Source organism: Solanum verrucosum, unplaced genomic scaffold (assembly GCF_900185275.1).
Source record: "Solanum verrucosum unplaced genomic scaffold, falcon-dt-bn FXZP01000060.1, whole genome shotgun sequence".
Lineage (NCBI taxonomy): Eukaryota > Viridiplantae > Streptophyta > Magnoliopsida > Solanales > Solanaceae > Solanum > Solanum verrucosum.
Window position 1 is genome coordinate 8,836,075 of NW_026020129.1, and position 128,179 is coordinate 8,964,253.

Genomic DNA, 128,179 nt, shown 5'->3' on the forward strand with positions numbered 1-128,179 from the left:
CAGAGTTGATAGATATTCTATATTGATTGTCTCGCTCCTCTAGGCTCATCCAACTCTCCCACACTATCTATGTTCTTTACCCTCATAATATTTACCTAGATTATACGTAAAATTCATATCCTCCAACACATACACTCTTAATTTAATAATCTTATTGGAGAAACTTTTGACCGTGATCTGTTTTTGGGAAATGAGAAAAATAATAAAATGAGTTTCTGAAAAGAGGTTTTAAGTGAAGTGATTAGTGTTAAAAAAAATTAAAAAGTGTTGAAGACGTGCACGTGAGTATCGCACGTGTAAAAGTGGATTAGGACTTTGAGAAGAGTGGGGACCCGTTTGGGCTTTTGATGGATCAGTTTTGGGTTTGCGTAGAGTGGTATACTTCCATTGGTGGTGGTGGTGTGGCCCACGGCCCACCTTGTATAGTGGGTCAAAATAGAAGCTTCCCCATCCAAAAATAAATTGGTTTTTCATCTGGTATTCGATATCCGACTAATCTAGATTTGTGTTCGAGAGGTCTCGCTGTGAGAGGTAAAACGGTTCTTATTAAAATTGATTCCATTATCAGGATTTGAGTTTAAGACGTCTGATTTTATTCATTGCACTATAATTTTTGATGATTCCAGATCAATTCCATGATAGAATAAAAACTTTTAGAGAAGAATATTCAGCTAAAAAGTATAATGTGGATGGGAAACAGCCAACAGGCTGTACTTTTTCTTAACTAAGTGGGACATTTCTTACCTAATCACCCCAAGTTGATATAATATAGTGTAATTATCAAATGCTTATATATACTAATGAAAAAAAAGTAAACACCAGTGATCCAACTCACGTTGGGCCTAGTGCCCAGGTGGTTTGGCCAATAGTAGGCCAAGAAATATTAAATGGTGACGTAGGCAGGGGTTTCCGAGGAATATAAATAACCTTTGGTTTTTTTTCAGCTTTGGCGAGCATCTAGAATAACTAGTGAATTACAACTCTATTGTACAGTAATTGGGGCATTGGTCTTTGCAACGTTAATGCTTTTTGTTGGTTAGTTTCGTTTGTTTTCTATTACTTGAAAATAAACATTTGCTATGTTAATGGAGTTGTATTAAAGACTTCCAAAATTTAAAATCATTGAGTTCGATTTTCAAAACTCTATTATTTATAACAACTTATTATGCTTCAAAAATTACAAATTCAGATTTGAAACAAATAATTTTTTTTTCTTGTCATCAAATAAAGAAAACCATTTAGATTCATAAGTTAAATATATGTAATATATAGAAGTATATTTTTAGTATATAGTGGTTTATAGTATTTTATCTCTATTTCTATTATTATATATAGGTAACAAAATAAGATTATTAAACTGTATTTTATTTAAAAAAATAATCTTAAGTCTAAACATAAAAATTGAAATGAAAAAGAAAGGAAGTCTTGTTAACTTAAAGAGAGGTGGTGGGGCCTGGGGTCCAGAGATAAAGTGGGACCAGGGGCGTGCTTCAAGGACTGTAGGCCCATTTCACCTATCAGACCGCTCAAATTATATGGCCCATCACCTTAAGGTGGGTAAAAAAACTTTGAAGATATTTAATTGAGAAATTTTCGCAAATAGTCATTATAATATATTTTATATATTTATGAGGTGTAACTTTAGTTTAAATTATCTCATTTGTATAGTTTGTGGGTTTGTATAATTTATAAGTAAGTTTGTATAATTTGCGAGTATATTTATATCATTGAGTTATTTTTATATAAACTCAAAATAATGAATTTATACAAATACAAATATCTAAACTTTAAATAGTTATATAAATTATATTATACAACATTTCTACAAATTCTGAATTATACAAACGTGCGAATTATACAAGCTCGAAACCCCAACCGATAATATCAATGAATAAATATTGATCGCGAGTGGTAATTAACTAAAACTATAGTTATGATGACTAATTAACTTATATATATTTGCTTAACCATATAATTTTCCCAATTTAATTTTTAAAGAAATTTTGTAAATTTATTTATTTTTAAAAATAACTTTAGATACGTAACGTTTGAAGTAAATGCATTTTTGCATAGCTTTCAAATAAAGATTGAATTTTAAATATAAATACATGTACTTCAAGCAAAAATAGTTGAAATAAGACAATATAACTAGATTTTAGATAAAAATAATTGAAATTCAAGTAGAAATATCCGAACTTTAGTGACTTTAGACATTTTTCTAGAAATCAGACTTTATCAATATTAAAACTTTAAACAAATTTATTTCAAAATAGATAAATGTGCAAAAAATTATACACTTGAGGGTTATGTGGTAGCTGATTTAGAGACGAGTTATACGGGTATTAAATTCTGCTCAAGTAATACCATATTTTGATAGTTAGTTAGAAGATAAGTTATTTATATGTAAAATTAATATAGTGTGAATTCCACATACAAACTTACGATACGTAAATAATACTCCATCTGAATAACTAAACTCAGATACATAAATTTTCTTATTACTAATACATGTATAACTTTAACCAGCTATTCAACGTGTATATTTACGCTTCGGCCATAAAGTGGTGGGTGGTAGCTATTGTGGTGGGCTCCTCAAGGTGTGAAGTGGTCCACTTGTAAAAGGTAGATGGGCTCTACTTTGTGCCTTAAGACACGGCTATTGGGCCACTCGACGGCTCAAATTGGATGGTAGGCCCATTTTGTCATTGTTGGACCACTACAAATAGGCCCATGCCAAGATAATATACGTACAATGCTGTGGGCCATGTGGGTATGGGCAATTCTGTTGGGCCCATGAAAGTGGTCCCAGCATGTGTATGGCTCATGTCCTTGGTCCAACATGTACTTGACTTTATGATATTGTGGGGATGTCAAATTTTAAACGACGGTAAAACTAGTTCATAAAAATATGATTGATTTAGTTTTTATTAAAAGATTTTTAATGTTTTTTTTTTTTTGATATGTTGCAACTTTTTATTAGGTTCACAATTGGTTCATATATCAATTTGTATCTACCTCATAATTCACGAGGGTGGAGATAGGTAGGAGCGAGGTATATATTCAAACTCTCTTTGGCATATATGATTAAATTATTTTTATGTATATTTATATAGTAGATATTGAACCCTCTTTAACTTCTGTATGTTTTACTTCTTCATATTTTAAAATTCTTCGTGAAAATCTGGCTCTGTCATTAATGAAATTAATTATTTAAAGAATGTAGCAAAACAGATGCAACCCAACAACCAATTTTATCATGATAATGTAAATACAAACAAGAAACTCAAACTGAAAAAAAGTGAATAACAAATGCATACAGCAGCAAAATCCTGCAGGCACAATTCTTAGGGGTCGTTTTGTAGGGTGCATAAGAATACTGTTGAATATAGTATATTAGTAATGCTTGCATTAGTTATTCTAGGATTATTTCTTCTATCTCCTGTTCAATCTCGGGAGTTTTTTTACCATAAGCTCTTCTGTACTCAGAATCAACCCCTCTGAAGTAGTAGGCTCCTGGTGGAAGAATGCTGCCAGGCATTTCACACCAGTAGTCGTTTTTGATGCCAAACTCTCTTCTGGCCTCGTAAAGTCCAACGAAAATGTCAAATTCGGGAGGAGTGTACTGCAAAAAATGTTGTAATTTGAGTCGATGACAAGGTCCAGTAAGATGGATTCTAAAAACACATTTGAATGCTACTGCAAACAAATCCACCAACATGAAAATTTCCACATACCTCATATCTCTTTTGCAGCCTCTCTGCAACATTCATCGCAGTTGCAATGTTTGACAAACTAAAAGGATGTTGACCTTCATTAAGTTTTAGTGAAAACATTGTTGCAGTTGATCCACCCCCATAGGAGAACATGATTACACGCTGACCGGCCTGAGAGGCAAGAACTGATTCAGAAACATACACGAAAGAAAAAAAAAACAAAAGACGAAAAGTTTTAAGCTGTGTTTACCAATGTGTCGTGCTTATTGTGAAGGAGGGATGCAAATGCAGCATAGAGAGACGCGGTGTACATGTTGCCAACTTGTTTTGGTATCAATGTAGTAGGTTCCACCTTCTCATCGTATAATGGTTTAGCAACTTGTTGGGATGCCTGTATTAATCAGGCAAAGGCTTAACAACTTGTTTTGATATCAAATGTGGTGAGGTTGAATGATTAAAATAAAGTATTGGAAGACGATTAGAGAAAGTCAGTCGTAAAATAAAGAACATTTTCAGGAAGAAAAAGTAGGCAATTGTTAGTGAACCTCATCAAGATCACGGCTTTGGTAGCTTTGAGAAAGTCAGTCATAAAAATAAAGAATATTTTCAGGAAGAAAAAGTAGGCAATTGTTAGTGAACCTCATCAAGATCACGGCTTTGGTAGCTTTCATCACCAGTTAAGGATTCAAATGGGGCCAGGATTTGTCTAGCAGACTCGTCAATAGAGCTGAAAATGCAGAAATGAAGATGATCAGTCCACAACATTCGTTTAAATAATGAAAAGATTCATGTCTAACAGAAGATTTTTAGCACACCTAGCATTCCTTAAAAAGTCGTTGTAAAGCAAGCGACCAAAACTCTTCTGGACAAGCTGCAAGATTAATTAAAAAGGATTCAGATAAGTGTTTAAATGAACTAATTTAGAGAAACAGAGGGAAACAAATTAGATTTATAACCTACCTTGTTGTATGGTGAATGGAATGCAAAGTAGGCTGCATTATCAATTGAAAATTGCTCGCCTTCCACTTTCTCATATCTGAAAAAACATTACACAAAAGGTCACTAAACAATGACAGTTAACAATTTTACTCGAAATATAAGGATGCATCATCTGGCAGCTTACTTGTTGCATAAACCCTTGTAGCAAGAATCAAGTGCCCTAAGATAACAGGTTTGCGAAATCTCACTGTCCACTACCTGCAACAACAAATAACATCACACAGAGAACACACAAGGAAAATTCTGAAGTTTCAACAGTGGATGTAGTCGCTAGCAAAATATCAATAATACTGAAATTTTAAAAATTGTCATGCAACATGTTGTTTTCTAGATATAAATTAAATATTGTGTTTAACCAATTTCTGTGAGAACGAAAACATGAAGGATAAGGAATCAGCAAGGGGTAGCTTGCAATAAAATTCTATCAAGTTCCGTAAAATACCACTCTCAATACACATTACCTTAAAAACTCATACAATTTTTTTTTTGAGCAAAATAGCATTATTGATAAACAAGACAAGAAGGGATTAAAGGGAATTACTGGATCTTCACTGTCAAGGATGGGCTTGTAAATATCATAGACGTGCGACATATGGCTAGCTCTGATCTTGCTTTCAAGTACTATAGGAGCATCAGGCCCTACAAGCATAGCTATTGCTGCAGCTCCTCCAGTAGCCCGAGCAGGTCCCTTTGCATAGACCTGTGAACAAAAGTTGTTGAGTAAATGAACAAAAACAATGCTAAGGCTCAGGCATTTCATAATATGTACTATCTAATAAGTAAAGCAATAGACAAAACTCAAGTCGTAGATTGCATGAAAGATTAATGATTATACCGCACTATCCGTGCATACTACAAGCCCATAACGTCCATCCCATGAAGAGCTCTCCACCCAATTAACGCAGTTGAACAATGCAGCAGTTCCCCCATAGCTAGAATTATGGGAGTCAACTCCTTCAATGTCGGTATTTCCATGTTCCTGCTTGTTTCACAAGATGAATCAGAGGTATGTCACACAAAGGCTTAGCAATTAAGTCTTAATCAGTTGGCAACATGTTGGAAAAAACCATAATGGACATTGCCTTGATGGAACGGGTGTTACCTCAAATATTCTCATTAAGAATGTCTTGATAGATTTACTCTTATCGATAATAGTTTCAGTTCCAACGTCTAACCGGCCAATTTGGTTTGGATCAATAGTATACTTCTCCAGAAGATAAGTAACAGCCGTCATGCTGAAGATGAAAAATTCTGATGAGAAGAGATGAAAACATAGTAGTATTTGCAAGTATTAGCTAATAAAGTTAGTCCGCAGTTTCTTTATGACAATTTATGAAACAAAATGGATCCAAATGAAGCAGAACGATTATAGAGATTCATATATCTGATCCCTAGCTAGTAGTTTTTGTTGCAGCTACTAAAGTTAACTGCATACCTCATTGATACAACATCTTCATCCTCAATAACAAAGCCCATGCAATCTTGTCCAGGATCAGTTGTATACGCGCCTTTGCTTACTTCATCATGAGCCTCCAATTCTTCCTGTACATTGCAATTTTACTTAAATTAACTCATAAAAGTCTTATTCCCATGAAACTATAAAAGCAATGAGTCCTTTTAAAAGCACAAAACTATGTAGCTCGCGAACAAATACAAACAATACATGTGCATAACATAAGATCACCATGAGAGCTTAAATAAAATGGTTATCCTAAGTTATAGGCATTTACTCTCCTTCATATTCGACTCAAAACTGCGATTAATTACCTAACACGCACAAACACTTCCCCAACAGTTTATCATGATTTCAGGTGCTCAATTGGAACGAACAAACAAACAAGCTTAAGCAGCTAAATAAGAATTAATAAGAAGTATAAATTTAAAATGTTACTAGTATAGTAACTTTACCAGCACAAGGCGAGTAGGAGGAAAGTGAATCTCCATTGCGAGTATTCCAACATTGTTCGGTTGAGAAGCCATTTTCCGATTGTAGCAACTATAACTTTTGAGCAAAAACACACTGAACAGATTTAAATAATAAAACTTCAACCACCGGACCGCCGACGTTTATTTCCTTCTCCGGCACTGCTTTTCCGACGACGAGGAATATGAAAAGGAGAGGAAATTTGTGATGGAGAAAGAAGATGAATGCATATTTGCGTTCGATTAAATATAACAATTCAAATCAGGAGACCAAAGTTGAGTTTCAATAATTTAAATCAGAACCAGGGGGAAAGAGAAGGGAAATGGGAGAATCGCTCTACAACAAGTGGGCTACCAAATACACATGAGAAAAGGATTAACAAAAAGAAACTTCTGGTGTTATGGTTGGTTTCCCGCCTGTGTTTAATATTGGTACATATTTTGGGATTTCATTATTCGAATTAGTTTAAAATTTTGGGCATCAAAGAAGGAATATATTTGTAAACTAATTTAAATATGTATATAATATTTAAGTATGAGGTTATAGAGGAGTAATTTTTCAAAAATAATAAATTGCTATAAAGTAAAATGTAATATAAAAAATCATTCTGAAGAAAATCATGTTGGTATTATGAAATGTTACTGTTACACCTTTTAGGTACTTCATATTCAACGTCAAAATTGGATGTATTAGAAGGGAATATATAAGTCCTTAGCTTCTTAAATTGATTATTGAAGTACACAATTTGGAGTATTTTAAAGGTCCAACTTGTGTTAATTGAAGTTATTTTATTTAAAGAAAATGAAAAGAAGTTCTTTCATTTGCTTTTATTTCTTTTTTTTTCACCAGCTTTTAGTCAACTTCAAAACGTTACTATCAAAATAAGAAGGAAAATATGCAAGTCAAAATTGATCCGAGGGTCGTTATCTGAAAATCACATACTAGTATCCAATGGGAAAAAAAAATACGTAACACTTGAACCTAGTTGGTTGATGGTAGTACGAACAAATAATTCAATATAAAATGCATAACAAATGTAACATTTGGTTAATACATGCATAAGTTATGTGAAAATCTGTTTACCGTAAACAGATTTTCACAAGTTTTATAAATTTCACAAATTTCAACAATCACCCATTGAAATGATCTTTCTCATAAATACATTAGTTTATTACAGATGAGAAATGAATTCCAACCAAAGACTAGGTTGATGACTTTTACAATCATTTCACAAACAGGTGAAGACAGGAGATACACAACATTAGAACTCGTCAGGAACTGAAAAAAGAAAGAAAAAAGGCATAGGATCTACTACTCTGGAAAAGAAACTACATGTAATAACAATCGAATCTGCCAGAGCACTAGTTATTCTTCTATGCGCTAACAATAACTTAAACAACACGAGCCTACTATATGGCCTTACACCGTGCAAGGACCATGTTTGGTGTCCTAGTGTCCGTTGACCTGCCCATTCTCGTGAGCCTTCTTTGCATAAAATCTTCTGTACTTGGAATCAACCTCTGTTAGGTAGTAGGTTCCTGGTTCGAGAAGGCTGCAATCCTTGCTGGTCACGAAGTCCTTGGCACCATATCTGTGCTCCATTAGTTTCAATATTTCGATGAATTTTTCAGGAGTGAACTGCACAAAATGTTATTGACATCAGTCAGGGTTATGATGAAAAAAGAGGGATAGTTCAATAAAATCACTGACAGCTATTTGGATATCTTATAGCTTAAATGAAGTCAGTGATGGAGTCTAAATCTACAAGTGATCGTGAGATCAGAATTTAGCATACCTCATGTCTCGATTCCAACTTCTCTGCGACATTCATCACGCTTGCAATGTTTGACAAACTAAAAGGATGTTGACCTTCGTTAAACTTTAGCGAAAACATAGTCGCAGTCAATCCACTCCCATAGGAAAACATGATTACCCGCTGACCAGCCTGAGGTGACAAAATGATTCAGAAGCCGGGAGAATTATTTAGGCAATGGTGGTGAAACAAGCAGTAAGGAACAGAAGAACAAAATTTACCAATGTGCTGAGCAGGAAGGAACAATTTTTTTTAAAAAAAAGTAACTTGTATTTACCAATGTGTTGTGCTTATTGTGAAGGAGGGATGCAAAAGCAGCATAAAGAGATGCGGTGTACATGTTGCCAACTTGTTTTGGTATCAATGTGGTAGGTTGCACCTTCTCATCATAAAGTGGTTTAGCAAGTTGTTGGGATGCCTGTAAGTGCATGAAAAAAAAAATCCATTTTCAGTTCAGTCTTAGGAGACATTAAGATTTCATTTTCATCGCTTCCAGCAATGTATTGAAAAAGAATTGCAGGAAGTTGCTAGTGAAAAAGAAAAACATTTCAGGAAGAAGGTGAACCTTCTCAAGATCACGGCTCTGGTAGCTTTCATCACCGGTTAAGGATTCGAAGGGGGCCAGGATTTTTTTGGCAGACTCATCAATAGAGCTGCAAATGCAGAAATGAGGATGATCAGTCCAAAGAATTACTTTAAACAAGAAAAGACTTCTTTCGAAGAGAAAATTAGTAACACACCTAGCATTCCTTAGAAAATCATTGAACAGCAATCGACTAAAGCTCTTCTGCACGAGCTGCATGATTAAAAAAAAGATTCAGATAACTGTTTATATCCCTTTATTAGGAGAAATAGAAAAAGGAAATTATAATATGTATGGGATTCTCATAAGCTACCTTGTTGTATGGTGAATGGAACACAAAGTAGGCGGCATCCGCCATTGAAAATTGCTTGCCTTCCAATTTCTCATATCTAAAAGATGGAAGTAAAAGGTCACTAAATGAAGACAGTTAAGAAACTTATTTCCAAATATAAGGTTGCATCAACCGGAAACTTACTTGTTGCATAAACTCTTGTAGCAGGCATCAAGTGCCATGAGATAACAGGTTTGTGAAAGCTTACCATCAACCACCTGCAAAAACAATTAACATCATAAAACAGAGCACAGATGGAAAATTAGCTTCAACAGTGATGATGCAGCAGGCGTCAAGAATATTGGTAATAAGGAACTAATAAGAGATACTGAAATTCTACAGATTTCCGTGCAATACACTGCTATCAGCAGCAAGTGGCAGCTTGCAAAAGATTCTATCAGTTCTGTAAAATACCACTCTCAACACCCACTACTCTCAAAAAATCAAAATATTTAACCCAAAGCTTTGACAAAATAGCATTTTGAAACATTCATGTGAAATATGAAGATCAACAAGACAAGCAGGGACTAAAGGAAATTACTGGATATTCACTGTCAAGGATGGGCTTGTAAAAATCATAGACATGGGACATATGGCTAGCCCTGATCTTGCTTTCAAATACTATAGGAGCATCAGGCCCAACAAGCATAGCAACAGCTGCAGCTCCTCCAGTAGGCCGAGCAGGCCCCTCTGCATAGACCTGTGAACAGAAGTTCTCAAATAAATGGACAAAATCATGCAAGGCTCAGGCATTGCAGTCTATGTATCTAATAAGAAAGCAATAGAATAAAAATAAAGTTGTAGAATGCATGAAAATAATGACCATACCGCACTATCCGTGCATACTACAAGACCATAGCGTCCATCCCATGAAGCACTCTCCACCCAATTTACACAGTTGAACAATGCAGCAGTTCCCCCATAGCAGGCATTAGTTGAGTCAACTCCTTCAATGTCAGTATTTCCATGTTTCTGCTTGTTTCACATGGTAAAGCACAAGAATAAATTTTGATGATAAACACAAGTGATAACCACAAAGTAAAGCTTTAGCAGTGAAGAGGAAAATCAAGAAAGACAAACGGGAAAATTGATGCAACAAACATTTTATTTTCCGAGGTTAAATGTCAAAGCAAATATTAAGCTCATTTTGGAGGAGTTACTTTGTAATATAACAAGTAACTAACTGAATAATACATTATCATTATACTTGTTTTCACCTATATGACAATATAGATGGGTAACAAACAGCATCAGCAAAAAAGCCATGTCTTTAATAATTTATAATACTTGACTGCAACTAATATTCTATTTTTGAGCTAATCAGCAGTACATAATGCAAAAGTTAGTAGTTAAGTCTCACTTGTCCACATGTTTGAAAGCACCATAATTGACTGTTTACTAATCAGCATTCTTAGAAGCAACAGCCAATACCTCAAATATTTGCATTAAGAATGTCTTGATGGATTTGCTCTTATCAATAACAGTTTCACTTCCAACCTCTAGCCGACCAATTTGCTTCGGATCAACAGAATACTTCTCCAGTAGGGAATTAACAGCTGTCAAACTGATGATGAAAAATTCAATGAGAAGAGACACAACAGTTTCTAACGAAATTAATCCCCAGTATTATGAAGTACTGAAACGAAATCGAGCCATATGAACCGGAGCAATGAGGATTCACATTCTTAGCCTCACTAGTTTGAAATTGATACGGAGTTGCTGCAGCTACTGAAGTTAGTTGCATACCTCATTGATATGACATCTTCAACCTCAGTGCAAAATCCCATGCAATCTTGTCCTAGACCAATTGTATACTTGCCTTTGCTTGCTCCATCATGAGCCTCCAATACTTCCTAAACATTGCATTTTTTCATAGAAATTATCAGATCTATTCCCTCGAATCTATTAACTTGTTTGGATATTACATTATATCAGAAAAATAGCTTCAAAGCACCAAAACCATGTAAAGTGTATAGCTAGCTATACACAATACATTTAACAATCAACATGCAAGTGCAATAAATTAAAATCTATGATCTCATATCATAAATCATGAGATCTTAAATAGAAATCTAACTTTCCAAGCAATTATGACTCTCTCTGTATAAGTAAACTTAATAATTTTGAAGTAAAAAAACAATTTCTAACGGAAAGGAAACTTTACAGAAATACAAATCGCATTTACAAAAGGCATTTGGTAATTATTAACATCGAGAAAATCATTATTCCGAAGAAGCCGATTTCATTTTTCCTCAGCGAAAACTGTAGCACCTAACCTACAACCCAATCGTAATACACATCTGCAAGTATAAATATACGCATGTGGATGTATATACGTATTTAGCAAAATTTATTCGGGAAATTTTACCTGCTGAAGACAAGTAGGAGGAAAGTAAATCTCCATGGCGAGAATTCCAACATTCTTCGGTTGAGAAGCCATTTCCGATTTGTTCCAACTACAACTTCGAGCCAAAAGAATTGAACGGATCAAAAGTAGAACCTTCAATTACCTGAACACCGACGACGTTTGTTTCGTTCTCCGGCGAGGAGTATGTTCGAGAGGAAATCCTACAAGTTCGGGAGGAGAGAGAAAGAGAGTGATTCGAGAAATGAGTGAAGTTGTGTGTTGAGAGAGAGAGCTTCGTATAAGATTTATATACTACTCTTTCCAGCCCTCAAATACAGACCAACATTTTTTTAATTTTCCAAATAAATTCTACTCCCTGCCCCTCTTCTCGTCCTATTTTCTTTTTCAATCCGTTTCAAAAAAATATATTTTCTATATTGTTTAACAATTTTAATTTTGAAGCAAAGCCTCAAAGAAATAATAAAGGTATCATTTTTAAATGGAAAATCTACATAAATAACCAATAAAACTCAAAATAATTACATGTTCGTATCCAATTCAAGATAATTCAAAAAATATCTATTCTCTCAAAAAATATTACAGTCCATACCCTCATTCATTAAGACTGATAATTTTCGCTTAACTGATACCAAATTAGTATCATATATTGTATTGGTATCATTAAAGCTGATAATTTCACTTAATTAATACTAAATCATTATATATATATATGTATATACACTTAATCAGTGACACTATAAGAGTATATGTATATTATTGTGGTATCATTAGGGCTTCTTGTTCATAAATTATTTATTAGTCAATGATACTATAAGAGTATATATATTTATATAGTATCATTGAGTTTCTTATTCAGAAATTGCTCATTAGTCAATGATAGTATAAGAGTATATATTATACTCTTATAGTATCATTGACTAATGAGTAATTTCTGAACAAGAAACCTTAATGATACCAATACATTATATATATATATTGATTTAGTATCAATTAAGCAAAAGTACCAATACAATATATGATACTCATTTAGTATCAGCTAAGCAAAATTAGTTGAGAGTATATAGTATAATTATTTAGTGAAATATGATTGAAAATGTTTGTAATTATTTTACCTTTATGGGATCTTTACTTAATTTCCCCTTTATAAATTGCGAATTTGAGCCCATTAGTACATGTTTTCTCATGTATTTGATGGTAGGTATTAGTTAGAACCAAAATATAATTCGAAAACCGGAGAATGTAATGTGTACTTAGACCTTAAATTAATCAAGTATTTGATGGTATGCACTATTTAGAAGTACTAACTTAGAACTAAAATATTATATGAAAATATTGATACTGTATACTCTCTTTATTTCAATTTATGCGATACATTTCAGATTTTGAGATTCAACCAAATTTATTTGATCATAAATTTTTTATATATCTTTTAAATATGTTGAATTATCAATTATTGTGACTTATAATACTTTTTACGTAGTTTAGAAATATATAAATTTCATTTCAAAAACATTGAAGATTTCATACGTAAATTTTTTGTCAAACTTAAATTATTTGACTCTAATAAAACGAAAAATATTGTGGGAGTATTTCATATAAATGATTTTCTTATATTTACGGACTTTGCCATTCCAGATCATATCAAAGAACGGTATCATTTTTGTCAAAGATAAAGTCATTTGTCTTTTAATTGTCATGTGACTCGAGAATCTACTGATATTACATCATTTTTGACAATTACTTACCAATCCATTAAAATTTATTTTTCTATGATAATAAATTTATTTTACTAACTCTATATATAATATGATAAGAGAAATTAAATTCAACTAAACATTAATATGTTATATTACTTATTATTAAGTCCTCTAAAATTTAAGTAAGAGTGATAATAATAATAATAATAAAAAAAACAATAGAATAAATATTTAATTGAAAAATTAGTATAGACAATTTTAAACTTTATAGGAAACATAAAATAATTAAATTAATCTCAAAATGTCTACTATAAGTTTTTGCTTAAGTCTTCGCAATTAGACAAAACTGCCTTATTTGCATAGTTAAGGGATAAACCTGATCAACTTTTTTTTATGGAGCAACCATTAGCTTATATACGAGCGCTTTGATTATTTTTTTTCTATTTACATATCAAATATAAAAAAAAATAATAAAATAATTTATTTATCTTCTGATAAATATTTTTATTCATACCGAACATAACCTAAATATTATTTGAAACAATATAAAGTGGGCACGAGTAATCTTTCTGCCATTTTGGGGACATATTGGCTTTTTCTATAAAAGAAAGATGAGACCCCTATACATAGTGAATATTATTGACATTATATATATAGGTAGGGGCGAAGTTATGGTGGTGTCAGAGTTTTCAGTTGAACACTTTTCATCAAAAAATTACTTTATATATATAGATCAAATTTTATTTTATATTGGTATATATATTATTTTGGACATCCTCAAAACAACAAAACTTCCACGGTGCCCAAATTTGAATCTGTGTCTGCATTTTTTATTTTTTTTTATGCTTAAAACCTATAAGATAATGCAAGCAGCTCGGTGGCAATTAGGTGCAGAGTATGCAAGATTGAATCCCTATAGGATTTTTTCTTTTATTTGTTTGAATATCTTTCGTGAAATTTTTTGCTACGTCATTGCTTTTAAGTTTTATTTCCTTTTTTTTTTACCAGAACTGATTTCACCTTTAATATCTTTAATTAAGTTATCCTTTGATTATAAAATTTGATTAAATCTTAAAATCTAATACCATTTTAGAGATATTTTTAAAGTTCCATAGCCTATATATATATATATATTTGTTAGAAACAGTAAAAAAATATACGATATATAACAAGAGTTCTTCTTTAACAATAAACCAACACAAATTAACGGTCATAAATGCAAGCTACCAACCAAGATCATCGAGTCAGTGAATAAAAGATACTCTATCTGTTCCTAATTACTTATCCACTTTTCCTTTTATAGTTATCTTTAATTACTTGTCCATTCTGACAAATCAAGAAAGGACAATTTTTTTTTTACCTATTATATCCTCAATTAAATGACTAATTACTTTGAAAAATGTAAAAATTTTCATCCACTTCATAATTAATAGGGGTAAATTGGTAAACTCACTATATCATTAATTGTTTTCTTAATATGTGTGTCAATTCAAAAGTGAACAAGTAATTAGGGACGGAGGGAGTACAAGTAATATATATAATATATTATAAAAGTGAAAATTAATTAATAATTAAGGAAAGTCTAACAGTACAATTAAGTTATATGTTCTGTTGCAACATTCTTCTATGGTATTCTCATTTAGTTTTTTGTACTCATAAGCTCCACATCGTTTGAAATTTAAAAATAAATCCTAGAAATGTTGATTTTTTTTTTAAAGGAAATAATCCAATGAATAATAATATTAATAAATTTTCAGATAAGATAATTACACTGTTCAAACTTAATTTAGAAAATCGACAAAGATTCTAAATTTAATTTTTATTATTAAAAAAATAATATATTCAGTGTAATTTTACAATTTCTTCACGTGTCTTGCTATCCTTAGCCAAAATAATTTTCACGTGTAGGGTGGCTGACGGAAAAGAAACGAGGGAGGTGCTAATAATACTGCTGACAGCCAACACTGACCCCATTTTATTAAGTGCATACAGGAAGATACTTCAAACAAAGACCTGATGGAGTACTATAATATAAAAAAATAAAATACAAATTTGGTGTCAAAATCAATACAGAATTGCAGATCAATGGAGTACAGTGGGACCTAAGGAGCGGAGCTAGATAGAGGCAATATATTCATCTATTCGATAAGAAAGTCATATTATATATATAAAAATTAAGATATATTTACTTCTTCGTATTTTAAACGTTCTAATAAAAGTTACGACTCTGTTATTGATTAGGACAAGAAAAGTCAAGTTCATTCAAAGCGTAAGAGGCAACTATTTTCTGAATTCCCATTTAATGAGTTTTACTTCTACTTCGAATCGATGTGTCAAATATACATGTGTTGCATTAAATTTAGGTGAAATAAAATAAGTTGAATTAATAAATATACGGAATGATAAGTTGTTAAAATGTTCAATTAGGCTAAGATGAGATTTCCTTAATTAATTAGTGATACGTCAGAAATTTTATGGTCCTTAAAGGATTCTATACTTTTCTTGCTCCAAGCATTTGATAGAGTTTTAAGATAACTTCTTTTTCCAAATATACTTTATTTTTCGAGTGTCAATTAATTTTGTTATTTTGGATGAATTCGACCATGATACATCAATTAAGTAGTCCTATAAATTATAGCCCTCATATATAGTCAGAAATTTTGACTTTAAATTTTGAAATATAAGATTATTTTTATCAAAAAACCTTTTATTTTCTATTATAAAATTATTTAACATAAATTTAAATTAATCGAACATGTCACAGGCTATAGTCTAACTAAGGGGTGATTTTAGTTGAGATTCAATGACTTTTTTATCACAAGCTCAAAGAGGGAAATCGCACGTGGAATAGCACATAACTTTGTCATGACCTTTTAGGCTTATAGATATTGGATGTAATAATAAAGAGAATATTTAATTCCTTCTTGATTTGACAAAATATAATATTTTAAATATCCAACTTGCATTGTGATAAACAATGAAGTCCTTTTTATTTGGAAAAAAGAGAGTATAAAAGTTTTTATTTGGAAAAAAGAGAGTATAAAAGTTTTTATTTGGAAAAAAGAGAGTATAAAAGTCCATTAATTTGTTATGTTTTACTTCAATCGTATTTCAATTATTGACAGTCTTAAAAACACTCATTTACTTTACTAACTAAATTTAGATACACCATCGATCACCCTTGATATGCCAAATAACATAGTAAGTGGTCTCAATGACACTAATAAACAACCAAGAGAAGTGTTGGAATCACCCCTAAACTTGGCGAGAATTTAGGAATGTATTTCATTCATGTTACAAGATCGATAGTATATTTAGGTCCAGTTTGTCAAATAAATTGATGTTATTAATACTATCAATAGTTCAGAAATGAAACTAATAATTCGCGCTTAGTTTAGAAGTGTTCTCGATATTATTTTCTTTTTTTTCCTTTCACCAACTTAGTGAACATTCAAGATTAAAATAAGAAGGAAATTTTGCAAGCCAAAAAATAAAGCCACCATGGAGGCAACTTAAAGTAAATTTTCCAACTGAAATTCACGTTTCTCAGACTTTTTAAGTAAGCCATGGCGGCTCACTCTTAGTAATGCCGTGAAAAAACAGAAGCATACCTTAAAATTTTTAATAATCAAAAATATTTTTTTCCGTATACTAAAGTCAAAATCATTTATTTAAGTATATATATATAGAGAGAATAGATATTAAATCTTTTTAATTTACCTTCTTAACGTGTATTTGTTTATATTTTAAATTTTTTTTAGCAAAAATTCTGATTTTATCACAATGACAGGAGAATTGAAAATTTTATATTGCTAGTGGCAATATTGTCACGATTCATAATCTTTTAAATTCAATTCTTTATCGCGTTGATTTGGAAAAATAATAACTACTATAAAAAAGTCGTCATTTTGAAGTGATGACCTTTCTCTAGATCTGCTTGGTAGTAGGTAAGATTCGAATAATTCGAGCTTAGAATATTTTAATATTTTTATTGAAATGTGTGCTAACTTTGAGGTGTAAAAATTACTCCCTCCGTCCCATTTTATGTGGAACCATTTCCTTTTTGGTCAGTCCCAAAAAGAATGTCACATTTCCTTATATGGTAAGTATTTAAAGGTATAATTCCTCTTTTACCCTTGTTGGTCCCACTTAATCTTAAAATAATACTCCAATACATTTATGAGGAGAGAGAAAAGTGAGTCTACTTTTTAAAGGACAATTTGGTAAATATTCCAAAGTCTTCATTTATTTCTTAAATTCCATGCCCGGTCAAATGTTGCCACATAAAATGGGACGGAGGGGTACTAGCATTTAAAGCGTCCCTTAATTATTTTACTTAAAAATATCCCTCCATTTATTTTACTTTCCCAAATTTAACTTGGTAAACTCATTAAAAAACAAATGTGAATAACAAAAAATTACTTTGCTATTTTATTTTTAATTTAATAGGCGGATTCATTACTTGTAAATCTATAACAATCCAATAAATTGGATTGTAATATGTTACTATTCCATCTAAAAATTTAAGTTATCAAAAAGACGTACATATTTATCAATTCATTATTTAAAATACATCTCCACATGTACAATATTTTTTTTTTTGAGTCAAATATATACATACCATATACATCTATACTATAATCTTTTACAAATGTTATGGGTACAAAACCACTGGGCTTAGATCATATAACGGCCCAAATGGTAGTTTAACATATTTTGTTACAAATGGACCCAACTATTGGACTGCCCAAGCTGGATTTTTCCACTCGATGAGTCACAAAAATAATTATGGACAAATTATTTAATTACACTCCTTTACTTACCTTAATATCCATTTATCCCTACTTATTTCAAAAATTTCAAAAATCCCTTATTTACCTATGTATCCCGCATGTATCCCGTGCACAACGCTATGTATCCCGCTATGTGGAATGTATCAAACGATATGTATCTCGTGCACAACGCTATGTATCCCGCTATGTAGAATGTATCAAACCTAATGTATCCCATGCACAACGCTATGTATCCCGCTATGTGGAATGTATCAAACCTAATGTATCCTGTGCACAACGCTATGTATCCCGCAAACATCATTTTTAAGGGATTTTTGGTAAATAGAAAACTAGAAGGGATAGGATGTTATTTAGTACTTATAATATGTGGTTCCTATAATTTATACAATAATTATTTAACTACCGGACTTGTCCTTTAAATAGAGTAGCCTTTAATTTCTGCCCATCATATAAAATGATATTTAATTTCTATCCATAGAAATAGAACTTATATCTTATGAAATGATATTATGATGGGAAAATATGAACTTATAACTCACGAAAAAGTGAAAAGACCAAAGTGCAAAATGACCCTTAAAAAATCGAATCTCTCCATATGTTACTTGAAAGATATCATATATAATTTCACTAAAGTTGGAAGAATAATATCTAAAAGTCTTCCCCATCTTTTGCTCGACTCTTCAAAAATACTAAACATATATTGCCCAACTCTTCATAAATACCATAAGGTGCATCTCGATTCCTTCATATTATGCACCTTTTGAAGGATCAAACACGAATAAGATATCATATTTTGGAGAGTCGAGCAACATGCAAAACAAATGATAGGAAAAAAGAAGATAAAAGAATCAATGTGGTAATTCCAGCAAAAATAAAAATAAAAATAAAAATTCAATCTACACCTCAATAGTTGTTTGATTAAGTGCCTTATATCTCCATTTCTCTTTCTCTACAAAATCAGCATCCAAAAATCTAGCTATAAAACTCCATAACTTATACAAATCTTCAAAATTTGTCAACATCCCAATTGAAACACTAATAACTGATACACCAAAACTCATTTTCTCCTTCTTCTTATTATTATTATAATTATCACCATCACAACTCTCCAAGATTGTGTTTTTTTCATCATCATACATTTTTGAAAACCATATATGTTTCAAAAATGCACAAGAAAGTGATATGTTGTGTCGATCCGCGAGCTTTTGAACTAGTGTTGGATCAATCTTTTGGCCTTTCCAATCAAACACATTGAATGACACAGCTGGTCCTCTATTGAAATGTATCTTTGATCCATAGATTTTCACTAAAGGATGATGAATATCTTCAGTATGAGGATGTTGAAGACGCGTTAACGCGTTTATTAGCCAGTTTATAAGGTACCTTGCTCTGCTACTTGTTAGTATTAGGCCGAGTTTATCAGCATGATCTAATCCTCTGCATTCCAAGCTTGTAGTTGTCGTTGAAAGAGTCTTCTCGTTGGATTTGTTACCCCAATTCAGTATTTCGAATAATGTCTTAGGTTCTTGATCAGACACTTGTTTGATTTCTTGGAATTCTGAAACAGAGTTTTCTGATGAAATTGAAGAAGAGGAGTCGTTTTTGTGTTCAAATGATTTCGCGTCTACTGGAACAAGACGAATAATTCCCAAACTAGTGGATGATTTGTTCAACTGTGATATGGTTGAGTTTTTCACGAACAAACAACAAAAACCAGAAGGATTTTCACCAAACACTTTGTAGAAATTGCAAATGAGAAAATCAGGTTGAAAAATCGACAAGCCTAATGTTTCCATGTCTTTGGGACCTAAAGCAGATGCTTCAAACACGACATGCCATCCGTTTTCTTGTGCAATATTCATCCATTGATACGAATATCTTGTTCCTGTTACTTTAGACTGAAGAGGGAAAACAAATAACCCCTGTTTCTTCTTGACACTAAGCGTTTTTCGCAGTTTTCTTGAATTGATTCTCAAATTAGGCCATGAGAACTCTGCTGATACCACTTTAGCCCCTTTTTTCTTAGCGTTATCGATCATCCCTTCCACTGCTTCATTTTCGTGATCGTAAACAGTAAGGAGGTTAGGATTAGACTCAAAGGGATAAGAGTCAGCCAAGAGCTTAAATGCAGAAGATTGGTTAGCTGTAAAGACCATTGAGTAGTCATGGTTAGAGAGATTCATGTATTTCATAATCCTTTTCCTCATTTTACGTTCTATATCTGATTCTTGCCCTCCGTAGAGCAATTGAGTAGTTAAACTCACTGACTTATACGAAATGTTAAAGAAAGGCTCGTTGTGAGTAGGAGGAGGAGGAGGGGGTGGAGCAGATGATGAAGAGGCGATTGAATCGTGAATTGGATGAGATTTGATCATGTTCTGTTGTTGGTAGTAAGAAAAAAGGCCATTTCCAATGTAATCAAAACAAACATGTTTCGAAAGAGTGAGGTGATAGTATTCGTTAGCTCGAATTTCATCAGCAAGATTAGTCTGACTGTAATGTGGATGCGCTTCTTGTAAGTTGGCAAATAGTTCTGCACAAGAAGGCAAACACTCATGGTTAGTAAATTGGGAATTTGGCTGGATGGATGAAGCAACTGCATCGATGAATTCGCGATGACAAGTGATGATTATGCCGATTTTAGAGGAGGGATTTTTTTCTCCATGGGAATTCTGGCAGCAAATACAGTTGAAACAAGGTGATTGCATTCTTGATTTAGGATTCTTTTGGTCTTTTTCTTGGCCTTTTTGGTTTGTTGCAGCCTGTAGGAAGTTATGTGCAAACTAAATTGAGTTGCTATTTAGACAAGTCTAGAGGGAAAAAAAATTGATCTGTCCTTCCCAACTTAGGCGTCTTAAGTTGTTAAATATGGTATCAGGGCTAGGCTCATCCCAATTTGTCATTCACCGATGTTGGATCCCCATTATGAGTGTTCACACTCCAGTTGAGGTCTGGTCGTGCGGGGAGTGTTAAGAAGTTCCACAATGTAAGGGATGAGAAGTCAGTCTCCTTATATGGACTTGGACAAACTTTTTTTACATGAACGAACTTTTGGGTTGAGTTAGGTCGTGGTGCCATATCTTAACATTAATTGGATAGGACACGAAATTTAAGAAATAAAGATATACTTTTGAATCTCGTGATCTTAAATCAAAGATGTGTGTAGTCCTTTTTGGAATGACCAAAAAGAAAGAAACACTTTTTTTGGAACATTTAAAAAAATTGTAAGACGGTTAAATTGGAACGAAAGGAGTAATTTCTATCTCAACTTACAATGACCTAACATGTGTTTCTCATAGGTCATTTAGTTCTATATTGAAATTTAATTATTAGACTTGGTCAATCTGTGAATAGTCACTACATAAAATCATTACTTTTCTGATTAAATACTTGAAAGGGTCTTTAGTCTTGCCGATTAATACTAATCTTGACAGCTTAAATGCCTCAAAATTTCCATCAAAATAATCTTATAAGATTATATTAGCATCCAACAAAATGTGTGACCAACATAGGTAGAGCCAGAATTTTTAGTTTGTGACATATGAACATAAGATTCTACCAAAATTCATTTGATTTATGGATTTGACGCAATTATTTATACTTATTTAGTGAATTTCTCGATACATATACATATATGTATTGAATGAATCCGTAACGTGTACTCTAGGTCCTCCCGTGTGGAAGTAGCTTGGGAAAAATTTGCTGGAAATGTCGATTAGCATATGCAAAAAGAGCAAAAAAACAAGGATTTATGCTTTTTATAGTGGCCAGCACTATCAATCTATTTTCCATAGAAATTTCAGTAGAATGTTTTTTTCTAAAATAAAATAAAATTCTTGGACTTGTTGTTTAACGTGGTCACTTTTCATTCCAAAATTCTATGTTGTCTAGTTGCTTTCAATCACCATAGTACATTTATATCCCCACCAATAATGTTAGTTATTACATTTTCTAAGAAAATATCATTATTTTTTTGGTCAAGTTAGTTTTATAGAAGTTTCTTGAGATAGTGGTTCAAAATAAATGTGATCTAGTTATGTATATACGTTTATTTATTTAATTTTAATCGTATACATTGTTTAAACGAAGATTAAGTTTAATCTACAGAATTTGTTTTAAATCGTTTATGGTACTGAATTAACATGCTATACAAAATATGTAAGTGGCAATCGACTATGCCTCAATTCAAATTAATTAGGGTTGAAAAAACTATCCAATAATATTATTAAAATTAAAAAGTGATAAAGTTTAGATTGATATATAGCTGTATTTTCATTCTTGCCGTCTGGGCGGTTGATACTATATAATATAATGCCAAGTTTCCTATGTGCAAGAGTTACACTCTATAGACTTGATCAATACAAGAAATATTTTGTACACACAGCTAAGTGTGAGTTGTATGATCCAACTAGTATTTAAAAAAATATAACACTAATCAAGAAATTTATAATAGAGTTTTTTGACCAACAATAAAGTTATATAATCGAATCGCAGAATCAACTAGTGATGCTTGTGTTGCCTATATCACACTTCACCCCTGATGTGTGATCCTTCTTCAAACTATATGTATACGCGAGATGTTTTCTACACCGAAACCTTTACACAATTTTAGTTTTATCTTTGGGTACCTTGTGAAGAAGGAAATTGCTAGTTTTAGTAGACTAAGTCAACTAGCAGGTTGTACAAGGCAAATATTGCATAACGGATCAATAGGGTCATGTAAAGCTATCAATCTCTTTCAAGTCTAGCATGCATATGGTCAAAAAGTAGTTAAATCCTATTTGGTGTAGACTGTGCTAATGAAAAATCTAGTAATTAAATTGATTGGTAAATTATTCAAACATGTAAATGAGAATAATTTGAAAGGTAAAATATATGGTAAATGTTAAAATTTAAAAAAAAATTATAAGCGAAAAAATCAAAAAATAAAAATGTTGAGAGTGGGATTTGAACCCACGCCCTTTCGGACCAGAACCTTAATCTGGCGCCTTAGACCAACTCGGCCATCTCAACATTTATTAGTACATATACCACGTATGTATATATTGTCAACATACATAAATCTCATTAGATAAAAAACCTATTACTTAAATACACTATGTAATTAGGTTAGTCACACAAACATGTCCAAGAATTATCAAATATTTGTAGGTTGTTAAACAATTTCAAGCTAGCAATTAAAACCCTTCAAAGCTCCAAAAACTAACAAATACTTTTAATGTTCGTTTCTAATTAATTATTTTGACCTCGTAGTTCAGATTAAGCTATATAATTTGAAATGAATAAAGTAATAGAGTAAAACGTATTTACATGATTCTCATGTATATAAATTACCAAATGATATATATGAATCGAAGTAAACTCATGAAAAGATCCTATTTAGGCTAATTAATTAATCAAACGATAAACCATACCAACAATAAATAAATAAATCACCCAACATAAAGATCGTCGATTGAGCCACCCTTTATTATGCCAATTGGAATGCATTTTCATAATTCTTCTTCTTCTCATCATATAAACATAATTAAGCAGAAGCAATCATAGGGCAACTCTCCTTTGGCAAATTATATTTATAATCATATATCTGCCAAACGGAGAACTGCCCTACAACTGCTTCACTTAATAAGTATACCAATAATAACATATTCAGTACAATCTTATAAATGAGAAATGTACACTTATTATACTTCTACCTCATAGAGATAGTCAGACAGAGATTATTTCCGATCGAATTTGAATGTTTTATTTGAACCACCTCATGGAAATGATGAGACAAATTTATAGGGATATACAACACTTAGTGGCTGCACTAATGAAATTGGATATGCCATTGAATTATGCCACAATAATGAAGGATATTTTCTTATGATGCCTCCTACTTTTGAGTCCATGCCATGCAAATTATCTAGAGATGATCATGATCTTTCTCTTTATAAATCTCCAATGTTAATTTAGATTCCACGTACCATGATCTTATACTATTAATGTTGACAATATAATATAATTAAATAGTAATAGAAAATGTATATTCACGCTTTAAAGTTTTAAATGAGATGATCATATACTTCAATACTTGAAATATTTCTCTCTGAACGAATATAATTATACAAAACACTATTTTTATATCATCTGGCCACCTTATTAATTTATTGGTTGTAAGAGGTATTAATTTATTTTATTTTTCAAGATCACATTTAGTAATATATATATATATATATATATAATAACTTTAATTATTTGCGGAATATATAAAGAAGGATAGCATTCCCTTTAACAGAGCAGAGATGCTTTAATTAGGAGTAGGTGGCAAACAATCTTTTGCTCTTTTGAGGTATATCCTTTGTAATATACTTTCTCCACACTCAAATATATCTATATTTCCTATTCTTGATTGTACACTAAAATACTCGTAGCTAATATAATTTTTTATAATCTATCGTTAAATAACATTACTGATGAATTTTTATGATTTAATTAGAGAGTTGTCCATTGATAATTAATTCTTGTTTATTTAGTAGTAAAAATGTGATCTTTCAATAGAGTCCATCAGAAATTGGTTAGTCAGAAATGTCTTTTCAAATGGTATTCCAACAGAAATGTTCATTGAAAATTCATGTAGAGGCGAATATAAGATTTTGAATAAATTATTATGTCGATATGAAAGATTTGGATTGAAAGAATAAAAATAATAGCTCATAATTCATTCTATATTCTCAAGATCAATAATTAAACACAAAACATATTATTACTGAAATTATTGGGATTATTATTACAGAGAATGAAGTCAATTAACATTATATATAGTGGTATTATATATTCTTAATTAATCCACTCTCATTCATAAACAAAAGGTAACAAAAGAAGAAGAAACGAATTTATGATCAATTAATTAATGATTTGACTCCTCTTTAGCAAGTCTCTCATTCACTATCCTTACTCCCATATACCTGCACATTTTCCAAATAAATAAATAAATAATTTAGTAATCATCACATCTTAATTTCAACAACTTATAGGACTTTGGTATATAGTTTAATTATTTTTTTCTTCCTCCGTCTCTATTAATCTGGTGGTATTAGATTGAACTCAAGAATTTTAAAAGAAAGATTTTTTTTTCCGACCAACAAATTATGATATAAAATTTATATAGTCATAAATCGTCTCAATAAGTATAAAATGAGATGTTAAAAATTAACTTGTTAATAAATATAAAAAATATATCATTCTTTTTCTGAAAAAAGAAGAAGAAGACAGTCTGGTGCACGAAACATTCCGTGTTCAATTCAGGGAAGAGCCACACCTCAATTAAGTCGTATAATATATAGAATCAACCTTGATGCAAGCATCAATGACTGATTCCACGACTCGAACCAGTGACCTACAGATCACGTGAAAACAACTTTATTGTTGCTCCAAGTTTCCTTTTCAAATGTGTCATACTCTTTCTAACTTACTAAAAAAAGTGGCTCGAACCGGTGACCTATAGATCACAACGGAGATAACTTTACTATTAACTCCACGGTTCCTTTTCAAAGATGTCACACTCTTTTAAACAAACTAAAACGAAAAAAAGAGTCATATAAATTAGAACAGAAGGAGTATAAATTAGTAATTACTAACCTTCCAAGCATCATGACAGTGGCTTGAGGATTAGTACCAGGAGAATAATTAAAAGTTGAACCATCAATAACCCTCAAATTATCAACACCAATAACCTTATAATCTTGATCAACCACATTACCAACTTGACACCCTCCATGATAATGCCAAATTGTCATAACAGTATCTTTACAAAATTGTTCCAATGAGACTGAAATATTGTCATGTTTAGGCAATAAATTGACAGGGGCACTTGCAGTCAAATTAAGTAATGCTGGCAATGAAATTGAGTCATATCTGAATTGTGAAAAGGATTTGGACTCAATTATATTTTCTATAACTTTGAGTCCATTTACACATCTTTGTAAATCTTCTGGCTCTTTGAAGTAATTAAATGTTATTGATGGGTTGTCATTCGGGTTCCGGGTTCGGAGCTCCAAATGTCCAGTGGATATTGGGCCCATTATTTTTTCTAATATGAATCCTCCTCTAAATGCTGCTGCATCTAGTGCATTCATTGAATTTATAGCCTTTTCTAAGGCTTCTGGTGTTCTTTGCTTTGGTGGCACTGTTGATAGCTGTCCAATCTGAAAGAAAATGGCTATTTTTTAAATATTGTACTAAAATAAACATAAAGGACTATAATGGGCTTCACTTAGGCCCATTTAACATTAAGTTAGAGAAAGTTTGGGCCTCACAAGAATATACATACATTTTGTAGTATGTAGTATAACTTATGTATACCAATAATATACCATGTATTTTAACATAACTTAATCTTTCATTATTAATAATCTTATTATAGTCTGTTTGACCAAAATTTTACTTATTTTGAAAAACATTTTAATTAGAAGTTCTTTTTGACAAAGTATTTTCAAAGATTAACAGTTGTATTTCACTAATCAATTTGCAAAGCAATTTTGCTAATATTAGAACAATAATTTGTGCTTGACCAAGGTTCCAAAAGTGTTTCTAAGAAAAAGTTAAATCATTTTATTGTCATTATATAGAAAGATTTCTATTGATACTATATTATAGACTACAACTTCAAATTAGAAAAGGATTTAACTTATATGTACCGATAATGTCTTAACTTTTATGATAAGTTACCAATCTTATTTTCCAGGTCACTACACCTATATATTACGAATGATAAACCGTATATATTAGATAGCTTGATGCTCTAAAATATATGTATATCATTAGTGTATATAAGTTAAAATCACGAGAAAAAATTTACCTTCGGGGAGAACATTCCATAATCACTCTGACTACTACGATAACCGGAGAAATTCTCGCCGGAGGCAGCTTCAATATAACTTCCAAATCTTGTAATACCCACAACTTGTATAAGAGAAACTTCAACAGGTACAGGTGATGGCACAAATATTGCATTCATTGGGTTATCCATCATCCTTTGTCCAACATTGGGCTGGTCCAATACAACTGTAATGTTATGGGCCTTTAAATGTTCTGATGGGCCTACACCACTTAACATTAACATTTGTGGGCTTCCAAGTGCCCCAGATGATACTATTACTTCATTCATTTCTCCTCTTCTTAAATATGCTTTGTGTTTTTTTCCTAATGCATCTCTAAATATTACACCATGAGCTTTTGGTCTTGATAATCCTGCACAAAGTACTACTTTATTAATCATAAATTAGAAAAAATAAAATGAACTTCATTAGTTAATCTCACGTAAACAATGTAACCATCTATCCTGACTTGACACGGAGTTTAAGAAAGATAAAATACTAACTTTTGAAACATATAGTCTAAAATAAGTCATAATTGTTTGAGTGACTACAAATCATCTCATTAAGCGTAAAATATACATTTTAAAGTTAAATTATTGCTAATCTGACTAAATGATAAGTATGTCATATAAATTGCGATGGAGAGAGTATATTACACTTGATAAAATGTTCTTATAGTCATAGAATTGTCATGACATATTTAAGTATGCTTTTGATACGTGTCAAAAGTCTAGTTTCCATAATGTCACGGACAATGTATACAGGGTTTTTAGGGATCACAACCCTTTATCCATTTTTCTATCGTAATTTTATATCAAGTCAAATAGTATCACATAAATAAAACGGAATTCTAATTTCTTTTTCTTTATTTGCATGAGAATATACGTACCTCTAGTTTTGAACATGATTTTGTGAACGGTAGCATGCAAAAGTAGAGTAATTCCACTAGGGTTAGCATACTCAAGTAGATCGGCAGCCGTGTGCCGACGTCCGGCGGCATCGAAAATCGTGCCCCCAATTTTAGTTCCATTAATATGATCATACGTAAATCCATTGTACGGCACCACCCCTGACTCCACAAGACCGTCGCGCACGGCGGATTGCCACTGCCTCACCGGCGGCTGAAACGCCACTTTATTTTCCACCCAAACATACGATTCGTTCACCAGCTTTCCGTCCCATCCAACACTGCTCACATACTTCGGGCCGGCGCGTGAGTAAAATCCGGCGTTTAAACAACTTCCGCCGCCCAAAACGCGTGCACGTGCGTTGATTACACCGTCCTCGGAAATGAATCGCTGAGATGGCGATTTCGGTGAGAGATCGGAAAGTGCAGATCCGAATGTCGATAAATATGTGATATTAGGATTTCCGTAAGGCGAACCGCCGCGCTCTAGTAGAAGTACGTGGTACTTCTGAGAGAGCGTGGCGGCTAATGGGCAGCCGGCGGTGCCGCCGCCGATGATTATGTAGTCGTAATGTGATATCTCCGGTGCTGTAGTTGCTTGGCGCATAAATGAGTAATTTGGAGCTGCAAATTTATACAAAAAGAGTTTAATTTTTTGTAAATAAACAAAAATGAATTTAATTTTTATGCCATAAAAAAACTTTAATTTTAAAATATTAAGTTGATTACGTTTATTTAACTTCAAAAATTATTTAACGGACAGAGTAAATTAAGGAATGATATAAAAAAGATTTATACAATCAAATTACTTTTACAATAATTACAAGTAATTAATTAGCTTGCTACAATACTACAAGTTAAACTACATTTTAACAATGTAAAAGAAAAGTTTTAAGTTTTAACCGATAATGTATATATATAAACTTAAATTATAGGTTAAATTACATTAATAATATAAAAATTCTTTACATTACTAGTATACATAAAGTTAACTTATACAAAAGCATAAATTCTTACTTTTCGATTTAACTTGAATTAATATGTTAATACGCTAGAAATTCCTACTAACCAAACAAAAAATAAGTATTCACTTACTATTAAAGCGTTGTCACACCTCTGCTATTTTTAACATAACGAAATTTATCAATCATTATATTTTTATGGAATTGCGAAATTACTATAAGGGGTAAGAATTTGTTTACCTTTTTCAGAAGAACAAAATCCATGAAAGAGGAAAATTCCAAGAAGAGCAGCAATAATCAAATCAAACTTCATTGTGTTTAATTAATTTAATATCTTTAATGATGATAAGATTGATGGAAAAGTAGAAAGAAAAAAAGATGTTATATAGTAAAATTCAAACAATTTGGACGGCAATAAATTTGGAAAACACAAAATGTTCCTTAGTAGAATTTTCAGTATATATTTTTAAGGAACAAGAAAATGCAGGAATTGTGAATTCTTGAATATTTGGAGAAAGAAGTAGAACTATATAATAGTGATTTGGAGAATTTATTTAAAGGAACAAAGAAAGTGACTAGTTAGGTCCAAAAATATATGTGTATAATTGGAAAAAAGAAAAAAAACTACATATTATAACTACTATTTTATTTATTATGGTAGTAGATAAGGCAAGGGAGAGGGGGAGAAGGTAGTTGAAGATTTTAATTAAATAGGAAACATCTTTTTCTCTTTTATTTTCTTTCACATAATACACATTTGTGTGAGGGACATTATAGTTATAATAATTATTGGGAAAGTTTAGATATTATAAAATTTATATTTAATATAATGTGAGGGGGATTAAACTAACTCATAAAATTTTGACTCGTCAAATCTATTTAGGTTTGGATAGGTTAATGACTTGTTGATATACAATTTAGATGGATCTATATAAGAAACTTTGTTTAAATATTTTTAAAATAATATCTTTTATTTATTATATTATATATAGTCATAATATAAGAAAAAATGGTTTTATTAAGTACTCAATTAAACAAATGATTTAAAACATAGAATCTATTTAAATTGACTTATTTTAGGTGTTTTTAACCCAAAGTAACTTGTAAACACCTTTGTAATGTTTCAGTAGGATTCAAAAGGTGCTTATAAGCACTTATTTTTAAGTCAAAAGTTATAAGTTAAAGATATCTAACTTACGACTTTTGGCTTATAAAACAGAAGCTATAAACCCATCCGAACGGGCACGTATATACTAGGTGGGTTGAATTATGACCAAATATTTACCAATTTTAGATCAAGTAACTTTCGAGCGTGTCAATGACACGTTCATTTATTAACTCAGTTCATTTTAACATGCCTAATTTCAATTCAATCCGTCTATTTAATACCATTAATATTAATGTTGTGTCTAATTTATGAATCTTTAACTTGAACTATAGTCTCAATGATTATTTTTTATAAATAAATATACATGCACATATTTTTGCTTGACCATAGTAATTAGATTTCTACAACACATGTACATTGATTTTACTAATCTACTATATGAAGGTAGTATATAAGTTTTAGTTGTTAGCGGGGATTATAAATTTCTCTTATCAACCACGAAATAAGTAAACAAACAACTTTTACTATAAAAAAAATCATCGTGAATCTTATTTAATGACAAATTAGTGAGGATTATAAGAAAATCTCGTTCATTACAAGTCGTTATCATCGATGAATTTCATAACTAATTTTAAGTGTGATCTATGTAGGGTATATAGGTAAGGGGTAGGTTTTATTGTTTTAATGAGATATTGTAACAACTGTTTTGAGTAGCTGAAGATTATAATGAGAGAAATTAAACTCACCAATATTTCCATGTAGACTAATTCATCTTCAACCACATAACTCAATCTCTCTCTATTTTGAGTTTGAGGTCACAATGCATTTATTAATTATTGTTCATATTTTATGTTTCAACCAACCTTGTTTTTAAAGGCGTTTGATGTTCGGCCAGTTTTCTCGTACCTCGACTAATTACACCCACCAACAAGATAACTCTATTCATCAAAGCTAAAACAGATGAGAAGAATCACCTAGTGTTTTTTGTCTCTGCTGAGTTTTGAACCGCTAAAACCTTCAACCAACCTCTTTTCATTAATACCAAATGCTATACTAAATAAAGAGTGTATAGATTGGCGGTGAAATACTAATTTTTTTCATCTCTAATTCTTTTCAAGGGTCCCAATTTGAAAAATGACAATTGAAAATAAGTCATCAAAATTTATGAATATGTAGTCAAGTTTTATTGGTGTCTAACTAGTACAACTCAACTTCCAACCATGAATTGTAGAGCAACAAAAGATCTAAATTGACCACACAAAAAATAAAGGTTGGGGGACCAAATATTATTTAATACAATCTTAATTGGCTTCTATAAACTTATATTACTCTATTCATACACTTCTACAAAGTTGTCAACTCTAAAATGTAGATCAGCTTTTTTGTTTTTTGTTTAAACAATACATATTGTAAATCCAAATTAGTGTCGTGTATGGCAAAGGGAAAACGTTCCCTACTAGAAATTTTAAAATTTTGAGAATTCAAATTCGAGACATCTAATTAATGAGAATACTGTGTATGGTAAATATAGACCAGTTGAACAATTGTCCCCTTCCAATACGGACTCATTGAGCCAATGCTAAAGAAGTTGGATAACTTCAAATTTCACAATTTTTATGTCTAAATCCAGCTAACGACGTAAGAAGTCGATACTAGTTCCATGAACCTTCTCGAAAGGCCATGATCGTCATACTAAATTGGTGGTTCTTTTTTCTTTTAAGCATAGTATTGTCAGTTTGTACGAGGACAATTAAAATTTTTGTCAATTAACGACACAAATAGTTGGCAGATTGACCGTCGAAATTAATTAAATGGGGTAAGCTAGGTTGAGGTGGCACGTAATTGCTACTTCCCATCGTAGTGAAACTTTTTTTTTCTAAAAGAATGACATAAGTCTGAAGTATTAGAATATAAAAAAAAATGTTGTTCCTTTTAAAATAAACCAAAAAAGAAAGGAGTAATTTTAACCGCACCATACATCGACACCCTAGCTTAGGATAAGAGTTTTACATTGGCAAAAACAACAAGAGATTTGAGCTCAGTTCAATCTGCTAGTGGTTATTGTTTGTTCTAGACTTAGGCTCGCATGTCTTTAAACAACAACACTAAGGATTAAATTTTATTTACTTATATACCCAATATCTCTGTCAGTATTGATTCTCATCCCAAAGCTATGGTGTCACATCATACCTGTGTTAAATACTTACCCACATCCAATGTTTAATCGGACCAAACAATTTAACCACAATAATTGAATGGTACAAAATTAAAGTAAGAATAGACACTATCTACTCATAGTTAAAGAAATAAATGTGTGTATAAAAGCCAGTTGTCTTGCATTTTGGCGTAAATACAGGTGCAAATAAATTCGTGACACAATTACTTCTATGAAGTATGTAATTCCTATTAAATTCCCACATGAATTAACAACAGCTCAATATTTTAGTTGCATGGAAAGAAATTTCCCATAGGACAAACAAGACAGATATTGAATAATAAGAGCCTAGTTAAAAGTAAAGAAATCAATGAACTAGTTATTAACGGAAAATTTACATCAATATTACACATGGGGAAAAAGTACCTACACAAGGACAACTCAGCTAATGAACTAGAAAGGGAGGTGGAAAAGAATTGAGGGTGATAATGCTATAATGGTCGACTACATTTTAAGAATCCAAAAGGAGCTCAGTAAAGAGAATTGTACGTGTAACAGGTCGCGATAATGGAGGCTAGACAAATCAAAAGTGAAGGGAGGAGTGTGACGTTCAAGAGCTTACTCTGTCCCAAATACCCAGCAAGGGTTATGGTTACATCTGCAATCACCCGAGCAAATGTGCCAGCTTCTGTTGACAAGAGACCCCCATTGTAGGTTCCACGAGAAAGTCTGGATGACATTACTCGAGAGAGGAGCGATAGATTGACACCTGATAACGTCAACCAAATAAATAGAGAAATTAAGAATGCAAGTAGTGTAAAACATGACAGAAAATACCAGACATCATCACGATTGAATTATTCATAGTTTATGCTAGAGAGTTCGGTTTGTCCAATTCAAGAATGGTTAAGAAAGATACATTCAGCAGGGTTAGGCTCATCATTGAAGATATAATGGAAGGAATCAGTAGTGAAAAGTCCAACTTGTCTTTTTTCATCAATTAGTATCTGTGCCTTAATCCACTTAGATGGAAAATCTTATTTCTATTATAAGAAATGAGGTTTTAAAACTACTTCAAAAGAGTTCTTAAGGTCTCTGAATCAGTTTTCTAGGAGAGCATTCTTTTAAGGAGTAAGTAAATATAAAGACATACGTCACCCAGTAACGGATCCACTTATCCAAGTTATGATGATGTAAACCACTAATCCTAGTCTGAAATCAAAGACTAGGTTGATTATCGGAAGAGTTTAAAAAATATCATCTTTGAACTAGTAGTTCATTATAGACAGAAATGGAAAAGAAACCTAGAATTATTGAGAGAATCTAGAATATTATGATACCACTCTAATTCAGTTCACTAGCCACTCAGAGCTAGTAACCTTATTTTGCTTCGTCATATTGATAGGTTCCGTCGACAACACATATGTCTCTTAATGAGGAAAAAAGAATAGGACGGGAGAGGTCTTACCTTCTAACACTTCAGCAGCTACAAACATTATAAGCCCAGAGCAGACATATTGTGGCACAGTGTATGGGCTTACAATATGAAAGCTCCCAAGTATACCAAGAAAAACCATAATTTCAGATACCAACAAAATTTGCCTGCAAGCCGAAGAAACTATCAGAATCCCATAGCAAATATTCAACATAAATACATAATAGTAGTAGTTTTAGAATTCCATTCTCATTATAATACATCAATTGAGCACCAAAAATTTATATCCAGGAAAATTTTAGAAAATCTAGCCTCGTGTCCAGAAAGTAAGCACCAAAGCATGTTGTGGTGCAAAAGATATTACCTGTCTTCAAACATATTACTTATGTAGCTCCCAACTACAACATTTATTGGAAGAACTGTGAGGCCAAGACATGCAAGAAAAATTGCCACAGTGCCCGTTGACCAGCTAAAGTAATATGTCGTAACAACACTGGATTCTGAAAGTAAAACCTCCATAGCATATTTCAGCATGAAGTAGATTAATAATTGAACCTGGAAAGATGAAAGAGTCCAGTCACCATTCATTTAAAGTTAAAATCTTACAGCATAATTAAACTATACGTAATATGCTTATTTTTTTTCCATATGCATACAAAGAGTGATCCATCCTTTTCATTTTCTTCTCCTTTTTTCTTGATTTCTCTCTTGGCTATGATTAGAAGGCACTGCCCAATCAGACATACAGTTACTTGCCAGTTGTATTTTCATTTCTAGTAAGACAAGATTATGTACTAACCATGCACAGCTTTCAATATGCAAATCACCATTGTTAATCTCCGTCTGTATTATAGGTATATATATTATGATAAACTACATTCATGTCCTACTTACTGTCCTTATTTCGTCTTTGGCATCATTATCACAATCTTCACAAAAATGAAGAATTCCAAAGTTCAACAAACATAAGGGAGCAAGTTGTGGATAACTCCCAAGAGAAAAACAGCCATTAAGCAGGAATGCAAGCAATATAAATAAATAAAATTTTTTGCTCAATGGACTCTATCCAGAGTTGGAAACTTACCTTCACCGAAGGTGTAAGTAATCTGTATGCTTCAGCTATAGAGTTGGCTGGCCGACGAGATTCCTCAGGAGCTTCTTCACTCTCATCATATTCTTGGTCATTCTCATCATCTTGTTGATTGTCCTCCACTTTTAAGAGCAATGGTTGTGTAATGCCATTTTCAAGGACATCATTTTCTACTGGTACAAAAAAAAAGGGTTAACCATAAGCATTCCTGCTCTTCCATTTCGACAAACTTGTTTCCCTGGTTGATCTAATTTATGGGTACCTTTATGGGTAGAGAGGTTGTGGACCATAGACCCTCGGCTCAAAAGAAAAGAAGAATTCAAAGCATGATTATAAGAAAATAAGATAGCAAAAAACAGGATACAAAGCAAATAGAGCAACAAATAGTAATAAACATTAAATAACAAAGAAAATATGTGATTCCTAAATATGGTTACGAATAAGGAGGGGAGGCTAGCCCCGTGTCTCTCCCACATAAAATATGACAACTCTCGTCTACCTACCAACCTTTTACCCTAATGCTCAACCTCCATACCTTCTTATCTACAAGAGACAAGATCATGCCAATACCATGCAACAAAAAGTTCAACATACCATTATTAGCAGGTTCTTGAGGACTAGTGTTCACTTCAGTTTCAGTAGCAGGTTCTCTGAATGAGATCCACAACCATATCAAATAGACTAACCATGCAAAAGCCATGAGCCAACCAGGCAAAGTATCTTGATTGAATGTCAACTTGTAAATCTTAAAATTAGTTTGGAGTAACCCAGCAAGTGCAGGGCCACATGCCATCCCAAGAGCGCTAGCACTGACAAATCCAGCTGAAGCTTGCATCCGGATTTTAAGGGGTACACAGTCACTGATGTAACGTCGGTTCACTGCTCTGGCAGAACCCAAACTGCAAATTCAAGAACAAAATGGAGATGGAATGAAATGAGAATGTAGTATGAAGATGGGCAAGCAAATGGTTTACTGAATTCACTAATATCATTTCATTTGAATCTTCGCTCATATGACCCTGTAGTATTCCAGACTGAAGGTGGTTAGTTTACCTGGTTCCCAAAAAAAATGTTTTACTTCCACTGATACACGAGAATCAACTGACGATTATCCTAGCATGCTGCAACTAAAGTATATTATGTGAAGTTGTTAAAAATTATTAAACACAAAAAACTTCCTTTGAAGTCCTCAGATCACTCTCCAAAATCAATTCAGCACAATTTTCATCTTTGACATAACGGAAGATTAGTTGTCTAAAAGATGTTAAATTCTTCTCTCCACACCCTACCATCACCCCTAAAATATTCCAAATAAATATCTAAAATATTCATCACAGATTACCATGTGCATGTAACACATGCATAAGTGCACAGATTTGGGAAGAGAGAGAGAGAGAGACCTACCCACAAAATATTCGACCAATAAGGAGAACTGGTATTGATTTGAGATCATAAGCCAGTGCATACATGATATTCCCCACAAAGAGAACTATACTGCTAAATACCAGAGGTCTGAAATAAGACCTGTTTGACCAAGCACTGAAATACACAGAGGAAAAGATCTGTGCAACAGCCATGGCACCGATCACAATCCCACAAACTGTTGCAGCAGCACCAAGGCTCATAGAATAATCATCTGCTGTTGGAACAATGATATATGTATTGACCATATAAAGGAAGGTATTTGCCAAGTTTAAGATAAGTGACATAAAATGGTATCTCTGATCATCAACTTGTTCCTCAACAGGAGTTGGAAACTCTTCTTGCATGATAAGTGCATGTTGGGCCAAAAAGTTAAGGAAGTTTGTTGAATGACTTAATCTATCAACAGCTGCTTGCAATGAATCAACAACAGAATCCTGCAAAACAATTTAATATATAAGAATACAGTAGGGAAAGCCTCAAAATTATTTGTTCAAGAAACTAAGATGCACAGAGGATTTACGAAATCAGCATAATACGAAAAGATCAACGGATATAGAGAAAAACCTGGAGCGGAAGAGAAGGCTGGTCATAAATTGACAAGTAGCTTCCCTGACGGTCCTGAAGATCAGCAAGATTACGAGATATTGCTCCAACAACTGCCCCTAGCCCCTGCAATCAGCATTCATGGTCAGTAGCGCCAACCTTGAACTATAGTCATTTGTCAGTGAGATTTTTCTCTTGGACAAATGTATCAAATTTCTGAAGGAAACACACATTTTCTCATCACGAATACTGAAGATTCAATATTTTTTTTAGTTTTCCTCATTAAAAATGCCAACTAGAAATTGCAGTAGTAGTTGATGCTATAGAACTGCAGCAGTCATGTTATTACTAGTAGAAGAAGATGAATAAAATAAAGTAGCTATAGTTGAGTTTATCATATTACCACATGCTTGAAAACTTGCTGAAGTTGGGAATAAGGATGATTAGCCCGGGTTTTGACATAATAATCAGTGAATCGATACCCAAAACGTTTGTCAAATTTCTTGAGGATCTTCCGCAATCCAATGGCATTTATTTCAACGAAAAAAAGAAGCTTCAGAAGATCACGTCCCACATCTCTATAAGATTCTCGCAACTCAATTATTTTGGATATATCAGGCTGTTCTTGAAGAGACTCTTGCTGTTTATTAAGATCAGATATCCTGCTCGCCAGCAATCCTTGTTGTTCCAACATAAACAGAACAATTCTTTCAATCTGCATGAGTTAAGAAAATTACACACGCTTTCATGTTTTCCTTCTTAAGTAAAGATATAGATCCCACAGTGTGACAGAATGTTTCTTCCCTATAAGGAGCATCCTTTTAACCACTACATGAATAAGGTATTAGCAAACAGAAAAAATCAGGCTAATTCCTGAAGACTGCCATTGACGATTGACCTATCCAAATCCCTATTCAGAACACAAACAGAGAGCTGGGGAGGGGAGAGAAGACACAATAGCCAGAAGAAAGAAACAAGCATGGAAGAAGGCATGGACTGAACCATGACTGCTCTCCCAGGGAAGAGGAGGCGGAAAATAGATGAGGGTTCCATAACATGCTAATTATTCAGATGAGACTGAATAATCACTCTCGAAGAAACTCGGCACATAGTCAGTATTTGGGAGAAGGGGTGCCTTTTTCAGTCACCTAAAAGAACTTGCAGCTAGTTTACCTGATTCAGTTGAAGTAGGACTAGGTACTTCAAGAGAGATCAAACTTTTGTTTAAAGAATAACAAATGCATTGGTGAGCCTCATAACTTACTCTTATAGTACAAAATGTTAGGAAAATCTGTCAGAAAAGATCAACAAACCAACCCTAACCTGATTTGGCTGATATGCACATAAGAGATGCTAGTGCACAACCCTCATATTCTTACCTGATTGTCTAGCATCCGTGAGAAATCCTTAAGAACATGTCGACGATCGAGTGATCCAGCTTTAATTTGGTTATCGTACTGCTTAACCTTTTTCTTCATTAATTTGTAGTTGATGTAATATCTGGAAAGTTAAAAAAAATAAAGCTCATCAAGTATACAAAAACCAGTCAATTCTGACAAAACAAACAAATGTCTCTGGATTCAATGCAAAGTTTTTTTGATTTTCCTTGTTTCCTTTCCTTAAGGAGGTAGGGTCTAATATATTTCTTTGTTTAGCTATTTCCCTTCACATGTCTCTACATAAGTCTGTCTTGTCTCTTTATTATCACAAAGTAATGTGTTTCCTTAACCCTCCCACAAGTTTGCTAGCTGTTTTTTTCTGAAATTTAACAGTCACTCATTTAATTTGCAGTTAAGACACTGTCCAGATCTTCTTTACAGCGATTGTGTTCTACTGTTATACAGCAGATGTTACGATTTCACTACATGTCACTCATTTAAACTGTATTAGCACTGGAAAAACTACTCTCAAATGTAGCAAGTTGAAATGCTCCCATGGAAATTACCTCGTGTAGTCAAATCACAAATGTAAACCAGCGAAAGAAAATGCATGCTCTAGTTTCCAGCAAGTTTAAATGAAAGAACGCTACAACAACTAGGTCTATATAAGGGATGTTCAGCATACCCTTGCCATTCTTGGATCTGTCTGTCCTTCAACTTTTTTCCAAAAGCAACCATTTTTCACTGTATAACCAAAAGAAAAGGAGAAAGACAAGGACATCAGTTTTTTTAAAAAAGAAAAAGACAAGCAGAAAATTGGACAATGAGAAACTGTTTCAAGTACCATAAAGCTAGAACTGTTTGGCTGATGAAAATTGAGAAGGTAATCACACCAATCCCATTTCAATTTAGCACAATTCTTACTGAAACAGTTGATCACCTATAGGTGTCAAATTCTTGCTATGGTTTTGGAGAATGAAATCTTCTGTAATGCATAATTGATGTGCATCACCAAACCATAGTTTACTACACATAATCTATTATGGGTCAACAAATCATAATATGCTAACAAAAACTTATGAAACAGAGACAAATCCAGAGGAAAAGAAATTATTAGTTCAAGTTTGAGGCCAAGCATTGTCCACAGTGGCGGAAGTTAAGTTGCACATTCTTCATGCATAGTTTTAATTAATATAATCAAATAACACATTTTCTTCGGAACATCCCCCGATTTCATACAAAAAGAAAACATGACAGGTCAGCTTCACAATTGAAGAGAAATGCTTAACTACTGTAATTTATGCAGAACTAAAATGACAATTATATCAGTCAAGATTTTGAAAACTTTTTGGCAAATTTTGAGTCTGAAGAGATCTCTGGGTGAATAACTGCTTCATATTCTTGCAGCAATTTTTTTTTTTATGACAAGGGAACCTGTAGCAGTTACCTCTTTGAGTGTGCACAGTGTAAACCCACTCATGTGCAATAGCTCACAGACCACACAGGAGAAGTAAGCCGCACTAGGCAATTTTCTTTCCTCACACGTTATGCCAAAGCTTACACTCTCATATATAACCATGTTATTTCCATACTAATCCTTTTTTCCCCTCTTTTTTGGCCGTCATAAAATCAATATTGTGCAGAGAGACTATACCAGGTTTACTGCCTCTAGGACTAGAGACCTTACAAGTTACAACCATATCAATAAATGACAAATTCCTGAGATGAAATTATTGGGCCTAACAATCAATACCAAATCTGAATAGCATTATAATGACCATTTACATTTCAACGTGCATAAAACTCACATACTTACACAGTTAGACATCTTAATTGCAGGTCAGCACAACAACTACTACCACAACCATTAGAAAAAACATTTACACACGCATAAAAGTCGAAACCAAACAACATCACACACATCAATCGAGCTGAATACTCAGTCACATTAAAAAAAAAACGTAGAAGCTCACTCGCAACAAAAGAAAAAAATTAAGCCATTCTAGAGAAAAATCGAAAAGAAATCCCAAAATTCCAATCAAAAACACCGAATTAAAGAGGAATACCAGTAGTACACAGCGTCGAAGTTGACAGATATTTCAATCAACAAAAAATTTTATTAAAAAAATACAGGATATTAGCTCAAACCAATGGAGTAGGCAGATACTTCAACAGCCACGCCGTTCTAGTCAAAATTCGAATAAACAAAATTCCAAAATTTAGCAATAAACACAGCTTAAATGATCAATTTGCAGTAGAGTTGAGAGTTCCAAATCAATACACTCTGGCGCATGCATACATATCTCAGTTCAAACTACTGAAACTCGTTTTGCTTTTGAAAGCATATCTCCGCATTACCTGAGGATGATGATTCGCCAAAAGCAGCTCTTAGATAAGCATCAACAAACACGAGCAGGGAGAGAAAGCTATCTTTCTGGACGAGATTTCGCAAAAGTTCAGAGAGAGCTATTAGGAATCTTCCCGAGATTTCTGATACACAAAACTTTAGATTCGAATATTCGAAATACTCTCTCTCTCTGTGTATGGGAGCTGGAGTATATAATAAGGAGATTTGGAGAATTTGATTGATTGATCGAAGGAGGAGGTGTTGAAAGATGTGAGAAGGGAGTATATGGCTGTTAAAATGACTCAGCACACGAGATCTCCCCTTTTTTTTTTCTTTTCTTTTTTTCTATAATACATGATACCTAATATTTGATATTTGTATTAAAACTCGTGTTTATACCCACATTGAAACTCAAGTCTGAGATCAATTATTCCAAATTGGTGCATACACGAGACTTAATCCGATATCTCTGATTAAGAAAAGAGCACAATCACCCGTGGCGATCTTCTCTTTTTGTTTCTCCTTTAAGCCTTTATTTTAAAGCCTCCTAAATCTGAATTATTAAAATGTCCTTGGATATCTACATTTGAATAATGAATAACTAACTTTATTTATTTTCAATATGAAAATTAAATGGTATATTAATAAAATTTTAGTTCACTCAAAACATAATATTTTGAATATTTTTATTTGGATAAAAAAAATTAAAACTATGAAATATGCAAATGGAAGTTATATATCAATAATGGATTTTTTAAAAAGAATTCAACATAAGTTATTGATACGGTTATTTCTTGCACTCACAAACATTGAAAATCAAATATAATACAGTTAAAATGTTTATAAAACATTTTATCTTATAATAAACATGTACTAGTATTGTTATTAAACATCACATCATGAGAATGCTTATCAACTCAAATGTTGTATTGATTAATTTATGAAAGTAAAAGGTTTGAGTTGAATTAATGTGGATGAAGGAAATTCTAACTATAAACATGTGATTACATTAACTAAATAAGAAAAAACAGCAAATATGACTTTTCAAATGCATGTGATTTGGGTCTATAATTACTTTAGTGGCGTTCTTTCTTATTCTGCACTATTTTGTACCACGTGAAAAAAAAAAAAGTATTTTGGCGGGGCACACAGTATGACAAAATTACATTATAATTGTTGATTTTTTTAAAAAAAAATTCTCAATTGATATCGATATTAGTATTAAAGCTCAACTAATCAAAATAAAAAGAAGTGAATGCATCGATCTCATTATTATAATTATTGTATATTATTACAAGTAATAGCGTGTTAAAAAGAAGTAACATTATAAATAGATTTTCATTTTTATCTATTAAGAAAAGATAATTATTTTTTTCTATATTTTTTCTTAATATTAATTATGTATATTTCAAATCATTTCTCAATACATAATACTAATTAACATTAATCAATAAGGGTAGTGTGTAAAATATATATAGTCATATCAATTATTATTTTCTTAATAAATATGTCAGTGTATTATTTCATATTTCAGATCTCGCACTACACTTCATATTTGTGGGTGACATTCTCAACATGATTTTTTTCATACCTAAAGCTCAAATTCAATATCTCTAATTAATAATGAAGAAATTTCACCACCGCACCACAATCCATATTTGTTTGAACTCATAATTACCCAAATCAATAAGTACATTTTCAGTAGCATTTTTTATGCAACAATTATTCGAAATGATGAAAATAATTCATCCAATATCTATTTTATTTTAATAATAAGATAGACAAAAACACATACTGACTCACAAAGATTCGATTGTTATCTAGCCAATATGCTATTATCACATGCAACTCTGATGAACATGTCGTTTTTGGCCCATACTAGACAATTTTATTCATTTTAAACATGCAAGAGTTTTCATTCTTATCGAAATCATAAATTCTAATCATTAATATATACGTTAAAGTCGATCAGTAAATCATAATTATCGACTTATTATATTATATGTGATCCAAAATTAAACTTAAAAAGTATTTATTATCAACTTATTATATTATATGCGATCCAAAATCAAACTTAAAAAGTATTTATTATTGACTTATTATACTATATGTGATCCAAATCAAACTTAAAAATACTGAGGTTATGTTATTAGAAAAAAAATCACGAAAACCAAAAAAAGACATATTTACTAGGAACATTTTTTGGTGTGTGTGGGGGCGGGGTATGTAGGAGCTAGTTGCTTTCATATTCATATTCAAATTTATATTCATATCATATCATATCAGGGGCGGCTCAAATCCGATGGTGGCCTAAGGCCAAACTCAAACTAGAGGCCTTAAAAAAATTATAAATATATTTATTTTAAATCTATTTTTCTATTTTTTTTAGATGCAAAATTGTTAATAATTTTAGCGTAGTCAAACTCTTCTAATAATTCTTTTTCAATCAATAATATAGCCAAACCACTTAATCTTTCTTGAGACACTGTCGATCTTAAATAAGATTTTTTTATTTTTTATTTTTAAAAACTTCTTTCAGTTGAGGCGACTATTACGGGAATTGTTAACATTATTCGATAAGCAATGTAAGCATTTGGAAAAGAATCAAGTCTTTTTATTTGATTGAGTATCTCAATTAGAGTATTGTCTTCTACTTTTATGATTTCCCTTAACATTTTTAATTCAAAAAATAAGTCTAAACCGTCAATATCGGAGTGAGTATTATGTTTTAAGGAACATTCAAGATTAAAACAATATTTTTTTAAAATTCTCATCATCAAATGATCTCAATTTCTTCCCAAAAAACCAAAAATATTTTCATATACTTCAAATTGTTCAAATCTATTTTGAAGTGAAAAGATGGCTTGGTCTACTATGTATAAGAAGTAATCAACTCTAAATGATTTGGGCTGTTGCAATATATTTTTCTCCAAATTTAAAATATAAGTTATCAATAGAACAAGTAAATTCTTAAACTTTGAATAAGAGAGATGTAAGATTGGAATTTAGAGAAGAGAAGTGAGAATAAATAGAAGAGAGGAAGGGAGGAGGATAGAATATATAAAAAAAAAATTAGAAAAAAAAATAACTTGTACATTAAGAAAAAAGTACACAACTTTTTATTGGAAAGTTAAAAAGTCAGAGTTATAACTCGTAGATATCACTTCAGCCGTTTGCATTTTTTTCCCAACCGTTTGCATTTTTTTTCCAGCCGTTTGTATTTATTATTGTCTTCATTTTATTTTATTTTTTAAATTTAATCTTACCTAATTAACTAAAAAATGGAGCCCCTAAAATTGAGAGTCTAAGGCAAAGGACTTTTCCTTAAGCCTAACCAGCCGCCCCTGTATCATAAATATACTTTATTGATAACAAGATTTTGACAAATAAAAATATAAATGATTTTATATTATGAGTTTAGAAGCCTTATGGTTGCAATGGAATAAAAGCACGTACTCCATAATTATAGGAGTAAGAAAATAGCCTTATGATTCAATTTTTTTAGATCGAGTCAGTAAAATTATTGTTTATCGTACATTTCCTTCCCATCCAAGTCAATCATTATACTCCCTCCGTCCCATTTTATGTGGCAACATTTAATCGGGCACAGATTTTAAGAAATAAATGAAGACTTTAAAATGTTTATCAAATTGTCCTTTACAAAGTAGACTCACTTTTCTCTCTCTTCATAAATGTATTGGAGTATTATTTTAAGATTAAGTGGGACCAACAAGGGTAAAAGAGAAATTGTACATTTAAATACTTACCATATTAGAAAATGTGACATTTTTTTTAGACTGACCAAAGAGGAAATGGTGCCACATAGAATGAGACGGAGAAAGTATTATCGAAGTCATATCACGATCGCTTAAATTCAAATAAATTTATTAATTAATACACCTTTAGAACTGGTAAAGTTGGGACCACTTTTGATTATTCAACGAAGAAAAAGTGTGTTTGGCTCTATCTATTTACTAATCAAATATAATGTCATTTATAGAAACTAACCATCATGTAGGGACAACACATGTTCTAGATGTAGCTAGGCCTAATTAAGTAACCATAACATTATTATTAATGTTTGGCCTCTCCTTGTCACTTCCTCTTGACCTTTCATTTTCATTTTCCATTCTTTTTTCTTGATGAAATTATTTTTTATTCTAACATGATATTACTCTAAACGAATCTCATATTAGAAAAGGAGGAAAATAAATGATTTCATAAAACATAACCTAAGTTTATGTGATACTCATGTTTTTTGAGGCTCGGTATAATGTAGCCCAACTTGGATTCTAACATGTCTCATGTCTTCATTGCTTTAAATTATTGTACTACATCGTTAGAGGGTGTTTGAATTAGCTTAAAAGTTGGTCAAACCTATTTTTAAGTCAATTTTTTACTTCTACAAGTGTTTGATAAATATAAAAAAATAATTTAAAATAAGTCAAAAATGACTTAAAATAAGTTGAAAAGTGTTTGGCAAGGTAAAAAATGACTTAAAATAAGTCAAAAACCAAAAGTAGAACTCCCCCTACTTTTTATTTTTTGACTTAAAAGTCATTTCAGTTTAATTTTTTATTTTTGACTTAAAAGAGTTTTTTTTAATCCAATCCAAACAGGCTCTTAGTTGGATCATAACATGTCATGCTTTCATTCCATTGAATGATTGTAGACGCACTATTTTCAAGTCATTAATTCTCTTCAAGGTCCTTTCTTATATATGTGAGATCGTTTTGTTTCTTTTTTCTTTCAAATACCTCAATTTCTTACTATATATATCACTTGATTTAATCAAAATAATTTACATTTTAAACTATTTCCGTTTTTAACTTTTGAGCTGGTTACATAAACCTTCCTAAAATGTTGGAATTATAGTGTTATTAATTACACTATTTCTCAAATCGTTTTAAATTTAAATCGAGTGTCTATCAAAAATAATTTAAATCGAGTATATATCAAAAATAATTTTTCTACCCACAAAGGTAGGATAAGGTCTGCGTACATTTTATCCCAGTTGCACGAGAAGACTACACTGGACATCATTGTATAGTATTAAAAATTACCAACTTACTCATTTCATTCCTTTTGGTATTTTTTACACTAATAAGTTTTTTATTATTAGATGTTGCTTTCACATGTTGGATTTTTGTGTACTTTAATTTTAAAGGATTTTACATTTTCCTTTTAACTCAACAAATTTGTTGAAAAGTAAATACGGTAGTACGGTATGCTATTTGAAAAATCCAAGAAAATTAATATAAATAATGACAAATGTAAAGCAAAAGGCAATTTGGTGTCTTCATCAATATTTTTTCATTTCTTTTCGTCATGTTTAATCACGATTCAAATTCATGACACATATTGCCCGTTTTAACTTCACATACATTGAGAGGTTATCGTTTGAATTATATCATCACCGAACCTAAAACATAATGTCTAGCTCAATTCAATCATTTGATATCCGAATATTACAGATCCAATTAATTCAGATATGTGGCACGTAAAATTCTTAAACACCATTTGTCTCTAACTTAAGTTTTATAATTTTCTCATATTATACACCAAGTTGAATGATCGTCTGAAAAATTAACTCTCACGCATGTTGCGAAAAGTTTTTGTCTTGCTTTATATGGACATAAGCTAAAAAAATATCCTAATGAATATACTTTTGGAGGAAATTTTCCAAACAAGAAAGATCACTAGATGAGAATGAAATTGTGACCTTGTATTTCAACTCTCTACCCAATTTGATCAATAATATTAGAGGGCTCCATTCATTGATGAGTCAATTAAAGAACCACTATTACGTGGGGGACTCCTTTGAATTACAAAAAAAAAAAAAAAAAAAAAAAAAAACTTTATTGGCAAATAGACAAAATAACCTACCCAAAGATGTGGTACAACCTTAATTAAATGACTCGGATTTGAATTCTAAAATGAAAAAAAAATCTCGTAAGGAGTTTTTGACTCCTCTAAATGCGTAATATGCTACACAAATCTTATTTCAGACCGATGGATGACTATATGGTCATATATTTCACATCATATCAACTATTTTAGCTCGTTTCAACCACAATCACTTCGATTGCGAGTGTCGATGGGATTATATTGGGTGATGGTGATGATTATGTATAATAGCTAGTAGTGGTGAATGGTGATGGTAGCAGACAATAGCGATTTATAACCAATTAATAGTGATTTTTTTTATCATAATAGTTGGTGACACGGCAACTTAGTTATGGTGGACGATTGTGATGGATAATAATGGTGGTAAATAATGACGTTGATTGGCAATTTATAACTATGGTTGATGATGGTTAGATAATTGTGGTGATAAATGGTGAGTTTAGAATGATGAATGTAAATGATAGCTAATGGTAGTGACAACTGACACCTATGGTGATTGGCTACAATGGTATTTTGGGGTGAAAGTGGTGATGGGTGAACAAACATCTAAATTGGGCAGCTCAATGCCCAAAGAATCCCGCATTAACAATGAATGTAAATGATGGCTAATGATAGTGACAACTAACACCTATGGTGAATGGCTACAATGGTGTTTAGGGGTGAAAGTGGTGATGGATGAACAAACATCTAAATTGAGCAGCTCGATGCACAAAGAATCATGCATTAACAATGAATGTAAATGATAGCTAATGGTGGTGACAACTGACACCTATGGTGATTGGCTACGATGGTGTTTAGGGAAGTGGTGATGGGTGAACTACCATCAAAATTGGACAGCGCAATGCACAAAGAATCTCACATTAATAGGGTCCAGGTAAGGGCCTCACCCAACTACAAGCATTAGTGTTTGCTTCCACAGCTCAAACCCGTGATCTACAAGTCACATGGAGACAACTTACCATATCACTCAAACACATGACAAAGAATCCCGCATTAACAGGGTCTAAGGAAGAGCCTCACCCCAAGGGATGTGAATTGTGATAGTGGTTGCTTCCACAACTCAAACTCATGATCTATATTTCACACGGAGCTAATTTACCATTACTTAAACTCATGACGTATAGGTCACACAGAGAAAATTAGGCTAAGAAAAAAGCTACTAGAAGTCTGAAATTGTTTTCATTGATGAAACATTCTACTAGTACAACAAGAAATGCATAAAAGCCCCTCAGAGCTTTTCGTTGCTACTCCCACTAATTTCCCTTTGCCTTAGACTCTATGAAAGGCAAACAAACCTTAGTGGGAGCAGCAAAAAGAAGCATAAGATAACGGGGTATACTAAAATTGGTTTACGGATATAGTACAAACTATGTTACATGAGTACGTCAATTGTCCTGACGTACCCGCGTCTAAAGGGTGTTCAAAAATTGCACGTATTCGTGCCACAGATACTTAACACACACCAAATGTATTATTATGCAGACCATACCCGTAACCAAGTGAATTAAAACAGCAACTTAGGCTGATGCTCTATTCAGCCATCTAGAGGTTTTTGCCTTTTGAGGAGCAATCAGTTCCAGAGCATGTTGCATACACTTGCGATACGAGAAGTCTTCAACTGATCCATCTGAACGCACCAACATAAAGCAGCGGGAATCTTCATACTCTTTGTGGTAACCAATCTGTGATAAAAGGGAAAAACCATTAGTAGATATAGCAGAAAATGAAGAATGAATTGATTGAACATGGCGAGATTTAAACCAATCTTTCTAAAAATTAGCATTCATATCGAAACGTTCTTTAGTAAGTATTGTATGTCTCGATAATCAAGAACACTATCATCTAAATCACCTTAATTTCCTGTGGTGCTCCTTTTCCAATCTTCTCATTCCTTCGAGGATGAAATTGTAATGCCATCATTGCTATGCACTTGTCTGCTTCATTCAACTCGCGATCGATAGCATATCTGCAACATTTAACAATTATAAGTTAGTGAGTGAGAAACAATGGTAATTCAATTGTCGTGTCGGTTTCTATCATTTCTTCTTCAACCACTTTGACTCCTTGTTCTTCTTTCATGCAGTATATCTACAAGATTCTAAAGATGTTCCTCAGACATATTCTCCAACCCGACTAGTTCGGATTAACATATACTAATCAGAGTCATTAACATTCTGATAACCTCGAAACTTAATTTCAAAGGAACACAAGAAACATATTCTCCAACCTGACTAGTTCACATTAACATTCTGATAACCTTGAAACTTAATTTCAAAGGAACACAAGAAAAAGCAAGAGAAATCCAAAAATAACAATTTAACAGAAATAAACTGTCTCAATGAATAAGAAAATCGGAGGCATTTTTTTGTAAAAAGGAATGAATTAGGAGTTGCACTAGAGAAGCATTGACATACTTGGACAACATTTGCTTCAATGACTGAGAGAGCTTTTTTATGTCGTTGAATGAAATGAAACTTCTCAGCTTTGTAATTGACCACTCGCTTTTACAACTCTTTTTATTGAGATCATCAAGCCTATCAAGACGTCGTGCAAGAGACTTTCCATCCATTCCACCGTCTTCATCAAGAGTGACCTTCACCTTTGGCGTACCCGATGTGACATGGTTTTGCAGCAGAGTATACACATCTATCGGTTCAGCAGGCTCATATCCCTGATGAAAAAGGTCCAGTCTTAAAACTGTTTTATCGCATCACTTGACTTGGTCTATCAGATCCATAATATGTAAGGAAGGGGATTAAAGTGAAAAAGCAGGGGAGCGGAACGGGGAAAAAATAGAGGGAATAATGCCTAACGGAATAAGATTATGTTGCCATAGAACAAACACAAACAATACCATGAAAAGGATGAGAAATGACAACACTGGAACAAATCTATTCACATTAAGAAACGAAAATTATACACAACAAATCACAGGTAAGCCACATTATTTTTCTCTTATATAAGAGGCTAAGAAGCACACAGCTCTTGGACGACATGTCTGCTTGAGTTGTGTGCTTCCAAGGACCCCACTCTATTTTAATTTATTGGTCTTACTTTCCTTTTTAATCTGTTTTATAATTAAAGATTATGTTAAATGTGTTATAAATCACAATAATTGACAACTTAAAAAGTTAAAATATCCTATTGTGTATTTGAAAATTCCAAATTCCATTTGTGTCACATAAATTGAGACAAACGGAGTAATATATAGCTCATGTATCTGGTCTTTGAAGAAATGTGAAGTGCATAAAATAAATGGAGCAAGTTTAAATCACTTATTAGGTAATATACAACTATTAGATAGAATATTATGTCATAATTATGACCAATAAATATGAAGTGTGTAAAATAAATGGAGCAAGTTTACCACACTTATTAGGTAATATACAACTATTAGATAGAATAATATGTCATAATTATGACTAATAAGCACGGGTTCCTGTATCTAGTCTTTGAAGAAATATGAAGTAAATAAAATAAATGGAGCTAGTTTACATCACTTATTAGGTAATATACAACTATTAGATAGAATAATATGTCATAATTATGACCAATAAGCTGGTGTAGCCTTTTATTATTATCAACAAGGTAACATTTTAAAAAAGACAAAATCGGATGCTAACTTCATCTGAAAATAATAGATAAGAATTACTTCCTTTGGAAGGGTATCGACTAGAATATCATTGGCATAGAACCAAGGAGGTGCAAAAGATGATTAAAACCACAAATGGAGGCAAGGATCAGATCCTCCAAAAATTGCCAAAGCAAAAGAGTTAATTTGGTTGGTCAATAATACAAGTGATGCTCTTAGTAAAATTCGTTACCCCAGCTTAGTAACTCCACAAAAAAAACCTACGACTGCAATTCACAAACAGAAAATTGATTCATTACCTTTCCAGAGTAGATAATGTCAAATGAAGAACCAGTTCCTATGGAAGGAGTCTTTCCCCATGCCAATGATTCAAGACTCCCTTGAAGATTGTCACTTAATCCCATCTTGGCAGCCCTAACAAACGAGTCCCCTGGATTCTGCATTGGGTTCAACATGCATCGAAGATTCAAAACTCGGAGATACATCTCCTTGACATATTAATTATCAATACTTGAAATGTTAGAAGTTAAGTAATCGAAAAAGGGAAAAGGTGCAAGAAAAGCGGTGAGACTTAAAATTATATCCAAATCCTTTTCTTAAAACCAACAAGGGTAAAATGTGGATCACATTACCGAAAAGCACGCTTGCATAAATGGTGAAATAACACCAGCAGCCTTTCTTTGCAGTGTCAGCCCTTTGGCACTCAAGGGAACAAATTCTCCTGTAGCTGTGAGACTATCTGCTGCAAGTACCAAGTGTTCGGGAAGGATTTTCTTGCCAGTTTCAGAGACAGCTGAATGTAGTTTCTGCAGTTTAACTCAACATTGTCAGAATCGTACCTTTTCTTCATGAAGAAGAATTGTACCATTTTATTCTAGAAGTATAGAATAAAAGGAACGGTAAGTGGAATAATGTTAACATCAGGGTAACAACAATGTGGTACATTATACAACAACATACCCAGTGTAATCCCACAAGTGGGGTTTTGGGAGGGTAGAGTGTAAGCAGACCTTACCCCTACCTTGGGAGGCAAAGAGATGATTCCCATAGACCCTCGGCTCAAGAAAAGGCATATCAAAGCAGATCGAAAAAGAAATAACGGAAATGAAGGAATCATGGCAGTATACTATAGGAAGTATGAGGAAGCATTCTGAAGATAAAAAGAAACAGTAACAACAATAAAATATTGCAATAATCGAAGTACAAACAACAGAAGATAGTAACAAAAATTGAAGGACAAGAAACTACACGAGAATTACTATGACTACCAGTCTGGAAGGACAATGTGGTCGCATAATATCAACAAAGAAATGAAACGGCTGTAGAAAATTATGACTAAAAAAGAGGGATCATCTCACAACAAGAACTTACGCATAGAAAGTACTCCCATGCTACATCAATTCCATAGGCTACAGTCAGATCATGGACATCATCAGGATAACTGCGTTCCCAATCAATCAAATCCCTTATCTGGAGGCAACTATCCACAAGCGCATTCCAGAATTTGATTCTGTCACAACTTTCTGACATGAAGACCTGCAAATATAGCTCCCCGGTAGAGCCCCTGGAAGATTTTGATGGGCTTGGCAACTCTTTCCATAAGATATCAACCTTTTTAAATGCGGAGAAACCTAAAAAAATGAAACATCAAATCAAATGATAGTAGAAAAGCAGTTCCATAGAATATCCAACAAGAAGACATCGTGCCACAACTTTTATAGAACAAATGTCTAAACTTAAAAGTCACTTTGAAATGTCATGTATGATGGATGCTATTCATTGATCTTTTGCAATCTTTGGTAGAAAAGAATTCAATTAGTTCAATAATATAATGAGGCCACAAAAGAGTGACAATTCACATGCAAATTGCACTCTTCTTCATGAAGATCAGGATATAACTGATAGAAATGACTTTAGACAACTCAATGTCCAAGATGCCAGAACTTATCTATAACTTTAGCTTTGCAGAAGCTCAATCAAGTTCTTATAAAGCCTCTATCTTCATTCATCGATCATCATCAGTTATTATAAATTTTACGTATAATTTAATCCTGATACTGCCCGTATCAAGCAGCTTCCTTTTCCCTTTCTTGCAAACTCGTGCAAGAAAAAGGCTGTTTCTCTTTTACTACTTTACTTCACCTGTAGCAACATCAGTAAATCAAACTAAGTTGTAAGGACCAAAGCATAGGTAAATAGCAAGTATACTTCATGATTTCTAAACCCACATTAAACTTGCCAACATGTTTATAAAATGTTTTGAGCCCCTTGAGAAATTAGATTCAAAGCAATATAAACATTTAAACCAAATTTTAGTTTAAAATCACTAAAAGATTCTGAAAACTGGTCCTGCAGTCATAATCGGAATGGATTCAATGGTCATCAGCTGGAATGGATACTGACAGACAAGGAAAACCAGTTTTATGAATACACGACCCTTCATAACCAGTACAAGTGAAACTCCTTCATAACAAGCCAAGAACAAATTCCATGTCTTTGTTAATAACAATTAACAGCACAAATGAAACTGCTTTCAGAAAAAAGGATGACTAATAAACAAGAACATAGCTCAAGGACTTCAGCTGACAAGTAGTAATTCACAAATTAGAAAAAAGATCTAAACCTTTTATCACCGTCTCAAGAAGGAATGGAATCACCACATCACGAAGTGTATCCAGAAGTGAAGAAGGATCTTTTGAGGTCTCAACCACAGAAACAGTGATGCAAATTTCGGACTTCTCTTTTCGTGCTTCAGCAACTGAACAATCCCTGCACATTTACAAGAGTTATTAAAGGAATACAAGGGCTCAAACAGTGACCAAGAGACAGTAGAAGTGCAATAAGGTAGTGGAGGATTAAGAATGATTCGACTTCATAACACTAAAAGCTGGGATCGAATAACTGAATCTACTTTTTTCATATATTCCAAATTCCATTTCCATGCATCCATTAACACATAAGAAACGAAACTCAAAGCAAAGCATCTTACTTGCACGTTATATGCAGATTTGGAAGATCATGCCCAGCTTTCGTTGTTGCGGCTCTATATCTCATATTAAGAGCATCTAAAACTGATCTCAGCTTCAGCCTTCTCGTCTTCACATTTTCCTGAGAGAACAGAAATCTAAGAGCACAAGACTATTAAAATAAAGAAATGAATGTCTCATTGCATTACCTTATCTATATGAAAATGACAGACCCAGGGACAATTGTGAGTGCTTTTACGTGTTTCGGGGGAGAAGCTACATTATAGAAATCTCTAGTCAGATAAGAAATAATGAAAATGATATCAATAGAACTGGATAGAGTAAGTGCGAAAATGCAAGAAGAGAGTGTACCATATCATTACTGTAGAAACAACTTCTGAAAGAAGAAGCCTTTCCAGATGACCCTTGACCTCTAAAGCTCCATATTCAAAACCATGAGCCCATCTGCCAAGTCTTTTTGAAAGAAACATTGATGCAGTTTTCTCGCCACTACGACTCCCCGCTCCAGATTCCAATATTTTCTGTACAAGTCACATCCAAATACCAAAAAGGGTATTTGACAGAGAAATTAGTAGATCATAGATTCCAAGAACACATCTTTAAGAATATTGATTTAGCCAGCACAAGATAGTATAGCGGCCTAAAAGTATAAATCAGCAGAAATAGAGAGATAACCTTCAGGTTTAGTAAAGGTGATGACTCAAGTGCACTGACAGGTTGATCCAAAGCACTGTATGCAGCTTCTGAAATGGCACAGGCTGCCAATGAACCAACAGGATGACCACCAATTGCATGGTTATGACTCCCCTTAGTAGAAGCAATTTGCTCTGCTTCGTAGTAAGAGAACTGCACAATTTGATTCCCATAAGCATTTCTCACTGTTCCATCATATCCAACGTACAGATCACGCATGAAAAACATAAGCTTGCGGTTCAAAGTTCCAGAAACATCAGCATGTCCACTAAAAGAACTATCACGGGTGGTTAATGAATGCACAAAACACTCTAGAGGATTCAAACCCACAAGAAATGAATTTTTAACCACAGCAGATGGGATGTAAGAACCAGGACATTCAGGAACCTTATGTGGTTTCTCAATAACAAGATGTGATTTATGATTGTTCCATGCATCACAAGAAAGTTGACGGGGCATTCTAAATGATACTGGAACCAAAGACTGCTGCAAACCAAGACACATGCTGTGTTGGACCAGTTTTAGCAGGTTTCCCTTACTCCCAGCTTTTAACATAGCCAGTAATGAATTGTCATTGCTAGCATAATTATATACCAAATTCTGGATATCCCGGAAAACTTTCTTGAAAGCACTAGCAGAAGCTTGACTAAGGGAAGCTGATTTCTGCTGCATGATGGACATAAACTCAAAATCAAAACCCATGGAGTTCTTGCTTTCTTCTAAGCTTCCAGAAAGGAAATCCTTATTATACTGTATCATCAGAAGCTGGATGTAAGATAACCGTTCTGCCTCTTGCAAACCAGAACAGACTTCATCAATCATATTTTCGCGGGAATATGAATCAGAAGATATGTAAAGATCGGACAATGAAACACTAAGGCCTCTCATTGACAACCACTCACAAAGAACTGTTTGTGCAGCATAAAGGAGGTCAAGAGTATCACCTCCATGGTGTTTAACCAGACTATAAAAAAGATTATCACTGGCATCACGCAGCCAAGAAGACCCACCAGAAGATGTCACAATTTCCCCCTCACTAATACAGACACCATTTGATGGAAAAACATACTCAAGGTCTGATGGCAAAAGCAAGCTGAATAACTGTTTGCCAGTCCAATAACACAAGTTTCCTGGTGGTGCTTTTACGATAGCAGTCATCCCCAATTGACGTGGACAAAACATTTGTAGCTGCTGCATCTGGAAGCGGTCCAAGAAAACTCCAGGTTCCAAAATTAAATGAGCAGCAGTTAAGCTATCATGACTTAATGAAAGAAGATTTTGACCATTCTGTCCGTCAAGCAACTGCTGTTTCAGAGCAACAAGCTCACTAAGCTCAATCCTAGAATCGATTGATTGGGGAATATAACCATGAAGGCAATCACCATCAAAATCCCCACGGAATGGAGAACAGACAAGGGGATTGATTGAAAGAACAGAATTTATTGGAAGAATCCTAACAGACAGAGCAACTAGCGAGTGTTGATGAATAGACGGAGGTCGATTTATCATCACAACATCTCCATCGATAAGGGGTCTATGTATAATATCCCCGTTCTGCAACCGATCCATTACACTAATACGAACTAAGACACCATTTCTACGGACAAGAATCCCTCCCCTCTGAAGAATCATAAGATCACAGAGATCAGTCATCCTTTCCCAATTTCGTAAACTTAGAGATTCTGCCATGTGGAGATTCTCAGCAACATGACATGGAATACCAATTTCACCTAGCTCTATGTTAGGATCACCAACCACAACCATGCGGAAAGCATGATTAGTGCGTTTTGCCAGAACCAATTCTTTCACATACTTCAAACCAGTAGCAGGGGCATTAGGATCATTGATTACCGATCTATCTGCACGTATCTGCAATAGTAAAGGCTCAATTCAAATGTAACATAGTTCTACAAAAAGCTGACAAAGAAAGGGAAAGGAGAAACATGGTTGCATTTCTTACCTTGGAAACTTTAATTCTATCTAAAACGCACATGCTCAAGTCATTTGCTGTCCCTCTAAAGTCTATCAACTTTCTGTAAAGCCTATTACTTTCATCCTGGGACATTAAAACCAGCACGTGACCAGGTATTAGAAAGCTGAGTGCCAAAAATGGGTATCAATGCTACCATAAAAGAAAAGACACATTTTTCTCACTTACAAATATCATGTGCTGCCCAAATTCTGTGACACGATGACTATTCGGAGTCAAAAGGCAGCTTTTAAGGAAGATTGAATTCTTCCTTTTGAGAAGTCCTTCAAGAAACCCTGGATCAATATCTTTCAGAATGCTATATACCTAAAGGTCAGAAAATTAATCAGATGCACCAAAGAACAGAAGCAAAGACAGCAAAAACATAATTCACTAGTGAAAACACAGAGATAAGCTAGTTCACTGTTCCATCTCAAAGCTTGGACATTATTAAAAAGGCTTAACATCTAAATTGACACATATACTTGGACCGGATTTTAAAACCGGCCCTCCAACTCTCTTTTTTTCCCATTTAAACACCTCCACTTGAACAAATGGCTATTAATAAACAACTCTAACCGTGTTTATTGTTCAATTGCTTCGCATTTTCATGACACTTATAACTTGTGGGTTCCGCTTGTTTCTTTATTAAAAATCAGTTGCATACCTCTTCTTAGAAACCACCAAAAAAAAAACCCAAAATCAGTTGCTTCTTTTTTTTAATCATCCAAAATCCCAGAATCATCACTAGTAGGTATTGGTCCAATCATTTTTTCTCAAAACTTCACAACTCAACTCCATCCAGGCACTTCTGTAGCTTCATTACAATCCAAGGAAATTTGCAGTATTTACTCCAGTAACTGCAAGCTCTTTCTTCAACCAAACTTGAAGTTTCAAAAGAACTCACATATCAAACCAAATCAGCGAAATCCATTTCTGGATTTTCATTTTCATACATCAACCTCAAACAAGTGTGAAGCCAAATGGGTCAGAACCTCAAATGGGCCGATTCATATTTTTAATGGATATGGACTAGGGACGAGGCATGGGGTTTGTTTTTTCCCTTAAGCTTTTCCGAGTGAGCAATGATTTTTCTGGCTAGTTGAGAATGGTGAGGAACTTCTGTTTCAGGGATGGCTACATAGGAGGTGACAGGAAAAGGGGGAATCGATTTGTTTCACTTGGACATCACTCTATGAACATGTTTGACTCAAGATATTCTCAACAGAAGGAACATACAGTCATACACATAGTCAACAGATGCTACATGTGCAAACAATGAATAGAAACCAATAATCACCTACTACTACACTGCTCAGTTGCTACAGATATCTGGAATATGTCATTTTCAGTTTTTCGACTCAGTTGGTCATGTCTGAGAGGATTAAAGATGCTTAATATGCTGGAGTTTATGGAAAGTTGGTAAATCCATCAGGAAAATCCGAGAAATGGTCCCTGCCTGTATTTATTGGTGTTTCTGTCCAGAAAGGAACCGTAGATGTTTTGATGAAAAGAAACTCCTAATCACGAAGGGGAGCCTTGGACCAACTGTAAATTTGTCTCCATATGACCCATAGGTCAATGGTTCAAGCCGTGGAATCAACCACTGATGCTTCAGGGTAGGGCCTACATCACACCCCTTAGGGGTGCAGCCCATCCCCAGAACCTGTGTGAATGCAGGATGCTTAGTGCACCAAACCCGCATGCCACCCTTAGTGGGAGGTAGCAGGTATCCCGTGGAATTAGTTGAGGTGTGCGCAAGCTGACCGGGACACCATGGTTATCCAAAAAAAAAAAAAAAAGTTGAAGCCCACAATAAAACCTTAATCAAAGTTGAATATACATATTGCTATTTATTCAACTAAACTCAGAAGTATTCAGGTCTTCATTTCTCATCTCACCCTCCAATGTCATACTTGCAACAAGAAACAGAAGAAAGCTTCTGATGTTACTACAAAATGTAAATGGCAAAAGATATATGCTATCCAAAGAAGGTCTTCAGCAATATACAATTTCTTAAATATCAGTGAAAGGGCTATTCAATCTTCAAGTTGTATCTAATCAGTAGGGATAAGATATATCATCAACAGAAGAAAACAACAAATAGATTTTTAATCCCCCAAAAAAAACTATCTTAAAAGAAAAAACATGAAATTTTGACCAGATAGGAGAGTGCAAGAAACTAGCTGAAACTAGTAAGAAACACTACCTGAGCATGTGATAAAACTCTTTTGTAATTTGACGAATTTACACTTGCTTCTTGTTGTGCATCATATGGGATGAAATCCCAATAGTCAGAAGCCAAACTTACTCCCGTAGTTTGCTGAACCTTCTTTAACAAATTCTCATTCACTTCTGCGATAATGGCAGTCCTCCCAAACATGTCTTTAGGAGATACTTTAAACTTTGTTGGCGGATAACCTCTTAAAACTCCCTGCTTATCAGATAGACAGAGGTCAAGAAATTAAAAACAAGGGAACGAATATTATTAACTTAAAACCAATAAGACTCACATCACAGTATTTGCAGGTAGATGTCCTATCAGAACCCTGGAAAAGGCAAAGAAAAGAATTATCACCCTGGGAGCAAGTAGAACAATAGCAGCATCTTCGATATGTCACATGTACTGTACCAAAAACCTATAACAACATGGATTTTTTTTTTTTATAAATACCACAATGCCTATTAGAATAGCAAGTAAACAAAATGCTGTTTGTTTTTTTATAATGAAATACAAGCTGCTATTTCCTGAAGATAGATCTAATTCCATTCACAAAGTAAAATGGAATTGTTTGGTATCTTTACTTTTTTGGTGTAAACAACTCTGCATGGAAGATGTAGATCAAATTATAGAATTAATAGGGAGCTTGTAATTTCGCTTAGGGCTGTAAATTTTGAAGGTGGCCAGCATGTCCTTAATGCTGAAGAATACAACTTTACCAATGTTCAAAAAAAAATACAAGCTGCTATTTCCCCCCTGAAAACCTGATTTTAATCAGTTTGTGGTGATTGGTTCCACCAAGACAAGAACAGAAAATTGACATCATTTTGGGAAAGTGAAAATGCACACAGCTGTAAAAACACCTGCACAAAAATAACATATAGTCTATGTATAGAGCGCTGTGATCCTGTACCAGCATAGATTCCTATCTCACCACAACACATACGCCTACACGTTTTATCTACGTAAACCTTACTGTCAAAACCCAAATTACATCAGTTAAAACTCAAATGGTGGAGCAGGAACTTGGAGCAAGTGCATTTACTAAAGTATCACTAAACAACTGTTAGTAACTGAACTAGAAAAAGGAATTAGTTCCCTACATCTGATTTACCTGAAGAATTTACTAAGATGTTCTTGTCACAAATAGCTGACCACATATGTTACAGGAAAAATGAACTGTGTAACTCGAGTTCATATTAATGATATAGTATCAAGTTTCAGTACTGAGTGTGTAGTACCTGACCTTGACCTTATCACGACGCACAGATTTACATCCTGGACATATTTTCTTCAAGATCTGAGCAACCTCCGATACGAAATACGGATTCAGAATTGTATATGGAAAGTTTACCAATCCAAAATGACCTGGAAAGGATGTAAAGAATAAAACTAAAATGATTACTTCCCGTGAAGATGTTAAAACAGTAATGCATCGGGTATTATCAAATAAACAGATTCTTCTCTCGTACCTTCACATTTTTTCCCATCGTTTGCACCACATGTTGTACACTGAAAGATTGGATTTGGAAACCCCAATGCGGGATCTGTTACTTCATTAACTGCTCCAATTACCTTAGCTGATAATTTGGCCTAGAAAAGCAAGAAATGCAGAAATGTGAATCAGCTTCATTTGATAATAAAATTTAACAGAAGGGACTACAATTAGCAACTTAATCTGTCTAAAATTTTACAAGCCTTAGTTCAACTTTGATATAGCCTATTAAGAATCAGCTAATCTAAAGCAAGGTGGGTTCAACATTTCAGTTTTAGATTACTTCTTATGGGTTTGAGTTTTCTAGGAACAAAAGTATATTAGATTACAGTAATGTAATTATTAGTAGAGAAAAGAGACCTTTTATCTAAGAAAAATGGACAACATTTTAGGACAGACTGGAAAGAAAATTGAGACAAGCTATATTCGCCAGTGGGAGTTTACATCCATTTCAAGCAACAAAGAGAACGAAGCAGACATGCTCGCTAATTTAAATTACACCAAAAGTTTGGCATTTACTTACTGCATCAGTCTCTGACAAGATACTGAAATTTATGCCCCTCAGAATACCTTCTGGCACTTGCTGCTCAATATTCCGATCATGCTCCATCTGAAATCTGGAAAATAACGTGGTTCAAGAGTACACTATAAAGCAAGAACAGAAAAAGAGTAAACATAATTCATGTAACAATGAGAAAATATTTCAGTAGTGCCTTGGAATTAAATCCATCCCTAAGCAGTACGACAAGTGAATCAAGCTTTGTTTAAGAAAACATGTCAATTGTTTTACAAACATCTATACAATCACGGCCCACATAACTATTATATCTCACTAGATTAAATAAACCCAAAACCCTTGTGACATTTTTTATAAAACAGATGGTCTGTTGATATTTAGAACAGAACAAAACCATCTATAAATAAAAAGAATTCTAGTCATACTTGGATGAGTTGTTTGCCAGCGTTCCCAAAGAATTTGATTTGATAATTTGAAATTCCTGAAGTAACCGTGGACATTTACCATTTCAAATATTTTGAATCGATATTGTTAGTTCCAGTGTTATCAAAGGCGCGCTTAAGCCCTGAAGCGAGGCTCAAAACGTGTTGAGCGCTTCGCCTCGCTTTATGTGCGCTTTAGTGTCATCATCAAGGTTCTAAGGCAAACATTTCCTTGCCAATGAACCTCATATGAAGAAGTGACACTAAATAATTGATATTTCACTTTATTATAATTATTTTTCAATTTCTTGGTCATATATTTGACATTCATGTTTATAATTATTAGTCTTGGACTAAACATATATATTTGTATTCTTTTCTCCCTTTGCGCCTTTTTTCATTAAAGCCCACGCTTTATTTGCGCTTTGCGCTTAAAATCCTCACGAACCTTAGAGCTTTTTTGCGCTTTTCGCCTTTGATAACACTGGTTAGTTCTATATCTAGAATAGTTAGTTCGTTAGATGACAACAAAAGTGAGGGATTTGAAATCCATTAACTATGCCTTGTAACAACTTAAGATGTTAATATGAAACACATGCAAAATAGCATTTGTGCAATATATGGAAATCAATCACTTGCATCGAAACGGATCATAGAAGAACTATACCTCCACAAGCCTGACTAGCCAAGCTGGGCTTGCACAGTGGACAGTCAACTCAAAACCAAAACCTGGATGTAAACTTGACAGCCTGTCATACAAAGATCTCCAACAATCATTTTCAAATACCAGATGCTAAAACTAACTTATTTCTTTCATTTAAGGGGAGAACGTTTAACAAGGAGAGCCAACAATATACCCAGTGAAATCCCACAAGTAGGGTCTGGGGAGGGTAGAGAGTATGCAGACCTTACCACTACCTCGTGGCGGTAGAGAGGCTGTTTCCGAAAGACACTCGGCTCAAGAGCAGCAAATCCAAGTACAAAGAAGGAGGAAACAGTGTTTACAAGGAGAGCCCAACTTTCATATTTTTTTGGTGATTTGATGATATTGTTAAAATAGTGTTTCAGTTAGGAAAAACACATAAAGAGGTAACAATACAGCTGCTAGTTAAGGTGCACAAAGCGGTACATTTGATCAGCAATTTTTTTAGATTAAGGTCAATTAAATGACCTTCAAGCTCTCAAGCGCTGCAAAACTCATCTTTCTTCACCCAAGATGGTAGAAGCACTTCCATAAGATTCTTAATTAAGAGAACATGGCATAATAGATGAAGATGTAACAAGAGTGCTACATAACCAAAATACCTAACAAAGTAAAGGGTAAGTTAACAGAATAGTTCAGACCAACTAAGTTACACCCTACAAAACCAAAAGATGTTTCATAAAAACGTAACTGCCAAGAATCGAGATGGATATTCTACAAAGATAAAACTTGCACACAGAGGAATACAACAAGAAAACTAAAATGAAAGGTCATCCAAGACTATTTGATCATGACTTCCAAATGTACCGGTCGTCGGTCGATATGTATGACAATATGAAGAATAAAGGTGAAAAAAGAGGGCGGGTAGACCTTAAATCTCATGGAGTAAAGTCTGAAAGACCTAAAAAGTTTCAGAATCAATGTGGACTTTGCTAAGAACAAAATATAACTGAAACAAAGGATCCATACAAATGATATAAATTAGTTAAGAATAAGACATAATTGTCTTAAGAGCCCCTATATTCTTTAAGAAATTATCTAGTATTGGAATGAAATAAGTCCCACTAAAGCAGATGAATATAGAGGATTTCTCCCACCTCCTCTGAAAATCCACACAACCTTGACCAAACTTCATTGTTTTTGCAGTGTCTCAACCAAGCTTAGACCATACTAGCCTTGTGGACACCACACAGTAGGCCCCCCAAACAAAATATTTATGGTATTATTGCAATTGTTGTTTTATTAGCTCTAGGAATAACGTAAACATAGTTTGGCTTTAGAGTGCAAGGGCATCCAATAAAATCTGATTCAGTACATCGATAAGTGAAAAAATAATCATGTCTTCAGTCTTCCCTCACTTTCACAACCTAAGAACACACATCAATTAGCATTTTTAACTAACACATTTTGGTGATGCAACAAACTCTTCTATTCCGCTAAAACACACAAAACACAAAAATGAATAGCATGTAGGCCTTGTCTAACTAACAGAAATTTTTAATGTTTTAATTCCACATAGGTTAAACTTTTTGTGTAACAGAATTGGATAAACTGGCAAACCTTAGGCCTACCACAATCACTGCAAGAGGATCGAATGTAAGAGTTGCTCCTTTAATCTTAGAGGAGAGGAAGAGCTTGAGCAAAATGAGAAGGCAGGAAGAAAGAGGAAAACAAAGCTGCGTGTATCCTTTAGAGATGAAGCAACTTAAACTTGTCTTAGGACAAAAACTTATAAAATCCAAATTGCATAGGAGCTTCTCTTTGAACTTCCACAGAACACTTGAGAAAAGGGAGCAGTGTAATAATGATTTCTAGGATCTTTTAATTAAGGTAAGATACTAGAAAGTAGAACACCGCCATGACAACTTTAGAGAATTCAAAAGTTCCAAAGAGTGTCAATTTTCTAGCTTTCTAACTAACCCTATTAGGCCAAAAGAAATAAGTTTTGTAAACATCTGCACTTCATACTTTACAAAAGGCATATATTATTTACAACTGTGGTGCCAGCTTGTGAGCGCCTAATTCCATGGGTGTCCCCTACCTCTCAAGGCTATTTTTGGCTTTTTCCTGCGTTGGGATTCAAAACTAAAACCTCATGGTTCTCGACCACTTCAATGACCCCTACAACAACAACACACCCAGTGTAATCCCACAAGCAGGGTCTGGGGAGGATAGTATGTACGAAGACCTAACCCCTACCTTTGTGGGGTAGTGAAGAAGTTTTCGATAAATCCTAGGCTCAAAAGAAGCATAACCAACGGAGGATTGTAAAAAAAGAAAAAAAAAAAGCAAGATACAAGACAAGTGCAACAACAAATAGTAATACACATTGAAGAATACCATAATCACCTTCCGAGCTTTCTGATTCCTGTAGAATTGATTAATCGCACTTTTGATTTATCTCGCTTGATAAGGTTCTCCTCTCTGTCAGTTTCTATCACTAGGATCTTGATCTCAATTTACACGACACTAATTCGGGTTGTGAAAATTGAAAAATATGAGCATCTACAAAACATCTAATACCGATATGTATATATTAATATAAAGCAAGGACACAGAAGATTGATCTGGAACCTCCTAGAGTCGGTATCCCTACTTGCATATTTTGTCCATTTCATTTTTGCAAAATTGTACTCTCTATATAAAAGGAAAAAAATGAAATGCCACGTCTTTCATTGTGAATGTCGCAATAGGTCTCTTCTCCTCGAAAGGTGTGTCCGCTTCCTTCCAAAAAGGGTGAAGCAATTAATAAAATATTAATGTTTCTTCATCAATACCAAGAAAATCCTCTACTCCTCCTTTCTTTACTTTTTTTGAGTAAAGTAATAATTGTATTAAAGAAAAACTTAACACCAGAAAAGATGCTTAGTTTAAGAACTTAACAAATCCCAGAAGAGTATAAACAGCCCTGTCCATAAGCCTATAATCTTATACATTGCCTCATAGATCCACCAGGTCCCCTATTTTCCCCCCACATATTCTCTATACGCCAAAAAAGAACAAAGACAAATCAGCCTAATTTTTTGAATGACCACAATTCATCCTAATTTTCCAGATAGAACTGCTAGTATCTTGAAAAAATCTTGGATTCCTCTCTTTGCATATAGTCCACCAAATACATGCAAGTATAATCTACCACCGGTTCTCATCAACTCTCCTTTGTCCAATACTCTTCCAGCTGCTTATGATCATCAAGGTAGAACTTGGCATTGCCCATTTAATGCCCGAAATACATAAGAACATGTGTCACTCCTTTCTTAATTAATGGTACGGAAGTAATTACTATTGAAATCGGAAATAGAAACGACAAAAAGAAGGGAAGACAAACATATATCTTATTTTTTTCACTATTTACTTGTGTTGCATTGAGAGTAAAGGCAATCGGTTAGGCAAGAGTAGATTTATCATACGGTCACTCAACTAATCGTAATTATATCAGAAAGTTACTTTTCTTTGTCGTGTAAAATAAAAGTCACTAGCACTTCAATTAACTTTTCTGTTACAAAACAAAAAAAAGTGATATTCTGAAATAATTATTTTTAGTTGAGTGATCGTCTGAGAAATCAACTTTTTATGGAGCGATAAAGCATCCGATAATGGGGTGATAAAGCATCCAATAAAGGAGCGAGGATCAAGACATGACAAAGTAGTTAAGTCGCTCACCCATATTCATATATCTTAAGATTGTAATTTTTCAATTTGCATTTGAAAATTCCATAACCATGACAAATGCGTTGATGTGTCGCAACTTTCTTATACAAATTCTTCATGTTCTTATTAGTAGGGAGGGAGCAAAATCCCATCTCATTTATCCTCCTTCGTTTCTTTGCTCTTTAAAAGTACTAAGAACGAGATAAATTTCATAAATAACCAGTTCCGGAAAGAGGATCAAATACCTTTTTACACATATTTTTTATTTAAAATGAAACCCCATAACTATAACCACAACTTTTGACCAATCTCTTTCCAGTACCTCTACATCTAAATGTGTTGGAATTAAAAATAATGGTTAGCATATAGACTTTGTCAGGGCAGATTTGGTTGTTGATTTTTTTATGTTCACATATTTAGAGCAGGTGCAAAGCAAAGTAAATTACATTCTTAATAACTTGTAGCATTTAAGAAATGCTTGAAAATTTATAGTTGTAAAAGAATTTGTTTAACTTCTCAAATTCTATTTGATTTAGAAAATAATTGTTAAATAAATTCACTAATATTTTTAAATAGCCACGCGAAGCGCAGCAAGTTGACTAGTTAAAGCTTTGAGCGGAGCATTGGACCTTCATAAACGCCTTCAAATGTCCTTGTATATCTTATGTGGGATGCATTATACATTTTAACACCCTTCCACATGTGTAAACCGGCTTAACATTTAAGAAGTGTGTTCCTGAAGTACCGACTCGATATGCTGAATTTGAATAGAGAAAGAACAAGTGGTGCAATAGGCTCAGATAAGAGGGACGACCAATGCAACAAAATAGCTAGAGAGAATCATTGTGAAAACAGGTTACTAAAGTATGGCTCTTTTACCATGTAAAAGAACCTAAGTATCGAACTCAAAACATTGGGGGGAATGAGTGGGAATTATAAACCTCTACAGATGCCCTTATATATCTAATAAAGAAGATACTGTGCACTCTAACAAAGCTAATGCCCCAAAATGCATCTAATCCAAAATACGATAAAACACCTATGCTCACATCCCCTTCCGCACAACATTAAAGTAAATACCAAGAGCTTTTGATAGAATAGCCAAGTATTTAGTACACTTGAGGAATAGCCTCTTATTCCTTATTGCCTTGAACCCACGGGCCACGAGTTCCGTATAGAAGATAGGGTGTTGTTCATAGAACCATATGTTTTTTTCTAAGGTTTTCTAATTTTTGGTATACTTCTTGTATACGGGTAATTTTTTGCTCATTGTTACTAAAATTTAGTCAAGAACGAATTGACACGACATATCCAAGGGGAGGTGCCGAGGTGTATGTTATTCGCAGATGATTGACGAGACGTGCAATGAAGTTAACAACAGGCTGGACATTTGGAGAGAGACCCTAGAATTTAAAGGTTCCAGGTTAAGCAGGACTAAGACAAAGCACCTGGAGTGCAAGTTCAATGATGTGGACACAAGAGGCGAAGGTGGATCCCGATTAATCCGAATTCTCGCCCGCGTAAGGCCCATTTGGAATAAACACTTCCTATCAGGGATTTTTCCTTACCCAAAGCTCAAAACCGAAACCTCTAGTTAAGGGAGAAGTGGCTCCATCTGCTACACCACATACTCTAGTGGTAAAAAAACAATTTTTCTCCTAACTAAAGAACAGCAATTAACTCATAGATGCAACTAAACAAAGAAGGTAAACTGCATGCTGCATACAGCTTAATTGTGAAACCTTCTACTAAAAAAACCATCATCCAACAAATGATATATATTCACATTTACAACCATTTTATGATTCTTCATCGTAAAAATGCAAATATCCAATAAACATTCACAAGTGTAAAAGCAAAGAGGACCAATTCACACCAAAAAAAGGGGGACCTAGCAAGAGAACCCAAAGTTCTCTTTTTTTACCAAAAAAAGAAAGGGACAAAACTCTAAAACCCCATTCATTTCAAAACCCTCCCCTGTATAAACAACCCATTTCAAGCACCAAACACCCATTAATCCAAACAAACAAAAAACCACACAGAACTTCCAATCCACATTGCCCTACCCCATTACTAATCATCAACAACACAAACACATGCAACACAACAAGAAACATACACACACACACACACATATAGCTCAATAAGGGCAAGAAAATCCAATCTTTACATCAAGAAGACCAAACAGAACCAATGATCACCCCACATTGAAGTCCAAGAATCAAGGATGAACAACCCCAATACTCAAAACATTCCAAAAATTAGATTTTTACCATAAAGATCAAAACTTTAACACTTACCTTTGCCAAGGCTGAGCAGCTATTCACTTGGGGGTGGGTGGGGGAGAAATGAAGAGACTACTGCCTTGTTTCTGGGAAAAGCTGATGAACTTTAATCATAAACAGAGTAGTAGCTAAAAGCAGAAAAGTTCAAGAAGTAAAAGGAATAGCTTTTGTCTATAAACACAAATTCTGGACAAAATCGTAAATAATCAGAAAATCGAGGGCATTTTGTTATAACCGCACGGACTCAGCATTCGAGAATATGGTGGGTGTTGAAACCGTCGAATTTTTGACAAAAAATGCCAAAACAAAAGTGGCGTCGCAGCTGGGTTGGATTCTGTCAGATTACTAAACCCTGATTTTCTACTTAATTACTATTTTAACCTTCTTCTTTTTCTTATTTATTTCTTCGAGAAAACACGTGGTCCTACCTTATTTATATAAAACATGCTTTTTATGTATTTTTTATTTTTTTTGAAACTAAGGGTAAAAAGGGAAATAAGGAAAAGGATTATGAGAATTTATTCACATTAATAACGTGTTTAGATAGTTAATCCATAGTTATTAATTTTTTTAAAAAAAATGCATACTCCTTTATAATAGTAATACTAAAGTAATTACTTTATTTGTTTTTATCTAGTTGTCATATTTATTATACATTTATACTAGTCTGAGAGTACATGTTCTGCGTGTGATTCTAGTGTTAATAAAAATAAAATTTAAAGAAATAACATCTAATTATCATGTTTATTGTACTAATAATCCTAGAGTATATATCTTGTGTGTGTTCCTCATGTTAATAACAATAAAATTTAAAAATAACATTTGATATACGTATGTTGTGTGCGTTTCTTATGTTGATGATATATTTTTTTAAAGAAATAACATAATAAGTATTATTTTTTTTAAAATAAAATATTTGCATAATATATAAGTTAGCATACAAATTTCAAATTGACAAAGTGCCAAACAACTTTTTAACACTATTAGTTACTTTAATTTCGTTAAGAAAAAACGAATGCTAATTTACTTCTTTTTTTTGCCACAAAATATCCATCCATTCATAAAGTGTAACATGAAAGGAATTACACTTATGTCATGTACAGAATTCAAAAAAGAAAAATATTATTTTAATGCTATAAAGTTCTAAAGTTTAAGATTTTCTACCTAATTCTAATTCAAACAAATATGTAAAACTTACTATTTGTTAAAAGAGATAAGGGTCTGAAAAATACTCTAATTTTGGTCGAATTTATTGTTACGGTACTAAACTTTCATGAGGATCTATTACCTCCCTAGACTATTTAATAGTGTATTTTTTACCCCTGAACTATTTAATAATGTATTTTAAAGGTATATATGTGCCCACGTGGACAGATTACTATTTATAATTTTGCATTATTTTTTATGCCCACATGGGCAAATATATATGTTTAAAATACGGTATTAAATAGTCTAGGGAGGTACTAGGTCCTCATGAAAGTTTAGTATCGCAACAGCAAATTCGGTCAAAGTTGAGTTATTTTTCAGACCCTTATCCCTTGTTAGAATATATGTATATATCTATCGTTATAACATTGGCTCAAAATGTGTTTATTCGTGTATTAATTTTAATCGATGTTTTAATTCTTTTCACGTCATTAATTAAGAAAAAAAATAAATTTAATATACAATTAACTAAATTATACTTATTTATTAGATGTTTTATTTTAGATTTGAGCATTATTAAAATAAATTACGTTAATATTAAGGATATAGTTGGCAATACTATTAACCTTTTTCTTGAATTTCTAAAATAACAATTTTTTTTGAGTTGAAGTGAAAGTTCAAATGCAAATGATAGAGTAGTTAAACATAGTTGTATAACAATATAATATACAAATATATTTGACCCTAACTATTAATAAAGAAAGAATTTAAATAATTACTTGAAATACAAGGATAAATTAAAATCTTTTCCCGTCAAAACAAATAATATGGACAACAATAGTCCAAATAAAATGCAAGTACAAATTATTTACATAACTCTCCTTAACTAGTTTTTGATGAAGGTATAGATGATAATTATATGAGTAAGATTTAGAGAAGGTAAAATATACATCTACTTTATCTCTTTTTTGCAGAAATAGAGAGAATGTTTATGATAGATTCTCAACTTAAACAATTTTTTTCAAATAGTTTGAAAATGTATGAGACATATGATTGATTGACTAAATATTTACATACTAGTATCTTAAATTTCGATAAACAAATGGAAAGAACGGGAGTCCTTAGAGGTAATTTAATTGGTGGTGATATTTATGTAGATATTAGTAATATAAAAATTAGTTATGTAGGTATTTGTAATATTTAAATCAATTATATGTATATTAATGATATGTGTATTAGTTATGAAAAAAATAATTATTTTTCAAATTTTAATTATGCATAATTTAGTTACTTATGTATTAGTTATTTATATTCTATGTTGGAGAAAATAGTACATAGAATCTCTTACAACTTACACGTCTATTAATTAAAATTAAAATTATGCAAAAAGAAAGACATAAACCAAATAGTGTACTAACAATGCTATGTTTTGTGCTACGATTGTCACATTTCGTTTCTCCATAGTTATTTTAACTATTTTTTTCAAAGCTAATTAGATAATATTAATTTAATACTTTAATTTAAATATTCAAAAATTATATGAAAAGTTCTATAAATTATAATTTTTTCATATCATATAGTGAAAAAAAATCTTAAAATTGATCAAAATATAAATTATTAGACTCTCAAAAAATAAATCGTGACAAATATTTTAAAACGAAATGTGATTCTTCTTATTATTTTTACAATAAAATAATATATGAAATTATACAATTTTTAATACATGAATGAATCTTATATGGTCAACAACCAAATAATCTCTTATGTTTCTACTTAATTTTGTTACAGGGACTATTAAAGAATGACATGTAGCAAATGAGGTTGCTTATTTCTTAATCAGAGATCTCAAGTTTAAACATATGTATAGAAAAAGTGTTTCTTCTCAAATAAATTTCTATATTATATAAATTCAAAATAATTAAATTTTAAAATAAAAATCAAACACCGAGTGAAACAAAAAATTATTGCATGAGTCTAGGCCTAGAGTATCAAAGGATGATAGGTAAATACATTTAGGAAAAACAAGAAAAATGTATACCTTTATTGAGTGGATAAAGATGCAATCAATAACAGCCTTAAAGGGAATTGGGATTTGGTGTCAAAAAAGTGTTTTACTTGTCATACTGATTCCCTTGATAATGTAACCTTAGTCATGTAAATTGTGACAAGATGGGATTTACTATACCTCAAAATTTGTGGACAGACTTTTTTCCGTCTCATATTATTTATTTATTATATATATATATGATAAATATATCTAATAATTTTCTCAGTATAAATATAAAATTTGTATCATAACTATTAAGTTTAGTAGAATCAATAATTAGAATTATCTAATTCAGAAGAGAAGAATTGTATCAATAGCATGGACATTAAATTATCGAATAGACTTAGTAAAGTAGAAATTATTATTTGTCAATTGTTCATAGTCAACCGTAAAAGAAGTCATAATTTTAATTGCTCAAGTTATCCTCTCATAATTGAATGTAATTTTATTTTTTTTAATTTAGCTATTAATTGATCTTGCAAATACATAAAATTCATTCACTTAGATATTTTGTGTTTGAACTTTTAAAATTAGAAAATTCCCTTGGTGAAAGCATTTTTTTCTTTAGTAATTTATACTCATATAACATGAATCTAAATCAGAAAAATATAGAATATTAATGATAGTATAGAATATAGTCTTAAAAGAGAATACTTAGTGGACAACAAAAAAAAGTAACTTTGGAATATGGAGTAAAATCAAAGTTGTCCGTTCTTTTTTTTTCTTAGCATATTCTAAGTCATACAATTTGAAAAATATATAAGAAAAAATTGGACATAATTAATAAATTTTCTTAAAAGGAAAATAAAAATTAAAGTGAATTTGGTCAAAGGATAAAATGGGTAAAGTATAGTGATGTAAGAAAATACTTTTTAACTATGCTTAGATACGATTCGATTTGTTTTATAAAAAAGATATCAAAAACACACATTATAACACACGTACGTGTCACCTGTGGTATCCTCTTCTATAAAAAAAAAAAAAAAAACTAGTCAGCTTTAAAAAGATTATCAAAATATTTTTTTATATTTTAATATAGAAAATAATCAAATCACTTTATTAAATCACTCAAAATAATAAAATTATATAATTTAATTTAAATATTATTATTTTTTATTATGAGTAATTCATAGCATATTTGATCAATTTCTTGAAAGCCCCAAAATGCTTATTTTTTCAGATTTTTTTTTTTTTAATAAAAGTGAGATGTTAGATTAAGTTTTTTTTTTAAAAAAAGAAAAGTGTTTTTGAAGAATATCAAAACCTCTTCTCTCAAACAAAAAGTACTTTTAAATATATATTTGAAAACACTTTTTATTCGATCAAATACTTTTATTATTTAATTTTAAAAAAATAAATTGTCAGTCAAACAAAAATATTTTTCACTAAAATCTTTTTATTTGATTTAATAAGTTATAGTACTAACTAATACTAATATGAGACTGATAATAATCCACTATCATTGGGAAATTAAACAAAAAAATAAAATACATTAGTCTAGTTTATCATGTCTTTTAGGAGAAGCTAGAAAACAAATGTTATTTTTAGTTTAATGTGTCTTTTAGTGTAAAGCTGCCCCAAAAACGTGAACGGCGTCTGCCGGAAAGTAAGTCATAATTATATTCAACGTGCCACAATGTCATGATCATTACACACAACTTTAATTTATACATCGTAGTGGAGTGGATGAGGTTGCTTCTCGCTTAATCAGAGATTTTGAATTGGAGTTACAAGAATAGAAAAATCCTTGATAGAAAAGGTTGGGCTTTATTCTGCACAAACTAAAAATAGTCGTACTCCAATACAAATATTAAACAAACAAATTAAAAACATTCAAATATTAATGCTACCTTATTATAAGGCTCAATGAATTAATGTATATATAGTAGCTAGGATTAATATAAAAGATAAATATAATTCGTATAATCAAAAATTGTTTAAATTATCGTATAGTTATGTCATTAATGGAAGGGTAATCTGAAGTTTAGGATAAATTTGATTCAAACTAATTCTATTTTTATGAATAGTAGGTACAACTATCTTTTAGCTTCTTTTTTTTTTAATTCTCTCCAGCTTGTAAAGTTATTCTTTAGTGACGTGATATTATGAAATATTTTATAAAATTAATCTCAGAAAAAAAAGAAAATTGACAGAACATTTGTTGAACATGTGAACTTGGAATCACCTTATCAAATAATGCAATACAAATCAAGCCATCCATTCACGGAGATTCTACAATTTGTAAAGCACACTTTATTAAGTAAAAAAGAGTCCCTCCATTTTCTGCAGGTGTAAAGATCTAATCATGTGCATGCATATCTCTAAGCTCTAGTTTTACTCGTAGAATTTAAAGTTGAAATTTAAAAATTTAGGTCATTAATGTTATATTTGAACGCGTATATTATTTAAAACTGACTTTTTAAAGTTTTGTAATTGAAAGTCCTCAAAATTCAAAAATTGGTCTGAGTCAATTATCGAAGAGTAGATTTTCAAAACCTGATTAAATTTCATGGCAAGCAAACGCTAGCTTGGAGATAGATTTAGAATTACATTTAATAATTTTAATTTTTCATTTTTAAATGGAATTCACACGAAAGAAAATGATAAAACTTAACAAAAAAAGGTGCTTCTGAATCGAATGTGAAAATAGTTTTCAGATGATTTTTTTTAGAACTCTGCTATGGATTTAAATTATATATCCAAAAAAAAATCGCTCTCTCGATCATTCCTTATGCTATCTAGCACTAAACTCGCCTTTTTTTTTAGAAAAGAACCAGATGTCTCTAAAGAATAAATTCATTGTACTTTTAAATTTATGAATTCATAATATAATATTTGTCGATTTTTTTTTTACTTAATATATATTTCATGTTGATATTATTGGATTCGATTAAACAATACTCCCCCAAAGGGTTCCATCCTCCACTCATATTCTTTTGCTTTAAAAATAATAAAAAGGATTGAAAATAACTTTAAAAAAGAAGACGTCAAATGTTACATCAAATTGACGATTAGGTGAATATTCTTAAAAAAGAATAATTAATGGAACTTTTTTCAAGGAAAATAGCATATTAATCTGGACCTTTCCAGAAAAAGATAAAACTTTTGAGAAAAGGATATAAGTGTCTACTTTTGATTTATTTCACCTAATTCTCAAAATATATCTTGTCTTGAATAAAAAAGTGGTATCATAATTAACTTATCAGTATTGTTACCAACAAAATCTCTCCATTCATCATTATTTTCTATGTTATCATAGCGTAAAACGAAAATGCTTTTCGTGAAAAATGTTTTTTTAGACATAAGTAAATTTTGTTTTTTTAATATTTAATAAGTAAGTAAGAAAAATATTATTTCAACAACATTTATATATAATTTAGTGAAATTATAGGGTGGGATGAGATACAGATTAAGGGGGGGGGGGGGGGGAGTTCGAGATTGCTGAGGATGGGGGATGGTTGGGTGTTGGAGGTATTGACTGGTGTATCTAAGACATAAATTTGATCGGGTAGATTTTTTTTACTGAAAATCATTAAAATTTAAAAATCATAGGTCAAAAATTAACTTTTATTTATCCAAATCAGTTGCAAAATCTTAGAAAGAAAACTAAAACAAGATAGATAAAAAATTCAAATTTCTAACCTCACCTAGAGAGGTGCACAATCATCATCGTACTACATTATATGATACTTCGAGTTTGGGTTCACGCATCTATATTTAAATATTTTTAAAAAATATAACACTACTATATATGATTTCGGGAGGGAACCATGGGTTCACATGAACCCGGTGACCCCCTCCTGTATACGCCCCTGGGTGTGGAATAGACAAGGAACTTGAAATGTGATTTGTGAAACTTATATTTTCCATTACGAAAATCATTTTACTCATTTTAAGATTCTTTTTTCGTAAAGAAAATATTTTTCGAAATAAATTGACCAACTTAACATGAGAAATTGAAAAAATCCATACGAAACACACCCTATAAATCCATTAATTTGCTAATTCCCCGTTCCAAAATAAGTATTGCTTCAGCAAAAAAAATTGTGGATTGAGGCAAAGTCTGTATATTTCTGTGAGTCTTCAGAATGGGATGATTCTGGAAAAGGATTTTTAGTCAAAGGTCAGGTCCACTTACTTTTTCTTTTGTTGATTTCTATCCCAAAATAAGTATCGCTTTAGAAATTCAAGACAAAAAATAGTAATCATTTCCAATATTTCCTTATATTAAAAAACTACTACTTCCGTTCATCGGAGTAATAAACAGGGGTACCTTAGTAAATCATATCATTTTTTAAATAAGCGTGAAATGAGCTAAAACAACACTTATTTCAGGATTGAGGGAGTATCAATTATTAATATGGTCCCCTATCTAGTTTTTTCAATTTATTTTTGCACACTGAATTTATTTTTGGTTATGTTGTCAGTGTTTTTTCATACAATGAGTTCTCTGGTCCCAAATTGGTTATTACATGTAAGCAGTATTACTCATTCATCAGATATAGTGGTCCTTCATTACAAATAAAGAAAAATATGAAAAAAATTAAATAACTTTATGACTAAAAGAACCATATGGTTAAATGAATTCATGACTACACTTGTTAACTTTCTCTTTTTGGTACTACATAAAAACTTATATATGTATGTATATTGATTCTCTCTCAATTCAAACTAGTTGAAATCGACTATACTAAATCATTCATTTAAATGTATACTTCCTTAGTAACATGACACTTTTGTATTACTCTCACACAACTTTGTTTTCATTAGTTTAGATAATTCACACTTCTGCCCCTCACTATAACATGAATCGATTTTGCTTTCTTTTCCTCTAGCTACTAAGATCTTGCGAAAATTTTCAACCTAAACTTGCCACATTTCGCCTCTTTTTTTTTGTATGAGTGACCCTTCTTTATGTGGTTTTGGGACCAGCTATGCTTTGCTAGATTTACACAGACAATTTATCACTTTATCAGATAAAAAGAAGCAATAATATGAAGAGCCACCAATATCTAGACTTTCTTGCATCTTTGGTCCAAGAAATGGGACTGCAGATACAAGGCAATTTGGAATCAGAATTCAGAAGGCTTGTGAGGGTTAGAAATTGAAGTTCCCTTTGAAATGAGAAGGGAGCCGCCACGAAGAAATTTCGGGAGTGGTTCATTCTTCCATGACTAGCTAGAGCTCAGAGGAAAAGATAAGAGAGTCTTATAGAGAATGTGGTTAAAAAAAAACCATAATAGAGTTCGAACACAACAAGCAAATTGATTATCTTCGTGCATAAGGATACTCGATTACCTACAAAAAAAGATTAATAAAAAATGAAGTTGCATCATGAGCTTGTATCCATCAGCCATGGTGACTGAATTCAGGGGTGGCTCAAATTATCCAAATTCTATCACCTTCTTACTGGAGATTTCGACACAACGTGCATATCAATCCCAACAAAAACCTTAAAAAAACTCTTCATCATTCCACTATGAGATATCCACAGCAAAAGAAGAATTAATCTAAAATGAACTATGCTGACAGTATCATTAGTGATTCCCTTCCTATCACTTCAAAAATCTCGATCCTTCAGCAAAAGGAACACGATGAAGTATCATCAGGGTTTGTGTCTTGATTTGAAGTTGCCCTTGTCAAGAAATTTTAGTGAGCCCGGATTGTCATCCTCAACCCACAAAGAGGAATCAAAACAACTTCATTAAGTTACCTTCTTTAGAGAGAAAACAACACTAACAACAACAGTAGATCCTAAAAGCCACTACAGTTGATATCGTCAACCCAATGTTATGACAGAACTACACATATGAACCATGTTATTTTTGCTGCATCATATGATGAAAAAAGTAGCATGCAGCGGTTACCAAACTCCAATGTTGATGAGACTTCTGTAGGAAGTATAGTATTAAATCGTTTACAAGCTTGTAAAGAAGGTTTCCTCTTTTCTTTTCTATCAAGAATCAGCGTAAGCTTGTGATTAATTAGTAGTCTCCATAATCTCGAGAACAAGGGCTGCAAAATAACATAAACTACATTAACATGAGAACAAAAGAATGACCACATAAGATACACTAGGAATGTAACATACGTACACCAAATGACATGAAACTACAAACACACCATATTCAATACCAAAAGGTGTTACTGACTTTTCTATAAGGTAAATCAGGGTGGCAGCAAGCTTACCATGACGATGAGGACAAGGCACTCTAAGGTATCTAAGCCTTCATTCATTTTCTAGTTGATGTTGCTTCACATGCTTATTGTGTGCATACATTTCAGGTATCGCTTTCATAATATCTTTAAGTTGTCACGTTCTTTGCCTTTTGAATCAGATCACGTGATGAAACCGAGGGTTTTAGACCGAATTTCATCATGCCACTGACTAAAACCTCGGACTCTTTCCATTTCCCATCACCACAAAGAACTTCAATCGTCAAGCAATAGCTTGCTCCATTTGGAATCATTCCATTCTCAACCATTTCTTTGAGCAGCTTCAAGGCTCTATAGGAACTGCTCTCTTTACAGTATCCAAATATCATCGTATTGTATATTACATCGTTAGGCTGTAGATGATATTCAGACATCGATAGGAACAATTTCGATGCTTCCTTCATATTCCCTTGACTACACCACCCATGTATCAAGGCACCATATGTACAAAGGTCTACAGTCAAACCAGCTTTATGCATACGCGAGAACACCTCAAGTGCTTTTTCCATGTCGTTGGATCGAGCAAATGCATCAATAAGAATTGTGTATGTGACTTTTGAAGGAAATATGCCTCTTTCCTCCATCTCACGAACAAAGTCAACAACCTTTGATAGATTTCCAGCTCTAGAGAAACCCGCAATTAAAGTATTATACGTGATTGATGTAGGTGTTAACCCATATGACTTTATCTGATTGAACAAAGTTAATCCTTTCTCAAGCTTTCCAGCACTACAACACCCATCTATTAGAGTGTTATATGTGATCAAATTAGGGTGCAACCCAGCCAGCTTCATTTGATCCACTAGTTTCTCAGCTTCCAACACTCTCTTCTCTTGACATAACCCTCTAATCAAAGTGTTATAAGTTACAACATTGTATACTACCCCATTATGACGCATGTCATCAAATAATTCAAAAGCTTTGCTAATTTCTCCATCGCTGCAATACACGTTAATAAGAGAATTATAAGTGTATATATCAGGAAACACTCCATCAAGCTTCATCTTCTCATAAAGCTCGAATCCATCCGTTTTAAGTCCTTGCCTAAAGAAACCATTAAGTAATACAGAGTAAGTGTACTGATTAGGTATTATACCCTCGACTGACATCGTACTAAACAACTCCTTTGCTCTTCCAGCATCACCATACTTAAAACACCCATCAATGATAGTAGTATATATTACAACATTCGGCCGCCACCCCATTTGTTTCAATTTAGTTAATGCCTCAAAAGCACCATTCAAATCACCAAATTCACAACAACCCTTTATCACTATCCCAAAACTATACATATCCAAGAACTCCTTCCCCATTGATTCTTCGAAAATCAACCAAGCCTTTTCAAAATATCCAATCTTTATAACACTAGAAAGAATACTATTAAACGTGTTCGATGAAGGTACAAGTCCTTTATCAATCATTTCATTAAAAAAGATCAGCCCTTGTTCTATTAACTGAGATTGAAGATGGGCATTGATGACAATTTCATATAAAGGAGTAGAATTCAAGAAACAGGAATGAGTCAAATACTGAAGTAATGAAGGAACAGTGAAATGGGGTGAAGTGATTCTGCCGGAAACTAACTGTAAGATTAGAGATTGAGCAACTGAGATGGAGTTGCTCGAGAGAAGTCCGTCTAGGATTATAGAAAAAGATTGGTGGGTTTGATGAAACCCTTGCTCGATTGAGGATTTGAAGAGTGTAAGAGCTTTGAGTGGTGGGGTTTTCAGCAATTTAGAAACAAGAACAGCTGCTCCTTGTTGGGTTTGTAACATTTTCAGTTCTATTGAAAATCCCAACACAGTTTACCCATAAAAACGCAGAAATTAAGCATTCTCAGATGAAAAAGAAGACAAAAACATGTACGGATTCAGAGTTCAGGCAAAATTTATTTCACAGTAAAAAATGGAACTTTACAGAAACCATAAGAAAACCTTGTTCTAAGAGACTTCAACAAAAAGGTTCTGAATATCAGTGGACTGTTACAGTAAGATCACTCTGTCATTTACTATACCGTTAACACAGTTCAACGTCAACGATGGAGTCGCCGTCGAATGCTTTGCCATTGTTTCTTCCTTAAAGCTCACCGGAGTCCGAAGAAACAGCTTTTGGCCCACATAACCAATAACCTGGACTCGGGTCGGTCCAAATAAAAAAGGGGAAAACAACCTAATTACACAATCATTTCTACCATATTTATTAATCTTAATTACATATTCTCTCACTAATTAATAATTGAGCAAACATAAAACTTATATTTATATGTTATAGTTATAGTTTGTCTAATTGCGCTCCATACCAAAATTTATATTTGCTATGGAACTTGTGATTTGTATAATTCGCTAGATACATCAAATTTTATACAAATTGTTCAGTTTTGTATAAAATCATTTATACATTGTAATTTGTATAATAAGATATGTATTTGTATAATTATAAATGTATAGGACAAAAATATATGTATTTGTATTTGTATATACACTTTTCTCTTGTTTTGTACAAACACAAACGCATTTTATACATTTGTATACCGAATGAGTAATTGTATACCGAAAATGATTAATTGTATACCAAACCAAATGGCAAAAAATGGGATGTTTGCTACGAATTACAAATAACTATGACTATAGCATTTAATTTGAATTGATAGTTTGCTATTTCATACAATTTTCCCTAATTCTTAATAAATTTCATATAAATTTTTAAATCAAATATACCTAGATTCATGTATTTTTGCTACTAGATACACTCTGAAATGCAAATACGTAGGTCTAAGGCGCCAGTTTCAGATTAATTAAAAAAATAAAATACAAATACTTAGGGAGAGAAGGTGAGCAAGAGAGGAACGAGATAGGAGGAAAACGTGCGAGAGAGTCACTGTATTCCATATATGTGTGAATCACTCTAGATACATATATTTTATATACCAGATACATTTCAGAATCTATATACATTTTGAAATATAAATACAAATAGATTTTGAAATATAAATACATAAAGAGAGGCAAGCGAGAAAGTCAGTATGTATTCGAAATGCATGCGAATTCACTTGGATAATTTAGCACGAATGATAATTCCAAAAACTCACAAATGGATACGCAATTAAGCCGTAAAGTAGTGAGATTTGTATTGTTTACCTTGAAAATTAACTCTTAGCCCACTTATTCAAATTACCAGGCCTCAAGCCCAATCAGAACACACGGCGGCCCAAATAATGAGCCCAAGTTTCAGGAGAAGAAATGTACCAGCAGCAATCTGAAGACCAGACAGTTTCAATCAAAGAGTGAACGAAGTTTGTGAAGTTTTGGCGATTGGAGAATGGCTAGTAGCGCAGTGGATGCTGTAGGAAATCCGATCCCAACATCGGCGGTGCTGATGTCGGCGTCGAAGCACATAGATATTAGATGCCGGAGCGAGAATGTAGCATACCTCAAGTGCAAGAAGGACGATCCAAACCCGGAGAAATGCCTCCAAAAGGGTCAACAAGTCACTCGCTGTGTTCTTAGCCTGTAAGTGAGGAATTCACATCGAAATATTTCTTAATTCTGATTATTTTTGCCGATTTCGAGATTGTTTTTACTATTACAGTTGTGTGATTTGTGTGATTGTCCAGTATATTATAAGGTGAAAATTTAGGGCTTTTTTGTTTGTGTGTTTGCTTTTAGTAATCAGGAGTTGATAGTTTTCTAATTCACTGTGGGAAGTGTTGAAGACATGATTAAGTAAATAGATTATTTTCTTAACATGTTATTGGAGTAGGCAGAGATACTTGATTCAGGTCTCACAAAATAATAAAAAAAATAATCACATGCTTGGACTGTGATTAAGGAGATGATTAAGTAGATAATGTATCCTAGGGTGTGGCCTAGTGGTCATTGAGGTGGGTTGAGAACTGAGGTTCCTAATTCGATTCCCAGCTGAGGCAAACACTAGGTGATTTTTTCTCATCTATGTGTTGACGGGAGGTAGATTTAGTCGAGGTGTGCTCAAACTGGTCAGGACACCATGATTATAAAATTAAGTAGTTAATGCTTTCCCTCTCCAATAATTTAAGCTTTGAGATTAGGTGGTCATAAAATTTAACATCAAGTGTTTCAATTATCTTTGTCTGGTGTTATCCTGGAATGACTGTTTTATCTTGTTGGAGAGATGTCATAACAGGGAATAGGAATAAGTGTGTGATTCAAAGAATGTCTAGTTCCAAAGAACCCTTAATTTGCCTCACAAGACAAATTATTTACCAGTATAAAGTGACCTGACTCTGAATAGAGCAGAATGAATATAGACTATATTCATATTGCAATGTTGTTGGTTGGTTGATATTAGATGTTTTTTATGAATGTTTCTTTCGTAACAGTTAAAGGGAAGATGATTCACTGTTCAACTGCTTTGTAATAGTTTGATAGAGTAGTAGCAACGTTTCAACAACATTGACAGCAACATACCTAGTGCAATTTTGGCGTCTGGTGATAAGTCACAGCATTTCAGTAATAAGATATATTTCCTGGATTACCTTTATTGCACAGAGAGATATCAGAAGCATAATGCAACATAGTATCAAACAATATTATACCAGAATAAACAAGTCCACATCCGGCAGTTAAAACAGAAAGTTTGTGTATTGAGGAACAGTAAGTTGTTTTTCATACTTGAGAGAGGTTAAACTATTGTGAACACGATGTGACTAAACTTATACTTTTGAAAGGTTGAAGAAATGTTAAGCTTGGAAGTTGACAATTCTATATAAGATTATGAATGCTTGTAGTTGTTTGTTTCTTCTTTCATGTGCTGATGAGTGTATTGCTTGCATTATAGGATGGAAATTGTAATTGGGGCTTATTTCAGTCTCTTCTGCGGTTCTACCTTCCTAACCACGCCAATGCTGAATATTGTCATTCAGAGTATTTGAATGCTTATATAATGTAGGATTATATCTGGATCCATTGACTCTATGAATCAAAAGTAGTTTAGGCTTCTTTCTATTTGAATTACAATGAAACATGGTTTGGATATTGTCATGTCTATTTGGTATGCATGTGACAGGGACAATGGACTTTGATAGTTATCCCATTAAAATCCCCGAGACCTATTTTGAGACAATGCTAAAACTTTTGTTCCCTTTTTAAGGCACCTTCACAGTGCTAACTGGTTACAGCTTATCTAAAATGTCTACAACTTCGCCCTCCCCACATATCGACGTTGTAACTAAAACCTGATCAATCACATTATTGCTCAATACATTGACACCATTTTGATGCTCTCAAACTGATGCATACCCTCTTAAAAGTGCCGTTAGTCAAGTACATGAAACAAACCCTTCCTTTGCACAATCAATTCAGACCTACTTAAACAGAATCCTCGGCTACTTGTTACATTTTTGTTATCTGATGGAAAATTATATTCTCTCCTGTCACTAGTTTTATCTCTCCATCCATCCGATTTTATGAGTAGAGAAGCAACTATAAGTAACATGTGGTCAACTACTATATTCTTTTTTAGAAAAAAGGTCTTCCCTTGCTGTGTGAGATGTACTTTCTATTATTCAAGTATGTGCACATTCTTGGTGTTTACGCATTGTACTTTTTGCAAAACCCTCTTTGTAAGCTGCTTGGGACTCCCAGCCAGTGTACATGGTAAGATTTGAATAAAAGTGAATTACCTTGTCTAGATATCCAGATTTGACATTAATGCTGTAGCCATAGGTTAATAGCCTAAATTTAAGATGGGAAGGAGAAAAAATGCAAACTCAAAATAGGGAGGAGTGGTCACATTTCTCTTCTTTTGTTGGATTTCCACTATATTTGGTCCTATTTCAGTACACGACTTGACCAAGTATTTGTTTTAAACCAAGTTGGTAGATTGATGAGTAGTCTTTATAGTTTGAAAAACATTGAGAGATCTGAGTGATACTTGATAAATCATTATATTTTGTGCAACTTTGAGAAATTTAATCTGCTGTTTTATATTCTAGGTTGAAGGATCTTCATCAGAAGTGTAACAAAGAGATGGATGCTTATGCTGGATGCATGTACTACAACACAAATGAGTTTGAGATGTGTCGTAGTGAGCAGAAGGATTTTGAGAAAGCCTGTCCTTATTGACTGGCTGGCGAATGATGTTTTTCATTTAAGAAATAAAAACTTGAATGTATTTGCAAATGAAGAAGAGCATATTGTTGTTAGCACCTTTCATCGATATGTTGTGTTTGGAACCCTTTCACAGGGCACTTGCCAATTTGATGTTCCTCTTAAATTTGTCTTCAACATAAATCATGAAGCAGATATTCGTACATGACTTGTTTTCAGAGCATAAATTAGAATTTGGGTCGTTCGTTCTTGAAGTGTATCTTTACATATATTGCCTCTCTGTAGCACTGATGATTGTTCAATGAAATCTCCCTCCATTGCCAGTATAATATGTTTGACTGGAGATTTGTCTCCTTAACTTATAAAAAGTTTGGTTGTATCATATGTTCACTAGTCATATTTTGTACTGGGATCGACTCTTTAAGTGATGAAATGAAATTACTGCTCATCTAGTTTGGGTTGAGCTAGTCCAACTGATCCAATTGTTATACAGTTGTTGGGGAGATATGATTTTGTAGTCCTTTACAAATTCGTTTTAGTTGTATGTCTCTTTTACAAGGGATATTTATTTTTATATTTTTCTTCAATTCAATTTATATATTGCTATATCCAATTGTCCACTATATTGTATTTGTACCAATGACGGGGTACGAAATATGAGGATCAAATTATTTGGTTATTGTGTACAAATTTGAATATTGATTCTTCAATTCCTTTGAAATAATACTTGCATATTAAGAAATTATGTAACATGTAGCATAAAGAACGAATTGATTGACTTTTTAAATCGTGATGGTGTCTACTATATTTCTTAAAGATAAAAATTGAATGAATCGTGTCTTAGATTATAAATTTAAACATTGTATCAAGCGAACTAAATTTAGTATTTAAGTGGAGAAGAATAGAAGGGTGAATCCATTATTCTCGTGCCTTAAAGAATTCAATTGATGTTTTAATCTTGGATAAATTTCTCGACTATATTAAAAAAACACAAAAGCTTTTGCACAACTAGTAGTTAAGGAAAATTGAGTGCTACGTTGATTGACTTGGCTAAGGAGTTTCATTTATTTAAGATCAAATTAAAGAACAATGGGGAATATATAGAATTTTTAGAAACTTGAGGGCTAAATATTGTACCCTTTTCAAACTTGATGGGTCAAAGTAATAATTACACTCTTATACAAAAATCTCAGCTTTTTCTCAACTCAAACCATTTCAACTGCTTAATCTGCTAAATCCTAGTGAGGTTGAACTTCTGAGCTTTTCTGCTGAACATCTATCAATCATTTTGTAGTATAAAGCTCAAAGAAATTTAGTGGCATAACCAAGTTGTAGCAGAAACTCCCACATACATTCAAGAATTTGAGGTAAGCTTAACATTTTCACTACCCCATCCCCGCCATTAAATTATTAGTACTATATAGTTTCTTTGATTTCAAAGGTGCGTTTTTTACCCCTTTTTATTTTTCTTTTTCTTTTGGGGGGGGGGGGGGTTCAAAGATTGGATTTTGGGTTCATTTATAGTGGATTCTTGATTTTTAGTGGTAGATAGTGTACAACTTATGGAAATTGTGGAGCACCCAAGGGGCAAGGTGTGGCTTAGAGGTCAATGAAGTGGTTGTGAGAATCGTGAGGTCTCAGGTTTAAATCCCAGCGGAGACAAAAAAGCACTAGGTGGTTCTTTCCACCAGTCCTATCCTTGGTGGACAAAAAACACTAGGTGGTTCTTCCCAGCAGTCTTATCCTGGGTGGATAGAGTTACCTGGTAGCTGCTGCTGGTGGGAGGTATGACGGAGAGGAAGGGGGTGAATTTGTGACTTTGGGGTGGTGGGGTGAGGCAGGAATTGGGGAGGGGCAGGTTGGTTTGTATTTTGTGATGCTATGATGTGAACTTAATATGCCACTCTTTGGACTTATAATAGTTGGATGAAAGTAATATTAGTAACTAAGAAACCGCATTGATTGAAAGAGATTTGGTGTATATATAAACCCTCTTGCCTCAACTAGGAGGAAAAGAACTGAAAAATCTTGGTGTATTGTAGCATCAGTAACACAGTTGTAAGATCCCAATTATTGTTTAATGGATTATTTAAAACATGAATTGAATACATGAGCAGTTCTCTAGCTGACGATTTTGTACAAAACCGTCTCAGGTCTAAAATTTGGTCTCATAGTTTCATTTGGTGTGTGAGTTTATTTACGAGGAACTTGGTGACTTATCAGAGTCCATAAGAATTATTTGGTATATTTTGGTTGATCTTCTGGAAAATAACTCTTAACTATCTGATAATGTATGTATGTTTGTATTGATTGCTGATGATATGGTGAACATATGTTAAAAGAGAGGATTCATTAATACCTTTCAAACCTGATTATGTTTTGGTATGAATGGAGTGTACTCTTCTCTACAGTGCTTCTGTAGGAAATCTGCTAAATACTTGTTAAGTTCTGATCCATATTGGTCTTTCTGTGGTAATTCTGTAATTCAAGTATAGAAATTCGTATATATTTTTGTCTATTTGGATTCAAGTTACTTAATTAATCTAGTTGATGAAAAGGGCCAATGTGCTTTTCTGAATTATCTTATTTAATTCCTGAATTGCTCAATTTGTAGGGGACAACCATTTGAGTTAACAAATTTGATTTCTCACGGGATCTAGCAGGCAGACAGAAAGCAAAGTTCACATAGATGCTACAACATATTTCAGCTCTGACTAATACTGCATGGTGGCTATCTCAAAATGGTTCTACTTCAATTTTCTTTTTGTTTAAATTTAAATTTAAATTTTACAAAGATGCTAGTGAACAACAGAAATTTATATTAGCTCATCGTTTCGACAAAGTACCAGGATTCTTATTATATGTTTGTATAAGGTCTTCCGTGAAAAATATTTTGTGCTTCTTTTTTCAGGTGCTTGCCCTGGCGTGGTTGTGTATAAGAAGCCTCTGCAATGGGCTTATCCACTTCCGCTGAAGGTTCCTCTTCCCTCTTTCCTAGATTATGTACTTTTGCTCAAATACGTTCACTTTTCTTGCTTTCAGATTTTTCCATCATCTGCTATCAAGCTAGGATTATATGAAGCATGAAGCTAGTAATACTCTCATTTATGTATAACTATTCAGTACTATGTTTTCTTGTTAGTTGTGATGTGCCTCTTTTAACTTGTCTCTTGACTGAAATTTGTCCAAGTATCTTGGATAATATATTCAGAATTCTGTTTCAAGTAATTGGTACCCTTGCGTATTGTGTGTCAACTCATTTGTCTCTTGATCTTTTCATTTACTTAAGGTAGGATGATAATTTCCTACGGAGAAATTGGATCTTAGGGCACTCTCCTAGTCTCCTGTATATTACTGATGAGTCTAAAGTTGATCCAGATCTTGAATTTAGGAATTGGGAATTATTTGTGCTGTTTGTTCCAAGAAATCTTGAATTTGGTAAATGCTTACTGTTATTGCAGAATAAGAAAAAGAACTTTATTGAGCTAATGGTTTCTTGGCTCTATCATTAGTACCATGTTGCTGGACTACCTTGCAGTTATCTAAAAATCCATCTAACTCTCTGCATTCTGCGTCAGTGGGATCATGGGAGGGAACCAGTCTACTGATTGAACGATAGCTTGCAATCTGTTAGACCAACTTTTAGCTAGAGAGATGTTTTAGTAATAGAGGTGGATTGGAAGAGCTCTTGTTGGAAATTTATAAGGAAAGTGATGCAACTAGAGTTTGAAAATACAAGTTTATGATTGTTGCCAGCTTGAAAATTTTCAGATTTAGGCCGAAGGTCTCTACAGTTTTACGATTTCAGAGAGAGAAGAACATACATTAGAATCCTACAAATACACACCCTTAAATTAATGACTTTTTCTGAAGATACTTGAATCTTCTCAAGCTTTGAGACATAATGTCTCGAGAAAAGACAGAACTCCAATTCAAGCTTTTTCGCTTGAGTGATACTTCATTTGGCCTCCTTTTCTTCAATATTACAATTGTGATCCATGGAGAAAGGCAGCACCTTATTTTTTACTTCCATTCATAGTTTGGCTTCCTTCTCATAGTTACATCTTGAAATATTAATCTTAACATCCATAATTGATCAGTTCAAAACTTTGGTTACTGCTAAGATCAAAGTCGTAATGCTTTAACCATCTACAAGCAGTCAACTGTTGCTTGCATTCTTTCACACTTCAGTAAGTTATTTCATAATGTTCGAGAAACTTTATATCTGAAGTTTATTCATTTAGTTATTTTTTACTTTTTCTGAACCCTGGTGTTCATTTAGTGTTGCTGCTTTTCGGTTAAACATATATTAATCACGGAATTCCTTTGAGAAATTTGACCTTATGGTTCTTGCAATCTCTTTTATTTACTATGTATCTCCTCGGCCTTGGTTTATTCCTGATGTTTCATCTGAAGGCAAGTGTTTGTTTCTGGCTGCAGTTTGATCATAAATATAATGTAACTGGTCCAAGAAGACAAGGGACCTTTCTTTGTACTGATAGGAGGCATCCCCAAGGTCGAAACTCTAAGAAACGTGAAGCTGTGCAGCAGAATGTGGATCTTCCCCCAGTCCTGCCCAAGCAAAAGAAGAAGCCGTTTCCTATACCTCTGAAGAAAATTCAGCAGGCTGCGAAGGCTGATAAGAAGTTGGCTGAGTTTGGAATAGAAAAGAAGCTTGAACCCCCTAAAAATGGATTGCTTGTGCCTGGCCTAATTCCCTCAGCTTACGAATTGTTAGATGATTGGAAACTTTTGATTAAGGGACTTGCACAGCTGCTCCACTTTATTCCTGTCCATGCTTGTAGGTAACTTGTTAAAAAATGGACTGTCTATTGATTTTCTTGCTTGTTATATTGTGAAATGAGTAATTTTGCCATTTCTGTATCAACTAAGTTACTATGTTTTGTCTGCAGTGAATGCTCACAAATCCATGTTGCTCAAAATGGTCATGAGATTCAGGATTGCCTTGGCCCAACCAACAATACTCGCAGAAGCTTCCACTCCTGGGTGAAGGGATCAATTAATGATGTACTAATTCCTATCGAGTCATACCATATGTATGATCCTTTTGGCACACGCATTAAGCATGAGACACGATTCAACTATGACAGAATTCCTGCAGTTGTAGAACTTTGCATCCAAGCTGGTGTGGATCTGCCAGGATATCCTTCACGGAGAAGGACTAAACCCATCAGAATGATAGGAAAGAAAGTGATCGACATAGGTGGATTAGTTGAGGAGCCTAGACCCTCCGTAGACACAAATTCGGCTATTATGGACCTTGATACCCATCGGTCTTTTGAACGATTTGCTCCACCATTGGAGTCAGAGGTGCCACGTATTGCCCAGGAGACGATTGATGCATATGAGAAAGTGAAATGGGGGGTGACAAAGTTGATGAAGAAGTACACTGTCAAAGCTTGTGGTTACTGTTCAGAGGTTCATGTGGGGCCTTGGGGTCACAATGCTAAGCTCTGCGGTGAATTCAAACACCAATGGCGGGATGGGAAACATGGCTGGCAAGATGCAACAGTGGATGAGGTATTTCCCCCTAATTATGTGTGGCATGTTCAAGATCCAAAAGGAACCCCATTGAGGAGTGCACTGAAGAGGTTCTATGGGAAGGCTCCAGCTGTGGTTGAAGTTTGTATGCAGGCTGGTGCTCAAATACCTCAGAAGTATAAGCCTATGATGAGGCTAGACATTGTGCTCCCTGAAAGTGAAGAAAGTCGCCTAGTCGCGTAAGGTTCTACAAGCCTATGTTGAGGATATACATTGTGCTCCCTGACAGTGAAGAGAGTCGCCTAGTCGCATAAGGTTCCTTTACTAACTGTTCTACATAGCTAAACGTACACAGTGTTTGTGTTATAAAGATGTATGAAAGTCTGGAAATGTAGCTTTCATGATATTGTTCGTCTCTTCATTGGGTGAGTATCTATTGAGGCTGCAGTCTTTGTTTTGCCACTGTAATGTGAGGATCAGGGCACCCATTTCAACTTAGAAAATCAATGTCCACATAATATAAGTCCAAAAAGATTCAAAATTGGCAGGCAATATACCTTTTTCCCATTTTTCCTGATTGTTCTTGAAGACTACAAATATTTCAATAGAGTAAATGTATGATGATGAGAGATACATGGGATAGAATAGAGCGTGTAAAAGAAAAACACAACACATAATTTGAGAGGAGACGAAGGGTATAGAGCACAGTAATGTAAGTTACAAACCACAGCTTGACTGTCAACTTTCACTTTTAGCTGTTAGTACTCCCACCGTTTCATATTACTTCAGCCATGCTAAAAATAGTTGTTTCAAGTTACTTGGTTCAATTAATAAAATGACAGTACTCTTTAGCATTTATTTACATGCCTTCTTGCTTTAGCTTGTCCCACTTCAGTTCAAAATGTGCCTTAAATCAGGTCTTAATCTTTCTGCATTATGTGAAGTCCATGCTTCTTAGTTCATAAAATCAACATGTCACAAATAGATTAAGCTTGGTAATAGTAGCATAAGTTTGCAATTGACAATACGGAGTTTAGCTGCTGAAATATACACTGAGGGAGGGAAACGAAAAAATGAATGAAATACGGTACTCATTCCCAACAATATAATTAGAAAGGTATACAATTTCTTATTGTTCTGTTGGGCACATCTCAAATTTTTCCTCTATACATAACAGTGTGTAAAAGCCTCTTGATGGGACAGGACTTCCTACAATAGCAGGATCAGTTCATTTATCCAGCAAAATAACCTCTAAGCTATAACTTAACTGCTAGAACTTCAAGAGTCTTTCAGGTAACTGTCGAAGAGGTGAAGTGATCCATTCCAAGCATCCGTCCTGCTTGGAGGTGGGTAATGATACAAACAGAAAATTGACGCCACGGTAGTTCTCAGGCAGTAGGAGCATGTTCCTGGATGGCTGCTGCCAATTTATTACGATCCTCCTCTGTTTTCGTTCTTATCAAGAATGTTCGTGCAACAACATCATCATTGTCACCATCACCCTAAGAAATATAAGCAATACATTCAACCATTTAGTGCAGTTGGAGGATAAGGGAATAAAATAAACCTATGGCATCAAATAGAAACAATTTCTTCAAGTTCTAGCTTTGTTATTCTATAAGTAACTTGATAAAAACTGGAAATCACGGTAGTTAGAATGAGTGCAGCAGCACTCCAGAAAATGTCCATTGTTTTTTAAAAAAAAAAATACCATTTAAGCTTTCAAGAACCATGCTTGTTAAATTTACACTCACAGGAGTTTGTTCAAACTGGCAAGCATTTTTCAAATAAAATAAAAATTACGGATATTTTTGGTTAGGATTATTACCGAGGTATGGAATATAGCAACAACGGAATTCTTCTGCAAGTTTGTTTTAATGCCTTGATACAACAATGCATTAAGCAAAATTTTTCCAACCTGCAACAAATATAAAATAGGCAAAAAGTAAATGTTAGGTGAAATCTTTTTTGATAAGTAGAAAGGTTAAGGTGTGATCTAGTTCTCATGTCTAAAGAGCAAGACGACTGAAATAAGTAATTATATATCCAGCATTTATCTGGGAAAAGAAAAGGAGAAAAATGTAGGATGGACACAAAATCTTGTTTACTTTGGAGTGTCAAGTCAAAGAGAAGTGAAAATTTTGTCTTCTCGACCAATTCTGTATATCATCCCTAGAATAAATAACATCCCAAGCTTCCACTGTTATAATGTTATCTTTGCTATTAATTTTTCATATTTTATTTTTGATAATGATGGTGTCTGGGGTAGCTCGCGCACACCTGGATTATTTCACAGGTACCTTCAACTTCCCACCAATATATAGATACCTTTTTTTATTTGAGAAGGTAACACTTAGTATATATTAACAATACAGCACCTAGGTTTGTGCTAAAACCATATTTAAAGTGAAAAAGAAAAACAAACTGCTTCATCAGCCTGACAAAAAAACAAGGGTTCCTATCATTGAAGCAGCATCTCTATGTTTCTCTGGTTAACCCAAATAGATACTTGTAATTGCCCACTAAGGCTGTGTCACATGTTATATTAGTTATTATAATATTAAAAGAACCATGAAGAGAGGGGCAAACGAAAGAAGCTAAGTTCATGCACTACATTGGTGACAAGCTCAACTCAGCTCGTCATTTCTTGAGCATGACTTGAATAACAAAGCAACCCAAGCTCAAGCTGTGACGTGAACCTGTTGGAAATTAAGTTTGTATCTACCTCTAACTATTCAAGCTAGACGAATTCATTGACCAAAATACAGCATCTAAAAGCTAAGATCATTAGATTACTGTAAACAGCTTGACTGATGTCTGATAAAATATATTAGACCATGGCTTAGATTTGATTTGTTTATTCTTGAATATTGAGATATATTACTTTTTTCCTAAAAAAAATTGAGATCTCAAAATAGAACCATACATTTGGCAAGGAAAAAGTTACTTTAGGATAAGTTGAAGACCATTTGTGCATTTTGCTAGATAATACCAAATAAGAATTACAAATGGTTTCATTGCCAATTTTACAATTCTGCCTTTATAGTTCGACTGACAACTATATGCATCCCTTCCTACTAAAGATCCAATAAAATAAAAACTGAATAAAAGAACATTTCCTAGTTAGGACTACAACAACAATAACATATCCAGTGAAATCCCACAGGTTGGGTTTGGACCTGTTGGGAGTAGGGTATACTATAATTTATTTTATTTTGGATGGCGTGAGGGGTGCACTTGAAGCAACAAATGGTATAGAACTTACATCATTTCGTATCAGGATAGTTGGTTTCGATTCCCGGGTACCCTTGCTAACACCTTCTTTACACTTGATAGAAAGCTGACCCGTGCCCCTGTCTTTCCATGCATCTTTATCCACTGGATCAGCTGACTGAACAAATAGAATTAAGGAAAAAGAAATGTCACAGCCGAAACAGATAAAAGATTGAGCTAGACATCTCAAATTCAACACAATTTTGATACATATAAAATAAGTCATAGCTTGAATTTGTATCTGGAAAAGAATGTTCATGGTCAAACTTTTAGTATGATGTACTTGAGGCATGAAACTGTAGTGCCTTGATGACAAAAGGCTGAATGCAATGAACAAGGTAAAAAGTAAAATGACACAACAAAAAATGGTGATAATTTTTATATGAGATATTACCCATCAACATTGCTGTATGAGATACTTTTTGTATCATTTGGACTAACATCTTATCTTGACCTTCTCAAATAAATTGTTATATGAGATCACAGAATGTAGCAATCTGTATGAACAATTTGTTTAGCATACTAATGTCCTAAACAAGAATTACTGCAATTTCATGCAAGAAAAAATGCAGAGTCACACATGCAAAACACAAAAGAATACAACAAATCGGACATGATTCAATGACCACCTCTGCTTGCTTCACCTGCTGAAAGCTACCCTTGCACATGTCATAGAGCCTAACAGCAATTATTATACAGAATGTTGGCAGAATAAAAGAGTAACAGCTATGACATGCCTCAGACAAAATTGACCATCACAGTTCAGTTCATCAGTCACTCGTTGTCAACATGAAACATGCCTAAGTTACTAATCATAAAAATATTGATGCAAGAGAAGCAGTATGAATAAAAATCAGAATTCTTAAAAGATGGTATATATCTAGACTAAATATAAGTGAAGTTCAAAGACTTTAAAAATGGGTAACCATCCAGTAATATGATTTTCTTTTATTGTTATAGCCATCCAGTAATATGATTAGAGCACCAAAAAGGACTATACATGATATATTTCTTCCTAAACAGAAGTAAGCACTTGTACTACGTTACCTTCACATAAAGTTTACATTTGACCTCATGGACAACAGTGACTCCCTTTTCTTCTGTCTTCTTCACAGATGGACTGCTTGGCTGCTCCACTTCATCTTCTGCATTACAAAAATAATCTCCACAGTTATGGAGCAAATAAAAAAAAAGGGAAATCAAAAACTCCTGAGGCCAATAGTGAAAAATTAAAAGAATAGTCTCCAAAAAATTTTATGAGATGAAATCCTTTGATACAGCCCAACAACTTCTTTAGTATAATACAAAAACTGTATGCAGGGTCAGTAAGTGTTTAGACTGTGTATATGACAGTATTCTTTTTTTCCCTGTTACACTTCATTTGCCATGCTATAAAAATTGAGAAAACAAAATCCTGGTCGTTTTAAATGGCTAACAGTTAACACTAGGTATGTGACGGCCTAGTCTTAGATTGACTTGTTTTCAGCATTAGAAATAGATACTACTGCTTACACAATATTATCCTCCATTTGTTCTGTAATCATTCATTAGTCTTTAGTTCCTACCAAAATCTGTTACATCAAAGGTGTGACCTTCAAGTGATAAATTTGAATTGGAGCAAACAAGAACACACTTGTCTCAAACTCCAAAGTTCATGTTCTAAAATCCCAAAAAGAAAATAAAACAATGGTATTTCCCCTTTACTGTTGACGGCTGCTCCAACAGTAAAAGGCTGCTCACCAAGGCTCGGTGCTTGTGCCAAATGGAGGTAGTAGGTAACTAGTGGAATAGTAGCGGAGCATGCAAACTGGCAAGGACACCACCATCATAAAAAATGTTAATACTCTCAAAGTATTAGGCATTTAACCTCCACCTTATGGTTCAGATGAACAACTACTAAAACTTAAAAAAAAGAAAAGAGGGGGGGGGGGGGGGGTAACCGGTTTATACTGACATATGACGAGTTTCAAGAAGCACGAGAGATTTAGAGGTAACTAATAACTTGACCTAGTGAAAATCAACTGAAGCATGAAAACACCAAATCTTACCAGCATCTTGGACATCATTAGCAGCAGCAGTTTTCAGAGGTACCAAATTCTGGGTTTGTACAGAAGGTTGAAGCCCTAAAAGGATAAGCAAGTTCAGCAGTCAAATAAATCTGTAAGCTATTTGACAAAATCAAAAGATTATATGAGCATGGAAGAGACTTGACCGGAAGAAAAACATAGTTAATCAATCAGAGGTGTAGTTGGTGATGCAGTCCTTTCTGTTCTCCCCAATTATCTCTTCCACCACACAATACAATTACTTTTGGTCAAGCAACTGAATAGAGCTTTTGTTTTTACATAACTGGAAACATTACAACTTTTTTTTTGATAAGGGGAAGGCAGAACATTTGGTAAATTGATAACAAATTGGTTCATCCCATACTTTCTTAACAGCTGAACTAGGCTATTATGCATCAGGTGCAAGATTGGTTATTTATTTCAATCTTCGGAAGAATTTATGATATAATATATCCCACTTCCCTAGATGTAATGAGGATTGATGTATCCTAAATAACTGGTCCATGATCACAGAACTACTGCAGGAAACTGACTTCAGAGAAGTGTCACATCTGTGTATTAAATTAAAAATTCCATAAAAAATGACACCTCAGTTCAGATTTTTTTCCTTTGATTCACTTCTGCTACATAGCAGCAGTGAGCTAAATTAGTCTAAGAACAAGCTAATACTATAACAGGATCCAGTTATTTTCTTCCCTACTGCTAGAATAATAGAGATATCAGAATATTAAAAAAGAGTAAAAAATAGAAAAAGAAAAGCAATAAAAGCATCCAGGATAAAGAAGACTCACCAAATGAAAAGGGAGTTGTTTTGCTAAAGAGAGCTCCTGAGTTCCATGACGCACCAAAACTTGAAGATGAATTAGCCACAGGAGCATCAGGTTTGGGAAAAGATAATCGACCATCACTCTCCTTATTTTCTGACTCTAGGGTCTTCAAAGCAGCTTGGGATCCATGTGCAGATTTGATCTCTCCATTGGAAGAATTAGCTTTCAGCCAATTCACAATGTCACTAAACTTCTCCTGCAATTGAATAACCACAATTGAAACACCACCAGTATATGAAGAAGCAGATATCAAGTCCTATACATGTTCATTTTCATATGAAAGCTTTCATCAACTAGCACTATTTTAGGCGAGTTCAAAACAGAAAGCATGTCTGGCATACAATAGATGATATGCTCTTCCAAAAAACCTAGCAGAAATATGTTGACCTGCCCTATCTCAGCAATGAATTAGCAAACTAAATTGCATCAATATGGGGAAACTGAATAAGGAACACATCCTCAACTAAAGCAATTTATAAAGAATCTTTGTAGTGTGTGTATATACATTTACTGGAGTAACACTCATATTAACTGGCTGAGAAAAAATTGGAGCATGAAAATCTGAGAGATGCCAAAGATACCTTGATAGTTGAAGAATGGTTTAAGTAGTCTTGAATTCCATCTTCCCAAAGTTCATCAGGGTTGTTCTGTAACTGTGCTTGGACCCAACTGCTCATAAAAAACAGTAGAATTCACTAATTCAATATAGACTCTACATCTGCGAAAGCTTTTTATCCTCCAGTGAGACTAGCAAATTCAATGGAGATGAACAAGAAAGAAAACAAACTCTCTCTCATAAAGGAGAACAACCAGTGAGTTAACTACAGCAAATAAATGAAAGCATAGATTGACATGCTGCTACCATGTTTGGAGGAATAGAGTGAGATTCCAGAGAAAGCAAGTTTGACTTTCAATTAGATCAGGTTTCCACGTTTTCACTTTTATTTATCCATTAATACCAAATGGTATTGTTTTCCTCATCTTTTTTTTTTTTTTTTTTTTTTGGGGGGCGGGGGGGGGGGTGGAGGGATTGCATAGATTCAGAAAGAATGTGAAGAGATAAATTGTCCATAGAGAGCATGACAAATTACATCTTGAGAAGCAAAGTAGTTGAAACAGAAAGATGAGAGACCTTGCGAACTGAGTATTGAGAGCTCTCACATGCTGTCTAGATGATTCGGCCCTTTGCATATCTAACTGTGGAGCCTTCATTGTTTGTGGTTGGGATTGCTCAGCCTTTTGTGAATCAAAAATTGATCCCATTATTCTCTTTCCTTGAATCTGCTTTGGAACCAGCAAACACGTAAGAGATACGAGAAGGGTCAGCACAACTATCTACAAGGATTCTACTAATATTTCACACAAAAAAAATGCTATCTGTACACAAATTAGATGAATTTTCCTCCTTTACACAGTTGAACTAAGATTTCGAACAACAGGGCAGCTCTAACCAATCAATAAACTATGATCTCCATTCCAAATTAGTTACTCTCAGCTCTATGAATATTCCTACAATCCTCTTCCACTTTGTTCACATCCATCTCACTCCAATACCAAAAAAATCATCTTTTTAATAGAATCAACAACTCTAATATCCAAAAATTCAAACCACATACTATTAACTAAAAAAAAAAAAAACCTCCAACACAAATTTGACTGCATTCGCTAGTTTACACACTTGAAAAGCTAAAACTTCAGCACAAAAGAGCAGCTTTAAGAGCTATGCTTCAAGTTTCGCAGCAAAATACACTGCATATAACAGTTGAGAGTAAAGAAAAGACAAACTCACTGAGTCGTTTGTGAACGATTTGGAATCGGACGGAGCGAATCGTTTGGTTCCTCTCATCATCGAGATTATTAAAAACACAAATTCAATTTCTGAATACACAGAACAATTTGGGATTTTGTTTCAATTTTTTTGAAAATTAGGGTTTTTTGTTCTTCTTGTTGTTGCCAGTGATGAATGAACAGAGAGTTGGAAGAGGGGAAATAGTATCTGGGCCGTGAAATTGGGTTTTGGGGCATAAATATTCAATTCGGATCGTTAGATTCGATTATGGAAAATTTAGGGCTTGACGGGTATCGCCGTTGGGGGCCATGCTGTTCTCGATAATTATAAGGAGTCGTTTGATAGAATCAGTGGCGGATCTATGAAGGGCTGTGGGGGTGCCACGCCACCCCCGAACTTCGACGGAAACTCTATATATACATAGGTATATATATATAATATTTATATAAATATAAAGCGTGTCACCCACAGAACAAAATTAGCTTGTCGTGCCACGGTAGGAGGACAACGAAGATTGATGTTGCGAGTTCGAATCCCATTTGGCACCCACGGACTCTAAATCCTGGATCCGCCACTGGATAGAATGTATTAAAAAAAACAATGCATGCATTAATTTATGAAATTATTAGTGATATTAGTAATTTTAATACATATATTAGCATGATTAATGATATCGTTGTTTCTTAAAATCTTCTTCATATTCTTTCCACCATATTTGTAGAGGGTATATCCAACACTATTTTTATACACCATATCAAACGATTTTGTACAAGTTTGTTGATAGCTGATTCTGAAGAGAGTTATGCACGCATTAAATTTCGCATAATATTATGTTTGGTAGTTAATTTGGTGATAAATTAAGTATATATAAAATTATTAATGTGCTTGATTTTCTATTTGATAATCCATATAACAAATAGATAGTATTAGTTATAAAGAAATTTATGTATAACTTATAATGTGAGTACTAGTAAGTTGTAATCCATATCACATTGATAGTTTTCGGTGCAAACTCAATCGGACTCTAATGTGAGTATGAAAATTTAAAAAAAATCTACCAAACGGTCCCTTAATAACGGAGCACTAAAAACGGCTGTAATTTTCACGTGGGACATGTGGTATTGTCTTTTTAGCAGTAATTTGACAGACACCCCAGCCACATCCTCATGACACAGTGGGACCCAGCACTTCTAAATGTTTTTTTCTTAAAAAAATAAATAAATTGTATCCGAGCAAGGAAAAGGATAATGGGAAGGGCTAGAGGAAGAAATTCCATTTACTACCAATAACTAGCAGGTTTAAGTGTCAATATGGGTTGTGGTGCAGTGATGAAAACTCAGAGGTCTCGAGTTTGAATCCTGAATATAGAGAAAATCCTATTAGAATCATCATTTCTGAATGAGTCGTGTAGTGGACAATCTAAGTTCAAGTTATTCGAATGCGCCTCTAAACTAAATTAGCTAGAGAATTTTTTTTGTTTGTCTATAAGACTATAAATAACTGGTAGACCTATAAGTTACATGTTTGAATGTGTCAGTGAATTTTATCTATAATGCTTGTTTTAGGATAGACGACCTATTTTATATTTTTTTAAATATGGCCTTTTCCTAGACTACGCGTGAAGGCAAGATATCTCTTTATAAATATTTTTTGTAAAATGTTTTCAACACTTCAAAATCAAATTCACTTTCTCAATATAAACAATTAAAAGATTCGTATGAATGTGCCAGTGAATTCTATCTATAATGCTTGTTTCAGGATAGACGACCTATTTTATATATATATTTTTTAAATATGGCCTTTTCCTAGACTACGCGTGAAGGCAAGATATCTCTCTGTAGATATTTTTTGTAAAATGTTTTCAACACTTCAAAATCAAATCCACTTTCTCAATATAAACAACAAAAGATTCAGCGAAATCCCACAAAATGGGGTCGGAGAAAGATAGAATACACACATATTTTACCACTACCTCGGAGAGAGGTTGTTTCCACCACTTTTGCTCAATATAAGTAAGAGAACAATGTCAATCAGTCATCTACCAAAGAAATGGGGATCAAGGAAAGTGCACAATTGAATCCAAGAATTCCCTTGAAATCTTTTTTGGGAGTTATAAATTTACACAAAAAACTCCACCTTAATATAGAGCTTTTAATATTCTTTTTTTTTACAACCAAGAAAATAAATAAAAATCAAAAGAAAGCAAATAGGCTTAAGAAAAACAAAAACAAAGTGGTTAGCAGCAACTAACTAAAACTTATTTACTTTTTTAGCTCATACTAATGGTCTCTTCTCTTCATCTGCAGTATTTTCTGATGATATGTTTTCCTCTTTGTGACGACTCCGCCTAATATTATCCGATTTCACAGCTCGTTGAGGAGGTTTACTGTCAGGCAAGAGGCGCGAAACAATTCCCATTGATATTAACAGCAATCCAGAGAAATGTTGTTCGGTTAGTGGCTTAGTAAAGATCAAGTATGACAACAACAATGTCACAGCCTTTCTTGCTGTTGTTACCTGTTATATGAATCGATATGTGTAAACGTGTCTTTCGTTTTGAAAACTAGAATGAGAGAAACGAACAAGAAGAATACTGTGACATTTAGAGGATTAGACAATCAAGAGATTTACCATAGCAGTAGCGGCAGCACCAAAGATAGCAATGAGTGATAAAACTGAAATTTGACCGATGAATGTGGCCATTGCTTCAAATACCAAGACCCCATAAACATATGGATGCTGCAAGATACACAGCAGAATGTGAGTGTAATTTAACTTCGTAGCAGCCAGACGAAAAGAATTTTATCGAGTTCTACATATGTCATCATTCATAACTAAATCTGTGGATATATAATAGAATGAACGTAAATAACTAAAGATTAGTTGAATGTAGAACACACTGTGATAATAGTTACTCATTCTGTTTCACATTGTGTTGCTCGGACTCTCAAAAAATGTTGTTGCACCCGTGTCGGACAGTCCAAAAATGCACTTTTTTTGGAGTATCCAACACTCACCCATTGATATTTTTGAAGAGTCAGAGAAACATAGGCTCTAAATGCACAAATCTGACAAGATCAAATAAGATTGCAAGAAAAAGAAACTGTATGCTGGATCAAGGGATAGTAATGCCTAATTCAAACCATTCGAGACGAATGTATTCTCTCAATTCGTTATTCTCCTTATCTCAGGACAAAAAAACAAAAACAAGTGAACATGGTATAATATAAAAAGAATTAGAGGGGGATTTCTTTGTTGACCTCAGAACATGATTTCCATGCAACCACAAGTTCTCCTGTTAGTATCATGGGAAGAAGTAGAACAGGAGCCCCAACGACTGTCGAGCAGAATAGCATCTCCATCTGATAAAATTTAGCGTGTCAATCAAATTAGCAAAATTATTACTCGACATACACATGTGCTAGCTTTAATCAGTCATGTGGCAAACCAGAATCATAATACCTGAGAAGTATCAGGATTCAGTGTAAAAATCGCTTCCTGCAGATTACCGAGAAAAGAGTCCATTACCAGTGCACCAGTTATCATAATGACACCGATGATACTGAAATTCGGAGAAGTATTGGCATCTGCTAACGTGAAAAATACCAGGCCCCCAACGAAAAGCACAGCTGAAACATATTCTTGAACCGGGTATTTTCTCCTTAAGCTAGGCATAAAGGCGCCCACTACCATTACCGGTAGTAACTACACTCCAAAAATGAATATAGAAGATTTAGACCAATGTCCGGATGGATTGGCTAGTACCATCACCACTTTTACCAATATATTTTAGTACTGTGAAGTGTAACGATTAAGTTTTCAGTGTACCTTAGTGGATTTGAACATGATTTGTGCTGGATAGTTTAGATAAGCCAAGGAGCCCTTTGTTAATCCATGAGAACACATGAGTACAACAGAGAGCTTCACATATATTTTCCACGGGTTCACCATTTGCTTTGTGGTGAAACCTTGTATACGTATGAGAAATAGATATACAAAACCTTGTACAAAGGTAAAATACCACCCATAGCTGAAACCATGATTGAGAAAAAAGTGTCACAAATAACTTCTATGTGGATAATATGATAATGATCAAAGTGAAAAAAGTAATTAAAATTTTGAAGGAAGACAGTAGCCTACCTGAATCCCAGTCGATTGTATACATACTCCTGCAAATAGAAATAAATAAAATTGAAGCATTTTCTTCGCAACGTGGAATTTGGTTACAAACTAAGAACAAAATTAAACCTAACACTGATAGAAGAGAAGAACATCATTAAAAAGCACTCAATATCAAAGGATTAAAAGGGAAACGCGGTGCTATAAGCTCCCGCTTTGCGTGGGGTCCGGGGAAGGGCCGTACCACAAGGGTCTATTTTACGCAACCTTACCCTGCATTTCTGCAAGAGGTTGTTTCCACAGATTGAACCCGTGACCTCTCCTGTGCATCCACTATACAAGAACAACTACACCTCAACCCCAACTACTCGGGGACCGTCCATTTTACTCTATATAAACCCATTCCACCACAAATATCAATTAATTTGAGGTTTTGTAACACTAGAAGCTCTCTACATTTCCTAATGACATACAAATCACTAGATAGACTAAAAGAAACACTCAGCCTAATGTAAGCATCCTAGTTTTAACTAAGCCTTAATATAGCCCTTAGGAAATTACCCTTCCGGAAAACGTTAGACTTGAGTTTAATGTTCGCTCATATATTTCTCAACCTTACCGACAAAACACTTGATTGTCGTCTAAAGTTTGCTCAAATGGTATCTTTAGATCGTGGTCTAAAGGTCCATAACTTGCAAGACAAATAAAAAGATGGTCATTCACTAATCAGCTCTCCCAAAACTGGTGAAAATTTCCACAAGCACACAAACGACCCCTGCATCTGTCAAATATCTCCTGCATTTTCATTTGTATGATGTCCCTATAACAGAAGAAAAACAGTAACTATTGGGCAAAACTTTAAAGTCAATGTAACAGTAATCCAATGATGAAAAAACACTTATAAGAAACTTCCTACAAGAATATATATTGTTTGTGTTACTTCCTTTTTTAGTTTGTTTTAAAAAAAAATGTTTCTATCCCTTTTTGGCAACTCACTTTTCATGTGTCATAGTTAATATCACAAGATTAAAGATCATTTCGTACATTCTACATATATTTATTAAACAATTTCAGAAGTTCTTTTACTTTCTTAAACTACATTACAAGTCAAAACTGAACAAACAAATCAAAACGGAGGAGTAATATAAATGAAAAACCATAGAATATTGATTGAAACAGGGAAAAAAGAAGAAGAGAAAAGCATGAAACAGACCTCACATAAGCCATTAACAAGATAACCAAAGAAGAATCCAGAAGAGCAAATGAGGAATTGTTGCCATTTGGGTCTATCAGTTAGTGAAATCCCAAACAAAAACCTTGCTTGATCATCACTCTTCATCTCCTTCCTCTTCCCTCAAACCCCTTTAACTCTAACACACAAAATAATCAAAAAAGATTGAAACTTTTCAAGGAATTCAAGAAAAAATTCAAAAACCCCTCAAACTCTAACAAGCTAAAAAAGTTTAAAAAGGTTGCAACTTTAAGCAATTCAAGAAAAAAAAAATCAACACCCCATCAAACCCCTCAAACTCTAACAAGCTAAAAAAGTTAAAAAGATTGCAACTTTAAGGAATTCAAGAAAAAAAATCAACACCCCATCAAACCCCTCAAACTCTAACAACCTAAAAAAAGTTTTAAAAAAAGACTTCAACTTTAAGAAATTCAAGAAAAAAAATCAACAGCCCAATAGTTGCATGGTCTCTTTTTTGAGTGAACAAAGTAAGAGAAAAGGGCAAATGCAACACCAACAAAAGAATGAAAAGGTTCAAGAAAAGTATCAGATTTTTTGCTTAGACTTGTCAGTCACTCAATTTTCTCTTTCCTTTACTTGAAATCCCTATTTCTCTCTGCTTTAAATGGAATTAAATCCTAGTAAATAACGCCCTTAAAGAACCAAAAAAAAGTGGCCTTGAAAAAAGGAGAAAATATGGAATGAAAGATTATTGAAACAAAGTTTACTGAGCTATATTTGAAGCGTTACTAGATTGCCATATTAAATTAGTACTATATATTATAGGGTTCACATTCTATATTGTAGAATTGTAGAAAACTAGAAATAGTCTAAAAATAGTTTTTCATTTTGTTTTAGTACCGTTAATAATCTGTTTCATTCTCCTTCTTTCTATTGTTTTTTGTTATGACTTTTTCATTTTTGTTATTTTTTGCTAAACTGTTTTGAACAATATTTTCTTGAGTTTTGTTATTTTTGCTAAACTGTTTTGAACAATATTTTCTTGAGTTTTGTTATTTTTTGCTAAACTGTTTTGAACAATATTTTCTTGAGTTGAGGATTTGTTAGAAACAACTTTGATAAGGTCTGCGTACACCTACTTTCCAATTACATTGATATGTTGTTGTAGCGTTTCATTTCGATATAATTTTTCTACATTTTTTAGAAACAATTTAATGATAAATTTTGAAATTTTCTATTACAATAACTAATATTATGTCTTGTTCACAAATAGTTGAAGTTCGAAAGTTATATGAATTTTTATTATTTTTGTTGCTTCGTTTTGATAGTTTTACGTTAATCGATTGCTAATTTACTTTAATTCTCGCTTTTTATATAAATTTGACACGAACAATATAAGCCAGCCAAGAAACGAATTGAAGTTAGTATTTATTAAGTTTCTAATTCTAATGACCTAGATTTATTTGAAGTAAATTGAAAATAAAAGTAAGAATCAACATTAAAATTAAATGTCTTACGTTAGTACTTCGAATTTAGTCATTTTAAGAAGGAAGTGCAATTGGTGTAATCTTTTTTAAACCAAGCTCAAGCTAAATTGTTATAAGCATAATTCTTGATGGTATATGTTTATGCAATTTTATATTATAGAGAACCTTTTAGTAGACAAGTAGTTATTTCTATAACATGTTTATTCGGAGTGAATTTCAATTAATATAAATAAATAAATTTTGAATATTGAATGAAATAAAGTTTGTGACCGTCCAAACTAGGAAGTAGCACCATTTTTTTCATCGGCAAAACCTTTTCCCAATACATTAATATCAAGTACAATTAAATTATCTATCGTAAATCAATGAAGTTTCTATAAAATAGATTAATCAGAAAAAATGTACTCTAATATTTTGTCTTCTTATAATTTGAATTTTAAAAAAAAAAGTCTTTTAAAATCTTTTTATGTAAAAATGAAGATCTCTTATATATAAAAATGAATTCATTAACTTTTATTTTATTTTGTATATTTATTAATAACTTTATTCCATAAACTTAATCATCATTATATAATAATTTTTAAAATTATTATTGAAACTCATACTTGGAATTTGTTCAATTTTATCAGCAGAATTTTGTATGTTTTGGGGTCTAGGGAGCAATCTCCGTAACTTCAGGGGCCATATTTTATTCTTAACTTTTTGTTTTTTTTTTTCCATTTATAGTGTGTCACAATATTCACAGTCATCCTCTATGAAATTCTGTGACAAATTTTAAATGATTTTTTTGCACCGAGCCACCGATTAGACAGATATCGTGATTTTATGCTTAAAATATGTCTCTGTCTTTTTTTGTTTATCAATTTAGTGTAAATTAGAAAATAATCGAAAAGATTTTGATAATATATAAAAACGATTCGTTACTATATTTCTGAATTACTGACTATACCTTCCTTACTTTGACAAACTTTTGTGTATATATAATAATATAAATCTACACAATAATATATGTAAGGGTAAATTTCAAGTTATAACAAAAATAAAGATTACTATAATAAATGAAGGTGTTGTGGGGGATATGATTCTTAATTTGTGTTTTGCCACTATCTGAAGCTTAAAGAGCCAAAAAGTCATTTTCTTATTATGTAATTTAAGTATCTAACAAATATTAGGGACATTTATAGCAAAAAGGAAAAGTTACACTTCTCTTTTACGTCTACAATTTGCATTTAGCTAATTTTTAGCTTGTCTTTTTAAAAATAAATAAAATATCAATAGAAAACAAATACAAGAAATGTCAAATACACTTTCCTCCCTTAACTTTTTCACTTGGTGACAAAAAATCCACCTTACATTTTTAAATTGTACTTGTGACCCCCTTCAAATGTAAGTTAATAATAAAATGGTAAATTTTTCGTTAATAGATTCAAAAATATTTTTATTCAAGGTACGCTTCTCCATGCTGAATAAACTTATAAAAAAAAAAAAATCTCAACACAAAGATTAGGAAGAAAGAGAGTGAGGTACATCCTGAGCGCGATCAAACTTACTATCTTCCACTTAAAATTTATGCACATATACATCACTCAACATCACAAAATAGTGTAATACTAGTATCTAGCACTAACTTACGATAATTGAACCACCTCTAACTAGGAAAGGGTATGGATGGAGCTGGGGAGAGCGTAAGTAGAAGCACGTCATAGTTCAATTATGTTGTCTCGATAGAGAGAAGTACCTATAATTAGCTTTTCGGGAATTTTTCAAGCGAACAATTTCAACAAAATCTTACCATTCTTAAATTACTACTATATTCAACTTTATGTATTCCCCCGCTTATGAGTTTAAAAGAAGCTACTCTTTCCGTTCCAATCTGTTTATCTGGTTTTGACATCACACGAAATCGTTTCAATCTATTTATTTGATTTTGACATCATACGAAATCGTTTCAATCTATTTATTTGGTTTTGACATCACAAAAATAAAAATGACTTTTGACATTCTTATTTTGCATGCAATGAAAAGAAAGACAATTGCTAACACTAGTGATCAACTAGAATTTATCATAACTTGATCTAGAAATGGAGTACAAACCAAAGTTCTCTTCTAATTCAGCATTTCACCATTCATCTTTCTCCAAGGAAGAGAAAAAAAAAGGAATGAGATCAACACTAACAACTCTAATTCAAAAAAGCCATTTCAACAAGGTGGTCTTAATCATTCTAGCTTAGCCATATTATTCTTCTACTAGCAACTGAATGACAAAAACAACCTTGAGAATTGAACATAATCTTGTTTCCCTAAACTCCCTGTTAACTATGCTATGGCCTGTGTTATTACCACACACTCTGCACTCTGCACTCTGCTAGCTCAACATGACATCAACTAACACCTCATTCATCAAAGATGCAAAAATGTCAACTTCCACTTCAAATATCACTTCTTGTTTCTGTAACTCTGTGTTCTTCCATTCCCCTCGGGTTTCAATGGCTCTAATGTAAGCCATCCTGTTTTCTTGCACCTTCCAATCTAACAGTACATCAATTGGTTTTCCATTTATCCAGTCTTGTGCTAATTCCAATGGTTTGTTCTTGAACTCATCATCACCATTGAGAATCCTTTCCTTGAAGAAATCAAAGAGTAATTTCTCTGTTTTTAATTTTAAGGTATAAGATGGCATTGATTCTTTCAATTCTTGAACCATGTCTAGTGCTTGTCTTTCAACTCTCTGTTTGTCCTCTTCCTCCTCATCAACTTCAGTTTCTGATGAATTGTTGAGAGGAGATTCACTCTCTGATTCTGAGGACGCGATTCGTTTATCTAAGTTGAGTGGTTCTAGCATAGTGAGACACTCGAATCGTTTGATCTTCTTCATGAGCTTCTTGGTAGTTCCTGATACAAGTATATTTATAGAAAATCAATTTTGCATTCTCCTATAATGTTTAATGGTTAAACTGGCTAGCTCTGACTACCTTGCGAAGCAAATAAAAGATCCCAAAATCACACTGCGATTGATTAGTAATTTACCTTCAACACGAGTTAATCTATGTTGAAAGGGTGAAGAGACCTCATCTTCATCATCAAATGGACAATCCAATGTAGACACTGGACTAAACTGTTCTTTCTCTTCATTAGGCCAAGGTTTCTGTAAAATAACAAGGAATATTAAGAAATATTTGAGGATTAGCTCCAAGATTAGAAAAGTAAAAAAATGACTTTTTGATTTGTGTATAATTAGAGAAAGATAAAAGAAAATAAATGATCAAACAAAGGGGGCTACACAGATCCAACATGTCTCTTAGGGTCGTTTGGTAGAAAGATCAATAATGCACGGATTAGTAATGCACAGATTGATAATGTAGGGATTATTTTTATCAAGTGTTTGGTTCATTGTTTCTTACCTAGTTTTGTGTGTGGTTTAAAACTCTACAAAAAAAATTCTTTTCAATTATACCCTTGAGTTATTATGGGATTTTCTATTTCATGTAACTGGATCAAGGTAGATAATTGACGGACAATATTTTTTTATATAGCATTTTAACTAGCTAGGAGAATAAAAATTTTATTGTCATGTTCACTATTTTCTCACTTAAATTATTTGAGAGTAAATAATTGTCATCTTAATAAATTGGAGTTAATATCTCAAAAGGTCACATAACTATAATAATTTATAGAGAAAATTTATTGAACTTTGTTTTGTATTAATAAATTTTTTTAAAAAACTCTTTATCATAAAATAAAATTTAAAAAATAAATAAATATAGCAAAATAAATTAAACTATTTTTATACTCGAGATGTTTTATATATATATATATATATATGCTCTTGTTTTAGACTATTTGTGTAATGTTTAATGGACTTCCGTTAAGAGGCAATATTTGACTTATGAATTGTTCTTAAATTCATACATCAACATTAGCATATTAGTCGGATTATAATATTTTATATTAATAATAAATAGATTAAATAACTCATATTTTAGAAACAAAAATTATATCTAAATAATAAAATTTGTAAGCTAATTTATTTAAATAAATTTATTAGTATAAATATAAAACATAAAATCAAGAAAATAAACAAAATGATTAAAAGGATTTGAGGGGGTATTTTTGTCTTTACCTAGATTAGTCCCATGGTATTAGAACAAATACCACCAAGTGGAAGGTATTAGTTATACACCCTATAATACCATGTAGGGTGTATAACTAATCCATGAACTAATTATACATAGATTCAAAATTCCTACCAAACATAGTACTAAATAATATCACACATAATACTTGGACTATTTCTCCTAATACTCCCTGTCAAACGACCCCTTAATGTAGTAGGGGTTATGTTCAGTTGCTCTCAATCAGTATGGCCCCTACCTTAGCTAGAGTATCAATAGAACTTAATAAATGTTGGTGTCAAATGTTAATAAACTACTTTAGACACTCGAATTGTAGTAGGGATTATGTTCAGTTGCTCTCAATCAGTATGGCCCCTACCTTAGCTAGAGTATCAATAGAACTTAATAAATGTTGGTGTCAAAAGTTAATAAACTACTTTAGACACTCGAATTTTATTTTTTTATTCCACTTCGATGGGACTGTCTGTCATCAGTGGGAAAAAAGATCCATCTTCAAATCATAAGATTAAAAGAAAACTATAGAATATATCACCTAAGTTTTATGGGCTCAATCTTTAAAATTTATAATTTGAACCCGTTATGAATCTATTGTAATGTACTTCCACGCATTTATGTTTTAGGACTACTAGATTCAGATGAACCTACTATTAAATTGTTGCATCAGCCTTGTATAGAAGAATGAGACTAGCCAAAAGGAAATCAAATTATTGATTTTTCTTCTAAAAAGTATATTCTTGAGTTAAAGGTATGCTTACACTTTACCCTTCATAATTTCACTTTGCACGAAGTCTTCGTGAAATTACATTAGATATGTTGTTATTCTAAAAGATACAAGTAGTTATTCCCCAAGTCTCTAATTACTTGTTCACTTTTCCTTTTTTAGTTGTCCATAATTACTTGTTCATTTTGACAAATCATGAAATGACATTTTTTTTTACATATTGTATCATCAATTCATTACTTTGAAAAAGGTAGAACTTCTTCAAAATTTTAAGTTTTTAATTCATCTACTTTATAATTAATAGGGGTAAAATGATAAACTCACTATATCAATCATTACTTTTTTAATAGGTGTGTCAATTCAAAAATGAACAAGTAGTTAGGGATATATATTACCTTAAATTAGATTACAATTGTGGAATATTCATTTAAGAATTTCCCAATCTCCTAGAGTAATCTCTTGAAATGTGAGGAAATAAATAAAAAGTATAGGAAAGTTATGGACACTAACTCCTAGTCAACTTTACTACTACTCCACTAGACAAAGTATGTGACTTATGTCTACCCATATTGAAATTACAAATTTTTTTAAAAAGAAGGGAGTTCCAGATCACTAACTAACATTTTATTTATTTTGATTTGAGTCACACTAACTAATTGACTAGCTTTTATAGAAAAACTTTTATTCTAAGGAAACATATGAGTACAAGTAATTTTGAGCTACCAAGGTCCAAGCAATAAAACAATTGGAAAATATAAATGTTCCCACATGCTAATAAATATTATATGTCCAAACAATAAAACTATCACCTTCTTCCTCTTTCCTTTTATGTTTGAATGATTATGCAAGTTAGTATTTAAAACAAATACCCTACGCACGACCGACACAAGTACAATGTGATGGATATCAATCTTCTCCTAAGTTTAGCTTGCCACAAATAATAAAAAGAAAAAAAAAAGAATCCATAATGTTATGATACACAATAATTGAAGATATTTATATACACAATAAATCTATTTTTTTTTCTTTTAAAGAGTTAAAATATATCTGATTAAATCACTTGGCTCATAATATAAAGACTTTAATCTTTTGATTACTATGTATTTCATTTATTCACTGTCAGTGATAACCTTCTACTTCACAACAGAAGAATGTATTGGTGCTATCTTGTTAGGAAGACGTAAACAAAGGGATTGGACCTTTCATATACTAATATAGTGAAGTCTTAAAGACTCTATAGAAATCATTACTATACATAGCAATTAAATTATAATCTTTTTTTTTTTTTGTAATAGTTTCTTTATCTCACTTGAAATTTGTATTGAAATTGCACCTATATTCTTTTGAGTTGATGGTCACCAGAAACAACTAATTTCTCATACAAAAGTAGTAAACATATCACCTGTATCTTTTTTCAGATTCTACTTATAAAATATTCTGAATTCGTTATTATTGTATGATAAAATTATTTTATATTATAACCGAACTAACTAGGAATAATAATTTTTGAATAAGAAAATGACATTTCATATTTGGTTTAATACATTCAACGAATTGCTATCCACAACAATTGTGAGGGTCAAAAGAGGGGGGTCCCGGGTATTTTAGGAAACAAAATATATCCGGTACTAATCTGCTATCTCGACTCCCACAATAATAATACTAGTCTAACATTTCTGGCCGTAGATTCCGCTAGGGGACAAACACATAGCGGGATCTACGCCGTTGGATCACCCGACTGTAACTTAGATGTCAGTATCGAGAAGCATGTGATAAAACCCAAAAAGTACCGCGCACGTGTACTCTTCACATTTACTACCTTTTTTTGCTCCTTCCTTATCGCTGTGAAAAATTCATTTCTCTAGAAAATTCTCATTTTATTTTTTTTATATATATACAAATATTATTTCAAATTTCTTACACCAGTTTTTTAAAAAAAACTCTATTTCAAAAATTTGAATTTACCTGCTTTAATTATACCTAGAGAATCGAAATTTATTTAATAGTATTATTTTTAAGTTGAACAAGTAATTATACCTCTAATAATTACCTATGTTTGTCTCTCTTAAACCTTTTTAGACTATTTTAATCCAAATACCATATTCAAAAATTTAAACCAATTTTACCGCTACAATTTGATTACAAACTCAAAACCTAACCAAAAACTAGTATAGTAATAGTCATACTAAAATGTGATTACAAACTTTTACAAACTTAAAATCTAACAAAAACTAGTATAGTAATAATCGTTCTCGATTGCTTAAGACAAAAAGCTACTAGTCAATGGCGTAGCCAAAATACCCTTATTATTGCGCTGCAAGTTTTCATTGGTTCGAAGGGTATTCATGATACAATATGTACCAATATAAAATAAGATTTGACTTATATTTATAGTGTAATTTTTTGATAAAAAGTGTTCAGTTAGACACCTTGATATCACCGTAACTCTGTCATCTAAGTAAGAGTTTATTTTAAAAATTGTGTTTAACTAATACTAATAATTGCTTTAAACTTTGCTAATGAAGAAGAGGTAAAATCTCAACTACTAGAAACTATTGTTTTACCAAAATCCACTATACAAGTGGATTACTTGATGATTGATTAAACCGATACTCTAAACGAGAACGATATCATCAAAAGAAAAGTAACTTTTATAATCGATATGTAATAAGTTATATAAGTTTAAGTTAAAAATGAAACTGACCTTTGTGTTTGGAGAGTTGGTAGTGCTACCGTGACTGCCTATGGTTGAATCTGATGAATCATCTCCGGTAGTTGCGCCAACTTTTTTGCTGCAAATCACATTTTCCGTTCCTAATTTATTCGAAGCTACGGCGTCGTTTACAGTTTCCATCGAGTTAACCTCCGAATTGCCGCTTGATGTTTGCAGTGAATTATCACTTGAAGCAGTGAAATCACTATCTGAAGACCAGGTGTTACTGTTACATTTACTCTTACTCACAGTCGTTGTTGAGCTATTTGAATCTCCGGCGATTTTGCCAATAACAACCGGAGAAAATACCGGCGATTTTAATTCCTCTTTATCTAACCGGTTGAATGCCGTCCACCAGTAGATCTCCTTATGATCGCCTCTCTTCCAGAAGCTTCGTTTCAGCTTCCGCGAAATACTCCTCGGAAAAATTGTCCTCATCATCGGCTTCTTCTTCTTCGACGTCGATGAAGACCTCACTCCGGCGAACGGGAGATGTTTCACGGCGTTAATCACCGCCACGGAAGCTTTCTGAAATGCAGAAACCTTCGCCGCTGCTGCAGTTGCTGCCGACGGCGGCGATAGTTTTGACCGGAGTATTGGTTTAGTTTTGTACGGCGGAGGAGGAAGTGCTGGTTGATACTTGTTCTTCAAGTCGATTTCGAGAAGAAATCGAACAGTAGTGCAGCATTGCCGGCGAGGATATGATCGGAAACCGCTTGATGAACAGGAACTCAAATCATCCAACAGGTAATCTTTCAGCATTAATGTTTTCGGCAATGGTTTCATCAATTTCGAATCCATAATCAAAAAACAGTTTGAAATTTCAAATTCGAAGACAAAAATACTACTTGAAAGTAAATAACAGTAGAATCAGATTATGAGAATGAGAAAGAGCATTTAATTAGTTACTCAGTTTAGTAGAGACAGAGAAAACTCATACAAAAAAAAAGCTGTTACTATTTCTGCAGCTTTAACTGATTGCTAACAGAGCAAAACAGTGAATGAAAATTTAAGAAGGGGGCCAATGGATGGTGAAATAGATAGGCAGCTTCTTCAGTTACTAATTTGAAGATCTCAAGAAAATTAGTATTACTGGCAAAATAAGAAGAAGAAGAAGAAGAAATGGAAGTTGTAGTAGAAGTAGAAGAAGAAGCATGGATGCTTCTTGTAGAGATTTTTTGAATCTCAAGTTTGATTAAATTAATGAGTTTGAATTTAGTTTAATTAAATGGAATTAGCTGGTGATTTGATTACAAATCTCAGCTTGTTAAGACTTGGAACTGACTATTAGTTGACCTTGTTAGATTAAAATAATACTCCCTCTGTCTTATTAGAACTTTTCAATTTTCGAGAGTTAAATAATTTAAGTTTGATAGTAAATTTACGCTTCAATATATATATATATATATATATTAGTAAATATGTAAAAAGTACTATAAGTTACTAAAATACTGTAAATAATAATTCAAAATATTTAAAAACCATATGAAAAATTTATGATAAAAAATAGATTTATTTGAATCTCAAAATTGAAAATAAAAATACATATCAGATGAATTGAGATGGAGAGAGTGTGATTTCTTTCTTCCACGCGCTGACACTCAGTTATCATGCGCGTGCAGCGACTATTTTGCATGGCATTAAATGTCATCGCTGGGATTGTTTTGCAACTATTATGTTGAGTTTTGAGAACATGGACGAAATTTGCACCTAAATAGTTAGAAATAAGATTTATGTATATTTTATTATTTTTTATTTAGATTTACGTACATAGTATGGTTTTCAATTTTTTCTTGTGGATCACATTATATATGATTTTTATGTAAATATATACTTATAAAGATGGTATTTGAGCCTTAAAGTCAATTTGCACGCATTTGAATTATTCAATCATATACTTATTAGCTTCTATTATCATGTATGTATGGTTGTTTGGTGGATATAGGTGAGCCACGTGTATTACGTTAACTGAATTAAAGGTTTTAACATATGAGAGGTAAATTAGATACATAAAAATAACAATAGGGGACCCTATTATTATAATAGAATTTGTGTCGCAATCAACTTGCACTCATTTAGACTATTCATCGAATATGATTTATTGCGTTCAATCAGCACATGTATATATAACTATGCTCACCAAATTTAAACAAATGAGGAGAAATTATTTAACTACTTTTGTCTCTACCTAGATTTGGATACTAGATTATAGCATAAAAGGGGATACTAATTAAGAAGGTATAGTATACGACTTGGTTAGCTTATAGATCTTGATAATTACTTAATACTTTTTTTGATAGTGTTCCAAATTTAAAGACATTCCCATTGAAAAAATTAGTTGGCCAGTTCAACAGATACAAATTTGAAGGAAATCTTTTTGTTGGATCAACTTCTTCTAGTTGACTTTTGTATCTAAATTAAAAGATCCATCTCTTCTTGCCTTAAAGCATTATTGACTTTAATGTCTCAATTTCTAACAAGGATATATATTTATTTATAATCATGTGTTCGGACCAGTTTTTACGTACACCAATAGAACAAATTGTCTAATGTTTTTATCTCTATAAAAATTTGAACGTGAGATCTGACGATTCTTGTCTCACTTCATTGACCACTAGATCAGATTCTTAGTATAATTTCTAATAAGGATATAAGGATACAAATTGAATTCCAATGCCTGTATGAGTACCACAAAAGAAAAACATTAGAAAAGTACTCTATTTATTATCTTCATAAATTTCATCAATGTCTAGATATATATTATTTGTATATATAACATTTCACCTCTCTGACTATATATACTCCATGTGACTAATGCCTTGAAGTTTCATGGCACCCAGTTATATGTTTGTGAAAGTTCTGGATATTGGAGTAAATTGATACATCAATGATATTGAAAAGTCCCCAGTAGAAGGATGAGTGGTAGGGTATAACAGAAGACCTTTAAATGTACACTCAATATGACATATTAGAATCTCCAATAAAAAATGTACCAACTTTTTTATGTGAATTTATCGAACATTATGTTAATTAATATTCAGAAACTGTTAATATATTCCAAACTGATATGACATTATTATTTGGAGACCGGAGAGTAAACAATTAACAAGTTAATAATTCTGATTTTATATATTTTTAATGTAACAATTGTATTACATTATGGGAAAGTTTTATCTTCCGCGTAAAAAATATTAGGTTCAGCCATTCAGGAGAACCGGTAATAAAGGGCTACACTTGTCTCTCCTGCTTGACACTTACATTGAAGGGAATTCATTCATTCAACATCATCAAGTGCATTCCTTTTTTTTTTAAATTTTCATTGGGGGTTCGAAATTCATATAAAGCTTCAATTAAATTTAATAGGATGACGCCTCTAATAATATAATGTTTGATTTTGAGTTTATTAAGGTGACACAAAAACGTTTAAAATAGCTTGCTAGGGAGTTTCTCTATAGGGCCTAGGGGTACAGATAGCTAGGTTACCTAGTCGATATGTTTTTCCCACCTTTTTGGGCACATTCTATTAAAATTCAATCTTTACCTAGTCTATATGTTTTTCCCAATTACTTTATCCATTTTAATTAATTAATAAATCTTTTTTAAAAAATATATATTTTAAAAAATGTTTGTTTAAAAAATGAGTGAAATGTATAATTCAAGCCTTAAAACTAAAATTGATATAGTGACTTGGTCAAATGAAATCTAATGAAAAATAGATCTGATTAGAGTAATTAAAAATATTTGGATGTATATAATTTTTTTGGAAAAGGGCCAAAAATACCCCTGTACTATTTGAAAAGGTTTAAAAATACCCCTCATTCATCTATTGGCTAAAAATACCCCTCAGTCAACCTTTTTGGTCCACTATTACCCTTTAAACTAACAACCTTATATTTTTTAAATTATTTTTATTATTAATTATTACGTGGCGTCTTTCTATTGGATAAAGTTTAATTTCAACCCACCAACTATTATGTTGAGTTTTGAGAACATGGACGAAATTTGCACCTAAATAGTTAGAAATAAGATTTATGTATATTTTATTATTTTTTATTTAGATTTACGTACATAGTATGGTTTTCAATTTTTTCTTGTGGATCACATTATATATGATTTTTATGTAAATATATACTTATAAAGATGGTATTTGAGCCTTAAAGTCAATTTGCACGCATTTGAATTATTCAATCATATACTTATTAGCTTCTATTATCATGTATGTATGGTTGTTTGGTGGATATAGGTGAGCCACGTGTATTACGTTAACTGAATTAAAGGTTTTAACATATGAGAGGTAAATTAGATACATAAAAATAACAATAGGGGACCCTATTATTATAATAGAATTTGTGTCGCAATCAACTTGCACTCATTTAGACTATTCATCGAATATGATTTATTGCGTTCAATCAGCACATGTATATATAACTATGCTCACCAAATTTAAACAAATGAGGAGAAATTATTTAACTACTTTTGTCTCTACCTAGATTTGGATACTAGATTATAGCATAAAAGGGGATACTAATTAAGAAGGTATAGTATACGACTTGGTTAGCTTATAGATCTTGATAATTACTTAATACTTTTTTTGATAGTGTTCCAAATTTAAAGACATTCCCATTGAAAAAATTAGTTGGCCAGTTCAACAGATACAAATTTGAAGGAAATCTTTTTGTTGGATCAACTTCTTCTAGTTGACTTTTGTATCTAAATTAAAAGATCCATCTCTTCTTGCCTTAAAGCATTATTGACTTTAATGTCTCAATTTCTAACAAGGATATATATTTATTTATAATCATGTGTTCGGACCAGTTTTTACGTACACCAATAGAACAAATTGTCTAATGTTTTTATCTCTATAAAAATTTGAACGTGAGATCTGACGATTCTTGTCTCACTTCATTGACCACTAGATCAGATTCTTAGTATAATTTCTAATAAGGATATAAGGATACAAATTGAATTCCAATGCCTGTATGAGTACCACAAAAGAAAAACATTAGAAAAGTACTCTATTTATTATCTTCATAAATTTCATCAATGTCTAGATATATATTATTTGTATATATAACATTTCACCTCTCTGACTATATATACTCCATGTGACTAATGCCTTGAAGTTTCATGGCACCCAGTTATATGTTTGTGAAAGTTCTGGATATTGGAGTAAATTGATACATCAATGATATTGAAAAGTCCCCAGTAGAAGGATGAGTGGTAGGGTATAACAGAAGACCTTTAAATGTACACTCAATATGACATATTAGAATCTCCAATAAAAAATGTACCAACTTTTTTATGTGAATTTATCGAACATTATGTTAATTAATATTCAGAAACTGTTAATATATTCCAAACTGATATGACATTATTATTTGGAGACCGGAGAGTAAACAATTAACAAGTTAATAATTCTGATTTTATATATTTTTAATGTAACAATTGTATTACATTATGGGAAAGTTTTATCTTCCGCGTAAAAAATATTAGGTTCAGCCATTCAGGAGAACCGGTAATAAAGGGCTACACTTGTCTCTCCTGCTTGACACTTACATTGAAGGGAATTCATTCATTCAACATCATCAAGTGCATTCCTTTTTTTTTTAAATTTTCATTGGGGGTTCGAAATTCATATAAAGCTTCAATTAAATTTAATAGGATGACGCCTCTAATAATATAATGTTTGATTTTGAGTTTATTAAGGTGACACAAAAACGTTTAAAATAGCTTGCTAGGGAGTTTCTCTATAGGGCCTAGGGGTACAGATAGCTAGGTTACCTAGTCGATATGTTTTTCCCACCTTTTTGGGCACATTCTATTAAAATTCAATCTTTACCTAGTCTATATGTTTTTCCCAATTACTTTATCCATTTTAATTAATTAATAAATCTTTTTTAAAAAATATATATTTTAAAAAATGTTTGTTTAAAAAATGAGTGAAATGTATAATTCAAGCCTTAAAACTAAAATTGATATAGTGACTTGGTCAAATGAAATCTAATGAAAAATAGATCTGATTAGAGTAATTAAAAATATTTGGATGTATATAATTTTTTTGGAAAAGGGCCAAAAATACCCCTGTACTATTTGAAAAGGTTTAAAAATACCCCTCATTCATCTATTGGCTAAAAATACCCCTCAGTCAACCTTTTTGGTCCACTATTACCCTTTAAACTAACAACCTTATATTTTTTAAATTATTTTTATTATTAATTATTACGTGGCGTCTTTCTATTGGATAAAGTTTAATTTCAACCCACCAACTATTATGTTGAGTTTTGAGAACATGGACGAAATTTGCACCTAAATAGTTAGAAATAAGATTTATGTATATTTTATTATTTTTTATTTAGATTTACGTACATAGTATGGTTTTCAATTTTTTCTTGTGGATCACATTATATATGATTTTTATGTAAATATATACTTATAAAGATGGTATTTGAGCCTTAAAGTCAATTTGCACGCATTTGAATTATTCAATCATATACTTATTAGCTTCTATTATCATGTATGTATGGTTGTTTGGTGGATATAGGTGAGCCACGTGTATTACGTTAACTGAATTAAAGGTTTTAACATATGAGAGGTAAATTAGATACATAAAAATAACAATAGGGGACCCTATTATTATAATAGAATTTGTGTCGCAATCAACTTGCACTCATTTAGACTATTCATCGAATATGATTTATTGCGTTCAATCAGCACATGTATATATAACTATGCTCACCAAATTTAAACAAATGAGGAGAAATTATTTAACTACTTTTGTCTCTACCTAGATTTGGATACTAGATTATAGCATAAAAGGGGATACTAATTAAGAAGGTATAGTATACGACTTGGTTAGCTTATAGATCTTGATAATTACTTAATACTTTTTTTGATAGTGTTCCAAATTTAAAGACATTCCCATTGAAAAAATTAGTTGGCCAGTTCAACAGATACAAATTTGAAGGAAATCTTTTTGTTGGATCAACTTCTTCTAGTTGACTTTTGTATCTAAATTAAAAGATCCATCTCTTCTTGCCTTAAAGCATTATTGACTTTAATGTCTCAATTTCTAACAAGGATATATATTTATTTATAATCATGTGTTCGGACCAGTTTTTACGTACACCAATAGAACAAATTGTCTAATGTTTTTATCTCTATAAAAATTTGAACGTGAGATCTGACGATTCTTGTCTCACTTCATTGACCACTAGATCAGATTCTTAGTATAATTTCTAATAAGGATATAAGGATACAAATTGAATTCCAATGCCTGTATGAGTACCACAAAAGAAAAACATTAGAAAAGTACTCTATTTATTATCTTCATAAATTTCATCAATGTCTAGATATATATTATTTGTATATATAACATTTCACCTCTCTGACTATATATACTCCATGTGACTAATGCCTTGAAGTTTCATGGCACCCAGTTATATGTTTGTGAAAGTTCTGGATATTGGAGTAAATTGATACATCAATGATATTGAAAAGTCCCCAGTAGAAGGATGAGTGGTAGGGTATAACAGAAGACCTTTAAATGTACACTCAATATGACATATTAGAATCTCCAATAAAAAATGTACCAACTTTTTTATGTGAATTTATCGAACATTATGTTAATTAATATTCAGAAACTGTTAATATATTCCAAACTGATATGACATTATTATTTGGAGACCGGAGAGTAAACAATTAACAAGTTAATAATTCTGATTTTATATATTTTTAATGTAACAATTGTATTACATTATGGGAAAGTTTTATCTTCCGCGTAAAAAATATTAGGTTCAGCCATTCAGGAGAACCGGTAATAAAGGGCTACACTTGTGTGTGTAAAATTTCAGAAACCAATAGTTGAATTGGGACATTGAAACAAGACGATGAACCAAGAAATGAGTGGCGTTGAGGATCAGAAGCAGCAAGATCAAATGCAACGTGATTCATCATAATGAGTAAAAAATAGATTGTGTGTTTAAGGATAAAATAAATTGGGTGAAATTGATCTTGAAATTGCTTAATAAGAATAGGGGAAGAAGAAAAATAGGATATTATGTTTAGGGGGAGAAGAGATGATCTAATCTTTTTATTTTTTATTTTTAATGGATCTTGTATTTGGGTTTGGGTCAAGGGATGTCAATATGGGTCGGGTGGGGTAGGAGAAAGTTTGGTGGGCTGAAATTAAACTTTATCCAATAGAAAGACGCCACGTAATAATTAATAATAAAAATAATTAAAACAATATAAGGATGTTAGTTTAAAGGGTAATAATAAACCAAAAAGGTTGACTGAGGGGTATTTTTAGCCCAATAGGTGGATGAGGGGTATTTTTAAACCTTTTCGAATAGTACAGGGGTATTTTTGGCCCTTTTCCGTAAAAAATTGGAAAGAGTTTTTTCTCGTATTTTTATTGTCTTTTCAATTTTCCGTTCTTTTTAAATTTCTTTCTTTCTCTCTCTCCAAATTTCTCTCACCCTCCTTTAGGTGTGGAGTTGGACAGGTTGACTTAAATTTGGATGGATTAAAATGGGTCAAGAGAATGAACGGGTCAAGATCCAATTCAATCCAAATTTGTCTAAGTCAAAATGAGTTGGGTCAAAACGGATCAGGCAATGGGTCATAACCTAATTTTTTCAACTTTTTCTAAGTTTTAATAACTTTATTTGTTGTTTTATAAGCTTTTAGAACCTAATAATTTTTTGTTATTATTATTACTATATATAACATATAAAATCAAAAGAAAAAATTAAAAATATTTTGACAAGATTTCTCAAAAATTAATTTGGATTTAGATTACATATTAACCCATTTTTTAATGGGTTGGATCAATAACCAACCCAAATCTAAATGAATTATGTCGAGTTGGATTTGAAATGGAGTGAGCTAACAAATGGGCGGGTTGGAGGGCCTCCTTCTATCTTCTTCGTCTTTCTTTCTTGGGAAAATTACATTAAATGGCACACATTCTTAGGTTATTATTCAATAAGGGTATAATTTAATTTATTTATTGTCAGTAAATATAGTTTCAATGTTTTTGCCATTAATAATGGGACCCACCACCTTTTTTTTATACCAAATCAAAGCAGCCTTAATTAGATTTTGTATATGATTTTATACAAAATCAATTTTATCTCTCCTAGCCTCATTCACTATTTTTCTCCTAAAATCACTCTTCTACTTTCAATTTGAAATTCGAATTCCACCTCCTCCTTCTAATCGTGTTTTCAATTTTCCCAGGAAACCGTCAAAATCGTGGGTGAATCTTCTTCTTCTTTTTTTTTTTTTTACCATTTTTCAACAATTGTATATGTATTATGCTTGTTAGTTTTTGATTATTTTTTCTAACAATTCTCTCATTACTTATTAGATTATCGGGTTTTTCAAAACAAAATAGATGATTCGACTCCATCTAAGAGGATTACGAGAGGTACACCATCGCATGTCCAAGTTGTTGACAATCCACCTTCGATTTCAATCAGTTTAACTCAAGATTTTTTAGTTAATGCAGGGTCTATGGTAAAATCTATACAAGTTCTAGATGAAAAATCTATTGAAGAATTGAGATCCAAGAAAAAAGATGATTCAATTGCACTTCAGAGCATCATCAACAATGCCAAGGCAAGCCGCATTAAAATTGTTGAAGAAGAAAGTAAGAGAAAAGCCAAAGACAATGATTCAGAGGAGATTGTGTCTGCTTCATCAGATCTGGACAAACCTGAAGAACAACATGTATTTGCTTAAAACAAATTTTTATCCAAATGTTTATACAGATATATTTTTTAGTATATAGATATCTACATATTGTATATTTCATGTTCAAATCACAATTTGTATTAGTTATTAGTATATTCTGTTTAGTTATATAAAAGATTACTTGAAGTCTATGTACAATTTCTGCTTAAATCACAATTGTTTATTGATATGTGTATAAATTTTTAGTTACATACAAATTGCTTGAAGTTTATGTATGTATATAATTATTTGTATATTAAATTAGTATATACAAAATTAACTGAGATATTTGTATATTTAAGTATTTTATTCATATACACATACTCATATACAAATTTTACAGTATATGTTGCAGCATACACAAAGTATCTCAGTGAGGGGAAAGACATTCCAGCAGCAATTGATCCAGAAGAAGTTCGTATCAGATACGCTTCATCTTTTGTTTTAAGTAAAGAATTTTATGTTATTTCCCTGGTAATATGTTTTTGTTGTTTTGAACAATCATTGTGATGATATACAAATCATATTACCCTTTCTTGTTTACTTGTTTATATGCATTCAAATTAAATACATTAATATACAAACAGTTATACCAATTTTTTCACTAGAATGATTTGTATGTATATAAAATTATTTTTCCAACTAACAGTCTTAAAACAACAAGATATTTGTATATTAACAAACTTAGACATTCTTGCTTAGAAAGTACGCATAATCGTTTACTAATACAAAGTATTTCAGATACATATACCATTATAACTACGCAAGCATGCATATACATAAGAACTACGCAACCATACATATACGAAGATGGTTCAGTCGTCTGAGGAAAGAAGTTGGTATGGTGTTTCATACGCTATAGAACTCTATTTTGGAAAAAATATTTGATTTTGGACGTTTGGCTTGAATCATGGAATTATGTAAATTTATTATTACCGTATTTAGCACTCATGTTTCAATTCATTCAAAAAATAAAATATTGTATAAATTTAAAACAAAAAAACGTTTTATACAAAATTAAAGCTCCATAGCAAACTAAATTATACCCATGGAATGTAATTATGTAAACTATACCTATACCTATAGAGCGTTATTTCATTAAATCCGTTTGCCATATATGAAATTTTCCCTTCTTTCTTTCTTATTTCAGATTTGCCTCTTCCTCCATTTTTTTTCTTTTTCCTCTGTCTCCTTCGTCGTTGTCACCATCGTTGTGTCGACTTTCATCACCTTTTTATCACGTTCTTCTTCTTTTTCTCTTTTTTTTTGTTCTTACTTATATGGGCCGTTTATTTTGATTTGGAAATGAGAAAAATTAGTCTTTGATAAGTTGTGAAACAAATTCTGTAGAAATCAAGCAACTACGATAGTTGTTATAAAAAGTACAATGGTTATTGCAATAACTTGTTAAATCTCATAGTGCATAATCTCTTTTTCTAACAAAAATAACTTCAAACAAGTAATGAAATATACAATATGAAGTTATATAAATTTTGGAAACAAAAATCATACAATCAACAAGATGAAAGGAAGAAGAGTCAAGTCCTCTGAATTCACAAAGTTTTTTAAGGAAATTATTCCCCTCAAGTACCCGAAATTATGAAATATGTCCTCCCAGGATAAAATGACTCACGACAAACAAATAGTGGTACCTCAAATTTGTTGTCCAGCGAACCACTCAATGACTTGTAATCACACTTGAAGTTTATGGAAAAGCAGAAACTTTTTTTCCTTACTGTATAGTGTTTTTCTTCTTGTAAACTTGTTTCAAAAACTTATCTCAATATCTGAGAAAGATTCAAAAATTTATAGCCTATAGGTGAGCACAATGATTGATGCATGATATGTGAAAAGGTAGCCTAGAAATACGAAAGGTTACATGAATCTGTCATGAGTATTCATGAATGGAATAACTGCAATCATACTTGCAGCACTTTCACATTTTTAATTCACCAATCTTTATTCTATGTACCATTATCTATTCACACATTATACAATGAACCCAACACAACTATGATAATTGCTACATCAACTTCAGTATTTGTTTGAACTGTTACAGCAATTTCAGCAATTGCTTGTATTATTACAACAATTGTCGAAATTATTATAATAAATGACATTGTTTAATTTTCTGATAGTAAGTGAATTAGAAAAGGAGTCGGTTCAGTAGATGGTGATGATAATAGCGGATGAAAAAGTGACGGTGACGTCGTTGGTAGTGGAAGGGGTGAGGACAGTGGCGGCGGCGACGATGAGGGGAGGAGGGGGTAGGGGTGGAAATGGGGAGGGAAAAGTAGAATCTTTGTGTAAATAATAAAATTTGAGGATTTTAAAATTAATGTCATAAACACTAATTTAAATTAATTTTAAAATTATCACCTCTACTTAATAATGAAGACTTGTGTCTTTTTTTCTTAGTTTTGCAAAAAAAAATATTCACCCTTCTATGTTAGTTTTGTGAGTTTATCTTTTTACATGACATGTTAGATCTGACTCAAACTTTATAATATACACTTTTGTCTTTTTCTACAAACAAGTTCAAGAAAACTACAATGATTTTCTTCAAGTTTCATCGACCAAAATCAACTCAAAATATCATTAGTATAAGTAACGAGCCTTCGATTTTCTACCGCGCATATGAAGAAAATGGGATAGGGGGTTGGGAACCCAATTGACCTAATTGGACTTTGTGGACTTTTGACCATATTGTGTTGTAATGTACAACAGCCCAATATGTCCGAATCACCATAATGACATCTTATTTGGGCTACATTTGGTTTGGGCTTGAAACTGGGATCTTAATGAAGGCCCAAATAACAATGTTGTATTATTAAGAGCCCAAAACTCAGCACTAAATTACTCACACATTAATATTCACTGGAGGAACTTTCACATATAGCTACTCAAAAATAGCCTAATTATGCTCCATAGCTATAGTTTGCTAATTACGATTTGTAGCTACATGTTATAGGAGGAGAGTGGCGAGCGAGACTAGGAGAGGAACTTTCACATATAGCTACTCAGAAATTTTTATTTGTCATCCCGATAAATTGATCCATTAGAACACCTTACTTGAAAGTCAAAAGATTTTGATTAATCTTTTATTTTGACTTGATATGCCACCTAATTTGACATATTACATATAATATGATGATAAATATTTGCCTTGAACCCACATTGGAATATCTTAATACACATTGCACTAATGAAGGTGGCTCACATTTTGTAGGATGACTATATTATTTCACCTAATTAAAGTTGGACCATAAATCAATGTATTAGATTTTAATGATTACTTGTGTTCAAACTTTGATAATTATATGGACCAATACTTCTTGAATTTAGTACTTAGCCTATAGTTTATATGGATTATATAACATATAATCTAAATGTATGCACATAATTTCAAAAGCTTTCAACTCACTGGTCAATTAAACAATCACAACATTATTGTGGTCTTATTGCAGCTGCAATTATTGTTTTTTGTATTTAAAGCTTTAATTATTACAATAAAATCTTGGGTAGATTTTTCAGTTTATTTCATTAAATAATTTTGTATGATAAAAAAACTACAACATAGCAAACCCCATGTATTGTTTTTTTTTTTTTAATTTTATTTTATTTTTAAAACACACGTCGAAATAAGGACTGTAACTATTTAACAAGCAGTTAAACTTTCATTTTTGTATTCCGAGCCATCTTTTTTGTTCTTTCCAAATTACTTACCTTGAAGGCTTGAACTTTAATGGCTTGTTTAACTTTGTATGACTGACTATTTTCAAAATTAGTCACTTTTGATGCCTTGTATTAAAAATTTGATAAAATTTCAAGTTTAAATCTATGATTTGAAGTTCAAAAGTGATAAAATGCAAAATGAAAATTCAAACCACATCTCTAATTTTGAAAAAAAGTGACCAACTTTTAAATACAAGACCACGAAAGTGGCCACTTAGTATAAACCACTAGTGGTTTAGGGTAGCTAGGACAGAACATTTCCTATGAAAAGATTCTTTATTTTTATATTTCAATTTTTTCAACTAAAATAAAATAATCACAAACACTCATCACTTTCTTTGATAATCGTTTTCGCGTTCAAACTCAAAAAATTACAATAACTTTTTTTTCTTTTCATTTTGACAAAAAAGCTAAAAGTACTTCGTAGTAACAATCAAGGGAACACTCATGATCAATTAAAAGAAAAAGAAACCCAATTTTTAATCGGACAATTCCTATAAAAATCTATTGGAGTATGATTTTTGATGATTATTAGTATCTAAAAAAAGAAAAAGATAAAGTTATCATAATTATAGCTATCGAACCATTAAAACATCTTTTATTTTTTTGAGTTTGTGGGGTATGGTCTAAGTAGGGGTAGGGGGCAATTCTCTAGTGGGCCCTCATCTTCTCCTATTTTGACACATATTAAAATTATAAGTACATATAAATAATATAATAATAATTTATTAGTAAGAATATAATTATGTCAGCCACCACTTTGGGTGTTATATTGTACTCGTTCCTCTATCTGAATTTATGAGTGATCGTTCAACAATTTAATTTTAATCGTAAATTCAAGTATGAAAATTTTATGTTTTTAAAAAGAAAATTATATATTTAAATATTACATAAATAGTATTTAAGTCAATAATTTAAGATATATGAAAAATTACCGTTAGAGAAAAACTAATTTAAATTTTAAAATTCAAAAAAGTGTACATATATTAAGACATAAGTGATTTTTTCCTCCTATTTCCCTAATCTCATTCTTTGTTTGTTAGTAGTAGTACTATATAAGAGGGTAAACGTTTTTTTTTCTTCAAAAAAACAGATAATAAAAATAAAAAATAAAAAATAAAAAATAAAAAAGGAAGAAAAAGAAGATGCATTGAACTTGTGCAAATGTGGAGCATTGTCGATACTTAATTTTTTTAATAGTAATAAATAAAGGATAAGTATATATGTACTTTTTTAATGGGAAGAAATATTGTTTAATTAAAGGGTAGTTGATGTCCTCAACTTCCTAAAAAAGGAATAAGTTGTTATAATAATTCGTCAGATTCTTCTCATCATAGACTTTGAATTGTCAAAAATTGAGGAAAAAGAAGATTTGGGTAGTTAATAAATTATAAGTTTCAATTAATTTTTTTAAAAGAACCAATTGTCTCAAGTCTTCCAACAATAACGTCTATCCACATTGATCTTAAAAAAAAGAAGTAATGGAACCTTTTTTTTTTTTATTTTAAGAATTTGGAATAAATCCTTTGATTGCTTGCAATTCTGAGTAGATTAAAAAAATTCACAATTCTTTTGAAAGGTTAAACAGTATATGACGAAGTTTCAGGTTATCGAGTACGTGACTCTAGATAGGGGGTCATGTGGAGGTATACATGTATGATATATCACTGTCTATAGTGTTTCGGTTATCACATAATTTTATTATACTTTTGCATTGTTTCTTATCATTTGCTATATTATTCTCTATATTATCTTTTTTTTCTTTATACCGAAATTTGTTGTATTTAGGTCCTTCAAAAACAATATCTCTGTCTCTATGCGATAATGATAAGGTCGGCATAGGTTAACTTCATAGAAAAGTACGAAGAGAAAACTAAGATGGAAGGAGATACAGAGGAGGACAATAAGGAAAAAATTGAAGTCATAAAATAGATAATTTATTTTATTGATTAATTAAATAGGTAATGTATATTATTTTTTATCTTACTTTATAACTAATTATGATAATTTTAGATTATTTGACCGAGATGTCAAAAATAGTTTATTTTGAAAAATGCTTTTTGGTCAAAAGTGCTTTTTTGAAAAATAATAATATGAGAAATGTTTTTATTTGTCGATTGCGTTTGACCAATATATTTAAAAGTGTTTGTAATTGTTAAATACGGAAAAAGAATGTCATAACTAAATTTAATTTAGGAAATCTGAATTTGTGATATTACAATTTCGCCCCGCCATTCCTCCCTCAAAGAAAAATATTTAAAATAGATCCAATGCACGGTTTTCTTTTGTTGTGAATATTGTATATAATTGCAAACTATTAATTCAAATTAAATGCTACAATCATAGTTTGATTTAATTGTATCTCATAGCAAACTGTTGCTATTTCGCTTCTCTCCTGGTGAATCTCGCTCGCCACTCTCGTTCTCGCTGGGCAGTCTCCCTTGCCTCTCTCGCTTTTATACAAACACAAATGTATAAAATGCGTTTGTGTTTGTATAAAACGAGAGAAAATTGTATATATACAGATATTTTCGTTCCCCTCTCTCCCCTCTCCCAGATCTCGCTCGCCACTCTCCCAGATCTTCCTCGCCACTCTCACTCGCCTCTCTCACTTTATACAAACACAAATGTATATATTGCGTTTGTATTTGTATAAAGAGAGAGAAATTGTATATAAAATACAAATGCATATATTTTCGTCCTATACACTTATGATTATACAAATACGATCTTCCCTTGCCCAGTTTTCTTTTGTCTTTCTCTCTTTATATAAACACAGGTTATACAATTGATCTTTTGTATATATATTCCGAAACAAATTATACAATTGCTTTGATCTTTTGTATATGTAGAGCGAAATATACATATTTATGTTTGTTATGGAGCGCAATTATGCAAACAATAGTTATAACATACAAATATGATTTTTATGTCTGCTATATGTGAAAGTTGCTCTTTTTTTTTGGGAGAAATTAAACTACTTTTAAATATCTAATTATATTAATTAAAATACTTATTTCTTCACCATAAGTTTCGCTAAACATGCTCATTCTCTAAAGTGCATATTTTTCCTTGGAAAACACTACATTGTAGCATTTCAAAGCTCGAACAAAGTGCCATTAAATACTATTTTCTCTATTTTAATTTTATTGTCATATTTATGTTAATCCATTTTAAAATAAATAGTAACCATTTTGATATATTTTAATTTAAAACCATAAAATTCAAAAATCTTCTAAATTTTCTTAAACTTCGTGCCTAGTCAAAACAAAACAATTACTCCCTGTCCCTAATTACTTGTCCACTTTTCTTTTTTTTAGTTGTCTCTAATAACTTGTCCATTTTGACAAATCAAGAAAGGATAAATTTCTTTATCATATTAATTACTTTGAAAAAGGTAGAACTTTTTGAAAATCTTAAGTTCTTAATTCATCCACTTCATAATTAATAGGCATAGTATGGTAAACTGACTATGTCAATAATTATTTTCTTAATAGGTGTGCCAATTTAAAAGTGGACAATTAATTAGGAACAAAAGAAGTAAATTAAAACAGAGGGAATACTAAAACGAAATATAATTAGCATGAATAAATCCTAAATTTAATAGTTGCATAACAAAACTCATCGTTAAATCTTGTTTAATACTAATAATTTAACGATAAATTATCAAATTTTGTTTTATCTATGAGTACGTAGCCAATTTCGATTTTTATTTTTTTATTTTTAGAGCGGAGATGTCGGCCATGGATTTTAATAAGATAAAGTCAAAAGAGATATAATTGGTTCAACGAATAAATAGAATTTCGGCTATGAGATTCTAAGGTAGAATTGTTTAGTTCCATCATAAAGACAATTAGACTACTTTTTCCTATAATTATTTCTTTTCAAATCCATTTTAAAAAGGTTGTCTTCTAAATTGGACAAATTTAGTTTGTCACCAGGCCGACCTTAACCAACTTTGAATAATAACCAAAAAAAAAAAAGTATACTTTTTCAAAATTTGTGATGTGGATACATATAATATATGATGTTTTCTTTCATTCATCAATTAAAGAAAAAGGGAAAAGGAAAGGAGAAGGAAAGTGATATGTGTAATGTGTTGAGAATATAATCAACTAATAAAAGTGTGTTCTCTCTAACAGCTTAAACTTTTAGATGAGATGATCACACACTTCAACATGGTATCAGGGCAAGCAAAGGTCCTGAGATCAAATCTCACCGTCACCCAAATCAAAAAGAATTTTCACGTGCTTGGCCATGAAAAAAAACCAGGCCCGCACGTGAGGGGGCGTGTTGAGAATATAATCAAATAATAAAAGTGTGCTCTCTCTAACAGCTTAAGCTTTTAGATGAGATGGTCACACACTTCAACATAATGTGTTAGTCCTCCGTAACACAATCTTGATACGAAAGAAACCTTCTGTCATAGAGAAGAGATTGAAAGTTTGGGTCTCCTTGATTACTCTTCCTCTCCTTGTAGGTCGAGAGTTGAATTATATCCTACCTCTCACCTGAAC

General features: G+C 32.5%; 12 protein-coding genes and 1 non-coding gene across 20 annotated transcripts; 2 read left to right on the top strand and 11 right to left on the bottom strand.

The window, feature by feature from the left end:
* Positions 1–3,412: 3,412 nt before the first annotated feature.
* On the bottom strand, positions 3,413–6,711 carry LOC125826721 (hydroxymethylglutaryl-CoA synthase-like). Its single transcript, XM_049506067.1, has 12 exons — positions 6,621–6,711; positions 6,148–6,254; positions 5,815–5,947; positions 5,548–5,691; positions 5,254–5,412; positions 4,837–4,910; positions 4,674–4,749; positions 4,529–4,584; positions 4,353–4,440; positions 3,964–4,104; positions 3,735–3,884; positions 3,413–3,622 (listed from the first exon to the last, which is right to left on the bottom strand). Exons 1-12 carry the CDS (start codon positions 6,690–6,692, stop codon positions 3,413–3,415), a joined length of 1,410 nt encoding a protein of 469 aa, XP_049362024.1. The 5' UTR covers positions 6,693–6,711.
* A 1,036-nt stretch (positions 6,712–7,747) lies between these two features.
* Positions 7,748–12,076, bottom strand: LOC125826423 (hydroxymethylglutaryl-CoA synthase-like). The gene is made up of 12 exons (XM_049505749.1): positions 11,732–12,076; positions 11,110–11,216; positions 10,795–10,927; positions 10,192–10,335; positions 9,905–10,063; positions 9,508–9,581; positions 9,346–9,421; positions 9,190–9,245; positions 9,015–9,102; positions 8,727–8,867; positions 8,432–8,581; positions 7,748–8,274 (listed from the first exon to the last, which is right to left on the bottom strand). The coding sequence occupies exons 1-12, from the start codon at positions 11,801–11,803 to the stop codon at positions 8,086–8,088; spliced, it is 1,389 nt and encodes a 462-aa protein (XP_049361706.1). The 5' UTR covers positions 11,804–12,076; the 3' UTR covers positions 7,748–8,085.
* Positions 12,077–19,100: 7,024 nt separating this feature from the next.
* LOC125826571 (molybdenum cofactor sulfurase-like) lies at positions 19,101–21,071 on the bottom strand. The gene has a single exon (XM_049505922.1). It carries the CDS (start codon positions 20,927–20,929, stop codon positions 19,118–19,120), a length of 1,812 nt encoding a protein of 603 aa, XP_049361879.1. The 5' UTR covers positions 20,930–21,071; the 3' UTR covers positions 19,101–19,117.
* Positions 21,072–23,153: 2,082 nt separating this feature from the next.
* Positions 23,154–23,234, bottom strand: TRNAL-AAG (transfer RNA leucine (anticodon AAG)). Its single transcript has one exon. It is a non-coding gene; the product is annotated as a tRNA-Leu (tRNA).
* A 1,713-nt stretch (positions 23,235–24,947) lies between these two features.
* LOC125826577 (protein HOTHEAD) lies at positions 24,948–29,498 on the bottom strand. The gene is made up of 5 exons (XM_049505927.1): positions 29,192–29,498; positions 27,972–28,613; positions 27,064–27,455; positions 25,845–26,410; positions 24,948–25,171 (listed from the first exon to the last, which is right to left on the bottom strand). Exons 1-5 carry the CDS (start codon positions 29,262–29,264, stop codon positions 25,114–25,116), a joined length of 1,731 nt encoding a protein of 576 aa, XP_049361884.1. The 5' UTR covers positions 29,265–29,498; the 3' UTR covers positions 24,948–25,113.
* A 3,071-nt stretch (positions 29,499–32,569) lies between these two features.
* Positions 32,570–40,757, bottom strand: LOC125826367 (SPX domain-containing membrane protein At4g22990-like). Of its 3 annotated transcripts, none has more exons than XM_049505672.1 (11): positions 40,445–40,757; positions 38,772–38,830; positions 38,087–38,207; positions 37,111–37,422; positions 36,729–36,833; positions 36,144–36,598; positions 35,334–35,638; positions 34,734–34,912; positions 34,014–34,204; positions 33,683–33,816; positions 32,570–32,983 (listed from the first exon to the last, which is right to left on the bottom strand). In XM_049505672.1, the coding sequence occupies exons 2-11, from the start codon at positions 38,822–38,824 to the stop codon at positions 32,745–32,747; spliced, it is 2,094 nt and encodes a 697-aa protein (XP_049361629.1). In that variant the 5' UTR covers positions 38,825–38,830; positions 40,445–40,757; the 3' UTR covers positions 32,570–32,744. The 3 variants fall into 3 exon arrangements, with proteins under 3 accessions (XP_049361629.1, XP_049361631.1, XP_049361630.1); XM_049505674.1 differs by having other exon boundaries at positions 32,619–32,983; positions 34,734–34,909; XM_049505673.1 differs by lacking the exon at positions 40,445–40,757 and adding an exon at positions 38,931–39,104 and having other exon boundaries at positions 32,620–32,983.
* A 6,756-nt stretch (positions 40,758–47,513) lies between these two features.
* Positions 47,514–63,325, bottom strand: LOC125826261 (DNA-directed RNA polymerase IV subunit 1). Of its 3 annotated transcripts, none has more exons than XM_049505579.1 (20): positions 63,289–63,325; positions 60,904–60,985; positions 59,821–59,914; positions 59,275–59,395; positions 59,049–59,170; positions 58,095–58,130; positions 57,791–58,015; positions 55,771–55,908; positions 55,573–55,668; positions 53,595–55,481; positions 53,271–53,440; positions 53,108–53,174; positions 52,922–53,040; positions 52,556–52,701; positions 51,304–51,563; positions 50,565–50,738; positions 50,232–50,369; positions 48,755–49,011; positions 48,192–48,306; positions 47,514–48,022 (listed from the first exon to the last, which is right to left on the bottom strand). In XM_049505579.1, exons 3-20 carry the CDS (start codon positions 59,905–59,907, stop codon positions 47,858–47,860), a joined length of 4,323 nt encoding a protein of 1,440 aa, XP_049361536.1. In that variant the 5' UTR covers positions 59,908–59,914; positions 60,904–60,985; positions 63,289–63,325; the 3' UTR covers positions 47,514–47,857. The 3 variants fall into 3 exon arrangements, with proteins under 3 accessions (XP_049361536.1, XP_049361537.1, XP_049361538.1); XM_049505580.1 differs by having other exon boundaries at positions 59,821–59,942; XM_049505581.1 differs by lacking the exons at positions 59,275–59,395; positions 59,821–59,914; positions 60,904–60,985; positions 63,289–63,325 and having other exon boundaries at positions 59,044–59,168.
* A 12,729-nt stretch (positions 63,326–76,054) lies between these two features.
* On the bottom strand, positions 76,055–78,123 carry LOC125826262 (pentatricopeptide repeat-containing protein At4g11690). Its single transcript, XM_049505582.1, has 2 exons — positions 76,258–78,123; positions 76,055–76,083 (listed from the first exon to the last, which is right to left on the bottom strand). Exon 1 carries the CDS (start codon positions 78,057–78,059, stop codon positions 76,374–76,376), a length of 1,686 nt encoding a protein of 561 aa, XP_049361539.1. The 5' UTR covers positions 78,060–78,123; the 3' UTR covers positions 76,055–76,083; positions 76,258–76,373.
* A 1,423-nt stretch (positions 78,124–79,546) lies between these two features.
* LOC125826507 (NADH dehydrogenase [ubiquinone] 1 alpha subcomplex subunit 8-B-like) lies at positions 79,547–82,575 on the top strand. The gene is made up of 2 exons (XM_049505855.1): positions 79,547–79,793; positions 82,256–82,575. Exons 1-2 carry the CDS (start codon positions 79,603–79,605, stop codon positions 82,383–82,385), a joined length of 321 nt encoding a protein of 106 aa, XP_049361812.1. The 5' UTR covers positions 79,547–79,602; the 3' UTR covers positions 82,386–82,575.
* A 1,025-nt stretch (positions 82,576–83,600) lies between these two features.
* LOC125826973 (APO protein 1, chloroplastic) lies at positions 83,601–88,342 on the top strand. Its single transcript, XM_049506326.1, has 5 exons — positions 83,601–83,737; positions 84,985–85,114; positions 85,282–85,346; positions 86,811–87,175; positions 87,284–88,342. Exons 2-5 carry the CDS (start codon positions 85,060–85,062, stop codon positions 88,113–88,115), a joined length of 1,317 nt encoding a protein of 438 aa, XP_049362283.1. The 5' UTR covers positions 83,601–83,737; positions 84,985–85,059; the 3' UTR covers positions 88,116–88,342.
* A 621-nt stretch (positions 88,343–88,963) lies between these two features.
* LOC125826903 (uncharacterized) lies at positions 88,964–96,044 on the bottom strand. Of its 4 annotated transcripts, none has more exons than XM_049506250.1 (9): positions 95,828–96,044; positions 95,171–95,319; positions 94,620–94,707; positions 94,003–94,234; positions 93,194–93,268; positions 92,193–92,290; positions 91,138–91,263; positions 89,701–89,790; positions 88,964–89,374 (listed from the first exon to the last, which is right to left on the bottom strand). In XM_049506250.1, exons 1-9 carry the CDS (start codon positions 95,885–95,887, stop codon positions 89,261–89,263), a joined length of 1,032 nt encoding a protein of 343 aa, XP_049362207.1. In that variant the 5' UTR covers positions 95,888–96,044; the 3' UTR covers positions 88,964–89,260. The 4 variants fall into 4 exon arrangements, with proteins under 4 accessions (XP_049362207.1, XP_049362205.1, XP_049362204.1 ...); XM_049506248.1 differs by having other exon boundaries at positions 92,193–92,308; XM_049506247.1 differs by having other exon boundaries at positions 92,193–92,308; positions 95,171–95,322; positions 95,828–96,039.
* Positions 96,045–98,101: 2,057 nt separating this feature from the next.
* On the bottom strand, positions 98,102–101,323 carry LOC125826722 (UDP-galactose/UDP-glucose transporter 4-like). Its single transcript, XM_049506068.1, has 7 exons — positions 101,160–101,323; positions 99,968–99,996; positions 99,656–99,857; positions 99,290–99,532; positions 99,088–99,189; positions 98,459–98,566; positions 98,102–98,344 (listed from the first exon to the last, which is right to left on the bottom strand). The coding sequence occupies exons 1-7, from the start codon at positions 101,283–101,285 to the stop codon at positions 98,102–98,104; spliced, it is 1,053 nt and encodes a 350-aa protein (XP_049362025.1). The 5' UTR covers positions 101,286–101,323.
* A 3,667-nt stretch (positions 101,324–104,990) lies between these two features.
* Positions 104,991–111,010, bottom strand: LOC125826560 (uncharacterized). Its single transcript, XM_049505912.1, has 3 exons — positions 110,184–111,010; positions 105,653–105,770; positions 104,991–105,517 (listed from the first exon to the last, which is right to left on the bottom strand). Exons 1-3 carry the CDS (start codon positions 110,991–110,993, stop codon positions 104,991–104,993), a joined length of 1,455 nt encoding a protein of 484 aa, XP_049361869.1. The 5' UTR covers positions 110,994–111,010.
* Positions 111,011–128,179: the final 17,169 nt, after the last annotated feature.

Coding starts and splice junctions, on each gene's coding strand:
- LOC125826903 (XM_049506247.1), bottom strand. CDS start 95,887: ATGATGAGAGGAACCAAACGATTCGCTCCGTCCGATTCCAAATCGTTC. Junction 94,235..94,619: donor ACCATTCTTCAACTATCAAG/GTATCTTTGGCA, acceptor ATTCAATTGCAG/GAGAAGTTTAGTGACATTGT. Junction 91,264..92,192: donor AATGTAAACTTTATGTGAAG/GTAACGTAGTAC, acceptor CTATTTGTTCAG/TCAGCTGATCCAGTGGATAA.
- LOC125826367 (XM_049505672.1), bottom strand. CDS start 38,824: ATGGTTGCTTTTGGAAAAAAGTTGAAGGACAGACAGATCCAAGAATGG. Junction 34,913..35,333: donor TCAAGAACCTGCTAATAATG/GTATGTTGAACT, acceptor TTTTTGTACCAG/TAGAAAATGATGTCCTTGAA. Junction 33,817..34,013: donor AGTAATATGTTTGAAGACAG/GTAATATCTTTT, acceptor TTCGGCTTGCAG/GCAAATTTTGTTGGTATCTG.
- LOC125826721 (XM_049506067.1), bottom strand. CDS start 6,692: ATGGCTTCTCAACCGAACAATGTTGGAATACTCGCAATGGAGATTCAC. Junction 6,255..6,620: donor CTCCTACTCGCCTTGTGCTG/GTAAAGTTACTA, acceptor TGCAATGTACAG/GAAGAATTGGAGGCTCATGA. Junction 4,441..4,528: donor GACTTTTTAAGGAATGCTAG/GTGTGCTAAAAA, acceptor CTGCATTTTCAG/CTCTATTGACGAGTCTGCTA.
- LOC125826722 (XM_049506068.1), bottom strand. CDS start 101,285: ATGAAGAGTGATGATCAAGCAAGGTTTTTGTTTGGGATTTCACTAACT. Junction 99,533..99,655: donor TCATGTTCAAATCCACTAAG/GTACACTGAAAA, acceptor TTTGGAGTGTAG/TTACTACCGGTAATGGTAGT. Junction 98,567..99,087: donor CATGGAAATCATGTTCTGAG/GTCAACAAAGAA, acceptor TGTATCTTGCAG/CATCCATATGTTTATGGGGT.
- LOC125826261 (XM_049505579.1), bottom strand. CDS start 59,907: ATGGAGCATGATCGGAATATTGAGCAGCAAGTGCCAGAAGGTATTCTG. Junction 58,016..58,094: donor CTACCTGCAAATACTGTGAT/GTGAGTCTTATT, acceptor TCTGATAAGCAG/GGAGTTTTAAGAGGTTATCC. Junction 51,564..52,555: donor TCTTGAGACGGTGATAAAAG/GTTTAGATCTTT, acceptor TCATTTTTTTAG/GTTTCTCCGCATTTAAAAAG.
- LOC125826577 (XM_049505927.1), bottom strand. CDS start 29,264: ATGAAGTTTGATTTGATTATTGCTGCTCTTCTTGGAATTTTCCTCTTT. Junction 28,614..29,191: donor ATTTTGTTCTTCTGAAAAAG/GTAAACAAATTC, acceptor ATAAATTTGCAG/CTCCAAATTACTCATTTATG. Junction 27,456..27,971: donor AATCATGTTCAAAACTAGAG/GTACGTATATTC, acceptor TACTTTGTGCAG/GATTATCAAGACCAAAAGCT.
- LOC125826571 (XM_049505922.1), bottom strand. CDS start 20,929: ATGCAATCACCTTGTTTCAACTGTATTTGCTGCCAGAATTCCCATGGA.
- LOC125826262 (XM_049505582.1), bottom strand. CDS start 78,059: ATGTTACAAACCCAACAAGGAGCAGCTGTTCTTGTTTCTAAATTGCTG.
- LOC125826560 (XM_049505912.1), bottom strand. CDS start 110,993: ATGGATTCGAAATTGATGAAACCATTGCCGAAAACATTAATGCTGAAA. Junction 105,771..110,183: donor CCAACTCTCCAAACACAAAG/GTCAGTTTCATT, acceptor GTTATTTTACAG/AAACCTTGGCCTAATGAAGA. Junction 105,518..105,652: donor TAGATTAACTCGTGTTGAAG/GTAAATTACTAA, acceptor TACTTGTATCAG/GAACTACCAAGAAGCTCATG.
- LOC125826507 (XM_049505855.1), top strand. CDS start 79,603: ATGGCTAGTAGCGCAGTGGATGCTGTAGGAAATCCGATCCCAACATCG. Junction 79,794..82,255: donor ACTCGCTGTGTTCTTAGCCT/GTAAGTGAGGAA, acceptor TTTATATTCTAG/GTTGAAGGATCTTCATCAGA.
- LOC125826423 (XM_049505749.1), bottom strand. CDS start 11,803: ATGGCTTCTCAACCGAAGAATGTTGGAATTCTCGCCATGGAGATTTAC. Junction 9,246..9,345: donor TCCATTCACCATACAACAAG/GTAGCTTATGAG, acceptor TTAATCATGCAG/CTCGTGCAGAAGAGCTTTAG. Junction 8,275..8,431: donor AGTTGGAATCGAGACATGAG/GTATGCTAAATT, acceptor CATTTTGTGCAG/TTCACTCCTGAAAAATTCAT.
- LOC125826973 (XM_049506326.1), top strand. CDS start 85,060: ATGCTACAACATATTTCAGCTCTGACTAATACTGCATGGTGGCTATCT. Junction 85,115..85,281: donor ATGGTGGCTATCTCAAAATG/GTTCTACTTCAA, acceptor TTCTTTTTTCAG/GTGCTTGCCCTGGCGTGGTT. Junction 85,347..86,810: donor CTTATCCACTTCCGCTGAAG/GTTCCTCTTCCC, acceptor TTCTGGCTGCAG/TTTGATCATAAATATAATGT.